General features: G+C 38.2%; 2 protein-coding genes, 1 non-coding gene and 2 pseudogenes across 4 annotated transcripts; all 5 read right to left on the reverse strand.

Annotated features, from left to right (window-relative positions):
* Positions 1-14,251: 14,251 nt before the first annotated feature.
* LOC136378326 (26S proteasome regulatory subunit 6A pseudogene) lies at positions 14,252-15,548 on the reverse strand (annotated as a pseudogene).
* Positions 15,549-23,371: 7,823 nt separating this feature from the next.
* Positions 23,372-85,769, reverse strand: SLC38A11 (solute carrier family 38 member 11). 2 transcript variants are annotated; one of them, XM_066345488.1, is made up of 12 exons: positions 85,456-85,769; positions 84,831-84,948; positions 81,816-81,890; positions 73,839-73,973; positions 72,491-72,556; positions 67,960-68,066; positions 63,773-63,852; positions 41,013-41,083; positions 40,173-40,334; positions 36,729-36,841; positions 33,791-33,922; positions 23,372-23,686 (listed from the first exon to the last, which is right to left on the reverse strand). In XM_066345488.1, exons 1-12 carry the CDS (start codon positions 85,492-85,494, stop codon positions 23,393-23,395), a joined length of 1,392 nt encoding a protein of 463 aa, XP_066201585.1. In that variant the 5' UTR covers positions 85,495-85,769; the 3' UTR covers positions 23,372-23,392. The 2 variants fall into 2 exon arrangements, with proteins under 2 accessions (XP_066201585.1, XP_066201586.1); XM_066345489.1 differs by lacking the exon at positions 84,831-84,948.
* LOC136378353 (ATP synthase subunit O, mitochondrial-like) lies at positions 66,041-66,756 on the reverse strand. Its single transcript, XM_066345186.1, is given in 1 exon segment — positions 66,041-66,756. A coding segment is annotated over 1 exon segment (642 nt). The 3' UTR covers positions 66,041-66,114.
* A 36,080-nt stretch (positions 85,770-121,849) lies between the features above and the next one.
* Positions 121,850-123,204, reverse strand: LOC136378591 (elongation factor 1-alpha 1 pseudogene; annotated as a pseudogene).
* A 4,658-nt stretch (positions 123,205-127,862) lies between these two features.
* LOC136379165 (small nucleolar RNA U3) lies at positions 127,863-128,078 on the reverse strand. The gene has a single exon (XR_010746678.1). It is a non-coding gene; the product is annotated as a small nucleolar RNA U3 (small nucleolar RNA).
* Positions 128,079-144,179: the final 16,101 nt, after the last annotated feature.

Raw genomic sequence — 144,179 nt, forward strand, 5'->3', positions numbered from 1 at the left:
GGCAGATAAAATATATTATGCTTACTTTGTTAAAGATGGCTCTGCCCACATGGAAGCCTGTCTCCCAGGTAATGATATTAGTTGCCCTTTCTGCTTGGGATGGGCGTGATTATGTTAATATGTGTTGGGGGAGGGCTTTCACGCCAAAAGGTTTTAAAAGGAAGAGAGATCACGTTGTTCCAGGAGAAGAGTGATTACGTTCTTGGAGGAGCCCAAGCTGTAGAAGAGCAGAGAAAGGCCATGTGGAGGAGGCCAGGAGAAGCAGCCAAGATGGTGGAGTGCTGAAGGAGAAGCCAGTTTGTGCAGAGTTTGTGTAGAGAGAAGGATATGGGGAACAGAGGTAAATAAGGCTAGTGAGCTAGAAACCTTTGATTCTAGGAAACAGGTAAGTCAGTAGCTTTGTGAGCACTGAATGAGTGGGTTTTGGAACCCAGTATGTGTTTTTACTTGCCTGCTGTGTGCAAGCTAGGATTAAAGGTAATGGCCCACCAGTTCCTGGCTCCATTGTTTCATACTGTCTGTCCGAATCTAATGCGAACCTACATGGGCCAGGCGGCTGTGATGGTGGCTGCGGCTACTGGCTTTACAGCAAACTTTTTAAAAATCACAGCATATAATGATAAGTCTTCAACGTGATTAGAGGATAACTTGCTTTGTCTATATTCTAGCAAACTACATTTTAATACTAAAAAAGAAATAATAGAAAGGTAAGAAAAGAGGATACTTGATGATAATATTTTCACTTCCATTTTATTTTGCACCCAAGGAAATAAATATCATTAGTATTATTTAGTTCCAAGAGCTCTCTCCATCAACTTATACTATTCTTTACGTTAGAGATGTTTGTTCAAGATAACATTTCCTTCACAATAACCATAAGATTATAAACTCACACATTTTTTTCCAAAGTTAGAAGCAAGGAGGCAGTCAGACTCCCGCATGTGCCTGACCAGGATCCACCCAGCATGCCCACAAAGGGGTGATGCTCTGCCCATCTGGGGTGTTGCTCCATTGTAACTAGAGCCATTCTAGTGCCTGAGGTGGAGGCCATGGAGCTGTCCTCAGTGCCTGGGCCAACTTTGCTCCAATAGAGCCTTGGCTGCGGGAAGGAAAGAGAGAGAGGAAGGAGAGGGAGAGGGTGCAGAAGCAGATGGGCTCTTTTTCTGTGCACCCTGACTGGGAATTGAACTTGGGCTTCCACACGCCAGGCCGATGCTCTACCGTTGAGCCAACCGGCTAGGGCCTAAGCTCACACACTTTTTTAATGCTTTAAAAAAAAGTTCCAAACAGTTCAGACTATTCAGTTTCTTCCCTGTAGGTCTGGAAGGGGGTGATTAGATTCATTTACTCTTCTCCTTTTACGGAAGATACTCCAAAAGTGCTGCTGTTCTTTCAAAAAATACTTTTATTGTAGAAAACTTTAAACACATATAAAAGGAAAGAATAGCCTGACCTGTGGTGGCACAGTGGATAAAGCGTTGACCTGGAAATGCTGAGGTTGCTGATTTGAAACCCTGGGCTTGCCTGGTCAGGGCACATATGGGAGTTGATGCTTCCAGCTCCTCCCGCCCTTCTCTCTCTCTGTCTCTCCTCTCTCTCTCTCTCTCTCTGTCTCTCCCTCTCCTCTCTAAAAAAATGAATAAATAAATAAAACTTTTAAAAAATCACCTGTTTCGAATTTAAAAAAAATAAAAATAAATAAAGGGAAAGAATAGTATAATAAGTGTTCATAACTTTGTCAGTCACAAATATAAAAATTATCACCATATGGACAACCTTGTCTCAGTTTTAATTTCATTCACTTCCATTTTTACCTGATGAGTCATTTTGAATGAAATCTTAGATATTATTTTACCTATAAATTGTTCAGTGTGTATCTATAAAAGGTGAGGTACATTGTGTTTCTTAATTTTTTTCAAATCAATAGGTTCCTTTTGTCTCTCTTCTTTTCTTTCTTCCTTGCCCTCCATTTTTCCCTCCCAACCTGCTTCTCCTTTCCTCCCTTCCTCTCCCTTCTTCTTCCCTCTTCTTCCTCTTTTTTTTAAAAAATTTATTTGTTGAAGCAATTGAGTCATTTGCTCTGCAGAATTTTCCATAGCCTGAATTTTGCCAATTGCATTCCAGCTGTGTCATTTAATAGGTTCCTCTGTCTTCTTTGTTTGTTTTTCCAAAAATTATAAGTTAGGTTTAGAATCTTAATAATTCAGGTTTGATTTTGGTCCTCCCCCATCCCCATCTAGACTACTTGATAGGTAGAGTTGCAGTTTTCCTTCGATGACAAACAATATCAGGTTATCTCTTTTTGTGGTGTTAACAGCTATTCATATCAATGCTTACATTCATTCATTTATTAGGGGTCACAAAATGGTGATATTTGAATTCCATCATTTATTATTTGGAATATTTAATAAAGAGAAATGTTCTATCTTTGGTAACCTAGTAGAACTGCTTGTAATGGAAAGTCTACAAAAATGCTTGATTCTTTCCTTATTTGTTTTCAAATAATGCATTGATTTCTTTGATATAGTCAAAACAGTGTTATAAAGTCATTTAGAATAGTCCCTCTCTAATGTGTAAAAAACGTGGACTTTCACACGCGTATACTTGTGTAATTTTAAATTAGTATAATTTACCTACATTTTAATTTTGTAGTAACAACAACAACAAAAAACAGGCACCTCAAATTTTTCTTTGGTCTTGGCCTGTGGCTCAGAGGATAGAGTGTTGACCTTGTATATGGACATTCTGGGTTCAATTCCTGGTCAGGGCACACAGGAGAAGAAACCATCTGCTTATCTCTCCCTCCCTCTTCCCCTTCTCTTCTTCTTTACCTCCCGTAGCCAGTGGCTCGATTGGTTCAAGCCTAGCCCAGGGTGTTGAGGATAGCTCAGTTGGTCCCAGTGTGTCAGCCTTAGGAGCTAAAAATAGCTCAGTACTGAAGTATTGGCCCCATATAGGGGTTGCTGGGTGGTTCGCAGCTGGAGCACATGCAGGAGTCTGTCTCACCATCTCCCCTCCTCTCACTTAAAATTATTATTATTATTATTTTTAATAATTTTATTTTTAATGGGGTGACATCAATAAATCAGGATACATATATTCAAAGATAACAAGTCCAGGTTATCTTGTCGTTCACTTATGTTGCATACCCATCACCCAAAGTCAGATTGTCCTCTGTCACCTTCTATCTAGTTTTCTTTGTGCACCTCCCACTCCCCACTTAAAATTATTTAAAAATATATATTTTTATTCAATAATTCTATTTCTAGGAATTTATTTTAAAGATATAATGAAGATTGGTACAAATTTTCACATTAAAGAATGTTCATTAATTGCTTGACCAGATGGTGGCGCAGTGGATAGAGTGTCGGACTGGGACGTGGAGGACCCAGGTTTAAAACCCCGAGGTCGCCAGCTTGAGTGCGGGCTCATCTGGTATGAGCAATGCTTACCAACTTGAGCCTAAGGTCACTGGCTTGAACAAGGGGTCACTTGGTCTGCTGTAGCCTCCCAGTCAGGGCACATGTGAGAAAGCAGTCAATGAATAACTAAGGTGCTGCAGCAAAGAATTAATGCTTCTCATCTCTCTCCCTTTTTGTCTGTCTGTCCTTATCTGTCCCTCGCTCTGTCTCTCTCTGTCTCTGTTACAAAAGGAAAAAGAAAAAAACCCAGAATGTTCATTAATGTTATTTATAACAAGAATGAGATATATTCTAAAAACTGAGCAACAGAATGATTACAAAATATATGAAAAGTATAGTATTATGCAGCTATTAAAAATTATATTACCATGAAGAGTTTTTTTATTGATTTTAGAGAGATAGGAAGAGGGAGAAAGAGAGAGAGAAACATTGACTTATTATTCCATTTATTTATGCATTTATTTTAAGTGACTTGACTGGAGATCGAACTGGCAACATTGGTGTATCAGGAAAACACTTTAACCAATTGAATTAACCAGCGAAAGCTTTACCATGAAGACTTTTAATAACAAGAGGAAATGCTTATAATATTGTATATTAAAAAAACTGATCCCCAAACTTTATACATAGCTAAAAAAAAACGTATTTCTCTAACATCACAACACTTCTTAATCTCCAAATATGTTGGATTCTTCCCATAATGATCAATTTCTAGTGTCCTAAAATTCAATTCTGATACTGTATATCTGGAGTTAACATCAGATCCCACAAATTAAGAGCTCAGAACCACAAGACTGTCTCTTCTTTTGATTCCAGTTGCAAATCCAAGCCTACCAGATTTCTGACCAGGGGTTTCTGATCAGCGGTTGTCACAGTTCCTCCTCGGATAATATGCTAGAACAGCTCACAGAACTCAGAAAAGGAGTTTACTCACTATTGCTGATTTCTTATGAAGGCTACCACTCAGAGTGAAATTGAAGAGATGCATGGAGCAAGGTATTGGGCATGGTGGGTGATACAGTACTTCAATGCCTTCTCTGTGCATGCTACCCTCCCAACACCTAATGCATTCACCAACAGGAAGGTTTCTAAATGCTGTGTTTCAAGTTTTTATGGTGGTTCCTTCACTTAGGAATAATTGATTAAATCACCAGCTGTTGTGAGTAACTCAATTTCTAGTTTCTCCCCTTCCCCAGAGGTTGAAGGTGAAGATAAAAGTTCAACCTTCCAGCCCTGGCCTGATAACTTGGTTGGATAGATCATCATCCTGAAGCACAGAGGTTTCTGATGTGATTCCTGGTTAGGGCACATACAGGAAGAGACCAATATTCCTGTCTCTTTCTTCCTCTTCCTCATTTTAAAGTCAATAAAATAAACATTAAAAAATACATAAAAAAAAGTTTAGCCTTCTAATTTTATGCCTTGGTCTTTCTAGTGACTAACTCCCAGTCGTCTGATTAGCACACAAAAAGGCATTCGTTTTTTTGTTTGTTTGTTTGTTTGTTTTTAAACGAGCAAGAATGAGAAAGAGGAACAGGGACAAACAGAAGAGAGAGAAAGGAGAAGCACCAATTCTTTGTTGTAGTACCTTAGTTGCTCATTGATTGCTTTCTCATATGTGCCTTGACCATGGGTCTCCAGCACAGCAAATGACCCTTTGCTCAAGCCAGCAACTTTGGGCTCAAGCCAGCAACCATAGTGTCATGTCTGTGATCCTATGCTCAAGCCAGCGATGCTGCTCTCAAGCTGGTGACCCTGCGCTCAAGCCAGAGACCTTGGAGTTTTGAACTTAAGTCCTCAGCATCCCAGACTGATGCTCTATCCATGGCGCCACTGCCTGATTAGGCAAAAAAAAAGGCACTCTTAATCATTCTAGAGAATCCAAAGGTCTTAGAAGCTCTTCTGTCAAAAATTTTAGTCACAGACTGAATACTAGAATAAGCAATGCTCCTGGCATCCCTATCACATAGAAAATTCCAAGGGTTTTAGGAGCTCTGTGTCAGAAACTACAGGCAGAAATCAAATATACATTTTTTTTATGACATACAATTGCATTATCCCAGAAGAAAAATGACTAAAAAGTAATAAAGCAAAATATTATTACTGTGGTGATTTTATTTTTCTCTTTATGCTGTCATTTAATTTTTAGTTATATGATAATATGCCCTTTATAATTTTATAATAAAAATATTTTAATGACATGAGTGAATTATAGTTCATTCAAAACAAGAAGATAATTTGGGTAAAGTATTACCTACCATTGAGTTGACAATTTTTATTAAACCTATTAAAAAATCTTAAAAACATACTTGGCTAGCCTAACCAGGAGGTAACACAGTGGATAGAGTGTGACACAGTGGATAGAGAGTCAGCATGGGACTCTAAGGACCTAGGTTCGAAGCCTCGAGGTTGCTGGCTTGAGCACAGTCTCAGACATGACCCCATGTCACTGGCTTGAGCCCAAAGGTTGCTGGCTTGAAGCCCACAGTTTCTGGCCTTAACTCAAGGTCTCTACCTTGAGTAAGGGGTTTGGCTGGAGCCACCTGGCCAGGGCACATATGAGAAAGCAATCGATGAACAACTAAAGTGCTGAAACTATGAGTTGATGCTTCTCATCTTTCTCCCTTCATGTCTATTTGTTCCTGTCTTTCCATCTCTATTACTAAAAAAACAAACAAACAAACACAAAAACACCAACAACCACATTTGGATACATAAAATAAAAAATTTTATTAGGTAAAATAATCATTAAGAGAATTAAAAGGTGGGCCCTGGCCGGTTGGCTCAGTGGTAGAGCGTCGGCCTGGCGTGTAGGAGTCCCAGGTTCAATTCCCGGCCAGGGCACACAGGAGAAGCGCCCATCTGCTTCTCCACCCTCCCCCCTCTCCTTTTTCTCTGTCTCTCTCTTCCCCTCCCACAGCCAAGGCCCCATTGGAGCAAAGATGGCCCGGGTGCTGAGGATGGCTCTGTAGCCTCTCTCTTAGGCGCTAGAATGGCTCTGGATGCAACAGAGCAACGCCCCAGAGGGGCAGAGCATTACCCCCTGGTGGGCATGCCAGGTGGATCCCGGTTGGGTGCATGCAGGAGTCTGTCTGACTGCTTCCCCGTTTCCAGCTCCAGAAAAATGCAAAATAAATAAATAAATAAAAATAAAAATAAATAAAAGGTAAGTAGCAAATTTATTTTTAAATTAGTTCATACATTATTCATAAAGGTATAATATTATTAATTCATTGAAAAAAAAGCAGTTTTCCAGTCTATTTGAAGAGCATGTCTATAATAGTGGATATTTTGTTTAATCAACCACTTAATCTAGAAGCAGCATGAATGTTTTTGATGACTTTCATACATTTATCTATTAAGTTGCCCTCTTGATGCATTCAAATATAAATACTATGTTCAGACTTTAAGCATCCCTTCCAATGATACTCTTCTTCACTCTCCACCCCCATCTGCTTGATCACAGAAATGATAAGAAATTCAACCACATACCCATGTTAAAAACTTTCTAACTTACTCATTAGAGTTTTTTTATGTACTGTAACGCAGAAGGTCAAAACCCAGAAAATCGATCTGTTGTTGTTGCAGGATCCTAAAGAAACTACAAGGAGGAGCAGAAGGAGCAGACATAGCCTTTATTACTTATATACAGGGGTGGCACTGATGGTGGCAGGTCGGTGAAAGCTCCGTACCCCATTGAGGGGGAACTGCAGTTTTTTTTTTTAAAGACTTTATTTATTCATTTTAGAGAGGAGAGAGAGAGAGAGAGAGAGAAGGGAGGAGCAGGAAGCTTCAACTCCCATATGTGCCTTGACCAGGCAAGCCCAGGGTTTCGAACTGGCGACCTCAGCATTCCAGGTTGATGCTTTATCCACTGTGCCACCACAGGTCAGGCGAACTGCAGTTTTTATAGCTAAGTTCTAAGCAATTACTCACTCAAGCAATACTCTTGTCTATGGACAAGCGAGCAAGCAAGCAGGCAAGTGGGGGGTTGAAGGGGAAGCGTATGAGCCATTCTGTGTGGTTTCTCCTTAATAATATCTGATGACTCAGTTTCTTTGTTCTTAGTAAAACCTCAGCTTCAGTTTTATCACCCTCTCTTCCATAGCTTGTAGCCAGGATTATTGACCATGGTGCCAGAGACTGGGGAGGGCTAAGAGCCATGTCCAGCATCAACCCTACACATACAAACAAGAAATCAACAAGATGCATTAAAACTTCTTTTTATTTGTAGTACTGTATTATTTCTATCATAGCTAAAAAAAAGTCACCATTATGATCTATAGAAAAGGTATGGCTAGTCTGTTTCAATTTCAGACAATGTTGGAAAATGATCATTTTTGAATGCATGATTATTCTGGAAAAAAAAAGACACAACAAACAGAAATGGTCTTGAGTGTTATAGCCATGAATCAATCATTTACAATAGTTTCAGCCTGACCTGTGGTGGCGGAGTGGATAAAGTGTTGACCTGGAATGCTGAGGTTACAGATTTGGAACCCTGGGCTTGCCTGATTAAGGAACATCAGAGAAGCAACTACTATGAGTTGATGCTTCGCACTCCTTCCCCCTTTCTCTCTCTCCTCTCTCTAAAGTCAATCAATTAAAAACAAACAAACAAACACCTTTAAAAAATGCCTTGGCCTACTAACTTGGTTGGTTAGAGCTGTGTCTGAATTACAGAGATTACTGGTTCAATACCCAGTCAGGGCACATACAGGAACAGACCTATGTTCCTACAGATATATGTTCCTCTCTCTCTCTATCCCACTTCTCTCTCTAAAATAAATAAATTAAAAAAAAATATATTTTAATTACAATAGTTTTCTCCCCCTTCCTCCAAGGTGTCCGGAAATGTGGTATCACACATTCTCGTTAGCAACAGAAGCCCTGATTCAGGCATAAAAGACATTCCAGGAGGTGGTTTCTTACTTAAATATTTCCCAACTAATTCTGATAAGCTTTCCTTCCAAAGGACAAAGGTCCCCTGTACATAAGTGCTTCTTCTTTATTATGATATTTTTATTAATTGAATATACAGGGATGACACATTTATAAAATCAGGCAGGTTTTAAGTGTACAACTCAAAAAACATCATCTGCACACTGCATCGGACACCTATCGCCCCAAAGTCTCTTTCCATCCCTATCGCCCCCCTTTGCCCACCTCCACCTATTCCCCTCTCTCCCCCTCCTTCTGGCTGTTGCCACATATTTTCTGTGTCTATGTGTTATGCATATATATCTTTTGACTAGCCCTTCCACCTTCTTTCATCCAGTCACCCTCCACCCCACACTGTTCTGACAGCTGTCAGTCTGTCTGTTCATGTCTCTGTTTCTATTTTGTTTGTCAGTTTATTTTGTTCATTAGATTTCCCATATAAGTGATGTGACGTGGAGTTGGGAAATCAGCTGTGTTAGGCTTACTCAGTTGTGCTTTGCCTGATTAGTGTGTGAGCACATGGCAGTGCACATGTGTATAGTCTATGTAAGGCTTGTCCTCAGTGCAAATGGAGGATTGCAGATTGCCTGCCCACCACACTGTGAAGGGTAGTTTTTTTGCTATTTTCTTTGCCTGCTGCCATGAGAAGTGGTTTCCCCCTGCCTGTTTGCTTGTCTGTCATTGCAAAAATCTATTAAATGGGAATGACCCAATACTTTCCTGCTCTGCAGTTTCTCTATCATCTTCCCGAATCCAGTGTGAATGTGCCTGGCCTTGGCCACTGGCATTACTAATGGTATTTGTCTTTCTCTGACAGATTTATTTCACTTAGCATAAAAATCTACAAATGCACCCACGCTGTCACAAAGGGTAAGGTTTTCTTTTTTTTTATGGCCATGTAGTATTCCATTGTGTAAATGTACTACAGCTTTATTTATTTATTATTATTATTTTTATTAAGTGAGAGGCAGGGAGGCAGACAGACAGACTCCTGCATGTGCCCCGACTGGGATCCACCTGGCAAGCCCCCTACTGAGCGATGCTCTGCCTATCTGGGGCCACTGCTCCGTTTCTCAGCAGCTGAGCTATTTGAGCACCTGAGATGGAGGCCATGGAGCCATCTTGCTTGAACCATTTGAGCCATGGCTGCAGGAGAGGAAGAGAGAGATATAGAAAGAGAAGGAGGAGGGGTCTAGAAGCAGATGGTCATTTCTCTTGTGTGCCCTGACCTGGAATTGAACCCAGGACTTCCACATACCGGTCCAATGCTCTACTACTGAGGCAACCGGCCAAGGCTCTATCACAGCTTTTTTATCCACTCATCTACTGATGGGCACTTGGGCTGTTTCCAGATCTTGGCTATTATAAATAATGCTGCAATAAACATAGGGGTGCAGATATACTTTCAAATTAGTGTTTCAGTATTCTTAGGATATATTCCCAGAAATGAGATAACTGGATCAAAAGGTACTTCCATTCTTAATTTTTTAAGAAAACTCCATACTGTTTTTTTTACAATGGCTGCATTCCCACTAACAGTGCATGAGGGTTCCCTTTTCTCCATATCCTCGCCAGCACTTTCTTGTTGATTTGGTGGTGATAACTGTTTTGGCAGGTGTGAGAGACATTAGTGATTCTCAAACTTGAACAGGAACAACCTGAAGCTGTTGTTATAATGCAGATTCTGATTCAGTAGGTTTGTGGTGGGGCCTGAGATTCTGCATTTCTAAAGAGCTGTCAATGGATGCCAGTGCTGATGACCCAAGCATTATTTTTGGGTCAAGGCAATATAAAGATCTCCAAGCTCCTAATCACCAATAGATGCTGCACATATGTGGACCCAAATACAAGTTTGATACATTTGTCTTCATATTGTCTATGATTCTGTTCTGGGTTTAGGAAATTTTCTTTAATCAAACGGGACAAAGAATTATGTATCTATTAACCACAATTATTAAACAGTTTGCCTGTGTTTCCTGCAAATCTATTTCCCTTAAGTAAAAAATCAGGACTGATGAGAAGGAAGAGAATGAGAACTAGTCTTGCATGCTGGTCAGCAGTGGAAGCAATATTCCTGTGCACACCCAGTGGTAATGCTAACCTAAAACTAGAAGACCAAAGTGAGAGGAGAGAAGCACTTATTTGAGATAACAAAAGAAAAGTTATTTGGGAAGCATTGATTCAGGCAGAAATGCAAGTGGTGTTCTGATTAGGAATATGAAGGCAAGAGGTTTTTATGAGGAAGGGAAGCGGGGAAAGTACATGAATAGAAGGAAGGAATTTCTGTTGGTGTTAAGTCAAGGAAGGACTTTCTATAGGTGCAGATAAGCTAATTTGCTAAAGAATGTCTTTTTTTTTTCTTTTTTCTGAAGAATGTCTTTTATTTTCAGCCTGGTAATTAAAATGTCTGCTTTCCTGTTAGCTTTGCAAATAGTTTGGAATAAAATGTTGACTCAGTCCAAAGGTTATTTTGTCCAGTTTAAACATTCCAAAGGTTTGAAGAGTAAGATGTGTCAGGCAGTTCCTCTGGGATGATTCAGTTTTGAAGTGGCCCTGTTTATATTATTTTTCACAATAAAATAGGAGCGGTCCTTAAAGGATCCCTCTAACTCCCCGTGAGATCCCATCCTTTTGTGTGGCCTAATTTCTAAAAAATCTGATGCTTTGTGGTGCTACTGCATCTCTGCTCTATTTCAGATTGTCCTTCGTCCTCTTTCTTTCTTTTTTTTTTATTTACTTTTTTTTTTTTTTGTATTTTTCTGAAGCTGGAAACGGGGAGAGACAGTCAGACAGATTCCCGCATGTGCCCTACTGGGATCCACCCAGCATGCCCACCAGGGGCGAAGCTCTGCCCACCAGGGGGCGATGCTCTGCCCCTCCGGGCCTCGCTCTGCCGCAACCAGAGCCACTCTAGCGCCTGGGGCAGAGGCCAAGGAGCCATCCCCAGCGCCCGGGCCATCTTTGCTCCAATGGAGCTTGGCTGCGGGAGGGGAAGAGAGAGACAGAGAGGAAGGAGGGGAGGGGGATGGAGAAGCAAATGGGCGCTTCTCCTATGTGCCCTGGCCGGGAATCGAACCCGGGTCCCCCGCACGCCAGGCCGACGCTCTACCGCTGAGCCAACCGGCCAGGGCCTTGTCCTCTTTCTTAACGTCCCTTCAAAACATGCTGTCATGGGTCAATTCACAAATTTTTGAACACTTATTTTGTGCAAGGTGGTCTAACTAGTGAAAAGAAATGAGCGATCATTGCTCTTTTCCTGTTCATTTATTTAGAAAAAAATTAAAAGACATGCAAAAATAAATACTGAAGGTATTCCATAACAGCTCTGTATTTCATTTCCTCAAAGCACCCGAGGCAGTACCTCGAAGCTCAGTACTAAGGGAGACCTTAGAGACTGCCAAGTGAAATTTTTATGCAGTATAAGAACCGCTTCCACATTGTGGGTATCCGTTTGCCCAATCTCTAAGTTGTTCCAGGCACAAGAGCTCACTGAGTCCCAGAGTAGTCTATGCCAACATTGTTCAGCTCTAATTGTTAGAAAGCTCTTATTTACTCTTGGCTTGTTCCTTCTATTGATTTTCAGAACCACAGTCTTGCAGAAGAAGAAAAGTTATGGTCTACTGAAGATGAATGGGGAAACTTTTCAGAGGAGGAGGCATTTGAGCAAAATCTTAAATGCTACTGGGATTTAGGCAAGTAGAGAGAAGTGGGGGGAGTTAGCATTCTCATCCTCTTAGATTTACACTTACTAATTGTTCTTCTAGATCCTCTAATTCATGCTCCAGTGTTAAGGTGCCTCTATTTTAAATACTGAAGAGCTATCAGCAATGTCAGATGCCATGATATCATTCCATGGAGCAGTGATTTTTAACCTTTCTTGAGCCGCGGCACATTTTTTACATGTACAAAATCCTGGGGCACACCATCTACCAAAATGACACAAAATGACACTCTAACACAGTACATATTATACATGTAGTTAATAATATAGTTTCTAAATGTATTTATACTCACACCTGACCATGTCTCATGGCACACTGGTTGAAAAACACTGCCATGGAGGACATCTGAAAAAATGAGTAGAGACTTTTCAGATTTCCTTCACTTACAAGGCAGATGATTATTCACTCACTACAGCTGAGCCTGATATAATCTAAATCTGAAAGGCTGGATTTATCCAGAGTGCAAAGGAAGTAGGCAGTTACACAGCTGTTGTTTGGAGATTAGGACAGGTGTTGAAGTGAAAATTACAATGGCTGACGATATGCAATAGGGACCCATGGGAGCACAGATCTCAGTAAGCCATGTTGGGTTCACTGTGTTGAGAAACCACAGTAGAAGCTGGTCAACCTTCTGTTACCCATTTGGGTAGAACAGCTCCTATTTAGAACCATGAATTTAATTTTAATTTTTAATTTTAATTTTAATTTTACACATGGCAGAAGTCTTCTGAGTTTCTCCTTTTTTGGAAAGCAAAGTCACCAGAGATTAAACTAAGAATATACATAAAAGGATACATATGTGTCAGGAAATGAAACTAAATGTGAATGTGTTGACAGCTTCCAACTGAATTCTTCTTAGGAAAAAAATGGTCTCTGTGTTGGAAAAATATAATAACAAGGTGTGGAGTAAAGTGGGAGTGGGGTCTTCTAAAACCTGGAGGTGCTAGGATGTCAGGAGGACGTCAGAGGGAAATTTGTGCTTGATAAGCTGGAGGAGATGGAGAATGAGAGAAATAAAAGAGAAGCTTAGATGGTGAATCCTGAAGATTTGTTGAAAGCTGTGTTCTAGGATGTGACTCTTCTTTGTAACTACTCTAAATTTTCAAAAGACACAACAAAAAACTTACAAAATGCATGATGTGAGTGGACTTTTATGGAAACTGATGAAGAGATTGTGTTTTGCATCAGGAGTATAATGAAGTTTTAAGATACAGAGCAATAAAACACGAGTTTATGGTGGCCTGAGAAGCATGAGAAAGTAAGCCAGAAGAATTTTCTGAAATGATGAGTAGGCTCCCGACTGGAATGGGGTTTATGATCAAGTTTAATCAGATCATGTGGGGGCAAGGAGTCTCAGTTGGCATTTAGGCTACACATATAGAATCACTTGTTCCAAGGAAATTTTCCACCTGAAGCTCATATATTTTTAAATTAAATTTATTGGGGTGATATTGTTTAATAGGATCATATAGGTTTAAGAGTACATTTTTATGATATGTGTTCTGTACATTGCATTGTGTGCCCACCACCCAAAGTCAAATTATCTTTCATCGCTATATGTTTGAACCCCTTTACGACCTCCACCCTTTCCTTCTGGAAACCACCACACTGTAATCTGCATCTATCAGTTTCAGTTATGAGTGAAATTATATGGTTTTTGGCTTTTTCTGACTGGCTTATTTTGCTTAGCATAATATTCTCAAGGTCCATCCATGTTGTCACAAATGGCACTATTTCATCTTTTCTTATGGCTGAGTAGTATTCCGTTGTATATATATGGCTGAGTGGCATTCCAATGGCTATCCTCTTTATCCAATCCTCTCGAAGGACACTTTGGTTGTCTCCATGTCTTGGCCATCATGAGCAGTGCCACAATGAACACCAGGATGCACAAAGATATGAAGCTCTTATTTTTAATTTCTACTTTTCTCGTTTAAAATGTCTACTTTGAAAGGTCAGATTGTCTTCGAGAATAGGGAGTACCTCTTAAATGCTTGTACAATAGAGTTGCCTCTTTACAAAATCTGTTTTCTAAGTCCTATTTTTATAAATGTTTAAGGTTAATTACCTGCCCTTGTCTATTCTTTTTTATTTTATTTTATTTTTTTGACAGGGAGCTGAAACCATCTTTTATTACGAATTTTAACTACAAAAGACCAGAGTGGTGTGGCAGCGACCCCTAGGCATAGTACTGCAAGTTGACTTTCTTCTTGGCCTGCACCTCCAGGATGCCCTCCATGTAGTCCTCATGGGTGAGCTCCATGGCACCCCTGCGTAGTGCGATCATGCCTGCCTCCACACACACGGCCTTGCACTGGGCCCCATTGAAGTCATCCGTACAGCGGGCCAGCTCCTCATAGTTCACATCAGGGCTAACGTTCATCTTTTGGGAATGGATCTGCATGATACTGGCCCTGGCCTTCTCGTTGGGCATCGGGAACTCAATCTTTCAGTCCAGGCGGCCTGAGCGGAGCAGGGCAGGGTCCAGGATGTCCACCCTGTTGGTGGCCGCGATTACCTTGACCTGGGTGTTGGGCTGGAACCCGTCCAGCTGGTTCAGAAGCTCCAGCATTGTCCTCTGCACCTCCCGGTCCCCGGCCTTCTCACTGTCAAAGCGCTTGGTGCCGATGGCATCCAGCTCATCAATGAAGATGATGGATGGAGCTTTCTCCTTGGCCAGGGCAAAGGCGTCCCGGACCAACTTGGCGCCATCCCCGATGAACATCTGCACCAGCTGGGGGCCAGCCAGCTTCAGGAAGGTGGACTTGGTCTGTGCAGCACAAGCTGGGGCCAGCAGGGTCTTCCCCATACCTGGGGGCCGTACATCAGCACTCCCTTTGGAGGCTGGATCCCCAAGTTCTCAAACTTTTCCTTGTGGTTCATTGGCAGGACAATGGCTTCCACCAGCTCCTGAATCTGCTTGTCCAAGCCCCCGATGTCACTGTATTGCTCTGTGGGCCTTTCATCCACTTTCATGGCCTTCACCTGTGAGTCGTACTCTGTGGGTAGAGTCTCCAGGATCAGATAGGAGTCTTGGTTCACACCCACCAAGTCTCCGGGCTTCAGTTTTTCAGCATCTACCAACACAATCCCAGGAAGGAAGTATGTCTGTCGTGTAGAAGTTTTGATCACTGCACACTTGCCCTTCCTCTGGGAGTCCAGGTCAATATTGGCACCATCCTCCTCTTGGTCATTGGGATCAACATCCAGAAGCTCGATGACGTTGGAGACAAGGTACGACAGCGTCTTGTTCACTTTCATTTTCTCACTGTTCTCTTTGATCTTGTCCTTCATGGCTTGAAGTTCGTGGGTAACTCGTAACACTTTGCTCTTCATAATCTTGATTTCACTGTCCAGCAGCCACGTGCGCTGGATAATCTCTTCTGTGGACATCTTGAGCACCTCCTCCCCGATTCCATCTTGCTCAGCCTCATCCCACACGGTCGCCATCTTCTCTTGCCGAGTCACTCCCCTTGTCTATTCTTAACAGCTTTTTAAACAAATTGAAATTCATTTTTAAATGCTTCGCGACATAGAACACATAAAATCCAGTCATATTACTCAACTTCTAGTTTGTTTACATCTTGTGATGGAAGAACAATAATCAAAAGGTATAATTTAGGGAAAAAATATTAGGACTTCACCAGAATGCAATATTGTTTAAGAAAAGTTAAAAGTCAGCCAAAGGCTGCTGTTTCAGGATAAAATAATTTGTCATTTTTTTTCTTGAGAGATGCTTTTCTATTAAGTTCTCTCAGAACCTAAAGAATTAAAGAACAATGTTGTTATGTAATGGGATATGACTATAAAAAGCCTAGACTGTATTCATTTTTCTAGGACTGGCCTATTGTCCCCCAGCAAGACAAAATTTAAAAATGATGACTACGGCCCTGGCCGGTTGGCTCAGCGGTAGAGCGTTGGCCTAGCGTGCGGAGGACCCGGGTTCGATTCCCAGCCAGGGCACACAGGAGAAGTGCCCATTTGCTTCTCCACCCCTCCCCCTCTCCTTCCTCTCTGTCTCTCTCTTCCCCTCCCGCAGCCAAGGCTCCATTGGAGCAAAGATGGCCTCTGCCTCAGGCGCTAGAGTGGCTCTGGTCGCAACATGGCGACGCCCAGGATGGGCAGAGCATCGCCCCCTGGTGGGCAGAGTGTCGCCCCTGGTGGGCATGCCGGGTGGATCCCGGTCGGGCGCATGCTGGAGTCTGTCTGACTGTCTCTCCCTGTTTCCAGCTTCAGAAAAATGCAAAAAAAAAAAAAAAAAAAAAAAAAAATGATGACTACAAAGCTGCCATTGTGCCTTGGACATAAACATTTCCAAAGTATTTCAAATTTTAAACTGCAAACTGCTGTGTTGCCTGAGGTGTGTTCTCATGATTTCCCCCTCCTGTTTCCAGTGCTCTGTCAGATTACTGCACTGTCTGCTGAGATTAAGCAAAGTGATAATTACACCCAACCCATAAACACTTTTCAGTTCAAGTATTGCCTCTTTTTTTCTTTACAAATAATGTTCAATGAAGGGTCTAATGTAAGTTTTCTTACTGAGTTATCAATTTAAGTCCAACACATCTAAATTAGAAATTCAAGTCATTTAATGTTTATCAATCATCTTGAATGAGTAAGATGGGCAAAAAGAAAAACTAAATATGAAATAGTATCAGATTTTAGGATCTTATAATTAAGAAAGGTAAAGTAAATGTTTGTTTAGCAGTCAAAACAAGTGAACAGCTGTGTCCTGATTGGTATGTACTTGACGCATCTTTTTAAGAATATTTGAAATATTTTTCTGAAGGTTCTATGCATAATAAAACAAAAAAAGACCTGTGGTGGTGCAGTGGATAAAGCATCAACCTGAAAACGCTGAGGTTGCCGGTTCAAAAAACCCTGGGCTTGCCTGGTCAAGGCACATATGGGAGTTGATGCTTTCTGCTCCTCCCCCCTTCTCTCTCTCTCTCTCTCTCTCTCCCCCTCCCCTCTCTATAATGAATAAATAAAATCTAAAAAACAAAAAACAAAAAAAGAAACTCTACTAATTATCTAAACCAGCTTGTTAGATGAATGCAGCACATTAATATGCTACTTTACTGAATGACAATCATTATAGCTGGAAAAATCTGATAAAATAATATGTATGGCTACTGATACAATTAACCGTTTTACCATTTTAAACCATCAATCTCATTTCAAATACTTAAGTGTTTACTACATTCAAGGCATCATGCCATGGACCATAAAGAATAAAAAGAGGCTTTAAACACATTGTCTGTTCTCAAGGGACATTTAATCTGATTGGAGAGGTTACTTCATATAGCATAATATGAGAATTACAGAATTCCAAAGGAAAAAGAACTAGCTTGCAACTAGAGTTGTCAGGAATGGCCCAGGGAGAAGATTAAAGGGTAATGGAATTTTGTTTGGGCTAAGGGGTTGGACATTTCAGATGAAAGAATGGCAAGAATTCAGGGGCAAAGGTCAAAGGGGCACAGAGCAATTTTAGGATAAAGTAATGCTTTAGGTATGTTAGAATAAGGAGCTCCTTCCAGTTGTAGGAAATAAGGCCAGAATGATATGTTGAGGTCATATTATGAAAGCTTTGCATATAGACTATGGAGTTTGTACTTTATCCTGTAAGCACAAAAATTTCATGAAAATCTTTTGAGCAAGCAAGTGGCGTTATTAAGGCATCAGTTTAATAAGATAATTTTTGGAGTGATGCACAACCGTCTTCGAGGAAGAAGAGCCTCAGAGCAGAATGCTCAGGTAAGGTACCATGGGTTAGTCTAGGTGTGAGTTGCTAAAGGCAAGAATCAGCTGGGTGTTAGGAATGCAGGACAGACTAAATCTGTATGTGCTTTTTTAAAATAGAGCATTAACATATTGCTATAAATAAATAATGTAATAAAAATTCCAAAGCTAGATTTACTGATAATCTTCATTGTTGATGAGCAAATGTTTGTGGAGTGACTAATAAAGTGTACTGTGAGGACTGCTACATGAATTCTTCATCGGCATGATGTTATTACAAGTATAATTCAGTTATACTTATGTTCCTTGACTAATTTTCCAGTTAAGACATTCTGTTGAGTTTAGTTCTAGGAAAACTTGGTGTACTTTTGAGGCACCAGTGTGTTTTCTTTCTTCTCATAACTAAGAGCTAAGAAGTGCAGGAAGTCTTCCTTCAATACATGTAGGTTCTCAACCAGGCTTTCAGTCTAACCACTGCAGCTGTGTTGACTTTAGACTACAATCTCTGTTTTCTCCTTTGTTAACTCTCTTCCCCTCTTTTTTTAAAAATTTTTATTCATTTTAGAAAGGAGAGAGAGAGAGAGAGAGAGAGAGAGAGAGAGAGAAGGGGGGAGAAGCAGGAAGCATCAACTCCCATACGTGCCTTGATCGGGCGGGCCCAGGGTTTTGAACCGGCAACCTCAGCATTCCAGGTCGACGCTTTATCCACTGTGCCACCACAGGTCAGGCCAACTCTCTTCCTCTCTTACTTTTCAATGATCTTACTGTCTTGGTTCCTCCTTTTCTTTTAGTAAGCAGCACCAAATGATTTTTCAAAAAGACAAAGGGTAAGTACATTAATATGTGCCAATAGCTCTCCCTCCTATCTCCTGCCTGTTTCTCTCCTGAGCTCCAGCATGGTGTTTCTACATCTTGCTTGTATTTTGTCTAGCCTCTAAACCAGTGGTAGTCAACCTGGTCCCTACCACCCACTAGTGGGTGTTCCAGCTTTCATGGTGGGTGGTAGCAGAGCAACCAAAGTATAAATAAAAAGATAGATTTAACTATAGTAAGTTGTTTTATAGAGATTTATTCTGTCAAACAGCAAAAATCCGACATAAAGTACTTGGTAAGTAATTATTATTATATGCTTTAACTTGCTGTAACTCTGCTTTATAAATTTTATAAAGTGAAGTTACTTCCCTACTTTATAAATCATCATTACTGTGGAACTGGTGGGCAGTTAGAAAATTTTACTAACAGAGATACAAAAGTGAGCGGTAGGTATAAAAAGGTTGATTAACCCTGCTAAATGAATGACCCAGCCAACATCTTTCTTGTATCCAACCTCCTACCTTATTCAAATGTGATCTTTGAACCAACAGCAGCACTGTCACCTGGGAAGTTTTCAGAAATGAGATTTCTCGAGCCTCACCCTAGCATACTGCACCAGAAGCTCTGGAGGTGGGGCCTGGCAATTTGTGCCTGAACAAACCCCCCAGGTGATTTAGACATGTGGAAATTTGAAAACTACTGCTTTAGAGAATGACTGGACTCTCTGTCTCTTCTAGTCAAGTACTCTCTAGCTCATGGTGTCTCTCATCCCTCTGATGTTTGTTTGTTTTCCGGACAAATATTTTATATACTTTTTAGAATAATTAGAATTTCTTTCTTTCTTTTCTTTTTTTTTTTTTTTGGTGAGAAGAAGGGAGATAGTGAAGCAGACTCCCACATGTGCCCCAACCAGGAGACACTCAGCAACTCTATCTGGGACCAATGCTCAAGTACTGAGCTATTTTTAGTGCCTGAGGCTGATGTGGCCCAATGGAGCTATCCTCAGTGCCTGGGGCCATGTTGGAACCAGTCAAGCCACTGGCTGTGGGAGGGAATGGAGGGAGGGGAGAAGAACATGGTCACTTTTTCTGTGTGCCCTAACCAGGAATTGAACCTGGGACATCCATACACCAGGTGGGTGCTCTATCCACTGACCCACCAGTCATGGTCAATTATAAATTTTTAAAGAAACTACCTGATTGGCGTGTTTAATTATTACCTTACCACAACTGGTAAAGTATTTATGAGAACCCTACGTCATGGTCTCTGGCTGGTCTATGCTCGAGCCACTCTTGGCATATCAGACAACTCCTACTCCTAACAGGGACTGTCTCTACTGAAAAACTGACTAGCACTACTTTCCTGAGAATAGTGCAACAGACAAACCAGAAGGCCTGCTCCTGTCCAATAAATTACTCTTTAATTGAATAGCTGTGTGCCACGACGACTCCAGCAGAGAAGTAATTAGGATATTCTTAGTTGGATAATGTGGAATTCAGAGCCTTTTAAGAAAGACAAAAGGCAACAGTTATTGCTTGACACCACTGGAAACAGGCAGAAGGCAAAGCAATCGACCTGTTCTGATATTTGAAGACGGTTGCAGTTAGGGTTGAGATTACAGATCCTATTAAATGACATGGACAGGGATCCAATCTATGTTATACAGATGCCATTCATTCACTCTATACCCTTAATGAAAATGTATTGTTAAATGTTTTCATTAGTCTGTAATGATACATTACCTCCCCCTTTTTGAAAATTAAAAATCACTTTATAAGTTCAAATGTAGAGATAACTTCAAAAATTGGTTTCAAAATTGCAAGGTGCTTTGTCAAAGTCAAGAATTAGAAGGGAGGAAATGAGTTTCAGTGGAAATCTTATTTAATTGAGGCAGAAAATTGGTTGGGGGAGGTTCTTGAAGTTCTGAATGGTGGCAAACTAAAGAAACAGACAAGTATTCCTGCAAAAGCAATGTGAGTTTCTAAGATTTATTCTATCATAATTTAAAAGATGTTGGTCAGCCATGCAGCTAATAACTGTGTCCAAGGCAGTCTTGTTCTACAGTTATTTTGGGGGTAAAAACCCTAAAACAAAAAACCCAAACAACAAGAAAACAGAACAAATATTTAGTAAGCCTCAATGTAGTACTCAGTTCCTACCAGGAGCTTTTGGCTTCCTTAACCAGTCCAGGCTGATGCATCAGGAGCAATACCGTAAGTACCAGATAATAGGCGGTCAAGTGCTAAATTACATATGTTATCCTTGAAGTGCTTCTCTCTGTACATTCTTAGAAATCTCATCTCTCATGATTTTATCTAATTACTATGTAGGCCAGTGTTTCTCAGTCTGGACTAATGTAGGGATAGGCTGCTGAAAAAAATTTCTTACATTTCCCTCACTATGAAGTGAAAGAATTTTTATTATTACCAAAACATGTATCAGTCTAAAACTAGGCCCAAACCACTTAACTATCTGATTCTTGAACAACTATAGAAACAAATATGCAAATTAAATACAGAAAATCTACATAGCCAATATAATTTAAATTAATTTAGTGTCATGGCTGATGTGTTATTGAAACACAGTCGCTGCTTGAAGCCTGAGCGTGGTTCTGCCTGCCACGGGCAGCTCCCTTTGCTCTCAGTAGGCCTTCCTTACTATGCAAGACACACAATGACTCTGCTCTCACCACTTCTTCAATTCAGTCTATTGTGAAACTACGCTTTATATACTTTCTGTGGGATTATTATTATTATTTTTTGCCTGTGATTTGTACAAACCCATTATGTGTATACTAACTGCTTGTGATAGTGTCTCAGGATTTGGCAAAAATTAATATAATACTATGGATTGTCAACTGGATTGAAACACAAATGAAAAGGTGAGAAATAAAATCTTGGGCAATACTTAAAAAAAAAACTGAGGTCAGCTGTGGTGGACCCAGCTGTGCCTCCCAGGTCCTGTACAGGGAAACCTGCACCCCCCACCCCCCGCCCCGCTTCCACCAGACAGCCTCCAGCTCTCACTTCCTTCCGGTTGCTCACCTGCAGAGAGCTGCCTGGCCCAAGGGTATGTCCTTCCACTGGAGCCCACCTTCAGGGGCTGATGCGGCAGTGGTGCTAAAGCCCAGCTAGTTCTCCTGTACAAGGACAACTCTGATGGCCGGTGCGCTCCAGACTCCCTGCAAACTTGCCTGAGGCTTCATTGGCCTACACTGCAGTGCCACTTTGTCCTCCCAACCTTGCTTTCCTCCTCTCTCCCACTGGCTATGACCCCTAAGAAAGAGCCTGCATGCCAAACCCCATCTTAGTATCAGCTTCTGGAGAATCCAGTCAACAAAAGCACCCAGGAGTTTCTCTGAGCATGACCCCAAACGAGGGAGAATGCCTCTTCTGAAACCCTGATTGTTCTTGGAAGCTTCTTGTCCGAAAGTTTGGCTTCCAGTTTTATATTCCAGCAACCACTTCGCATTCAACAGTTCAAAGCTGATGCAAAAGTTCTGTTGTGCTCATACATCAGAAAAATTTGTAGGTTTTTTCCCCTCCTGCTTTATAATTTGTTTAATGGCACTACTGTCATATTCTCACAAGATCAAAAGTTGAGAGGTAATTTTGATTCCTCACACATCATGCTTGGGACATCCAATCTATTATTCTTAATAACCTGGCAAGGACTTTCACTCATCTCTCCAGGGATTCACTGCCCCCCACACAAGGGAGGCTGCTGAAATTATAATGGAGAGCTTCACTTTGTTTTTGCAATATTTACTCTCTCAAACAGCTTTCCTTCCTTTCGATTCCATAGTCTTTAAAAGACACAGTGTTTTGTTTTTCTCATAAAAGACACATATACAAACTTCTAACCCACAATCATCCACTTCCATGAAAGCAAGATATACTGGCTCACATCAAATAAAAGAATAATGCTTTGAGAGGATGGCAAAGGCTTCACTTTCCTTCTGCAATTAAAATTAGGCTGTAGTCAGTAAAACAAAACATTTATTTTATCCCAGTTTAAAATACAATATATTCAATTTTCTTTTTATCTTTTATATTGAGCTAAATAATAAAGAAAGCCAAGTCTTAATAAATGCCAAAGTAATAATTTTATAATATAGACACTAAAAAAACATGTGTGAGTGCTATTATGTGGTTTAGCAGTCCATGAAAAAGTCTATATTTTGGAGGATAAATGGTGATGAATGGAGACTTGACTTCCGGGTTGTGAATACACAAAGAGTGTATAGATGATGTGCTGTAGAATTGTGCACCTGACACCTGTATGATTTTGTTAGCCAGTGTCATACAATAAATTCAATAAAAAAAATGTGCATAAATTTTTTTTTTTTTTTTTTTTTTTTCATTTTTTCTGAAGCTGGAAACAGGGAGAGACAGTCAGACAGACTCCCGCATGCGCCCGACCGGGAATCCACCCGGCACGCCCACCAGGGGGCGGACGCGCTGCCCACCAGGGGGGCGATGCTCTGCCCATCCTGGGCGTCGCCATGTTGCGACCAGAGCCACTCTAGCGCCTGAGGCAGAGGCCACAGAGCCATGCCCAGCGCCCGGGCCATCTTTGCTCCAATGGAGCCTTGGCCTGCGGGAGGGGAAGAGAGAGACAGAGAGGGAAAGCGCGGCGGAGGGGTGGAGAAGCAATGGGCGCTTCTCCTGTGTGCCCTGGCCGGGAATCGAACCCGGGTCCTCCGCACGCTAGGCCGACGCTCTAGTGCATAAATTTTTAAAAGCAGTCAACTCATTGAAAGGTACTGATGTTTAAAATTGAAAGTTGAGTTGTCAGTTGAAACTGAGAAACTGAGATGTTTGTGAGAGAGGAATTGTCAGCAAAGCAGTAGAACATTTCCTGCCCGTGTGTGCAGTCCTGAGGATTTGTCACAGCCATGATGAACCCAACGACCATCACCACAGCACCAATGGGAAGCATGACACAAGACATAATCTTATCAGAGTGTGTCCTTGGTTCTTCAGAAAGTTTCAGATAACATGCCGATGGAATGATAAAAATTAGGGGAGCTGCACAGAGCACACCCTGTGGATTGAAAATGAGAAACAAGATAATGTTATCAGATGGAACATTCCTCGGACAGTTTTTTTTTTTTTTCTGTTTTTGACTTTTAAGCAAGAGAGAGAGAGAGAGAGAGAGAAACAGGGATAGATAGACAGGAAGAGAGAGAGATGAGAAGCATCATTGCAGTACCTTAGTTGTTCATTGGTTTCTTTCTTATATGTGTCTTGACCAGGGGGCTCCAGCCCAGCCAGTGATCCCTTGCTCAAGCTAGCGACCATGGGGTCATGTCTATGATCCCACACTCAAGCTGGCTATCCTGCGCTCAAGCAGGTAACCCTGGGGTTTTGGATCTGGGTCCTACACATCCCAGGCTGATGCTCTAGTCACTGCACCACTGCCTGGTCAGGCTTCCTTTTTAAAAACATTTACAAAATATATTTCTCCTTGCATTTGTTAAATGCTGGATAGGTTTGGTTAACTCCAACAAAGGAAAGAAAATAAATCTAAGAAAAACTTAGAAATAGTTTTTTTCTTTTCTGATAGCATAATTACAAATGAGAAGAGTAAATACAAATAAAAAATATAAAATAAAATGAAATATTATTCAGTAAAATAAAATAACACCATAGAGTAGAAAAAAATCAGAAAATAATACTGAAAATAAAAAAGATGCTAAGACTGACTTCTAAAATACTCTTGAAATTCTCTATATTTTCAATTATTTCATAATACCTTATACTCTTCATTTCAAATTACTGTGTCTCTACTATGCAATTCACGTCTAAAAGGTCTATTTGTCATGGTGTGTGAGAGGGAGTATATGGGACATACTATCTTTTCTTTTTATTTGAGTTTGTATAAAAGTCGGTGCCTGTCTGTATGAGAAAGAAAAACTATAACCCTAAGGGCACTCAACATGAAATCACATTTCTATAGCATCTTTTAAGTAAAACTAAACATATTAATTACCTTAGAAAACTGACAGCAGAACTAAATGACTATGACTCATTCACCCTCCCCCATTCTAGCTTACTGATAAGTCCAACCTGAGGGGACATGTCAAATTGAAAATTATGAGCAGTAGTGTTGTCTATTATAAAAATACCAAGAGTTTTTGACTTAAAAGAAAACAAAACTTTCCCCTGGAGGAGGCAAAATTTGCATCAGAAATTTTGCAAAGTAATGTTAAATTTTAAGTAATAGATTTTTCTAATTTTATTAAATGTTAATTATATTATATATTAAACAAAATATAAGGTCTACTGGAAAGTTCTGTCCATTTTTGGAATAACACAAAATACAAATTTTTCTTACTGTCAATAAACTTTATTAAATAATATAATTGCCATTATTATTAATGATTTCTTGCCAGCGTGAGGGCAATTTGTATATCCTGTTTTTGAAAAATGTTTTATCTTTTGATGTGAAAAATTGAACCAGTGCTTGTTTGATATATTCTTCATTTTTGAATTTTTTGCCCTTCAAAAAATTTTGTAAGGACAAAAACAAGTGATAGTCGGTATTATTCCTTCACCAAACACTTTCAATAAATTTCTACATGCTTCTGTAGCATTTCTTTCTTGTTGAAATATGTATACAATACAGTGGTGTAAATGAACTTTATCAGTAGCCATGGTACACTATTGCTTCACACATAAGACTAACGTGAATCAACTTTGTTTTAGTTAATTTGCTACATCAGTATGTATACATTAAGTGATAGAAATAGAGAGGCACACATGCACCAAATAAACATGTGCTTACGCGTCGAAACTTGTTGTGATAGAAACGGACAGAACTTTCCGGTAGACCTTATATAATACATATTCATAAAATATAATTGCATGACTAACAATATTCTCTTAAGCTATAAAATACGTTTTTGTTTTTATAACATATACTCAATAGCAAATGTGATATTGGTTTAGAATTAAAAGCAAACTTTACATAAAATTCATGTTTTGCTATATTTTATTTTATTATTTTAGAGAAAGAGACAGACAAAAAGGAAGAAAGAGAGATGAGAAGTATCGATTCATAGTTGTGGTACTTTAGTTGTTCATTGATTGTTTCTCATACGTGCCTGGATGGGGGGGGGGGTGCTGATATATGTCCAGCTAAGCCAGTGAACCCTTGGTCAAGCCAGTGACCTTGGACTTCAAGCCAGTGACCATTGAGCCTCAAGTCAGTGACCTTTGGGCCTCAAGCCAGTGAACTTTGGGCTCAAGCCAGTGACCACGGGGACATGTCTATGATCCCACACTCAAGCCAGTGACCTCAAGGTTTCAAACCTGGGTCCTCAGTGTCCCACGTCAACACTCTGTCCACTGCGCTACCACCCGGTCAGGCCATGTTTTGCTATATTTTAAAAAAGTTTTATGAAATTTGTAAATATACAGAAAAATAGAAAAAAAAGTATAATGAAAACTTATACACCTATCATCTATGCTTTGAAAGCTTTTTGACAAATCATTTTGGTAAATTTAAAATTTTTCAAAAAGATCTGAAAGCCTTTGACCCAACATTGGTAATTTGGTAAAATCATAGAAAACTGATTTTGAAGTTGGATGATGTAAAACAACACACTGTGCCTTAAAAATAGTTTTAAAAGAAATATTTTCTCAAATCACCATTTACCAAAATTACTGTTTCATAATAAGTACTATCCTCATACCAGAAATATTACTACTATTATTCCAAAAATATATTAATTTTTTTAAAGATTTTATTTATTGATTTTACAGAATGGGGGAGCAACAAGTATCAACTCATAGCTGCTTTATTTTAGTTGTTCACTGGTTGCTTATCATATGTGCCTTGAACAGGTAAGTCCATCATTTCGAACCAGTGACCTTGGCATTCCAAGTCAGTGATCTATCCACTGTGCCACCACAGGCAAGGCTAAAAATATATTAATGTTCTTCTTTTTTACAAAAACAGCAAATGGACAAAGAAATGGCAATGAAGGGGAATGCGTTATAAAATCAGACTAGCCAGGCAGCATTTACAAATTTGGGGAAGAATAGGACTGACCACACTTCATGATGAATATTTCTACAGTCAGAGATATAAGAATGAGAACCTACTAAGAGGTACCAAATTTGTATTCTAATTTAAAGTATATGGACAATATAACTTTGCTACTCATAGCACCTAACACAAATAAATACCTACACAGGTACACAATGCATAGAGGATTAGTTTTCATATGACTAGAATTAAATGAACTGTGGATTCTTTGAGCTCTACCATGACACTTGAGACTGACATTGCTTTTCAAATTATGAGAAATCCTGGATGACTCAATCTGTTTATAATAATTATTACTCTTCAATGTCTTGGAAATACTTTTTCAAAACAAAAAGCTAATTAAAACATAAATCTATATATATATGTACAAAAGTGTATATGGAGAAAGTCTTTTACCTTTGTAGGAACAAACTGTTATTCATCTGGAATTGTGGAGTGTGAAAGTGCTATCAGAGTGAAAACTGTCACCAGCTGCTGCTAAGAAGCTGTCATCTGTTAGCATTTTGGTACTGCTCCAAACCTCACTTGCTGGGCAGTGCAAAGCAATGACTGTTCTGTTTATGCCACGATTCTTAAGAGTTGAGAAAGTAGCAATTAGCGGGAAAACTATACAGTTTATGTTTGTACTGGAAGAAATCCAGTTGGGTATCTTGTCCAGGTAGCAGTTACTTTCTTAATATTTGAAAGCTCAGTATAGCTAGAGGTTGTTGTGAGGATCCAAGAGCAAGTGTGAAATGATGGAGCAGTTTCATCTGCTGTAATTCTTATAAAGAAGTCCAGCTTATTTGATCTATTTCATACAGCTGTGCTTGAGGATACACCACTGGCTTTGGAAGAATTTCTGAAATTCCTTGACAGGACATAAATGCCATAACTGTTTATTAAAGAATAATAAAATATAGCCTTATTTATAAATCCAGGACAGCACTATCCTTTCGTAAGAACACTATTGATGCCAGGGCATTTTGCAAATAACAGAAGGTGTTAAACTTTTTCACTGGCAATACAGAATAGAAAAGTATCTGAATTCTTCTACCTGAATAGAAATCTCTCAGATGATTCAAGGATGCTGAAAACTACATAAAATAATGCTTATGTGTCTTTAAATTTTTTACTTTGCAATCATTCTGGACTCATTAAATTTTCCTGTACCTCAAAAAAAAAAAAATACCCTAGCTTGGGAGGGCTTTGGCAGCTTTGACCATGGCTTGCTCACCCTGATGATTGTATGTCTATATCTGGGCTCTCACTGGGTAACCAGCTGACTTTTTTCCTTCATTGTAAGCTGCACACATTATGTGTTGGGCTGGTTACTCTGGCCACAGGCACCAGCTGCTTCATGTTTTCTCTTTGTGTACTGCTGCAAGTAGAAACCCACAGGGCCCAATTAACACAGATGCCTCTTTTCTCAAACAGCAACATCAGCGTGAGATGCTACCAAGAATGGGACTTAGATTTATTTGCTTCTAAAATGAATCCTTTAAAGTTGAGAGTGTGTTTGCTTTGGAAAAACATGTCATTGTCTACTGCCATGAAAACAAAGAAATAAAAGGGAAGCTAAGTTCTAATAGAATTTCTTTTTTTTGCTTTTTATTATATAACTAATATAACCTTGAATAATTGATCTTATAGTTCAAGGATTGTTATACTAAGTAACAGTATTTTCCTAATTTTGCAAATTGAAAGTCTGATTCTATTATACATCTCACCTGTGAAGATCATTATTCTACTTAGGATTCAGAAGCTACAATAGAAAAGAATTCCTAAAGTACAATTATCAACCAAAATAAAATATATTAAGAATTATTATTTTAGATAAAAAAAACTTTTAGTTTCATTTTATATATTTCATCTCATGGTATATATTTTAACCCATTATTAATATCTATAAATATTATGGGTTACTCCTACAGGCAGAGGTAGATTAAGGTCCTTTGAGGCCCTGGGCACAGAAGAAAATATTGTGACCCTTATATTAGAAAAAAATGTAAAGTTGGGGTTTTGCGAGGCCCAGGGTGCCTGCCGTTAAGTCAGATTAATTCAATGCCTAGGTTTTAATTTAAAAAATGATAAATGAACATACTTAATTTAAATAATTTAAAGCCTATGCTTAGGAAACCTCAGACTAGCATAATTATTAAAAATGTAGGCTACAGGATGTGAAAGCTCGTGTTCAAATCTTGATTCCGCCTCTTAAAACTAGTGTGACCTATTTAATCCCTTTGTGCCTTGGTTCTTCATCTGTAAAACTAATGTAGATTAAAGAAGACAGTGCATGCAAAACCCTTGGCACATGTTAGCTCACACTGTCATTCTAAAGTGGAACACAGAAGGCTTTAGTGTTGCATGATCCAGCCTGCATTAGTTACTAACAGAAATGATGCTTGATGCGACTTTATTAACATGTTAAATGCCAACACAAAAGGGAGTTGAGTGAAGACCTGAATATGTTATTGTGCACAACAAAAGATTTTTGATTGGGAAGACATATGCTCAGGTCCTCCGAAAGAGAAAGAAGATCATAGATTTTATTAACCTACAAGCTGCTTTAAAACTAGTGTAATGGTCTTGGATTAGTAGATCATAACACATGATTAAAGACTCTTCTTTAATTGTATTTTATAAATGTCTATATAACCAAGTTTTTAAAACTCTAAGGATCTAGAATCCCATTTAAAAATTTTAAAAATAGTCCTCTACAGCTAGCTCAGATTTCTACTTCATGCCAAATATTCTCTGAACACAGTACCAGGTTTCTGTCTTAACTACAAAAATTCTTCAAAATAATTACAGTAGAGGAAATTTAATGGATTATATGCTTACAATTTAGTTTTGCAAGTGAAAAATAAGCTATAGATATATGGCTTGGTGAACTTAAAGGAATAAATAATTGTTAGGCTATCAAGATGCTGTGAGTGGTCAGACAGTTGATGAACATATTTTCTCTTATATCGAAATCTTACAATATCTCAAAAAAAAAAAAGCGAGACATTTCAAAAGTTAAGAAATAACAGAACTGACAATCATGTTGATCATCTCCCCGGTGTAGTTGAAAGATTACTGTTTCTTTTTTGTAACACTTAATTTCCTGGTGCTACACTAAAGAATGTCTTTTATGTCCTGGAGCATTTACAGAAATAGTTCCTGAACTGTGACCCCCAGGGGCAATCATCCATGCAGTAATTAGAGCACTGTGTTCCTAGCACTGTGTCAGATACTGTGGAGGCTAAAGGAGGTACTAACTTCATTCTTGTCTTCAAAGAGTTTATAACTTGGTAGGAAGGGAAAGCTGTGGGCAGTCTAAACAGTGCATGCTACAAAATAATACATAAACCAAGTTATTACCTTAATAGTTGTAGAAAAGAATAAACATAAGCCAAGGAGTAAAAGAATTAATATGACTTACTCATAGGCTAAAAATAAGATTGACTAGAAACGAGGATAGATTTGGAATAAACGGTAGGGTAAATAACTTCCCATGGAAGGTATAGGGTCAGATTGCAGAAGCAACAGATTTTACACTTGTTCTGGTGAGAAAATGGAGATTTTTAAGGAAGATTGTGATAAATTGGGAGAGAAACTTAAATAGTTCTTAGTTGAAGCAAAAAGCCAGTATTAAATCAGATGTGATATAATTAGGACCTAAATTTGGAAGGTGGTTGTAGAGATAGATAATAAGGGAAAGTAGTTCTAGAAAGAGAAAAAAATGTTTAAAAAAATGGTGATATCTCATTGTAGTTTTTTTCTCTTTTTTTGTGTGTGACAGAGACAGAAAGAGACAGAGAGAGAGAGGGACAGATAGGGACAGACAGGCAAGAAGGGAGAGAGATGAGAAGCATCAATTTCTTTGTTGTAGTTCCTTCGTTGTTCATTGACTGCTTTCTCATATATACTTTGACTGGGGGGGCTATAGCAGAGCAGAGTGACCCCTTGCTCAAGCCAGTGACCTGTGGGCTCAAGCCAATGACCATGAGGTCATGTCTATGATCCCACACTCAAGCCATCGACCCTGCACTAAAGCTGGTGAGCCTGAGCTCAAGCCAAATGAGCCTGCACTCAAACCAGGGACCTCAGAGTTTTGAACCTGAATCTTCTGTGTCCTAGTCCAACATGCCACCCCCTAGGCAGGCTCTTATTGTAGTTTTAATTGGTATTTCTCTGATGATTAGTGACACTGAGCATCTTTTCATATGTCTATTAGCCATCTGCATGTCTTCTTTAGAGAAGTGCCTATTCAGGTCCTTTGCCCATTTCTTAATTGAATTGTTTTTAGGTGTTAAGTTTTATAAATTCCTTTTAAGTTTTAGATATTAAGCCTTTATCAGATGTATTGGTGAATATATTCTCCCAATCAGTGGTTGTCTTTTCATTTTGTTCATTGTTTCCTTTGGTGTACAAAACTTTTTAGTTCAATGTTGTCCCACTTGTTTATTTATTTTTATTTCTCTTGCCTGAGGTAGTATGTCAGAAAAAATATTGCTACGAGACATGTTCAAGATTTTACTGCCTATGCTTCCTTCTAGAATTTTTTATGGTTTCAAGTCTAACATTTAATTCTTTAACTCAGCCTACCTGGTGGTTTCACCGTGGCTAGAGTGCTAACCTGGGACGATGAGATCCCAAATTCAAAACTCCAAGATCGCTGGCTTGAATGTGGGATCATTGATATGATCCCATGGCAATGATCCCATGGTCACTGGCTTGAACCCAAGGATACTGGCTTGAGCAAGGGGTCACTGGCTCAAATGCAACCCCCCTGTCAAGGCACATATGAGAAGCAATCAATGAACAACTAAGGTGCCACAGCTATGAGTTGATGCTTCTCATTTTCTCCCTTCCAATCTCTCTCTCGCTCTTCCTTTCTCTCTCACTAAAAATGAAAAAAAGTTGTAATTCATTTTGAGTTTATTTTTGTGTATTGTATAAGAAGGTGGTCTAGTTTCATTTTTTGTACATATCTGTCCAATATTCCTAATATTTTATTCCATTGTATTCCTATCTTTATCCCATTGTATTTTCTTACCTTCTTTGTCAAACATTAATTGACTATAAAAATGTAGGTTTATTTTTGGGCTCCCTATTTTGTTTTATTGATCTATATGTCTGTTACTATGCCAGTGACATGCTGTTTTGATTTCTGTGGCCTTATAGTATGGTTTGATATCATCTCCCACCTGTCAGAATAACTATCATCCATAAATCAGCAAACCACAAGTGTTGGTGAGGATGTGAGAAAAATGGAAGCCTTATGCACTGTTAGTAGGAATGCAGATTGGTACAGCCACTGTGGAAAGCAGTCTATAAAAAGAAGGAAATCTTGCCTTTTGCAACAGCATGGAGAATTGTGCTAAGTGAAATAAGCCAGGCAAAGAAAGGCATGTACCATATGATTTCACTTATATGTTAAATCCAATGAACAAATAAACTAACAAATAAAATAGAAACAGACTCACAGATACTGAGAACAGATTAATAGCTTTCAGAGGGGATGGGAGTTAGGAGGCTGGGTAAAAAAAGCAAAGACATTAAACAGGAAAGAAAACTTATAGACACAGACAATACAATGGGGATTGCAAGAGGGGAAGGGGGAGGAATGTGAATGAGGGTGGGGGGAGAGGTAGTGATAGGCAGACTTGAGATAAATACACAATACAATATACAGATGAGGCATTATAGAATTATAGATCGGAAACTTGTATAATTTTATTGAACAATAAATTTAATTCAAAAATTAAAAAAAAGAACATGGGCCATTGTTAGTGAATGTAGGGTGTGGATATCACTCTCTCCATTCACAATTTTTAACGAATCTCTCTAGGCTTATTTTTACTTTGCCAGAAAATTCCAGATGCATTAATTTATAGTTATTTTTTTAGTACCGTCTAAGTATTATAAAAACAAAATGTAAAATATTGCTGTAAAGCAGGGTGTCTCAAGCTCAGCACTTTTGACATTTTGGGTTGGATAATTCTTTGTCAAGGGGGCAGTCTTCAGCATTGTGGGATGTTTAGCAGCATCCCTGGTCACTACCCTCTAGATGCCAGTGGCACTTACCTACCTAGTTGTGACAACCGAAAATGTCTCTTAGACATCGCTAAATGTCCCATGGGGAAGGTGGGGAAAGATTTCCTCCATTGGAGAACCACTGCTTTAAAAATATATAGTACCATGATGTGCATAATATCCAACATCATAAATAGTTACTCTAAGAAACACATTTTTGGCCTGACCCGTGGTGGTACAGTGGATAGGGAACAGACGTGGAATCTGAGGTCGCCGGTTCAAAACTCTGAGCTTACCTGGTCAAGGCACATCTGGGAGTTGATGCTTCCTGCTCCTCCCCCCTTTCTCTGTCCCTTTCTCTCTCTCCCCTCTCTAAAATGAATAAATAAAATCTTTAAAAAAAGGAACACATTTTTAAAAATTTACTTATTGATTTTAGAGAGAAAGGAAGGGAGATAGAGACAGAGAAAAAGAGAAACACTGATCTGTGTTTGTATGTTCCCTGACCAGGGACTAAACCCGCAACCTTTGCCTATTGAGACCATGCTCTAACCATCCAAGCTACCAAGCTATCTGGCCAGGGCTATAACAAACACATTTTGCCCTGGCCAGTTGGCTCAGTGGTAGAGTGTCGGCCTGGCGTGCGGGAGTCCCGGGTTCGATTCCCGGCCAGGGCACACAAGAGAAGTGCCCATCTGCTTCTCCACCCCTCCCCCTCTCCTCCCTCTCTGTCTCTCTCTTCCCCTCCAGCAGCCAAGGCTCCATTGGAGCAAAGTTGGCCCAGGCGCTGAAGATGGCTCCATGACCTCTGCCTCAGGTGCTAGAATGGCCCTGGTTGCAATAGAGCAACGCCCCAGATGGGCAGAGCATCACCCCCCTGGTGGGCATGCCGGGTGGATCCCGGTCGGGCGCATGCGGGAGTCTGACTGCCTCCCCATTTCCAACTTCAGAAAAATATAAATAACAAACAAACAAAAAACCAAACACATTTTAAATCGACTTCAAAAAGTGACACCTTACATCTTATGTTAAATGTAAACATCATTTTTAAAGGAATGTTAAAATGGAAGGTGTACCTTTAAATGTACTTACATTGAGTTCTAAAACTATTCCAAGGCAATCAATCAGCAATGACACGAGCGTGACTGTGGTAATGATAACCACGGTTATGATTATGTGGAAAACTGATGAAAGATTTCCGCCAAAAAACACGTTGGCAATCACCTGCCAAATAAATAGATTATTTAGAAAGGGATTCTCAGACACGTGCAGGATGTACTAAGAGAGTATTTCATATTGTCGCCCTTAGGACTGCATAAAATGCTACCAATCTAACTTTAAGCCATATGAATGTTCCACTTTTTCCAAAGTGTTTATACAGAGACATACATCAATAACTAATATTCTTTGTTCAACTATTAGACAGACAGCACATAGCATATTAATGTGTGAATAAATGTATTTCTCAAGTGTACAAGAGACCTTTGGAAATTACCTATCCTTCTTCTTTGAGTCTATCAAGGTTACCACTAAGACAAACCACAGATGCTATTTAGATTATTTGAATGACCTCTAAGAAAATAGTAACCATAATTTGTTTTAATAATGGCTGTATGATATATTCTACTAACAGGAAATGTTTTATGTAATCTAAATCTTATTTGATAGAAGTTAAATCTATTTTATCTTGCCTTTACTTAACAAAAATGGAGAAAAGTTGATCATCATTTTCCACAGATACTCATATTAGAAATCAGTCAACAGCTTCCTAATATTTCCTACAATGTGATACAATTGGTAAAGAGAAAAATTCCTATTCTCAGAAATTAGCATTCTAATTGCAGAGATCTAACCAATCTAATGAAACAAATAGTAATCAATTTATGACAGGATAAAAAAATCAAATAGAATTTAGAACTAGAAGGAGCTTTATTTGTCTCTGTTAAAGTAATCAGCTTGACATCATTCCTGAAATGTGCCTGTCCTCCATTGGCTTGAAGTGAGGCTCAAAAAATGGATAGGATTTACAAACTGAGGCAAATGTGTAAAAAAGAGCAAAAAGATAAATATAAGAATAGTTTTTACCTATGAAGGATAAGGACGAGACAGTGTGAACAGAGTGGTGACTACAAAAAAAACATGAGGCAAGAGTTGGAAAGGACTGAGGGATCTTAGCAAAGCCAACTCTAAGCCATGATAAGGAACAATCCTAAATAAGTAACATTCCCCGTAGCCAGATACCAACGTAATTCTGCTAATAATTTAATGTGGATACTAATAAATTGTACTCATTTATGGTTTTACAATTAATAATGTCTTTCCAAATATTATCTTATTTAAAATTTATTCTTATAAAGGCCTCTAAGATAGAATTGTAATAGTGAAAAATTAGTAGTGAGATAGGCTTTTGGGCACCCTTGTATGTGGCTGGCTACTTTACTTATTAATAGAAATGGCTTTATGTTTATGACGTGTGTGTGTGGTGTGTGTGTGTGTGTGTGTGTGTGTGTGTGTGTGTGTGTAGAAGAAAAAGAGAAAGGAAGTGAATGGGTGAGGTATATATACAAGCTTCCTCTGCTTAGTAATTGCTATAATGGCGGAGATCTTGATTTAGTTCCATCTTCCTGTCATGGCAGCTAGAAAGTAAATATAAGCTCCTAGTAGTGGAGACACAGCTGTGCAGGTGAAGCGCCTCAGACTGTCCACAAACAGTTCACCAGAAACCATATGAGAATGTGCCATCTGGGAATGCTCATCTAGAGAGCAGATTTGAACCTAAAGTTCTGGGCAGAAGCTAAAATAAAACCATTTCCTGCATACAACATTAGTTAGCGAATCTTTAAAGGCTCTTAGATTTTAAAAAAAGTACATTAAATAAAGTTCAGTCTAGGTCTCTCATATATTCAAGGTGGAGAACTGATCAGTGAGTTACATATTTGTGAGGACAAGTGCTAATTGTAAAGGACATACATAGTGTTGAACATTTCCTTTCTATTTCCCTGTGCATTTCTTTATTCCTAGAATTGGCGAAAGGTAAGCACTGACTTGCCTCTAGAAGCTTGCCCATGGGTTAGTGTAGGCAGCTCACTTGACACGTTAGAGCCATTCACATGGTGCACTGTGTCAATAGTCTCTAGGAATAGATCCTAAGACTAATCCTTTTTCAGTGTGGTTCCTGAAAGAACCACTGTAAAGCAAGATCGTGGGTTTTTTTTGCTAATTGGTACAGTTAGTTAAATTGAGTCAAAGACTCCAGACAAGTCACATTATCTAATTTTACACAAAAAGATTAGTTCTCTCTCACCTAATTTTCCTCCACAAATTGAGTTGAACTATGTAACATAACTTGGAATTGACTTGAAAGTGAAATATATATATATATGTGTGTGTGATTGTGTATTATATATATGTAATATATATACATATATATGAAATACTATCTATTTATATTATTTTGCATGGTATTTGGTATAAAATACAAATAATAAATATACTTACATATAGAAATGAAATATATATATATATAAAACAAGTGGTTTAAATGGAATTTTGGTTTTCCATGGAAAATAAAACATTTTAGTTTTAACAGAACTGATTAGAATCTGTTGGTGACTTAGATACATGTTGACTTAAAAAATATCTTAGCAAAAAAAAAATCTTAGCAGAAAGACATTTTGTAAAATATGTGTTAAACCCTAATACTTAATTAATTTCTTTGTCAGAATTTTTTTAAATAAAAAAAAACCTTAGTTTGGCTCCTCTATTAAAGGCTGGCATTCATTTTGGAATGCAATGTATAAATATTTGTACTTATGTTTATATAAACTAAACCAAATGTAACTTTAGAAAAAAATCTTGTAAACACTGAATATAAATTTATCTTTAAACTTATTGAAAACAAAAAGTTTTAAAATTATATTACTTGTCATACACTTGGGAATTTGCAGATTTGAGTTATTTACAATTTTTGCTAAATTAAATGTAGTAGAGAGATCCCCTAGATAAAGCGTTGGAAAGGAATTGTGCTTACCTCTCTGGTCACAAAGCATTCGATTGGGTATGTCAAAATGACAGTGACTCCATAACAAAACCTTCCAAATGTTACTAGGTCATCATTTCTGCAGTAATTTTCAAATAAGTCTCCTAGAGAGTGACATAAAATAGATTTGTTTAACAGATACTATATATTGACATAAATATCTAATAAATGAGATAGTGGATATTTATTACCTGAATGAAGCTGCATAAACTTCATTTTAATAGACTAGATTGCTAAATCTAAATATGTTTTTGAATTTAATAACTATATAATCCTTGACTGATATTAAAACTAGGACATGCACCGCTTCAAGATGTATTCATTACTAACAGTTTTTCTCTTATACTCATTGTTAGCTTTGGTAGATTTGCTTAAATTTATATTGACTTCTGAAAAGTACTTTTACTTATTGTCTTCTTTCACCAGAACTAACTCCCTAAATTCTTGTGCATTGGTTTTATAAACTTGCTTCTGGTCTTTGTTTCTGGTAAGTAAATGACTTCATTATTTTTTTAAAAGGGATCTGTTAAAATAAACAAATTTTCTTTTGAAATGCTATTCATAGATTGAGGACAATCCTGAAAGGAAGAGTGGACCATTGCATCTGGGGAGCTGAATTTCCTGTGTATCACATGTATCACACTACAGGGTTTAGTCACAAACTCAGGGCCATAGCAGGAATTCCAAATGTACATTATCTTTCATGGTGTCTGATGAACCCAAGTGTAAATGCACTGATTCAAAACTATGAAAATATGGAAGAGCATTATATTTCATTAGTTCCAAACTAAATGATACCTTAAACCAGTTCTTATTTAGAGATTATTTTCCCAGACACCTATGAAGAAATATAAGATCTAATGAGGGCACAGAGGACATGTCAGCAAAATAATTTTTCCAATGCTGAAACAAAAAATATTTTGGTCTGTTTATTTCCTAAAGATAACAGGCTTATGTTCTAAATTTTGATCACAGTTTTCATTAGATTAAATAGAAAATTAGGTCAGAATCACACACTACTACACTGTTGAAAAAGAAAACAATACTTTTGTACTTTCATTAAAAATCTAAATGACCTGCCTCTTCCTAAGACTTATTTTAAGTGACTCATCTCTCCTTCCACCATCAAATAGAACAAATGTATATTGCTTTCTAGTGTCCCTTTGGGGCAGCAGGGGATTATACCACAAAGCAGTAGTGGCAGAGACTTGTTTCAAGGTTGATTGAAAAGGTTCCAGCACTCTAAGAAAAAAAGGACAGAAGCTCCCCTTTACTAACCTCCACTAAAAAATGAGCCTGACACCTATTCAAAAGTCACTGGAAATGTCAAGAACAATCTAGAGTTCTTACTGCCTCCTCACAAACTGGAATTAATCTACTGAAAAGGAGAAGAAAAGAAGAAAGCAGTGTGCACAAACAAGACCAGATTTGCCTACGGTGAAATGGCCTGAAGAAACAACGTCAGCTCATTCTAGTTTGAGCCTAAGTGTATTTCAGGGAATTAGAGTTAGGAAAAAAACAAAAACAAAGCTCAAACCAACCTGTCAGCTTTGTTATACAATGATTTAATTATATCTGAGCGATTACCACTGAAAAAAAAAAACACCAGGAAGGTGTGCCTGGAGAAAGGGTTTATGTTTTACAGACAAGGCATTTAAAAACCAAGGTTTTGTACAGACTGGAGCCTAAAGCAAAAAAAAGTGATACATGGCAATAGTTTGAAACACAATTCCTATCAAGATTTTCAAGGTACTTCATTACTGCACTGTAATGATGCACATGTGTAGTATATTTTTACTGCATTGGAATTATGTTAATCACTGTCTATTGAAGCCATCTTTATTTCTTGAGAAATATCTGCCTATAATCATAGGTATTTGTAACCTCTCTTTGAAACAATGCATCATCCACCCAGCTTATAGCATCATCAGAAAACTAAATTTAAGAGCAGTAGGAGACTAAGAGAGCTTTTAATGGGTAATACTTGACCAAATGGGATAAGCAGCAAGAAAGAATGAAATTAAAATTGGACTGGAAATCAGGAGACTTGTTTTCTACTCTGTCCCCAGCCAGCTTGTGCTAGTTACTTCTCTTTGTAAATTTTAAGGAGGGGCTAAAGCTAGTTATTCCACTTACCTTCACAGGGTTGTGTAAAGGTCAAGTGAGATAACAGGCCTGTAAAATCTGTGAGATGCATGAATCATAGCATTTAGTAGCCTCAGAATCCATTGAATATTATACTACATAGATGAGTGAATGTGAAGGTCAAAGCGAAAAGATGACCACTGAGTTGTTGGGGCGTGTGGGGCTGGGTGAATAGAAGGAAAGAGAAGAAAGTTTGGTGTGGGGCAGTGGGGTGAGGCCAGGGGGAGGGGAGGAGCTGGTTTTGTGGGAATAATGATGTTTTGTGTTTAAGGCAGGAATGGGACAACTAAGTGGATATATCCAGCAGATATGGGACTGGAGATGAAAAAAAAAAAAGGTCTGAACTAGTTAAAATAAGGAAAATCTACAGAGAATTTTTTAAGAGGAAAAGAAGGCAATTTGCTTGAGCCAGTTAATGGGGGGAGAGAGGAGGTAGGAGAAAGCAAAGATGAATTACTCAGAGAGGAAAAAATATATAACAGAGTAAAGGATGGCACGGTAGTGCTCTTTTCTCTATGGGAGGAAAGAAAGAATGTTCAGTATTTTTTTTTCTTAGTCTTTTTTTGTTTTGTTTTGTATTTTTCTGAAGTTGGAAACAGGGAGGCAGTCAGACAGACTCCCACATGCACCTGACCGGGATCCACCTGGCATATCCCAGGGGACGATGCTCTGCCCATCTGGGGTGTCGCTCTGTTGCAACCAGAGCCATTCTAGTGCCTGAGGCAGAGGCCACAGAGCCATCCTCAGTGCCCGGGCCAACTTTTTGCTCTAATGGAGCCTTGGCTGCAGGAGGGGAAGAGAGAGACAGAGAGGAAGGAGAAGGGGAGGGGTGGAGAAGCAGATGGGCGCCTCTCCTGTGTCCCCGGCCGGGAATCGAACCTGGGACTCCTGCACGCCAGGCTGATGCTCTACCACTGAGCCAACTGGCCAGGGCCTGTTCAGTATTATTAAGTAATCCGGAGAGGCCCATGAGAATCAGAAACAAGAAAACTATTAGCTTTGAAGAGTGGGAGGGTATTGCTGTTTTGGGAAATAAAGTTGCAGTGGAGTAGAGGAGAAAGAAGCCAGAATCCATGTGTTCTGTAGGGAAAGCATGGAAGTAGAGTGTATGAGCTACAGAGGCTTAGCCATTTTAGAAGAAGAAGATTAAGAAACAGAAACAGTAGGGAGGTAGAGGAGAAAATGCATTGAAAAGGTAGTGTGCTTTGAAGTAGAACACTGGGTATTGTGATAGCACTGTTCCATGCATGTGAGTACCAAATCACAGGAAGACCACTCCTCTCATTTCACCTTGGGTGAAGCCAGTAAATGTCAAGTATCCACACGTAGCAAAGAGAATGCTGATAAATACAGAGACCGACGTGGACACGTGAATGATGCGGGACCACTTAGCTACTGTGGGTTCTTCCAAAGAACCATAAACTAAGAAGCAGTTATGGTGGCAAATAAACGCTGAAAAAAAGAAAGAAAAAGGCATTATTGAAACAAACATCAATGTTCTCCTTTTACTTCTGAAAATTCACAGATGTATGCTACTTTGGAAGGCTAAGGAACTGAAGTTCAAATATACTAATTTATGAGATATGTCAAAATATAATCTTTCTAAAAGCTTGGGGAATGAGAAATTTCATTCACATTAGGCTGTGTAGTCTCTTCATGTCACTGGTGATATAAACCAGGCCTATTCAATTTTCGTTCCCATTTTCCACTTCCTAGTGGCCTTTCCAATCTTAAGGGGAATATAAACAACACTATGTTTTTAGTCCATGGCTTCTTCTCCAATCTGGGAAGTAACGAAGTAGATTTAAACATCTGGTCAATTCCTAATACTTTGTGTGCAAGATTTTGAGGAAGTCCATAACATTTGCTAGATTTTTAAGTTAAGAAATAAGGTGACTTTAATGAGTGTTCTGCATGAGAAAGAGACTTGTCCAAATGGAAGCAAATTTTAGTGATGAGTGAGAAAAGTTTGAGCCTAATTTTATATTGGCATAAACTAGATCATATGCTGCTAATAGGATGTCCAAAACTTAGATCATCTGTTTTCCAGACACAAATATAAAACCTAGCACTTTTTCACCGTATAGAAGACTCCACATTGAGAAAGTGCCTTTGGAACCAAATACTCACCAAATGACATGACACCAATGGCTTGAATGGCATTGGGTTTTGCAAATACCCAGGCATCTTCTGTTTTTGGTCTAAAAGAGAGTTAAATGAACTAGTAAACAAATACAGCATAAGCATATCTGAGAACAAGGAATATTGTCACAATATAAATTTATTCATTTTTTTTTTTTTTTAGAGAGGAGAGAGAGAGGGAGAGAGAGAGACAGAGAGGGAGAGAGAGGAGAGAGAGAAGGGGGGAGGAGCTGGAACTCCCATATGTGCCTTGACCAGGCAAGCCCAGGGTTTCGAACCGGCAACCTCAGCGTTTCCAGGTCGACGCTTTATCCACTGCACCACCACAGGTCAGGCCACAATATAAATTGAATATAAGTCAGAAATAATAAGGGGCTTTCATTAATCTCATTTAATTGTAAATAAATTTCCCAGGAATATCCATGTTATCTGTTAATCACAGTCCTCTAAAAATACATGACAAATACTTGGAAAGACTCTATTTTCACATAAGTAAAATATCCACTGACTACTTCATTTTGTAACTTTATTTTACTCATCAATTTGACAACAGACATTTGTTATGCACTCATCATTTGAGATACTTATTGAGGAAGACAAAAAATTAATAATGCTGTGTTCTTTCTGAATTAATTAACACTGCCCTTTATTTTCCTCCAACTAAGACTTGCAGACTCATCTTACCCAAAGGAAATTCATACTTGGCACTAATTTATTGAGCTAGGTGGACATGAACTAAAATTAATCAATGATGTACTTAGTAATGTTCTGGAAACTATCTTATGTTATCTCAGTCTTCATAATAACTTAAGTATTATTATCACAATTTTAATACATTAAGAAAGGTAAGCTCTGAGTAGTCACATCACTTGTTAAGTTTCCACAAATAGTAAGTGAAAAGGTTGAGGTTTTTCTTTGGTCTTTCCATTAACAGATTATTACTGGTATTATTATTACTATCCACTGTCATTTAATAAATGGTATCAAAAGTCTAAAAGTATGGCCATCTTCCCTGAAAGAGAAGGCTTTAGTAAGACTTAGAGAATGCATTAAATTAGAAGAGATGTGAAGGGAAGAAAAGTCCTAGAAAGCATACACCTGTCTATTTTATGTTTGTTATTAATTCTAGAAGTAAAGTAGACATAAAAAAATCGTATTTGTTTTATCAGCGTTTGTGGGTTTTATTCATTATATCATTTTTTCCCACTTTTAAAATGAACAGACACAGACACAAAGGACCTAGTTAGCTTCTAAGGGAGGCCTCCAGCTGTTACAGGCTTGCTCCACTTCCCTTAGTTTTTGGAGTGGAAGCTGCTGCCACCTGCTGCCTCCACTAGGATTGCAGTGAGCATTAACTGCTAGCAGTGTACCTGCAAATTCAAAGGCTCATGGGAAAAATATGTATTTTGTTCATGGTCTTTAAAAAAAATCTTTTTTAAAAAAGGTAGTAGTAACTGTTGTAGTAACCTGAACATTTTCAACTTTCTAGTATATTTTAAATGATCTACTTTCCCAGTTAAAGTATTTGCACAAAAGTAAAACTCATTTTTCTTTTCAGTAAAGATTGTAATGGTGTCTTACATTTTAACTCTTATATTAGTAATGAAATGATAGGAATTTGATTTTCATATTTTTACTTCATTAAGTTAAAAAACATTTTTTTTGGTCCATATGGTTCTTTCAGTATATTTCTAGCAATGGAGTATAAAAAAGTACCTAGAGATAATTTTGGATTTTCTGTCTTCAGCTTAATGATGCTGATTTTATAAGATATAAAGTATCAAAAAATGTTCTAGATCAGAACAAAAAGTGTGTTCAAATCTAGGTAAAGAGAAGATATTAAATAAAGAATTTGTAATCTTTTATGAAATAATCTGTGATTGAGTTTCAGAAGCAACCATTTCAAGAAGAAAAAAAAATTTTCTTGGTATATTTCACGAAGTTGCTGAAACCTTGGTACTCAATGTGGATGAGAAAATGAACATATAGATTGTTCTGACTTTAGGCACAAATGCTGAAATAAAAAATGAAATATCAGATGCAATCAAGAAAATGTATAAGAAAATAAAATCATTATTAAAAAGCATTTTTCCAAAAAATGCAAGGGTACTTCAATAACACAAGAACCTATTAATGTGATTGATCACATTATCTGATTAATAGAGAAAAAGCTAACAATCATTGCAAAATATGTTGAATAGCATACAATTCATATTTATTTTGATAAGCAAAATACTGTATTAATAAAATAGACTCTCCTATATCTGATAAGAATATGATATATTTAGGGGTGAAAAGTTAGAAATATTACAATTAAAGATAGAAACCAGATAACAATGTTCACCATTACTACTTCCATACTACATGAATGGAATTAATAGAATTCCATTTAAAAATTTTTTTATTAATTTTAATTTATTGTGTTAACATGAATTCAAGTGTCCCACTCAATATAATTCCCTCACCCGCATTTCCTTGTCCCTCATGTCCTGCCCCTCCCCCCTTCCCTTTGGGATTTGCTGTCCTATTATCTGTATCTGTGTGTTATGTATATATAATTTCACTAATCCCTTCACCTTCTCTGATCCTGTCCCCTCATCCCCCTTCCCTCTGACAGCTATCTCTCTGCTCCCTGTGACCCCGCCTCTGCCTCTATTCTGTTCCTCAGTTCACTGTGTTCATTAGATTCCACATAAAAGTGAGATCATATGATATTTGTCTTTCTCTGCCTGGCTTATTTTACTTAGCATAATAATCTCCAACTCCATCCATGCCATCGCAAAAGGTAAGATTTCCTTCTTTTTCATGGCTGTGTAGTATTTCATTGTGTATATGTACCACAGCATTTTAATCCACTCATCCACCGATGGACACTTGGGCTGTTTCCAGATCTTGGCTATTGTAAATAATGCTTCAATAAACATGGGGGTGCATATCTTCTTTTGAATCAGTGATTTGATATTCTTAGGATATATTCCTAAAAGTGGGATAGCTGGGTCAAAAGGCAGTTCCAGGCCAGACCTGTGGTGGCGCAGTGGATAAAGCGTCGACCTGGAAATGCTGAGGTCACCGGTTTGAAACCCTGGGCTTGCCTGGTCAAGGCACATATGGGAGTTGATGCTTCCAGCTCCTCCCCCCTTCTTTCTCTCTGTCTCTCTCTCTCCTCTCTCTCCCTTTCTGTCTCTCTCCTCTCTAAAAATGAATAAAAAAAAAAAAAGGCATTTCCATTTTTAATTTTTTGAGAGAATTCCACATTGTTTTCCACAGTGGCTGCACAAGTCTGCATTTCTTTTTTTTTTTTTTTGTATTTTTCTGAAGCTGGAAACGGGGAGAGACAGTCAGACAGACTCCCGCATGCGCCCGACCGGGATCCACCCAGCACGCCCACCAGGGGCGACGCTCTGCCCACCAGGGGGCGATGCTCTGCCCCTCCGGGGCGTCACTCTTCCGCGACCAGAGCCACTCTAGCGCCTGGGGCAGAGGCCAAGGAGCCATCCCCAGCGCCCGGGCCATCTTTGCTCCAATGGAGCCTTGGCTGCGGGAGGGGAAGAGAGAGACAGAGAAGGAGAAAGGGGGGGGTGGAGAAGCAAATGGGCGCTTCTCCTATGTGCCCTGGCCGGGAATCGAACCCGGGTCCCCCGCACGCCAGGCTGACGCTCTACCGCTGAGCCAACCGGCCAGGGCCAAGTCTGCATTTCTACCAGCAGTGCAGGAGGGTTCCCTGTTCTCTACACCCTCACCAGCACTTATTGTGTGTTGATTTGTTAATGAGTGCCATTCTGATATGTGTGAAGTGGTATCTCATTATAGTTTTAATTTGCATTTCTCTGATGATTAGTGACATTGAACATATTTTCATATGCCTACTGGCTATCTGTATGTCCTCTTTGGAGAAGTGTCTATTCAGTTCCTTTGCTCATTTTTTAATTGGATTGTTTACTTTCCTGGTAAAGTTCTTTATAAATTTTGATTATTAACACCTTGTCAGATTTATTGGTGAATGTGTTTTCCCCTTGTGTGGGTTGTCTTTTAATTTTGTTCATGGTGTCTTTTGCTCTGCAAAAGCCTTTTAGTTTCATATAGTCCCAGTTGTTTATTTTGTCCTTTATTTCACTTGCCCATGGAGATAAATCTACAAAAATATTGCTACAAGAGATATTGGAGAATTTACTGCCCATGTTTACTTCCAAGATGTTTATGGTTTCACAACTTACTTTTAAGACTTTTTTCCATTTTGAGTTTATTTTTGTGAATGGTATAAGTTGATGGTCTAGTTTCATTTTTTTTGCATGTACCTGTTCAATTTTCCCAACACCATTTATTAAAGAGAATGTCTTTACTTCACTGTATGCTCTTACCTCCTTTGTCAAATATCAATTGACCATAAGGGTGTGGGTTTATTTATGGGTTCTCTGCTCTGTTCCATTGATCTGTATGCCTGTTCTTATGCCAGTACCAAGCTGTTTTGATCATTATGGCCTTGTAGTATAACTTGATATCAGGGAGTGTGATATCTACCACTTTATTCTTCATTTTCAAGATTGCTGAGGCTATTTGTGTCTTTTTTTTTGGTTCCATATAAATTTTTGGTATATTTGTTCTATATACTTGAAGTATGTCATTGGTATTTTAATAGGAATAGCATTGAATCTATAGATTGCTTGGGTAATATAGAGACTTAAATGATGTTTATTCTCCCTGTCCATGAACACGGTATATGCTTTCACTTGTTTGTATCTTCCTTGGTTTCTTTTATCAATGTTTTATAATTTTCCAAGTACAAGTCTTTTTCCTCCTTGGTTAAATTTACTTTTAGATACTTTATTTTTTTGTTTTTGTTGCAATAGTGAAGGGGACTGTTTCCTTAATTTCTCTTTCTGACAGTTTATTGTTGGTGTATAAAAATGCCATGATTTCTGAATATTGATTTTATATCCTGCCACCTTGCCAAATTCATTTATCAGGTCTAGTAGTTTTTTGACTGAGACTTTAGAGTTTTCTATGTACAGTATCATGTTATCAACAAATATTGATAGTTTTACTTCTTCTTTTCCAATTTGGATGCCTTTTATTTCTTCTTGTCTGATTGCTGCGGCTAGTCCTTCCAGAACTATGTTGAATAGGAGTGGTGAAAGGGGGCACCCCTGTCTTGTTCCTAATCTTAAGGAGATTGCTTTTAATTTTTGTCTATTAACTATGATGTTGGCTGTTGGTATGTCATAGATGGCCTTTATTATGTTGAGGTATGTTCCCTGTACCCACTTTGCTGAAAGTTTTGATCATAAATGGGTGCTGGATTTTATCATATCATTTTCTGCATCTATTGATATAATCATGTGATTTTTATCCTTCCTTTTGTTTATGTGATGAATCACATTGATTGATTTGTGACTATTGTACCAGCCTTGCCTCCTCAGAATAAATCCTACTTGATCATGATGTATGACTTTTTTAATGTATTGCTGGATCTGGTTTGTTAATATTTTGTTGAAAATTTTAGCATCTATGTTTATCAGGAATATTGGTCTATAGTTCTCTTTTTTTGTAGTGTCTTTACCTGGTTTTGGAATGAGGATAATGCTTGTCTCATAAAAGGAGCTTGAAAATCTTCTCTCCTCTTGAACTTTTTGAAATAGCTTGAGAAGGATAGGTGTTAGTTCTTCTTCTAATGTTTGGTAAAATTCACCTGTGAAGTCATCTGGTCCAGAATTTTTGTTTGTTGGGAGTTTTTTGATGAGTGTTTCAATTTCATTTGTTGTAATCGGTCTGTTTAGGTTTTCTGATTCTTCCAGATTGAGTCTTGGAAGATTATATGTTTCTAGGAATTTGTCCATTTCACCTAGGTTGTCCAATTTTTTGGCATATAGATCTTAATAGTATTTTCTTACAATCCTTTGTATTTCTGTGGTGTCAGCAGTTACTTCTTTTTTATTACTAATTTTATTTATTTGAGACCTCTCTCTCTCTTTTTTTTTTGATGAATCTGGTTAAAGGTTTGTCAATCTTGTTTACCTTTTCAAAGAACCAGCTGTTGGTTTTATGGACCTTTTGTATTTTTGAGGCAAGGAGGCTTTTTATTATTTCCTTCCTTCTACTTCCTCTGGGCTTTATTTGTTATTCCTTTTCTAGTTCTTTTAGATGCAGGGTTAAGTTGTTTATTTGAGCTTTTTCTTGTTTCTTAAGATATGCCTGTAATGCTATGAACTTCCCACTCAGGACCCCATAAATTTTGAGTTGTTATATGTTCATTTTCATTTGTTTCAAGGAAATTTTGATTTCTTCCTTGATTTTATTGTTAACCCATTTGTTATTTAATAACATGCTATTTAGCCTCCAAGTGTTTGAATGTCTTTTAGTTTTTCTATTGTAGTTAGTTACTAGTTTCATGCCATTGTGATCAGAGAAGATGCTGGATATGATTTCAATCTTCTTAAATTTATTGAGACTTGTTTTGTGTCCTAACATGTGGTCTATCCTAGTGAATGTACCATGAACACTTGAAAAGAATATATATTCTGCTGCTTTGGGCTGAAAGGTTCTGAAGATATCTATTAAATCTAGTTGATCTAGTGTGTCATTTAATGCGGCTGTTTCTTAATTTTCTGTCTGGAGGATCTGTCTATTGATGTTAATGGGGTATTAAAATCCCCTGCTTTTATAGTATTGCTGTTGATATTGCCCTTTATGCCCATCAAAATTTGATTTATATATTTAGGTGCTCCTATATTAGGCACATAAATATTTACAATGGTTATATCCTCCTGTTGAATTGCTACTTCTATCATTATGTAGTGACCTTCTTTATCCCTTACTAGAGCCTTTGTTTTAAAGTTTATTTTGTCAGATATAAGTATTGCTATCCCAGCTTTATTTTCATTTCCATTTGCATGAAATATTTTTTTCCATCCCTTCACTTTCAGTCTATGTATATCTTTTGTTCTGAGGTGGGTTTCTTGTAGACAACATATGTACGGGCCCTGTTTTCTTATCCATGAAGCTACCTTATGTCTTTTGATTGAAGCATTTACTCCATTTATATTTAAGGTTATTATTGACATGTACTTATTTATTGCCATTTTATTCTTTAAATCTACAATTCTCTTTTTCTAGACTTTTTATTCTTTGCTTTTTTTTACAGCAGTCCCCTTAACATTTCTTACAGTATTAAATTGGCTATAATGAATTCTCAGGTTGTTTTTTCTTTGTTTGTTTTGTTTTGTCTGGAAAGTTTTTTATTTATCCTTCAATTTTAAACTATGGCCTTGCTGGATAAAGAAGTCTTGGTTGTAGATTCTTGTTTTGCATCATTTTGAATATTTCCTGCCAATCTCTTCTGGCCTCAAGTGTTTCTGTTGAGAAGTCAAATGTCACCCTTATGGGGGCTCCTCTGTACATAATTAATTGCTTTTCTCTTGCAACTTTTAGTATTCTTTCTTTGTCTCTTAACTTTGGAACTTTAATTATGATGTGTCTTGGTGTAAGCCTCCTTGGGTTCCTCTTTAACGGGACTCTTTGTGCTTCTTGAACTTGTGTGACTATTTCCTTCATCAATTTGGGGAAGTTTTCAGCTAGGATTTCTTCAAACAGGTTCTCTATCCCTTGTTTGTTCTCTTCTTTTTCAGGAACCCCTATGATATGGATGTTGTTTCTCTTCATGTTGTCACAGAGCTTTCTTAGAGTTTCCTTAATCTTTTTGAGTCTCTTTTCTTTTTGCTCCTCTGCTCTGTGCTTTCATTTATCTTGTCTTCTAAATCACTAATTAGATCCTCTGCTTCATCCAGCCTGCTATTGATTCCTTCTATTGCAGTCTTTATTTCTGATATTGTATTTGTCATTTCTGACTGGTTCTTTTTTATAATTTCAATGTCTTTTTTGATGCTTCCTATCTCATTATTTAGGTGCTCATTATGTCCATTCATTGTTGCTCTAAGATCCTTGAGCATCCGAAAAATCATTATTTTAATCTCTGCATCTGGTAGTTTGGTTATTTTCATCTAATTCAGTTCTTTTTCTGGGGATTTCTCTTATTGATTCATTTGAGTTACATTTCTCTGTCTTCTCATTCTGTCTGTGCATTAGATAGCACTGTCTGACTTTGAAATTTTTGTGGTGTCATTATGAAGAAGACGGGCTGAGTGGTATTGACTTCCAGGCCACCTCTTTTCCTTGTTCTAGGAATGCTTCTTGGGGGTACTATTTTCCCTCTTATTGTGAGTATTAAATTCAGTTGGTCCTTTCATGGGTACAGTTATCCGTTCAGGCTGGCTGTCTCTAAGGGTCAATCTTGATCATGTGTATTACACACTGTGCAATGTCTGTCTTGGTGGGCATATTTATTCTCTACAGTGTCCGGTGCCTGCTTGACTCTACCTTTGGGTGTGCTAGTTGTGTAAGTAGCTGAGTCTAGGGTTTGTGCTATCTGCCATCCCCTACCAGTTTTGTTGGCTCTAGATCTTCTTGGGTTGGTGTCAGCTATTGTTTGTAACTTGCTGTGGGCTACCTGTCTTCAGCGACTGCACTTTTCATTGTTTGTGTCTGCATTTTCTGTGCCTGGGTAGTGTGGGAGGGGCCACCCTTTGTATAAGGATCAGCTTCCTCCTGTGTAGAGATGATAGCAGCTCCATAAAAGTCCCAAGCTCTGTAAGATTTGTCCACACATTTCAGCTATTCTTCCTCTTCTTGTAGCTGCCTGGTCTTCCCATAGAGTTCTGTAGTAAGACTGTACTATCACCTCAGACTGGCCTCAACCAACCAACCCCTCTACAGGTTGCACACTTGGTGGGTTAGGGCAGGTCTGGTTGTGAATACAACTTTAGTTCCCACTAACCCCTATGTCAGGTGTCTTTTGGTCAGTAGCTTAGTATGGAATGTGGCCCCAACTCCAGAACTTAATCCCTCAGACACTGCTGGATACTCAAATTTTATTTCTCCCCAACAAAGTGAGCAGCAGGTTCAGACCAAGTATGGCTGACAGTCCCCTCTGTAGAAGTTTTTTCAGCTGTTGAGACCCTGGTCTCAGGAAGGAAGACAGAGAGTCCTCATCTGAGGCTGACTGTGCCCCTCCCAAAGGTGACTAAGCCCCTCGACCACATCCAACAATAGACTCACAGAGAACCACATGTTAAATGTCTATGCTCCAAGCCTCTCTCCCTTCCCCCTGTGGAATCTAGCCCTGCAGGGCGGGGTATCCAGTGCCCAGGCCGGCTGACTGTGAAGCTCCACCATATCCAATGCTCATGAGCTGCTGTGCTGGTGCTGATCATAGAGAGTGGAATTCACCTCAGCTGGGCCAAGTGTGAGGAGCTTTTTCTTAGGATACCACTCTAGCAAGGGTTGTTAAGTCCTGAACCGATGCTTTCTGCAGCTGGTCCCTGGATGTGCCAGCCCTGGGCCTCCCTGGGAGGAACCCAGAGCAGACCAGTGGGAGACACTGCCTGTAACTGGCCCTCAGCAAAATTCTTGGAGCTACAAGCAATCCAGAGTTTGTGGCTGCCTTTGCTGGGCTCAGGTATACATGGAAATACCAAGCTGTTATCCTAGGCTGGCTTTTACCCACACTGGGTCTGAGACAAGGTCCACTTAAAAGGCCAAGTTTCCGAGTCCTGTCTCCTGCAGCCTCTGTCTGCTGCCTGCTTGTTGGGCTCAGCGGCTGAAAAAACCTCTGCTAGAATTTAGTGCCTGCAGCAATTCCGGGATTATGAAGGGTGGTGGGTGTGGCTCTGCCCCTGGTCCCAGGTGTCAGACTGTCCAGACATTTTTCATAGACCTCAGTGGGTGTGGCCTCTGAGAATCAGAGGTGTGGTCTGCCCACCCTCCAGACAATTTCAGTTTCTATTGAGTCTCCTCCTGAAATGGAAGCGCCAGTCCTAGAGTCGGGAGTGTGTGGGGGAAACACCGGAAAACTGAGCCACTGATGCACTGCTTGCTTCCTGGTCTCTCAGAAACACCAGTCGCCATGACGGGGGTAGGACAGACTCTGGAGGGAAGAGCAGTTGCTTGTCCCCAGGCTGATACTACACAGAGGGGACGCTCAGCCTAAGAAAAATGGCACCTGCAGTACAGTAATGGAGAATGACTCAGCATAGGGGTTCCAGTGGCCATCCCCCACAGTGTCTCACTCTGGGCCTCCAACTTTACACTCTTCTCAGGCAACTCCAGTCTTCCTAGTTCTCCCTCCACTGGAGCTCCGGGTAAGTGGCTGTGAATGAGGTTTTTTGCGTGGGCCCTTTAAGACGAAGTCTGCATCTCAGAAAGCTCAGTCTCTTTCTCACAGACAGAAACCTGGCTCTTTTCACTTCCAAATGCTGTCTGGATGCCTCTTCTAGGCTGTGAGGCTCTAGGCTGGGGTGCCAGGCCTGGAGCTGAGGACCTTTCAGGGTGACCCTCCCCACAGTGAGAGTCCCTCTGGATCCTCAGCTGCCACTGGCTCCTGGGAGTGGGGCAGCCCTTGTTGTATCTCTGCCCTTTCTATCAATCTCAGTGAAGCTTCTTCTGTGATCCTTGGTTATAGATCTTCCTTTAGTCCAAAGTTGATTTTTCAAGATGATTGCTCTTAAATTAAGTAATAATTCAATCTGGTCCTGGGAAGTGGCAGTTGGAACGTCCATCTACTTCATGACCATCTTGGACCATCCACCTTTTTTTTTTCCATAAATGGAACTCTTAGTTAATGCAATAAAATAAGTAATAAAATATTTAATTGGCCCTGGCAGTGGTAGAGCATTGGCCCAGTATGTGGAAGTTCCGAGTTTGATTACCCACAAGGACACACAGGAGAAGTGTCCATCTGCTTCTCCACCCTTCCCCCTCTCCTTCCCCTTTAACTCTCTCTTCCCCTCCTGCAGCCAAGGCTCCATTGGAGCAAAGTTGGCCCCAGGGGCTGAGGATGGCTTCATGGCCCTTGCTTCAGGCTCTAGAATGGCTCCAGTTACAATAGAGCAATGCCCCAAATAGGCAGATCATTGCCCCTTGGTGGGCTTGTTGGGTGGATCCAGGTCAGGCGGATGTGGTAGTCTCTCTTTGCCTCCCCGCTTCTCACTTCAGCAAAATACAATTAAGAAAAAAATTATAATAATTGGAAAGGAATAAATTAACTCTATACTAAATATGCCTGCAAATCAATATGGCAAAGATATTTCAGTGATCAATGGACAGCAGTTGACAGAAAAGGAAGTGAAAATGGCCAATAAATATGCTATAAGTTCCTCACCCTCCTTAATAATTAGACAAATTAAAATGAACTGCATAAAAATATATTTATAGCATTTTGCATCTCATTCAACAATAACAATGTTGATAAATTGCAGGGAAAGAAAAACTTACAATTATTATGTAGGAAACTCTAAACTATAAAACACTTTGGAGAAGAATTTGGCAATGTCTGGTAAAGTGGAAGTTAATCAAAACTTACTATAAGAAAACAACTACATTTTTGGGTATATAGCCTAAGCCAAGGAAGTGCACACATGTGCATGAAGATGTGGGTAAGGATATTCACTACTGTATTGTTTCTATAAAGTCAAACTTTGGAAACAACCTCAATGTCCAGCAAAAGAATTGATAAATAAGTCCATAAGAAAATGTGACTAATCATAAGTTTTTGTGCTATAGAGGAATTAAAAAGAGTCACCCAGTGCTATCTATATCAAAATAGAAATATATAAAATATAATATTGAATGAAAAATAGTAACTGTATATTTTTACTACAGTGATTATGTTTATGTATATTTACAAACATACTAATCAATACTATAAATATATATTGTTTCAATACATAAAGGCATAGTATAAGTATAAAAGTATGAATAAGAAGGAATGAGTCAAACCCACTTAAACATAATAGTTACCTCTGGGTAAAAGGAAATGAACTCAATTTAATAATAATAGTTACCTCTAGAGAAAGATAAATGAATTACATAGTTTTAAAATATGATACTCTATTGCTGATAAAGACTGGAAGCAAGTACAGAAAATTATTTCAAAAAAAGAAATCTAGGCCAATTTCCTGTTTCCTGAACTTTATATATTTATACAATATTTTCTACATAAAACCTCTCTGGATCTGAAACTATGTTCTTCCTGCTTTCCAATCGTTATTCAATTTTCTACAAATATTTGTTGAGCACCACCTTTGCGGCAATCGCTATTAGAATTACTGGGGATACAGCTGAAAAAAAGACAAAAGAAAGAGGTCAGTTATCTTGGTGCCCAGTCTAGTCTATGTCATAGTCTGGAACACCGTTCTGTGTGTATGGAAAAAATACAATTTCATCTGTGATGATGAAAATGGCCTTTATGTGCACTGTCCAATATGGTTACCACTTACCAAATGTTGCTTTCAGCATTTGAAATTATGGCTACTGTGCCTGAGGAATTAATTTTAAATTTTATTAAATTTTTATCTAATTTCAATTTAGGTAAACATATGTGGTTAGTTGTTACTGTGTTGGACAACACAGATCTAGAAGACTCATGTAGGTAATTTTTGTTTCAGAAAATCTAATGATCTTCTAATTGTCTAAATGAGTTAAAGAAATTACCTAAAGAGGTTTAGTTTTTCCTATAGTGTAACTTAGGCTGTAAATTTCAGCTACTATTTACCACTTGGACTTTCTGACAGGCATGTAGAAGAATGGAGTTGAGTATGATAATAAACAAAATACTTTGTTTACTTATAAAGAACCAGGGATATTAAAGAATTTTCAAAACAAACAAGAAAGCAAAAAATATAAACTGGGAGAAATAATTGAAATTGTCTATGAATAGAAACCAAGGGAAAAGGCACTGTATGCATAGTCATATTGAAATGAATTAACTAAATAAAACTTAATTTTGTATTCCCTTACCCTTCAAAATCCAATCATATGCTTATTTACACTTTTTTAGAAACCTTTTTGTATGGAGTGGGGATGGGAGTGGAGAGTTTTGGGGGAATTATTCATTTTGCAGAATTATCTCAGCTTGGATTCTTGGATTCAGGTATTTTGTCTTATTTTAAGAGAAATTTCACTTATCTTTACAACAGCTGAGTAATAGTAATAAGGCGAAGCAGTAGAAAGCCAGTCTTAGCAAATATATTTCCAGTCTTCACAGACTTACGAAAACAAGCTTCAGGGGGAGTGCTCTGATCCCCAGAACATAAGGCCTGGATCCTGAAGATCAAACATCACACTGCTCTGTGGGACCTGCCCAAATTCTTTTCTGCTAAACACAGGCATCTTCCAAATCAGACGATCTCAGTTTTTGTTAAGAGAATCTTACATTCACCTCTTTAAGCAGACACTTCTGAGAGTGAAGTGCTCCGGCTGGCAAGCGAACAAAGGCTCCACATTTCCTGTCACACCACAAGCTATTAGTGACAGACAGATCTGCCCACTTCCCAGGCTGGGTGTGGGCCCACAGCTCTGCCACTTCCTGGCTCTCAGCTCACGTTTCGTTTCTTCTGATTATTCTGTTCTCTAGACAATTGTGATTTACATATAGAGCTGTTCAGGAAAATTCTTGCTGGAAATCACTCCAAACATCAAAACTTATCCCCTTTTTCCTAAGCACAACTTTTACATAAAGCTAATCTTGAGTTAAAATTTACATATGACATTATGCTGAGTTTTTTTTTCTTCCTGCCAACATATTTTTTTTATATGAATTATATAAAAAGCTTGCACACCTTGGCACCACAAACATCACAAATACTTCCTTTAACTTATCTGGGACACCAACAGCTTTTGATTTTTATTCTGTCACTTATGTTTTTCTCCCCCCCACCCCCACTATTGACTCTTAATTCCTCTGTCAACACTTTAAAAATTGGAGGAACTACATTATTCCATACATAGGCGGGACATAAAAGTGAGACTAAGAGACATTGATAAGAGTGTGGTGGTTACGGGGGGAGGGGGAAGAGGGGAAGAGAAAGGGGGAGGGGGAGGGGCACAAAGAAAACTAGATAGAAGGTGACAGAGGACAATCTGACTTTGGGTGATGGGTATGCAACATAATTGAACGACAAGATAACCTGGACATGTTATCTTTGAATATATGTATCCTGATTTATTGATGTCGCCCCATTAAAAAAATAAAATTATTAAAAAAAAAATTGGTGTTCTCTGTTTTCATCAGGATTGAAAGAGCAGAGGTTGAGTCGATATTGGCAGGATTTCACCTTTTAATATAGTAAAAATTGATTTGAACTATGAGTGTTGTTTTGGTTCTCTACTGAGTTTTTCACAAAACAGAATTACATTAAATATGTGAATTTACATGAAAAAAAATTTAACTTCAGATGTGAGCTCCAGATAATTATTTTACACTGGGCTTCTAGCTGGGTTTGTCCTCTCTTCTCTTTGTACGCTGACCCTGTACAGCCTTGTCCACAGCAGACACTCCCTGAACTCCAGACCCGCATTTCCAAAGCACTGGGAGACTTCTTCTTCCTCTCTCTCCACCACAGGTGTTACTCACGACCAACATATTAAAATATTAAAAACATTTTTTCCCCAGACCTGCTTCCTCTCTTATCTTGGTTAGTAAATTAAAAGAAGTTGAGGCCCTTCCTCTACGTTTCCATGGCACCTGCTCATAATTCTATTAAATAGTCCGTTGAGGTTATTATGTATGTATTTGTCCACCCTGCTTCACTCCCAATAAGTTTTAAGAGCCCTGCAGAAAAGGATTGTGTTTTATTGATCTTCCCGCCCCAGTACCTAGAAAAGTGACTAAAACAGTGAGCACTTACTAAATACTAATTGAACAGCATTTTTGATTTTCTTATTTTGGTGGTGAGTTCTGGACTGTCTACCAGTCTGGTTATCCAAACTGGAAACCTTGGCATCATCCCTTCTTTATGCTCCTCTTCACTGTGGTAGAGTTAAATTAGCCCCTGTAAAACTTATATTCCCCCACCCAAATATTTTGTAAAGAGAGTTAATTTGCTTGCTATTCTTTCTCCTAACAAAGTGAAGGTCTGGCCTTCACTCTGAAATGTAGCAAAAGCTTACCTTCACAAAAATGTCTAAAATTGTTTGCACTGGGGAGGAACCTGTGCATTAGGGCTCATTAGGGGATCTTTAAATCACAATAGCTGTTTGTGAAAGCAGGCTCACAGACTCAAGTCCCCAACTGCTTCTGGGAGACTGACCTCTTGGCTGTCTTCAGAATTTACCAAGGACACCAAGTCTGTGCTACATCAAAGAATATGGGTCTCTGCAGCAGAATTCCTCTAGTTAAGGCCACAAGAACCCCAACATGCTAATCTACACTTGTCCAAACCCCAAGCCAGCTAATCCCCTATATCTAGTGGCCCCTCCCTCAGCTCGAGACCGACACCCTTTGGTCTCAGTCTGCTTACCCCCAAGCAATTTTGAAAATAAAACTTTTTTTGGAACACACCAGCCTTGTGTTTTCAGTTCGTCCTGTGCTTTCTGCCTTTCAACTTGTTCCAGCCTTGCCCTTCTACGCTCTGGGTTTCCTGTTTGCCATAGATAACCTTCTTCCAGGTCTTTCCACCCCCAATCTGTGCTCACCTATGAAGCAAGAGAAGTCCAGTTGAAATGGAGACTGGCCCTGGTCACTTTCTTGCTTAAGAACTTTCGGTGATCCATCAAGTAAAGGAAAAACCCAAGTTTGTAAGCACTGCACATAAAGCTTTCCTTTCACACTGGTCTTTTCAACCTCCCAATGATCATTTCTTTACACACTCTAGCCAAACTTTCAGCTCAGAATCACCAAAATTCTAGTTACTTCCAAACACAGAAGCTTTATAATCAGTAGACCAGGAAAGAAAGCACCATCTTTAGCAGTTTTTCAAGAGATGATATGAAGATATAACTCTTGTTGAAGCTATGATAAGAAATATATTTAAGGAACATAAAATTCAGATAATTTCTAAGAACATTCTTTTTTTTTTTTTTAAAAAAAAAGATTTTATTTTTTCATTTTAGAAAGGAGAGAGAGAGAGAGAGAGAAGGTGGGGAGGAACAGAAAGGATCAACTCCCATATGTGCCTTGACCAGGAAAGCCGGGTTTTGAACTGCCAACCTCTATGCTTTACCCACTGCACCACCACAGGTCAGGCCAAGAACATTCTTAAAGGAGACACCTTTATTTTTATTTGATAGTTACCCTAATCAATAGCAAAATATAGTTACTCCTAATGTTAGAACCTTGAACTGATTCTGCTCTTATATACATCTCACCTCCAGACCTTTTAAACTTCTGCCAACGATAGCTACCAACCTCTCCCAACTAATGCCACTACATTTCTTTCAAGCAGCAGCTCACATATTGTCTTACCATGAAATATCACCTGCCTGTCCAGGTTATGCTAAGAGTCTTTCCTGTTTCCATGGTGCTTTCCCATAATTTTATTGATATATATTACATTGAGATGATCTCTCCAGTGTCTACTCTCCCTACCCACATGCTATAGGTATGTGAGGTCATGTATTCTTCCTTATCTTCACAGCCCCAATACCTAGAAGAGTGACTGTTGTCAGCTGGATATTTAATAAACAGTTGTTTTCTGAAATAACAGGCTACTAAATTTTTGCTCTTTTATTATGAGTCTGTATCAGAGACCAGTCTGTCTTCTAACTACATATAGCAAACAGGTGACGAACCTCACTAAGGCAGCCATTAATACAAATACTGATGAGGGTGAGAATGAGTTCTTCACACTGAGCAGCCTCAGCAGTTCTCCAGCTTCACTAGCACTACAGAGACTGGAAAAATTGGTCCTGCAGCAGTTTCTCCTATTATCATGTAGACTCAAGTACAACAATAGTTCTATTTGTTGCTTCAGGTAGGCACTCTGTCTGGTAAAACTTACCAGTAGCCCTTGATAGTGTTGTAGAACTGGGAGTCAAATGGTACTTTAGCAATGAGCTAGCAAGTTTTTGTAGCATGGATGTTGCCTTAGGAAAATTTTCTTTGACAAGAAATGTTTCTGTGTAAAATTTTTATTATCCCAAGATTATTTTTATTGTCTCCTTACTTTAAAATTTTGGTCAGTTAATCCTCAAGTGGAATCAACTTAAATCAGAAAACACAGGGATTCATTCATTTATTTAATCATCCAAAAGTTCTTTGCTGAATTCTAATTCTGTTTTAGGCACTGTGCTGAGTGAATGGGATTCACTGTGGGGGAAAAATGTGATCTCTGTTCTCATGGAGTTCACAATATGGTGAGAAAGACATAAAATACATGGTAAAACAGATAAGGTAATTTAACAAATAGCATGATTATTTTATTCCTATGTGTAAGTCCCTTTTTACTTCCTACAGTGAAAGTTCCAAATTTAACTAACCACAGTATTCAAGTTTTGAACCTATCTACTTCTGTCTACTACACTCTCAGATGATAATCTCATCTCTGAAAAAATAGAGGACACTAGGTATGAACACTCAAATTTCCTTCATTGGTCTTCAGAATAAATTTAGATTTACTCTCCATACTCTTATTGTTTTAAGAGGAAGAAGAATCCCAACTCCTCTCCAGGGATTACTCTGTATTATAAATTCCAACTTTTCAAGATTTTCTGGGGGACATTTGGCTCCATCTTTTGGCTTGGTTCTTAACATGTTCAATATCTTCTATGATAAAAAAAAAGGTATTCTGTAGAGTTCTTACTTCCTCAAGCCACTGTTTTGTCATGACAATTCCATTCATTAATGCTCTTCACACATAAATAAGAAGAGGGAGAAGATATGCAAAATTCACTTTCCTATCATTTGCTTTCATCTTAATTCTCTCTAATTTGGCTTTTACCCATATTATTTGATTGAATCTCTAGAAGGTTATCAGTAACTTTCTATCACTGAAAGCAGAAATCTGTAATTTGCACCAGTCAGTGTCTGCTCCTGGCATCACTGTATTGATTTTCTTTGGGATCAACCTTTCCCACACTCTCAGTCCATGTGATTTAGTTTGGCTGACCTCTGGTTTAACATTAAGTGTAGGCATGTAATCTGAAAACAAGCAACTCAACACAGGCCATGATGATAGGGTTTGAGATTGTCATGGGTCCTCATTAGAGCCAGTCAGAACTAATATTGAAAGTAAAGTTGGAGATAATTTATAAGACAAAGCTCTTTTTTTATACATGAACTTGGACTGAAATGGGTGTAAGCTGACTGCTGCTACCATCTTGTCACAATAAAGGGAAAACGTTTCTGAAACTGGAAACGTAACAGGAAGAGAAGCCAAGAGATAGAAAAAGATAAATCACGACTAATTTCATTGACTGAACTCCTAAAGTCAACCAACTCTAATAACAGAACTACCTTTGACTGTTACAATAATGTAAGTCAATATATTCTCTTTGCTTCATTCAGTTAGGGTCCTATGGTTATAGTCATTGGCAACAAAAAAGAGCAATAATTTATACATTATCAAAAACTTCAGTGACTAGTATTTGACAAAACTAATTATCCCTTTTTTTCCAAATATGCACTATTCCTCTGTCTTTATCCATTTTTTTTCTGATCCTTTCCTTAATCCCCTCTAGTTCTTCTTTATGTATAACATTATATTGTAGAATTTCATGATTAGAATGAATAAGGGGAAAACAAATTAATACGTATTAAGGTCCTTGGAAAAGGCATATTTTATATGCATAAATACCTGTGGAAAGTGGAGCTGCACTTTTGGAATTATTTTTGGAACAGCAATCCCACACATTATTGTCTAAAATGCTATGAAAGATGTCATATGAAAAGGAAATAGTTGTAAATTTGAACTGCATGTTGTCATTTCTATTCTAATGTAAAAATTTGAATATTAATGAGGCACAAGATGAAGTTTTTCATAGCAATAATGCCTCTGATTCTAGGTCTGAAAAAGAATGAGAGAAACTGTGTTATTGCATTTTGATACCAATCCACTTTCTAGAAAGCAATTAAATTGCCTTGTCACCTCAGTTTTTAGAAAGCAAAAGGTTAGAAAATACAATAAAACTGACCATTATTTCCAAAAAGAACTGAAAGTCATTCGACTGTGAGATATTTGAAATCATATCAAAAAGCAGAATTTATGGCCCTATGAGTTATGAAAAAGGAAATTGCATTGTGTGTTTTATTTTTAAAACACAACCACTAAAAAGGTGTTTCCATAGTAACAAGGTCAATACCAGTAGCCATTATATATACCTTCTTCCTTTCTGATAGTGGGTTTAAAAATCTTTTTCAAGTATCACTTTAAAAACCCAAAGAAAAAGTATAGCTTTTCTGATCATTCATCTGAACAAAGAATGAGAAAAAACACACACGGAGCATTGAATTTCTCATGTTTTATGGATTATGAGCATTTGTGGCTGTCATATTTTCAGAAGGAAGCCTGCCTGACTGGCTACTCTGCCAACCCCTGAACATGGGATTTGATTAGCTTGATGGTAAATCTGGACAAACAGAAGTTGTTTGCTGTAGTATTCAAACAGACATAAAAGGCTGCACAGTATTAAAAAACATACACACTCTTTAACATCTAAATATTGAAAGAGTTAAGTAAACAATCTCTGTCATTAGAAAAATTTCAAAGGCTCAGATAAAATAAGATATGACCCCTAGAGGACGGTTAGAAAGACACAGGCCTCATTTTGTTTACAACAGAAATAAATAGCTCTTTGGCCATAAAATCAATTCATAGCACCACCAGGAAGGGGCCTCTCCTTTCTCTTTCCTTTGTATTGAGATGTACTACCTATATGATAATCATCTGTGAGATATTTTTTTTCTCTTTGTATTCACAATAGTATCTCACATAACAATTTTGTAGATAAAAGTAAATATAAAGTGAATAATAAAAAATAATGACGAAAGAGTAACAAAAATGACATAAAATCTCTGGTCTATTTTTAAACATGATGCATCAGTTAAAAGTGTACTCATATAATTTCTTTAAACCAAGGGGCTCCCAATCCTGTTCACAGGCTCACAACTGTCACATAATGAATCCAAGAGCCTGATTCCTAGATTCCCGCAGAGTCTCTGCATGTGGGGACCTAACATCAATATTTTTAAAAGCTACTCAGATAATTCTAATGTGAAGCCAGAGTTGAAAAATCATTGCTTTAAACTATTTTCCTGGAGTTCAATTAATGAATAATTTATTTATCTCCAACTTTGAAGTACTTGTATTTTTCTCAATATTGCCTCACAGTGCTATATCAAATCTATAAGACCTTTTATTGTAACCTAGTGATTTATTCTTTAGAACCACTTCTCATAATAAAAGCTTCAATTGAAATAGCTATCTTATATAATTAAAATTTTTAGCCAAAATATTCTTTATTGAATCCTGTTCAGTATACTTATTAGCTTTTTGTTGCTATGAATTTAACTTTTGAAAATTAGAACTTAGTATAGTACCAAGATAATAGTAAGTAAATATTAGTAGAATTTAATATACTGTACACTTTTGGATTTTTATGCTACCTTTCCTGGGCCTATATTCCCTTTTACACACTTATCTATCTGGAAAAGTTCAGATTCATCCTTCAAAACACACAGATCATGGTTCTCTTTCTCCAGGAAGTCCTCTGTGATTTTCTTTGCAATAGGCACTCTGCTTTGGAACTGCCACTGTCCCTTGTTTCTGCTTCAATTTTGCACTCCTCATACTGTACTGTCATTTCTTTTTCTTCTTTTTGTTTTTAAAGTAAGTCTCTTTGGGCCTGACCAAATAATGGTGCAGTAGATAGAGCACTGGACTGGGACGCAGAGGACTCAGGTTTGAAAAGTCCAGGTTGCTGGCTTGAGAGCGGGCTCTTCAGCTTGAGCACGGAGTTGCTGGCTTGAGCATGGGATCACAGACATGACCCCTTAATCACTGGCTTGAGCCCAAAGGTCGCTGGCTTGAAGCCCAAGGTCACTGGTTCTACTTTAGCCACCTCCTCCCCATTAAGGCACATATGACATATGAGAAAGAAGTCAATGAACAACTAAGGTGTCGCAACAAATAATTGATGCTTCTCATCTCTCTCTGTTCCTATCTGTTCCTCCCTCTGTCTCTGTCATAAAAACAAACAAACAAATAAAGTAAGTCCCTTTGCCATGCCTGGTTGTGAACAACTTGCAGCAGGTGCTACTTCTGCCTCTCTGCACTTTTTCTCTCAGGGAACACCAAAATAGCTAGACATAATAGGCATTCTGAGTTTACTAACTGAAAGAATACGTAGTCACATTGAAGTGAACCAAGTGCGTTTAAAAAATGCTATTGTAATGGATTGAAAGTGACCGTCAACATTTATATGTTGAAGAGCTAACCCCCAATGAGATAATATCTGGAGATGGGGTTTTGGGAGATAATTAGGTTTAGATAAGGTCACAGGGTTGGGCACTCTTGATGGGATTAGTACCCTTATAAGAGGAGACATCAGGGAGCTTGCTGTCTCTCTCATGTGAAGACTCAGCAGGAAGACCAGGAAGAGATTTCTCACCAGAACCCAATCATTCTGGCCTCCAGAACTGTGAGAAAATAAATGTCTGCTGTTTTAGCCACCCTCCCTGTAGTATTTTGTTCCAGCAACCCAAGCTGTCTAATACAACTATAAACTGGGGGTAAGTTGTTTGTAGAGAACATTAATATAAACATTATAGATAATATAGTTTTCCCTTTAATTAAAATCTTTTAAAAAATTAGGTGTTTGTTTTTACAAAGAGAAGGCCATATCAAATGCAGTTAAACTAGATATTTCATATTTTCTTCCAAATAATTTGAGGCATAAATTTTAAATTTTATCTGGTAAACTAAGAATTTGGAGATAGCATATAGTAAAAAAAAAAAGAAGGGATTTTGCAGGACAACAGTGAATCAATAGGAAAATGGAAGTACCCTGGGGACCAAATTATTAATTATACTATTCACCAGGTTTCCTTTCTTTTTTCTCTCACCGATAACATTCACTGAAGACCCAGCCTGTCCCTTGCACTGTCCTAGACATTATGTCTTAAATTAATTTTATTTTGTCTTATTTGGAAAAGAGAAAATATTTAAGGTTTCATGGAAACTTCATAATGTATAATCTGTTTATTCAACAACTATCTATTGTGCATTACGGAAATCTAATTTTGCATTTAAAGGCAATTTAGTTAGTTTCATTCCAGCATTCTCTTGAGATTATGGATATAAACTACCTAGTCCTTATTTGGTAAACCTATTCTGTAACCAAATAATAAAAACTGTAGTTTAGATCAGCAGTACTCACACTTTGAATTTCATGGATGAGTGAATAAAATTTGGGAAACCAATAGCAAGTTGCCAATATTTTATTTCGCCAATTAATAACATTAAAAACAAATAAATACCACTATTATTTATACTATCAGTTCACAAACCACAAAGCATTTTAACACAAAATAATTAAAGAACATACTTAATAGAGAATCAAAGGTAGTTTTCAATGTGACTACATTATTAATGGAAAAAAGCACCCAAAATATTTTTTATTCATCTAATTTCAACCTAGATTGATGAAACGTTGTTAAGAGCAAATCTATCTCTGAGATAGATATAGAAATTTCTGCATTCTACCACTTCTGAGCGCTCTACCAGATCTTATGTCTCATCAGCCATGTAGAGTCCAAGATGAACATGCGTGTCTACTTAAGTGTAATTATTTTCTCTCATTTTGTCAAATACTAATGAAAAATGCTGTTTCTGGTACCACAATTACTTTACATTTCAGAATTTATGTCAAATAATTACCTGTGTGAAAGTTATAAATCAAAGACCAGCCAATAGAACAAAACTTACATGTGTGGCCCCAATGAAATTACCCGTGCCATTATAATTCCAAGAATCAGAGTTGTTAAAACTGTCGAAATAAGAGAAATCTGCAAAAGAAAATGTAAAGATATTGTCAGTTCAGTATAGAGATTATTTTATTGAAAATATTAGGTTTTTCTCTTTTTACTTGTGTAAACCTATGTACAGTTTCAAACACAATTATTTAGTAGCTTGTTCTTATACGTTGGGTCGATAATCTCAAATGCATAACTTTTTATCAGATCACCGTCATATTTTTTCCCCTTAAATAAGAGAGCAAATACCTTATATTATTATATCAACATGACTTTATCTTTTTTTTTTTTTTGTATTTTTTCTGAAGCTAGAAACGGGAGAGACAGTCAGACAGACTCACGCATGCGCCGACCGGGATCCACCCGGCACGCCCACCAGGGGGCGACGCTCTGCCCACCAGGGGGCGATGCTCTGCCCCTCCTGGGTGTCGCTCTGCCACGACCAGAGCCACTCTAGCGCCTGGGGCAGAGGCCAAGGAGCCATCCCCAGCTCCCGGGCCATCTTTGCTCCAATGGAGCCTCTGCTGCGGGAGGGGAAGAGAGAGACAGAGAGGAAGGAGAGGGGGAGGGGTGGAGAAGCAGATGGGCGCTTCTCCTATGTGCCCTGGCCCGGAATCGAACCGGGGACCTCTGCACACCAGGCCGACGCTCTACCATTGAGCCAACCGGCCAGGGCCTATCAACATGACTTTATATGTTTTTAGTGACTTCCTGTGTAGGACACAAAACTCGTGATTTTCTTTTATGAAAGTAAAAGTAAAATGTTTATTTTTCTTCAGGCCCTATTCTAATATTGACTTGTGTTTTTTCTTATTTCTTATTGTTTCTTCTGCTTCTGTCTTTAACTTAGCCTCACTCTTCCAACACAGCAACATTTGGGGGGTGGTTTTGCTGTTTTCTTTTTGTTCTGTAGCTTCGCAAGTTACTTTTTCCTTGTGATCTTGCCATTTGGCCTGTGTCTAAGTCTTCTTTGCTTCTTCTTCTCTCTCCTGGAACTAATTCAACTGGTTAACATATAAACCAGTCTGTGTGTATATGTGTTCTATGCACTCATATTAGATCTCTGTATTGTCTCTTAATTTTAATGGATAAACACATTTCAGACTTTTTTCTCTGATAAGAAAATAAAATGCAAAATTTATTTTATTTTATTAATGGTTAGTTAACTTTCTTTTCTGTGTTGTTAGTTTTTAACTATATAGGTAGTTCTATTACAAGTCTTTCGATCTACTATGGAATGAAAATGCTGAGAAACAGAAACATTAAGTAATATTCCCAAGGTCACACAGCATGAAAGTGGCAATGGAGGAACTCAAATGCAAGTATCCTGACTCCAGATCAGGCCTCTTAACTCCCCTGCTTTGCTCACTAGGAAATGTATTTAGATATTTCAATATGATACTTTAAAGAATCATTGAGGAGAGAAAATGTTCAGGTAATAATATGACTGAATATTAGCAGCTTTCTTTTCATGAATTCCTCACTTTCTGCTCTGTAAAGGTAACATTTATGTCTACATTGAACATGTTAATGGGAAACAGTCTTGCCATTTCAGATATTTCACCATAAAAAGGCCCTTTTGATGTACTCTTATTTTGAGATCAGTGTTAGAGAAGGAAGGTAGATTAGTCAGAATACTCTGGAATATTATCTCTATTCTCAACTCTACCTGAAAAGAGGCACTTCTTAACTGTGGACACACATCAAACATCACAGAAAAAAGTAAAATTCAGTCAACTGTTGGATTTTTCAAAACAGAATATAAAAATATCCCATGTGTGTGTGTGTGTGTGTGTGTGTGTGTGTATATATTTTTTTTTTTTTTCTGAAGCTGGAAACTGGGAGAGACAGTCAGACAGACTCCCGCCTGCCCGACCGGGATCCACCCGGCACGCCCACCAGGGGCGACGCTCTGCCCACCAGGGGGCGATGCTCCGCCCCGCCGGGGGCGTCGCTCTGCCGCGACCAGAGCCACTCCAGCGCCTCGGGCAGAGGCCAAGGAGCCATCCCCAGCGCCCGGCCATCCCCACTCCAATGGAGCCTTGGCTGCGGGAGGGGAAGAGAGAGACAGAGAGGAAGGAGAGGGGGTGGGGGTGGAGAAGCAAATGGACGCTTCTCCTATGTGCCCTGGCCGGGAATCAAACCCGGGTCCCCCGCACGCCAGGCCGACGCTCCACCGCTGAGCCAACCGGCCAGGGCCCCATGTATGTATTTATTTATTTATTTTTTTCTCTTCAGGAAGCATTTTATTGTTGCTACAAGTTTAGGAATTCTCACTGACAAAAACATTAACTCTCAGAAAGCCTCCCGCATGAGCACACTCAGCTTCTGAATCTTGGTCTTTGCAGACATATCAACATACTTCTCTCCAATGTGGACAATCATCCCACCCATGATCAATGGGTCAGTCTTAACTTCCAATTTCAGTATTTGGTTTTTACTTAGGAAGCTGTTCAGGACTGTTTTTAATTCAGAAAGAGTGGCATCATCTAAAGGAGATGCTGTGGTCACTGTGCAGGGCACTTCTCCACGGTGGACACTCATTATCGTAGAAAAGGCAGAAATGACGGCAGGGCTGTTGGTCAAGCGACCATTTTCAGCAAGCAAATTGATCAGGTTGGACGTGAGGGGAGAAAACTTCTCCTTTGCAGTCATATCATTCAGGCTTTTCACTTTAATGGAGCGCTTCACATAGGGATTCATAATGGAAGAGGCCAACTTGGGTTCCTTCAGGAGTTGTGCTACTCGCAACAGTTCCTTTTCTACCTGCTCCAGTTTATTCTGTTTGGAGGCAGCAGAATACAGGGCAGTGGCATAGCGACCTTCGATACCATATATCTGAACAGGTGGCCGCACAAGCTTGGCAAACGGCCTGACCACCGATGTGCTGAAGCATCACACCTGCCAGGAGAGGCCGGACATTGCTGGGGTGGCCATCTTAGCCTGGGAGCCTGTAGGTCCCCCATGTATATTTTTTTAAACAATTTTTCATCAGAATGCTTGGCATCATGTAGATATAGAACCAAAAATATTTTGGGTAAAATGCAAACATTCCTTGATATTAAGGAAATAAAATACAACCAGATGGTATATCAACCTATGTTGATGGGTAGAGATAGTGAGTCAAATAACTGTTTGGTTGGTTTCATTAGAAAGAAATCAACATTTGTCTTTAGCATTAAAAATCGCAAATATTGGCCAAGTCCTCAACAATGAATCAATCAATACATTTACATTTGAATGCAATGGATGAAAAATAGGCACAACAGACATTGTAACTTTTGAAGAAAATTTTAAGCCAATAAAGCGATTCATCCTTATTTCTAAAGTTAGTGTACTTTTAAATTATTTAACCTACTTTCTGTAAAAATGATAGAACATTTTTTAGTAAATTTAACTTGGTTTAAGTGTAGTTCTTTATACTTTCTAAATATAAAGTGGCTGTATAATGTCAGTTAGAATATCTACCTTAAAAAAGACAAAGAAGGGACATATTTAGTTCACACTAATCAACTATTTAACCATCCATTCCCTAAAATAAGCTCAAGATTCAACCATAGTTTACTCTAGGATAATTATAATCAAACTAAAAATAAAAATAAATACTGTCATTAAGAACTTGGTGGTACAGGCCCTGGCCAGTTGGCTCAGCGGTAGAGCGTCGGCCTGGCGTGCAGGGGACCGGGTTCGATTCCCGGCCAGGGCACATAGGAGAAGCGCCCATTTGCTTCTCCACCACTCCCCCCCCCCCTCCTTCCTCTCTGTCTCTCTCTTCCCCTCCCGCAGCCAAGGCTCCATTGGAGCAAAGATGGCCTGGGCGCTGGGGATGGCTCCTTGGCCTCTGCCCCAGGCGCTAGAGTGGCTCTGGTTGCGGGAGCGATGCCCCGGCGGGGCAGAGCATCGCTCCCTGGTGGGCAGAGCGTTGCCCCTGGTGGGCGTGCCAGGTGGATCCCCGTCGAGCGCATGCGGGAGTCTGTCTGACTGTCTCTCCCCGTTTCCAGCTTCAGAAAAATACAAAAAAAAAAAAAAAGAAAAGAAAAGAAAAGAAAAGAACTTGGTGGTACAGACAATAAAATAGTTGGAAAAAATTAACGTGGGTAAGAGAGTACATTTTGGTACCTACTAAAATGTAAAAATTACCTTTCCGAGCTTTGCTATATCTCGGTACAAGGACAAAGGCAGAGTAAAGACGACCGTGGAAAGCACAATAATGAAGTGGCGGCCAATAAGGAAGTTTTCAGGATCAACTAAAACACAATAAATATTAGAAAGTGTTTATAGGTATGAGTAACACATCAGCAACACAGTAAATATTGAACAATCAAAATGACAAATAATACTCAAAATTTCTAAAGGACAAAGTTTTAAGAGTAAATATGCTCCATTAAACCATGTAAAATGATAAATAATATACGCAAATACAAATATAAAATAACTTAAGGATAAATCTATAATTCAAATGATGTTAAAATATTTTACATTTAAATTATTTTAATTGCCTCCTAATCAGTTTCCTTTTTTCTGCCTTCTTTTGCCCCCCTTAGGGTACAGGATACTCTTAACCTAGACTCTACAGAGATCCTTTCCAAAGGTAAAAAACTTGTCACTTTTTGTCCAAAACTCTAGCCCTCTAATAGCAAAACTCTTCATTCAGAAAGTGAGCTACATGGAGACAGGGCATTTCCTGAGACTTTTAAAAACATTTTGTATTTCAAAGATACTTGATCAGTAAAACTTTAAGAAAATTTCAAAAGTAAAGTTTTAGATAAAAATAGTCACTATATTTCTATCCTTTTGTTGAAAAAGAAGTATTTTTCCTGAACGAAAGTAGAGAGAAGCAATTTGTTAGAGAAAAAGTCACAAGGAAGCTAGCTGCTGTGGCCTGGTATACAATATCTTAGACTCTTGGCTACCATAACCAGTAAATAAAAGAGAGAGAGAGAGGGGGGGGGGAGGGAGAGAGAGAGAGTCTAGCATCAAATGAAAAAATTATAGACATAAATTAAAACATCCAAGTGTATATATATATTTTAAAGCTGCGATAATCACAATATTTGCTTCAAGAGCTTTGTACATGTTCTATTGAAGACATCATTTGAATTTTTTATCCCATATTTAATTCCTTCAGAGATCATGCAGTTATACTGTTGAAATATCTTCAGTGGTACCAAGTCTATGTGCATTTAATTCTGCAAAGTTTAAAGTCTGTAGAAACCAAGTCTGTCAAATAAGTAAGTGTGATTTTTTAAAAAAGAAGCTATTTCTCTGAAGCATGAGAATAATTTTCTTCTATGGCTAATAAAGTAACTAAAAAGAAAGTTCCAAGATGGGAAAATGGTATAAATTTTACACATACACACCTATACACAAGGATAGAATAATCATGAGTGTTTAATTTGGCCATTACTAAAGAACCATCATAAAGTTGTGAATTTAAACAATAAGACAGAAAGTTTAGGTTCCCAAAATGCAACTATTTACATATTCCGGGTGATCATAACTTGAATTAATTATCTGTATATTTGTTTTTATTCCCTTCAAACCCTTCCCTTTATAATATATATATTTGGTAGAAAATATATTGTCTTCACAGGGAAAAATCTAAGCCTTGAAAAACACTAAAACAGACTGCTATGAATAGCATTTAGGAGCCTAATAACTGAGAATCTCCATTTGTGTAAAGGACATTTTTCACTAATGATTCAAATGATGTGATCCATTATTCATACTGATATTCTAACAAAAAATGCACCCAAATAAACATTTTAAATGTTTAAAAAAATAGTAGGAAAAATCAAACATTGCAATTTTTCAAAAAATTCAAAATCATATAAACATACTACTTTTTATACCAATGTTTCTCATTATTTTGACTTTTATCGTGAAGCAAGGCTTTAGTTATCTGGGAAGAGTATAAGCAATTGCCCATTCCTCAGTATAAGACATTGGTCATATTATTTCAGGAGAAAAAAAATGCATGCTTACTAAGGATTTTATCTGCTTCTAAAAATACTTTGGCATATTAATCTTTACATGACATACAATCATGCATTACAAAATATCACATTCAACAATGTAAAGAAATTGTGATAAGAATAAAACTGTGTGTCTTTTGCTCTGTGACCTATATTTTAAAAGTAATTTTTTATGATTATAAAATTAATAACCAGGAAGGTCGTTACAAAGGAAACTGTAAACTTATCTATATATACTCTTTGTAAAAGTAAAGCACTATAGAGAAGTCTAGTCTAAAGGAAAACACATCAATATAAATTGTGGTTGTCTTCTAATTGTGAAACACATGGGATTTTTTTTTGTTTCCTTTGTTATTTTCCAGTTTTTCAATGGAACATGAATTAATTTTAAAGAATTGTTACTTTATTTTATTATTTAAGAAGTAATACATATTTATTAGGAAAATATTAGGAAACACAGATATGCAAAATGGAGAATGTAGAACATACTCATAACTTCTTCTTCTTGGGAAAACCAAGTTGGGACAATTCTTCCAACATTTGCTTTCTTTTTTTTTTTCTTTTCTTCCTCCCTCCCTCCCTCCCTCCCTCCCTCCCTCCCTCCCTCCCTTCCTTCCTTCCTTCCTTCCTTTCTTCCTTCTCCCTTTGTTTTTTTTTTATATTCTTTTTTAAAATTAATTATAATGGAGTGACATTGATAAATCAGGGTACATAGGTTCAGAGAAAACATCTCCAGGCTCCCTTTGTTTTTAATGTATAAGTTCAGAGTTTTAAGGGTGCATGTAACTTCAGATAGTCATATAAGATAACACTATACATACTGTTCTGTAACGTACTTCTTGCACTTAGCAGTATATTAGGGACACATACCCATATCAAAACATAAAGATCTATTCTATTTGCTTAATTGGCAGTTTAAGTATTATATTTTCCTGTACAGTACCTACTGCACAGATGGATAGAACATAATTTCTTTAAAATTTCCTGATAGAAACATTTTGATTATTAATTTTTATTGATTTTTAATTTTACAAATATACAATTACAAGATAACCACAATTTATATTGAATGTATTTTCCTTATTTATTTATGAAAATAGAGATTTTATATAATTTAAATTATATTGTATACACAGTTTCATATTCTTTCCATTTTTACTTAGCATGCTATCCACTCACATGATCTAAGTTTATGATATCATGATTTAGAGTTTGAGGACTAGGAGAGAAGCTGCAAATAGTTCAGGGTAACAATAATAATAGCTAACAATGTTGGGTTAACCTACTATATGCTACGCATTGTCTATATTATCTTTTTTGTTTTACATAGAAAATTTTATAAAGTAGTTAATATTCTAATTCATCATTTAGAGATGAAGAGACTAGAACTCAGAGGACATTAACCTTTTCAAGGTCACATAGCATTGGTTTTGTGATTTGACATTCAGGCAGCCCTGATTTCCACTAAACTTTGTAAGAGAGATGAGTGCAATTTCTAACTCTAGGTTTTGTTTTACTTTGTTTTGTATCTCTTTTAGAATGAGTGATTCAAGCACTAAGAGGAAAGGCATTTTTGCATCAATCTCAACTATGATAACAACTATAGAGTTAGGTCACAATAAAATGGGAATTATATGGCTTGTATAAGAAGCTCTTCAAAACAGGAAGACAGAATTATTCAAATAGCCATAATATGATGAAATGTTAAACAGGGATGGGGGCTGTGGCATGTGTTTAAAAGGTCTGCTTGAGAATGTTCATAGCTGCATTTTCATAATTTTCCCAAATTGGAAACAACCTAAATATTTCTCAATTGTGTGACAGATAAACTGTCCAGTCATAAAATTAAATACTCCCCAGATATTGTTTTTCTTTCCTTTTCTTTTCTTTTTTTTAAAGGCCAAACTACTATATACCCAAAGTCATGGCTGAAGTTCAAATGCACTATGCTAAGTGAAATAAACAGGACTTGAAAGGCCCTTGATTTGGCATTTCTGGGTAAAGGAAAACTAGGCAGAGACATCAGATCAGTGGTTACCAGGGGCCGGAGCTGCGGGGGTATTTGACTACTAAAGGAAATAGGGAAAATTTGGATGTTGTGGAATTGTTCTTTGTTTTTATTGTGGTTGTAGTTAATATGACTATATGCATTTATCAAAACTCACAAGACTACTTAATAAAAAGGGTTAATTTTAGTATATTAAGTTATATATTAATAGAAATAGTGGGGGGAAAGACCAGCTTAATTATTTAAGGAATGGTATAGTAAAACTAGTACATGAGAAAATTTTACCAAAAAATTGGTGATACGTAGCATATTTTAAATATAAAGTATTCTAAGTACATTAATAATATTTATCATATTTACTATTAATAGTAATATATATTACTATCTATATTTACTATTATACAAAGTATAATATAGCAGTAATAATATGACTAAGTATAGTGATAATAGTAGTAATATTTTTATTTTTATTTTTATTTTTTTTAGTAGTAATATTTTTAAACAGCTAAATAAGAATTGAGCTATATATAAAGGTAGATTAATACTTTAGGATCAGAACAAATCATGGATTTTTTCCAGATACTTGAAGTCATTCAACTCTTACACCTGCAAATAAATATTTTACTTATAAATTATTATGAACCATACCAACTATGAAAAACTATATAAAATAAATATATTTACTTACCTCCTGGAATTCTTTGAAAAACTTTGCTCAAAGTGTCTCCAGTTATTATGTTGTAACTTATCATAGCTAAATATATAATTAAAATAATATAGTCACCAACAGTTTTCATCTTGAATATTTTGAAAATAATCTGTTACTTCCCAAACATTTGCATAACCTTACTACTTTTAAATATATTTTTGATTACCAATATGTACAACTTTAAAAATAACTAGACAACAGATTTATCGGAGAATATTGATTCACATTGAAATAAAAGATTTTTACTTTACAAATTGATTCTTTCCAAGTATCTTTAAATAATAGTGAGATTTGGTAGTCATTTGTAATGTGATTTACTTGTCATTAAGGTTCAATTTCCAAATACTTTGCCAGGAAAACACATATGGCTCAAAGTGATGAATAATAATAGAAAAATGTGAAGGCTCTAAAATATCTCTTCATTTACAAAGTAATATTTTTTGGAAAATATATTTTTTTTTTTTTGGGTGACAGAGACAGAGATAGAGAAAAAGGGACAGATAGGGACAAGATAAGAGCATCAACTCTTCATTGTGGCACCTTAGTTGTTCAGTGAGTGGCTTCTTACTCAAGACAGTGACCTTGGGCTTCAAGCCAGCGACCTTTGGGCTCAAACCAGTGACCATGGGGTCATGTCTATAATCCCATGCTCAAGCTGGTAAGCCTGAACTCAAAGCAGATGAGCACGCCCTCAAGCCGGCAACCTCAGGGTTTCGAACCTGGGTCACCGCGTCCCAGTCCGATTGTTCTACCTACTGCACCCCCACCTCGGTCAGGTGGAAAATATATTCTTAGTCTTTGGTGTAGATATAAGAAATTAGTGGTTTGATCAATTGTTTCTGTTTTACTCATTTAAACCCTGAAGTCAACTTGGTCATTGTTGAATGTTAATATTTTATTTATTTAAGAAGTGCTAGGTGATATTTTTATCATTATGGTACAGCTTTAAATAGCATGTTGGCCTGTACATGGCTTTCACACATTCTTGGGTTTTCAAAAATGTATTTCAGCTTTAGAAGAAATCTATTGTTTCTCTCACTTACATTTAATCTCAGATCAATCTATTTTTCACCAAACTAGAGAAGCACAAACATTATCTTAATACAAATCACTCTCAGTTTATTTCAATGAAATACTTAGAAAACCAACCAAAAGGACGAGCAGATAGGAAAAATGACTAAAGAAGTCAACACTTAATTTGGAATATATATATTTCAACTACTAGTACTCTTTCATGACTGTGCAATGACTATTAAAGCTATGTTATTCAGAAATGGCAGGAAGTTTATGCAAATAAGTATAAAATGCATCTTTACAGTCATCTTACCTATAAAAGGATACAAAAACTGTAGAAGAGAGAGAAGGAGATACCCTGGTAAGCCAAAGGTTTTATTGACTAAAGACTGGTAAGTGTCTGTTCCAGAGAGAGCACCTCCTTTTATCAATAAAATAAGGGAAAAGTCTGTGGTAAAAATAACAATGAAACAAATGTTAGTTAACATTTAATAAAAAGATTTTATATGTTTGACTTTAATTAAAAAAAAACAAAAAAATTTTAATGCTATAGTAAATTAGCATGGCAAGGCTTATTTCCTTTCCATAAAACATTACTCATCATGAAATGGTACTGTTTCTAGTTATGTATTTTTCAATTGAGATGCAAGTATACTTAACATATCCATGCAATGAACTGTACAGAAGAAGATACACAAACTAGAGTCAAGCATCAGTTTTCCATTTTACTTCCTAACCTAACGAATGCCATGACTATTGTGGCTCAACTGGCCAAGCAACAGAATGTAGGTAATGAAATATTTCATAGGCATTTAATGTATGAGGATTGAGAGTAAAAAATGCTGTATGCTAGCATAAAAAATAGATTTAGGAGACTCAGATTACTTGTTTTTTATCAAAGTACAACCAGTAACTGTTCTATAGTTATGGTGAATAGAACATTCTAAGAATTTTTTGTAACTTATATTTTAGAGATTTAAATATCAATTTTAGAGTTGAAATGGAAGATATTAATATATAGATACCATACAATTAAACGTTATGATTTCTTTTTTTCATTTAACACAATGAACCTAGTGAGTGACATTTAACCTAGCGAACGGTAATAATGCAGCTGTACTGAGAACACAGATATGCACAGGATGTTTTTGGCTCTCTTTTCTCTTGCTGATGTTTCCACCACAGGTGATTTCTTTTTATCCTTTAAGTAACTTGGAAATGCATTAAAGTACAAAGATGAAAATACAAATAATTAGTGCATAGTTTTCACCCTGATTCCCTCCCACATCATTAAAATAACTTTCAAGTTTTTTAATAAGCTCCAAATTGATAAATCTGGTTGACGTATCCTAAATCTTAATCTTAATTGCTCTTTCAGTAACATTTTTTTTTCCTGTTACGTTCCCTTCCTTTTCAACCATCTTTCTTGGCTTTTGTGACATCACTTTCTCTTGGATTTTCTCCTACCTTTGGCCACTTATACTCAGTTTTTCACCAGTTTTCTTTTATTCTGGATTCTTGGACTTTTTTTCTCACTCTTCAAAATGTCCTACTGTGACCTTACTCATGCCCATGGTTTCAATTTTCCTATAGATGTTAGTAACCCCCCAAATTTGTACCTCTACTCCAAGCTCTGAAACTAAATTTCTACATCTAGCTGCCTAATAAACATTTTACATTGGAGATATCATAGACATCTCAGTTTTTAACTATCCAAATTCTAATTTATATATTTGTTCTGGAACCTGCTTCTTTATCCATATTTCTACAATCTGTGAATAGTATCAACAGAAATTTGTGGATTACCTGGACTTTTCATTATCCATCATCTATATTCCTTTGGTCACCAAATCCAATACTATATCATAAATTATTCAACTGTATTCTCTCATTTCTAATCGCTAACTTGTTTTATTTTAGGGCTTAGGCCTTTACTATATATGATCTGGATTACTGCAATAACCTTCAAATAGTTTTCTCATCCACCAATCTCTCTTATACCAAAATATTTTTAACATCTGTTAAGATTTTCTCAGCATTCCCCCTCAGGTGGGTCTGACCATATCATAAATCTGATCATATCTTCTGCTTAAAATACTCCAAGGGTCTTCTAAGGCCTTTGGGCAAATATCAAGTCCTTTTAATGAAGCAGAAAAAATTATTTTTTGCAGTGCAATGTTGGATGAAGGACTTGTCTTTTCTGAATTGTAATTATGTTACAGCCATAAAAACACTAGCAAATACTTTCTCAACATGTCTAGTGTGCCAGGCCTTTTTCTAAATGCTTTACATATATTAACTTGTTTAACATTTACAGCAATCCTTGGTAGGTGCCATTATTATGTCCCATCTAATAAATGAGAAGAGCAAGGTACAGAAGGTTAAATCAATTGCCAAACTTCACAGAACTAGCAATGGAGGAGTCAGAATTCAGACCCTGGTAGTCTGGCTCCAGAATCCACACATATAATAAAAATCTCAACTCTATTGCAAGTAACTGTAGACCTAGGGCAAATAATTTTAATCCACTGAAGTTTCAATTTCCTTCTCCATAAAAGTAGATCATGAATACCTATTTCATGGAGTCAGAAGGATTAAGTGTAGTGGCAGCATCATACTCAGCATTTAGCCAGTCTTCAGGAAATGGTAATGATGGGACCATTCCTAAGAGCCTTCATAAATGTCTTTGCAAACCTCCTTAACCAGCATCTGCCCTGCTTATAATTACACAGTTCTGTTTTGTATTTTCATATTTCCATCTGCTTAACTTTCTTTGCTCTCTCACATATTTTTATAAACACTTAGTAGAGGTAAGTCTCTGCTCCTTTGAGATTATGTTAAATGCTAATGTCCCTATAATCATGCACATATTTTTTTATGAGGTTTTTAATGAAGTATTGTAACTCTGTATTTTTGCTTAACACATTATACAGCGAGCTTCATTCAGAAAGGTATAATGCTCTTCATTGCTACAGTGGCAGCAATGGCAGTAAATATTGTTGAAATTGATCAGTGATCAATGTATAACAGGATTCAAATTTAATTGGATAAATGACCTAACAAATATATTTAAAAATATTCTGTAAACATAAAGACTATAGCAATTAATTATAATTCCTTTGTTTAAAATTAGGAAACTCTCCACAGAAGAGTTGAGTAGGGCCTTGAAGGATGAAACAGATTTCACCAGAAAGAGTTAAAAGAAAATGTCAAGCAGGGGGAATATCACAGGAAGGCAGTGTGAAAGCATATTCTATGTGTGAAGAATAAAGTAGCCCAGAATAGCCAAAACATAAGGTCTATACATGGCAGTGTTGGTGACAGGATGAAAGAGGAGTTAGAGTAGTTGGGAGTGAGGCTGAAACTTCAGACTGTGACTACACTATGAAAGATTTGAATGTAATAATTTTTTGTTGTCATTATAGAGTCTTGGAATGCTTTGATTGGGGAAGTAACAGTGATCAGGTCGAGGCTTCATGAAGGTCACTCTTGCAGTAATATGGAGGACTGCTCAGAAAGTGAAACAGCAACTTACTGGCCAAAGAGAATCAATGAAAACCTGAATAACAGAGAGAAGGTAGCCAATTTCACAAATGTTGTAAATTTGTGATGAAGAACTGTATTTTTAGAATGAGAATGCTAAGTTTCATAAAAAGTTCAAAATGTATTACTTGAAGTTAACAGTTTGCTAAGAATTTAGTCAATAATAAATATAAATGACTTCATCTGCTTGTAAAACACAGGCTATAAATATATTAAAATTTTTCAGAATCTTAAATATCAACCACTATATAATATTTTGATTTCCCTTTAAATGTATTATATACAAAGTTTAAGTAATCCATGAATGATTCTATATTATTCAACATGAAAGTTTTCTTTTAAATAATCTTTTTTTTTTTTTTAAAGGGAGAGAAAGAGACAGAGAGGGGGAGAGAGAGGAGAGAGAGAGAGAGAGAAGGTGGGGAGGAGCTGGAAGCATCAACTCCCATTTGTGCCTTGACCAGGCAAGCCTAGGGTTTCGAGCCGGCAACCTCAGCATTTCCAGGTCAACGCTTTATCCACTGCACCACCACAGGTCTGCCCCATTTTTATTTATTTATTTATTTATTTATTTATTTATTTATTTACTTACTTATTTATTTATTTATTTATTACAGAGACAGAGAGTGAGTCAGAGAGAGGGATAGACAGAGACAGACAGACAGGAATGGAGAGAGATGAGAAGCATCAATCATTAGTTTTTCATTGTGTGTTGCAACACCTTAGTTGTTCATTGATTGCTTTCTCATATGTGCCTTGACTGCGGGCCTTCAGCAGACTGAACAACCCCTTGCTGGAGCCAGCGACCTTGGGTTCAAGCTGTTGGGCTTTTGCTCAAACCAGATGAGCTCGTGCTCAAGCTGGCGACCTCGGGGTCTCGAATCTGGGTCCTCTGCATCCCAGTCCGATGCTCTATCCACTGCGCCACCGCCTGGTCAGGCTTAAATAATCTTTTATGCTTACAATAAAAATTATTTTGCTCTATTCAACAAATAAAAACAATTTAAAATTATTTTTATTGAATTTATTGGGCTGACTTTGATTAATAAAATTATATAGGTTTCAGGTATACAATTCTATAACACATTATCTGTATATCTTATTGTGCATTCACCATCTAAATAAAAAATCTTATAGCAATTTAAAATGAAATTATTTGTTATAAATATTTATAATTCTCTTTTTGTTTCTCAACATTTTACAAGCATGAAAACAAACTTGGAAAAACTACTGTTTAACTGGCCAAATCTCATTAGAGGCCTTAAAAAGACAAAAGAATAATACTAGAGACAAATCATTCTGTTACTACAGCATCAATTTAAAGAAAAATTTAATGTTATACCCTACTTGTAAATTTTGCTTTTAAAAGCCTAATTAAGAATCAAATTGAATCATAGTCTATACAATATTTTTTGCTTTTGTGTGGTTGTCCTTTATTTATCAAAATTATTTAAGGATTTTGATCATATAACTAAAGAGTAATTTCCACTGATTAATGGCTTTGTAATACATGCCTTTGCAAAAAACTGTTCATAATGATTGCTATTTATATATAGTATTAGTTGAGAAAGTTATTCACAGCATGATTTATTTGTGTATAATATATAAATAATATGGCTTTAGTAAACTGTTCATTCTCCAAGTATTGAATTCTTAGGTAATATATATTTTTAAAATTTTTATTGCCTGACCAGGCGGGGGCGCAGTGGATAGAGCGTTGGACTGGGATGCCAAGGACCCAGGTTCGAGACCCCGAGGTCGCCAGCTTGAGCATGGGCTCATCTGGTTTGAGCAAAAGCTCACCAGCTTGGACCTAAGGTCGCTGGCTCGAGAAAGGGGTTACTCGGTCTGCTGAAGGCCCGCGGTCAAGGCACATATGAGAAAGCAATCAATGAACAACTAAGGTGTTGCAATGCACAACAAGAAACTAATGATTGATGCTTCTCATCTCTCCGTTCCTCTCTGTCTGTCCCTGTCTATCCCTCTCTCTGACTCTCTCTGTCTCTGTAAAATAAATAAATAAATATTAGTAAATATTTACAATGCACTTAAGCCATGGTTGTTAGGCCTGGATGGAAATCAATTATTTGTCAGAGCTGATTGACTGTGAAGCAGAAAATTAGAAACAACAGGCTAAATCTTTAAGTGGAAATTTTTAGTGTGATAAGTGCTCTGATGAACAGAATACAATTCCTAAACACCAGCAACTCTTAATTAGCACAAAGTTATAAACCCTACATTACTAAGTTACTAATTAAACTACAAATTAAGAGCTGTAGAAGCTAAAAGCAGCTTAGGTTTGGGAGGTGAGAAGAAAGCAGGTGGAGGGAGCCCAGTGCATTTGAACCTCTGACTTTGGTAACTCTTGCATTCTTTTTTTTTTTTTTTTGTATTTTTCTGAAGCTAGAAATGGGGAGAGACAGTCAGACAGACTCCCGCATGCGCCCGACCGGGATCCACCCGGCCCGCCCTCCAGGGCGTCGCTCTGCCGCGACCAGAGCCACTCTAGCGCCTGGGGCAGAGGCCAAGGAGCCATCCCCAGCGCCCGGGCCATCTTTGCTCCAATGGAGCCTTGGCTGTGGGAAGGGAAGAGAGAGACAGAGAGTAAGGAGGGGGGTGGGGGTGGAGAAGCAAATGGGCGCTTCTCCTATGTGCCCTGGCCGGGAATCGAACCCAGGTCCCCCGCACACCAGGCCGACGCTCTACCGCTGAGCCAACTGGCCAGGGCCGGTAACTCTTGCATTCTTTACTTTTCCTCAGCCTGAGAAAAACAGCAGTTACAGACTGAGCTTGGGAGCCTGAGAGTTTACGAGAGACAGCATCTTCATAGAGGCTCCAGAAGCAGAGCTGAGATAAAGATTCTTCGGTAAGGGATTTGAGGGGGTGCTCCCAGGAGAAGGGGAGTGAGGGGACAAGGCACAGGAAACAGCTCAACAAGGATGAGGTCTCAGGTGGAGACTAGCAGAAGCATAGCTGTGCAGTGAAGCACTCTGGAGCTTCAACTGCACCACTCACTGGTCCCTCTCCTGCAGGCAGGGTTTCTATATTGGTCAATCATTGACTGAAGGCTGAGGAATGGCAGCTGAGGGTCATAACTACACTGGAAGGTGATGCCATTGAGGCCCAGATCAACACTCTGGAGAAGGGAACAATGGGGGCATGATGCATTGCCAGGTAAAAAGGCATCTAGATCAGAGGTCCTCAGCCTTTTTTGGGCCACGGACCGGTTTAATGTCAGAAAATATTTTCATGGACCGGCCTTTGGGGTGGGACGGATAAATGTATCACGTGACCAAGACAAGTGTCAAGAGTGAGTCTTAGATGGATGTAACAGAGGGAATCTGGTCATTTAAAAAAAATAAAACATCGTTCAGACTTAAATATAAATAAAATGGAAATAATGTAAGTTATTTATTCTTTCTCTGCAGACCAGTACCAAATGGCCCACGGACTGGTACCGGTCCGTGGCCTGGGTGTTGGGGACCACTGATCTAGATGATTACAGATAGTAGCCATCATAGCAGCAACAGCAGCTGGTATCTATTTGTAATTGCTGCTTCTTTTTCAGTGATTCAAAGGTAGAGGAAAGACCAGTGGTGGAATTCAGCTGGTTCGCGCTGGTTCAGCAGAATTGATACCTAATTTTTTGTTGAGTTCAGTGAACTGGTTGTTAAAATGACACTTGTAATCAGGGTTCCCTCTAAGGCGGGCACCTGGGCAGCCACCCAATGTGGAAATCACACATTTACATTTATCTGCACAACAGCGTATTCTAAATGCCTGTAGTAATATTAATTCTGTCCATAGGTGAAAAAAAAAATTGCAAGTGAGGATGCCAATCAAGAAGCAAAATGGAAATATCTTAAATAACAATTTTATTGTTTTTTGTCAGGTATTATTTAATATTTTTTCATTAATATTTTAAAATGCTTTCTTATAACATAATCTAGTTTTGTGTACCTCTTCACTGTTCTTATTTAAGTATTAAATGCATGAAATAATAAACTACCTTTTGGTATATATGTATATATTTTATTATACTTAAAACGGTCACTAGGGCAGAGAACCAGTTGTTAAATGATCTGATTGCCACCACTGGGAAAGACCCTGTGTTTGTCATGGGGTTAGTTGGTGGGATGACAAGGGAGAGATGAGGATAACAGGAAGAGGAGCTGATTATGAGTTTGTATAGTCTGCACTTAGATAGGAGCAGCAAAACGTGGGTGCGAACAAATGTGTCACACAAGTGGGAAGCAGAAGAGAAGTAGTAGAAAAGCACCGTATTGTTGCACTTAAAGACAGTGGCAGGTGTGGAGCCTGAGCATGGATGAGGTGGGAATATCAGGGCTTTCAGTTTCACCTGCACAAACATAGCTGGAAAGGTTGCTTTTTCAAGTGCACCTGCCCATGGCCACTGTGGGAAAGGAAGTCCTGATGACTACATTTTCAGAGCATAGCTGTCTTAGCTTTAATCAGCCTTTGAAATGACTCCCCCTCCTACCACTTTCTCCATGAAATGAAAAGGCACATGAAAAGGATTTAGGCTTGGTAATGTATAATGCTTTTCTAATTTGTTCAGAGGATTAGCAAGGAAAGTAAATCTCCTCAGACATAAATGTCTAAATTCTTTAGGATTCTTTGATCCAGTAAAATTAGTAAATTCAATTACAGAGTGTGTGTATGAGTATATGTGTATAAAATAGTCCTTGTGCAATTTAAGTTGAGGGATTAGAAAATATAATTTTACCTGTAACATATGAAACCCAGAATAAAAGCAATATTCCCAGAGGAAAGCCAGCTTGCTTCATTGAATATGGCAATCCTGGAAAAACATAAAATGCCCCATCCATCATGTTAATAAAACATAGAAATATAGAAAATTTTCCCAATTCCTGTATATAAGCTAAGTAAATTGATATATTATATTTATATGACATAAGTATAAACAGTGCATATGACTACTAAAATTAAATGTCAGCATACTGATACTTATTTTAAAATAAAATATATATTACAAGTGAAGGACATGTCAAGAGAGCAGGTTTATGAGATGATGGAATAAGAGTAAGAAAACAACAAATGAAAAAGATAGACGCTAGTTCACACAGATAATGTTCACGTCAGGGTGAGGGGATTGAATGACCTAGAAAGTAGAGAGTAATGACCCGAAGCTTTCTGCATGTGAGGATTAGACAGCACGGAGGGTAATGGGATTGGAGATGTCAAAATGGGCAACCACATAAGAGAAGGGGAGAAATATGAGAAGGAAAATCATTTTTATAAAGCTGAAGGGGGGTACTATTAAATATTTTCTTTAAATTTTGAGGGGAAATTAACAATTTTAGATTATGAACAATAAAAAGTTTAAAATAAAATATATTTAAAATATTTCCACCCAGAACTTTTACTCTATGAAAAATTTTTCCTTAAAAAAAAAATCTGGGCCCTGACCAGTTGGCTCAGTGGTAGAGCGTCGGCCTGGCGTGCGGAAGTCCTGGATTCGATTCCCGGCCAGGGCACACAGGAGAAGTGCCCATCTGCTTCTCCGCCCCTCCCCCTCTCCTTCCTCTCTGTCTCTCTCTTCCCCTCCCGCAGCCAAGGCTCCATTAGAGCAAAGATGGCCCGGGCACTGGGGATGGCTCCATGGCCTCTGCCTTAGGCACTAGAGTGGCTCTGGTCGCAACAGAGCGACGCCCCAGATGGGCAGAGCATCGCCCCCTGGTGGGCGTGCCAGGTGGATCCCGGTAGGACTCATGTGGGAGTCTGTCTGACTGCCTCCCCATTTCCAGCTTCAGAAAAAAAATAAAAGTAAAAAAAAAAAATCTGCTACTTTAAATGTTGCTGACATGGGTCAGCTTTAAGGGTTCACATCCGGAATGAAGTTTGGAATTCTGCCAAGGAGAGCTGCCCACCCCTCTGTGGTACAGAGAACCAACATTTCAAACAAGTCATTGACCTTGTTTGTTACTGCTGTGCTTCAGGTAACTACCTGATGTGCCATTTGAAAAGAAAATTATCTATGGAAACAAGCAAAATAAAAAAACACATCAACTTCAGAAAGGTAAGAAAAGTAACTCAATCCAGATAAATATTCAATGATGACTTACTAAAATGTCAAAACTTTACAGGAATAAAAGTAATATTCTCAATGAGTAGTGCAAAATTCTGTTTTGTTCCTACTTTTTCTTAAATTGAGTGGGTTTTTTTTTGTTTTTTTTTTTGTATTCTTCTGAAGCTGGAAACGGGGAGGCAGTCAGACAGACTCCCACATGCGCCTGACCGGGATCCACCTGGTACGCCCACCAGGGGCGACGCTCTGCCCACCAGGGGGCGATGCTCTGCCCCTCCGGGGCGTCGCTCTGTTGCGACCAGAGCCACTCCAGCGCCTGAGGCAGAGGCCACAGAGACATCCCCAGCGCCCGGGCCAACCTTGCTCCAATGGAGCCTCGGCTGCGGGAGGGGAAGAGAGAGACAGAGAGGAAGGAGAGGGGGAGCGGTGGAGAAGCAGATGGGTGCCTCTCCTGTGTGCCCTGGCCGGGAATCGAACCCGGGACTTCCTCACGCCAGGCGGACACTCTACCACTGAGCCAACTGGCCAGGGCAAATTGAGTGTTTTTAACTAGCAGAAAGAATAGTAAGTATGGGCCCTGGCCAGATGGCTCCATGGTAAAGCATCGGTAGAGTGTTGGCCTGGCATGTGGATGTCCCAGTTCAATTCTGGTCAAGGCACACAAAAAACAACCATCTGCTTCTCCACCCCTCCCCATTTCTCTTCCCTCTCACTATCTCTTCTTTTCCTGCAGCCATGGCTCAGTTGGAGCAAGTTGGCCCCAGGCACTGAGTATGGCTCTGTGGCTTCACCTCAGGTGCTAAAATAGCTCAGTTGCTGAGCTATAGAGCAATGGCCCCAGATAGGCAGAACATCCCTCCAGAGGGGATTTGCCGAGTAGATCACAGTTGGGGCTCATGTAGGAGTCTGTCTCTCTGCCTCCCTGCTTCTCACTTAAGAAAAAAAAAAAAAAAGAATAGTAAGTATGGAAAAAATAACTACTTTCATTACTATAAAGTAATACAATTAATTTCACCATAATTTCCCCCTTGCTTCAAATTGGGAAAATATGAAGTGTTCATTTCTTTCAATTATGATTTGGCTCCTTTGTTAAAAAAAATCACATGCACTTTTACTTAACCAATTTTTATTTATTGATTAAGTAATATTTAAAATTAATATAAATGAATAAAGCTGTACTTTAAATTATACACTATATAGATGAGTAAGGAAATACTGTTTGGATTTAAGTTTTCACAATATTTTTATGTTTTCATATTAAACTTTTATACCTTCAGTATTTCCAAATATCTGGAGATTTTACACCTCTAAACGGTTATAGAAACATGATTCAGTAATGATGGACACTTTAGAAGGAGGGATAAAGTAAATTAGGTAACATTATCATTTGACCATGCTGCCTATAAAAAAATTTTCCGCATCTCTCATATGCTGATCCACTTATCCTAACACATGTGTAAGATGCTCTCAAATGTGGAAAGAGTGTGTATCACAACCCCATCTTCATGAAAAAAGGGATTGATGTGATGCCTATTCTTACACTGGAAAAATATGGAAGGCTTTTATAGAAGACAATTACCAATTTATCATTTACGATCTTTACTTAAAATAAATCAATAAACATTAACAGCATAATAAAAGTCTTTCATTTGGTATTTTAAATTAAAATTAAAAAACAACAAAGCAACTAACCTATTGTACCAGATCCTATAATAGAGTTGACAACATTAAAAACAGCAGCGGACTGACGACAAGTTTTCCCTTTGTGCTTATGTTCAGAAACGAGGGTTTCTTTGTCATCTTGATCGCTCTATTTAAATACATAAAGTGGACAATTATATATAAAATTAAGCAAATATTTACAGTTCAAAAAAAACCAGAAAAGCGTCAAACATGCAGTATAGTGAACTAACACGACAGCAGTATAATAATGTTACATCAAACACAAGAAAATAAGGATGAAGATAATAATAAGGAGTAACAACAATAGCTAGTAGTTTATCAGAGGTTTTTAAACAAATTCCACCTCAAAAAGTCCTGGTTATAGCTGCACCAAGTTCATGGGCTGCTACATGGGACCCCAGAGTACAGGATCTGTTAGGGAGCCAGTGATAACGATTTTGTGAAATTAAACAGATTACATAGAAAAATGCCTACCAAGAGGGGAAAAGTCAGATCAAGGCAAAACTTTTCCTCCCCGAGAACTTTCAGTACTGCTAAACCAGGACCCCAGGTAAGATAAGCCGACCTCTGTTGCAGGGTGAATGAAACTTGAGGGGGACTTGGCTTCGGATTCAGCGCCAGCCTCTGGTTTTACCTGTGGTGGGACGACGGGCTGCTGCCCCTGGTAGCCCATGGCTGCACCTGCTCGCAGCAGGTGAAAGGTTCACGGTCGTGGGTACGGCACTCGAGCCCGGACCTTCCTCTTCGGCGACCTCGCACACCCAGGTTCTGCGCGCTGCAGGACACCTGGACCGAGCGGTGCCTCCCGGGGCGCTGGCCCCGCCCCCACTCCTCAGCCGCAGTTCCCTTGGTTGCCTCAGCCCTGGGCGGTTTCCCCTCAAGGGACTTGCCCAGCCGAAAGGTGCTGCTTCCTCACGCGAGGTGCTACAAGATGTTTCTGATCTGGGCAGCGCCCCCACCCAGCTCCAGCTGCAGAGTATAGTCTGTTCTGCCCACGGTGCCTAACCAGATTGTCCAGAGAGAGCTACGATGGCCACATTTTAGTCCATCCCCAATTAGCTGCTCCTTGGCTGGAGACTGATGCCCAGGTAAGAACTCAATAGCCTCCCTGCCCCACTCCCCACCCCCTTGGAGTAGCTTTTCTATTACCTCCTCCTCCTCACACCTCTTTTATAGCAAAGATGACAAATGAAAATGCAGGCTCTTTACTTTAAATGGAAAACAAGTAAGTTTTCTAGAGTTCTAGCAAACTCAATTACTGAGCATGCTTTGGTCAAATATTTCCTGTGACTTTTCAAAGAAGGAGACTTAGAGGGGAAAGGAAGATGCATTGATAACAGACTCAATGAGCAAACCTTAAGGGGGTGTTGTCAGGCATAAGGTGATGGGGAAGGGAAGGCTCCTAGAGTGAGTTAGAAAGAATCTTAAATGATAATCTTATTACAGATGAGGATAGAGGCCCAGAGAATATTCAATCACACAGAGATGGATACATAGAGAACAGTGCCAGGGACAGGAAGGGTGGTAATGTGACATTAGTACTTATCAAATAATTAAAGAGGATCTTTTTAATAGACATTTATTTAAAATTATGAAGCATTTTAAAAACATGGAAAAACTAAAGAGTTGTAAAACACCAGATTAACAAATGTAAATGTTTTATCATGTTTTTTTCAAATTTCAAAATAAACTTGATGTGACAATCGACACCCCTCAGCGCATCTCCATTCCTTCCCCTTTGCCCCCAGAGTCATCCAGTTCATAAATTGGAGTCTATCTTTTCTATCCATGCTTTATATTTTAATTCATTCACTTGTACCCATACATGTTATATAACATTGAGTTTGTTCAGCTTTTTTCCTTGTTTTTAGGTTGGAGTGGAGTATTCGAGCTTCTAGTCTTAGCTTCTTGTATGCTATACCAGAAACTGGAAGTTCTTTAAACATATTTTAATGCTCTTTCTAAAAGACTTTTATAATTCCAAAAGTATTATTTGTTTAATGCAATTTCAAAAGTGGTATAAGTCTCAAAGAGAAGACATGAAGAAGAAAGGACACATAAAATCATGGAATCCCTGGCAATTCACCCATGCCGAAGTAAACACAGTTAACATTGTAGAACCTTATGGTTTACACAGATTATAAAGAGTTTGAGGTAAAGGATAAATGTATATTACTATGTACATAAGCAGTTCTACTGATTTTGTCTTAGCCCCAAACATAAGCCACAGGAGCCAGACTTTCAGGAATGTAGAGAGCTTTAACTTGAACTTTTTATCAAATTATGTAGGTAGTATATTATATTCATGTAGGATTATTATTTTTCTTCTTTATCTGTTTACAGTCCAAACTACATGACCTCTAAGAGCATCTAGTTCTCTTAAAAATAATCAGAGGAGGCTCTCTTTTGGCAGAAGTCTGAATTCATGAAGCTCTTCTTGATGGTTAACCTGACTTCTGACATTGTGAAGGTTCAAGTTTGGATGAGAATAGAGATAAAAATCTTTCAATTCACATCCCTGAGGAAGTTTCTTTTTCCTCAGCCTTGGAAAGGAATCTGAAGAGGGGTATAATTTGTTTTTTGTAAAAATGGATGCTTGATATTCTCTACAGTATTAGATTACTGGTTTAGCTGCTGTAATAAGTAGAGCTTTAGTGTATAATGTTCAAATAAGGTAGACCTTTCTCTCTCTCTCTCTTTTAACTTTCCAAAGGTAGGGATCCTCAGTGTATAGAGGTCTGGAAGAACTGTTCAGGTAATGTCGGCTAAATAATTAAAATATGTTCTTTTCTTTTTGCATTAATCATCTTACAAAATCATTCTTGTAACTATCTTTTATGATCTATATGTTACTCATCAAGGAATATCTTATTCTTGTGGTACCATGTTATTATTACTTCATAGTTTAAGTATTTTTTTATTTTTAACTATAATTACTAGAATTATGTAAAGCAGGGGTCGGGAACCTAGGCTTGTGAGCCAGAAGTGGCTTTTTTGATGGCTGCATCTAGTTTGCAGACAAATCTTTAATAATAAAAAAAATAACGTTAAAAATATAAAACATTCTCATGTATTACAATCCATTCATTTCCTACTGCTCATGTTCATGGTTGCAGGTGGCTGGAGCCAATCACAGCTGTCCTCCGGGACAATACCAAATTTTTATTGGATAATGCATAACGTACACGGGTCGTTGTATGGCTCTCACGGAATTACATTTTAAAATATGTGGCGTTCATGGCTCTCTCAGCCAAAAAGTTTCCTGACCCCTGATGTAAAGCCACTAAAATGCCATTTTTGGTTAAAATTCAGGGTGAATGGGGCACTGAAGAATGAGTTTAATTAGTGTGACTGTAAGCCTTGGTTTACCCAAGGTAGTCATGGTTTAGCACTTCTTATCCCAGTATAATTATGAATAACGTACTTTTCATTCTCAAAAGTGTCCCAGTTTGAATGGTAGGTTACAATATTATGCAATAAAGGCACATGGGGGATGGTAGTCCACCTAATAGCTGCATAGCACTTCAGTTTTCTCTAGTGGTGTCCAAGCTGAGAAGAGAAAGAAGATCTAAGAACATGGATTTTTGGTTAATTTTTGAGTTAATATAGTTGGTTTGAAGTTCAGGCTCTGGAATTAAAAACAAACAAACAAACACAAACCCTTAGGTTCGATTCAAAACTTAAGAGATCTTGGCAAATTACTTAACTTTCTGAGCCTTTCTTTATTTGTAGAAAGGAAAGAATACCTACCTCTTTTGTGCAGTAGTTGAGGGAATTAAATGAAATAATCTATTTCTATTATTATAGTTTCCTGTAGCTTCTGTAACAAACTACCATAGTTGGGTGACTTAAAACAACAGAAACTTATTCTCAGTTCTGTAGACTAGAAGTCTGAAATCAAGATATAATCAGGGCTATGGTTTTGCAAAATCTACAGAGCAGAATATTTTCTTGCCTCTTTCTAACTTCTGGTGGTTTGCCAACAACCTTTGATGTTTCTTGGTCTGTAGATACATCACTCTAATGTTCCATCTTCATAGGCCATTTTGACAGTGTCTTTTCAGATACCCTTCTTATGCATGTCTGTGTCTATATCCAACTCCCCCTTTTTATTTATTTTTTTAAAGGCTTTTAAAAATATTTTTTATTTATTCATTTTAGAGGGGGGGGGGAGCAGAAACCATCAACTCTCATATGTTCCTTGACCAGGCAAGCCCAGGGTTTCATACTGGTGACCTCAGCAATTCCAGGTTGACACTTTATTCACTGCACCACCACACATCAGGCCAACTTCCCCTTTTTATAAGGACACTAATCATTTTGGAGTTGGGTCCACTTTAATGACCTCATCTTAATTCCTCATCTTAATTTTACTATACCTGTAAAAAAATCTGATTTCTAAATGAAGTCATGTTCTGAGGTACTGAGGTTAGAATTTTAACAGCATATCTTATTTGAGGCACACAATTCAATCCATAACACTTTTTTTCTTTTTTTAAAGAATTCAGTTAATTGCTTGGGATGTAGGAAGATCTCAATAAATGTTTGCTGCTGCTATATCTAAACAAAAAAATACTTTGTTGGGTCAATGTTGTATAATATAGAAGGAGTTTGGCTACTGTACTACTATTTGGCACTAAATGTCTCCTTTCTTTCTGTCCTTCACTATGATAGAGGCTCTGACTTTTGTCTGGACCATAATCACCTAAAAGGAAGAATAAAATTCTCATCTTCACTTGCTGCTGGTTGTGGTTAAGTGCTGACCAAGAGAATATAGGTAGAATATATATCCTTAAAGAGAAGGTAATATCTTTACCTCTCTTTTGTTCCTTCTTACTAGCTGGAGTCAGAGACATGGTGGCTGAAGATGGAGTTTTATCTTGGACCAACTGTCTGTTGGAAACTTCACATTTAAGAAGGTGCCTGTACCTAGGTAGATCTGCTAGATCTGCATTGTTCAGGTAATGTAGAAGTAAATAAACATTCATATTATTTAATCTACTCTTATTTGGGGTTTTCTGTCATTTACAGACAAATCTAACCCTTATTAAACTCGTATGAGTACCAAAACTGTGATTCTAATAATCAAAAGGATTCATCCAATTTACGTATTTTTAAATAACAGCACTCAAAGAGGTTCTTTAACTAAGCTCCTTGTGGAAATAATAATAAGCTTCATTGTACTTAATTAAACTGGATTAATAAATATACACAGTTTATTATTAAATACACATATAATAAACTATAAGTCATTAGATTCTGATATTTTTAGTTTTTCCTCATTAAAGATCTGGTAAAAAACCGTGGCTAATATGGCTCAGGGAATACTCTCTGTTGATATGACAATGGTCCCCTTCTATGTGTCTCTCCCATGTTGGTCTTATTCTTAGATCCATAGGGGTCTGGTCAGCACTGGTTATTCATGTCTTGCTTCAGGGTCTGCATCACTTATCACAGAGAATTATTGTTAGTCTTTGGTCATTAACCTGCGGACTGACCCAGAAAAACTGTAGCTCTGACTGTGCCTGAGTGCTCTCTCAGCATCTTCTGCTCCACTGCCTGCGTTTTCTGTGTATGTGAGAGAGAATGCAGTTTTCCGTCTCTATGCAGAGGAGGGTTTCTTCTCAGAATCAAAATCCAATTTGATCTACATGTTTGCAGCTCTCAATATTTACTTTATCAGATCACAACCATTTTTTAAGCTCCAAGAGCTGGAGGTGAGTGGTTATTATACATTAGGTACTTTAGGCCCAGTACGATATGAAGAACATAAAGCAAGACAATAGATAAGCAAGCTGACATTTGTTTGTAAATAATACCAGTTTTTATCACTAAATAAATATGCCCAAGCACATGAAAAGTGACAATGTTGAAGAAATGAGTTTGGGTGCTAAATACCCTTTGATACCTTTTAGTCAAGAGAATCTATGAAGGCTACACTAGAATAAATATGGGCATATTTACCTATTTTTATCTTTTTTCCCCTTTTATTTTAATTAAGTTCCATTTGCAATATTTTAACCCCCTATCAGTTGAACTAAATTAGGCAACAGGAAATTGTGCACCCCTCAGCTGGTCTGGCTAGGAAGATCAGAGGTTCGACCAGATAGTACTCTAGATATATCAGCTCAAGAGCTTGCAGAACTGGAGCAGAGAGGAAGGTGGAACTTTGGCAGCAGAAATGTGAGTGACAACTGAGAGTGTGTGTCCTTGCCTAGCTGGGACATTTGCCTTCTCATGAATGATGTGCAACAGAAATACTCTTTGTCACAGAGAGTGGCCAGTGGGGTTAAAGTCAAGAAGTGGAAGTAAAGTAACCATATAAGAACTTTGTGACCAGAGCTTGGCTTGCCAATAGTGTAGAAATATGGGCCTGGAAAACTTCTAAATCTCTTACTCTGTTACAGGGTAGTTTTATTATTCCTAAAAATATAATACCCAGTTCTTTATTGTGTGCTATATATAATTGTGCACTATCTGTGGGAATGGAAAGGATCATATTTATATTGTTCTTGTTGGTGATGACGATTTTATTTCTTCACTGAACCTTGCGTGGTGACTCATATAATTACTGCTGCTCATTAAAAATATACTAAATAGAAGAAACAATCTCAAAAGAACTCAGTTAGTAAAAATCTTGTTGTTAAGAGATAGTGAGTTTAATGTGTCTAGAAATAAGGTCCATCAAGAGAACATTTCAGTAATGAAATCATGATGCTCATTTGTCTCTAAGGCATCAGAAACTGACAAAGGCCTGACTTATCTCCATTTTTTTTTTTTTTTTTTTGTATTTTTCCAAAGTTAGAAGTGGGGAGGCAGGCAGACAGACTCCCACATGCACTTGATTGGGATCCACCCAGAATGCCCACCAAGGGGTGATGCTCTGCCCATCTGGGGCATTGTTCCATTGCAACCAGAGCCAGTCTAGCACCTGAGGTGGAGGCCATGGAGCCATCCTCAGTGTCCAGGCCAACTTTGCTCCAATGGAGCCTTGGCTGTGGGAGGGGAAGAGAGAGACAGAGAGGAAGGAGAGGGGGAGGGGTGGAGAAGCAGATGGGCGCTTCTTGTGTGTGCCCTGATTTGGAATCAAACCTGGAACTTCCACATGCCAGGCCGATGCTCTGCTGCTGAGCCAACCGGCCAGGACCTATCTCCATTTATTAATGCAACCACAATATTTTAAAAAAATAAGGAAATTATAGAAAAGGATGTCACACAGTTGTGACAGAGTTTCAAATGTTTTTAACAAATTAATGCTCTGCTTTTAATTCCAAAATAAAGTGAGATATCATTTTGTTATTCATATAATTATAGGATATATTAAAATATATGTATTCATAATGCATAACAGGAGATGCTGTTTTAATATTTAAAATTGATTTACAAAATTTAATCTCTTTATTGTATCTCTGTAGCTGTAAGTATAACTTTATTTGCAATTAAGGTCTAAATCTGACTCACCAAGCATTAAAGACTCAAGCCAAATGATCCTTTCAACTACTTGTGACAGGCGCTGTCTGTCTTACAAATGTCTAGTAGACTTTTTTTTTTTTTTTTTTTTACAGAGACAGAGAGAGAGTCAGAGAGAGGGATAGACAGGGACAGACAGACAGGAACAGAGAGATGAGAAGCATCAATCATTAGTTTTTCATTGCACATTGTGACACCTTAGTTGTTGATTGATTGCTTTCTCATATGTGCCTTGACCACAGGCCTTCAGCAGACCGAGTAACCCCTTGCTCAAGCCAGTGACCTTAGGCTCAAGATGGCGACCTCGGGGTCTCGAACCTGGGTCCTCGGCATCCAAGTCCGATGCTCTATCCACTGCGCCGTCTGGTCAGGCAGTAGACATATTTTTTTAAAAGATGCCCAAAATATTTATACTATCAGTTGAAGGTAAACATTATCCACTCATGTTTCAAAAGGATTATCCACTCATCCTCTACAAGAAAAGGAAAAATATATAGGCTCCATTGCACTGCCCCCGCCAGTCACATATCTGGAAAGTCATAGATACTTTCTAGAAAAAGAGTCATTGGGTTTGCTCACATTACATTCTTTTTAATTTTTTACACACTACCAGTTACAAGTAAAGTTTTTTGTATAACACTTTGTAGTTTCTGAAAACAAGATATGTTAGCTCTGTACTTGGGACCCAGCCTTCATTAAAAGATGAATAACTTGATTAGGTAGTATAAATGATGTACCAATGAGTGAAATAGATATATTTGGTAGACCAGTCAGAGGATCAAGCTATAATAAATAGCTGGGGCAAGGGCTTGGGGACATTTGATGGAGGACTGGAAACTGATAAAATTTAACTTAGCAAAGATGAAATTTAATTTGTAAATTTCACATCCTAATCTTGGATCTAAAAACAAACCATATAGTTATAAGATGTAAACATGTGGGTTATCTAAAACTCATTTCAAAATGAATTAATACTTTTAATTAACAATAAGTTTAAAATGATTCAGCAGTGCCATTAAGAAATGTCTACTGCAGTCTCAGGCAACAGTACTTGAAACACATTACACGGAACAGGGAAAATGGTAGTCCAGGCTCTCTGTGTTGGTTATATCGCACATACATAGACAATCTTCAGCCATGAAAGTCACATTCTGATAAATTTACAAGTAAACTGGGACATGTTCAGAATCAGAATGATGAAAGGTCTCATGAATCTTTAAGTAGCTGAAGAATATAAGATTCAGGGGATTAGGGGTTTACTCAATATAAGAAATGGCTTTACAATCTAATTACTTAGAGATATACTGGGATAACTTGAGTGGTAAATTCCTACTGGAGATATTTAAACATAGGCCTGACCACTGGGGCAAGGACATTATATTATAGAGTGTTATTGGGGATGATGAAGGATAGGAAAGGCGCTGGTGTTTTTGCTTACAAGTAAGAGAAACTTTCTTGAGCTCCTTAGAAATAAGAAGAGGTATTATTATAAGTATTTATATACTGGATCTAGGGCTAGAAAACTTGGCAGGGTTCCAGATGGTGCTGACTGTTTGTGCTCTCTCTATAAGGACCAGCTTATTTTTATCCCCTAGAATTTTGACTTATCTCTATAGATCAATCTGTTCTTTCAACTGACTGGCTAGTCACTCATTTCTCCTAGGCAAATTCTGGAGAAAGTCAGTTTGATATTCTCAGCTAAATACTGTCACATCTGTTGAGCACAACCTTTTGAACCCCATCTCCTCTTGGTTGGCTGCTAGCCTAGGAATGAGCTCTCCTTGGTTAAATTCCAATCCCTCATCCAGTCAAGGGCCAGACCATTGGACCAGTTACTATGGTTTACCTGCCAAGTACTGGGGAATAGGATTGAGGAAAACAATTTGAAGCAAAGGCAGGCTTGGGCAGTGATCTGAACCAGGACCAATATAAATGGAAACATTAAATAGTTTTAAATTTCTTCTGGAATTTGAAATTCCCCAATTCTATGATGTTAGGTAGGCTCTGAGTTGGACCTTGATCATTGAAAGTAAGATAAGGAAAGGTTATGGCAGTTTCTAAGATGTGGAATAAGGCAGATACATGTATTACAGGGGTAAATAAAGTAAGAAAGAGAGAGGGTTTTTGGAAATTGATCAAGGTATATTCTAGTTAATTTTATTCTCATTTTTTCCAGTTTGTAATATTGCCTTTTACTGCATACCTTTCTCCTGTTAACTGGAGAAGTATCATGGATATATTAGACAAAATATAGAAAACGGTGCTTGATTTGCAAAGATGTAAATGTTTTTTGATAGTATGAAGCATTATTAGTATTTCATGAAGTTAAAAATAATATGTTGTAATAAATGGTTTTATTCTTATTAGTGGCTTATTTTTCCGTATAAAAAACCATCTGGGAAAATAAAATAAAAGCAAGAATGAAGCAAGACACTTTTTTACTTGATCTTTTTTTTGTTTTTAAAAGGCATTTGTTTTCAGTTCTGTCTCATTTTTGCTTTAATTTTCCCATTCTCAGCTGTGCTCCTTTCTTACAACTCTTCCTATTTATTTGCTCAACATGAGACTCTGTATCTAAGATGTTTTCTAGAAAAATGTCAGTGTAAACAAAGTGACCTCTAAGCCCTGGCCAGTAGGCTCAGTGGTTATGTGCTGGCGTGTGGGGGACCCGGGTTCGATTTCCGGCCAGGGCACATAAGAGAAGCGCCCATTTGCTTCTCCCTCCCCCCTCCTTCCTCTCTGTCTCTCTCTTCCCCTCCCGCAGCCAAGGCTCCAATGGAGCAAAGATGGCCCCGGGCGCTGGGGATGGCTCCTTGGCCTCTGCCCCAGGCGCTAGAGTGGCTCTGGTCATGGCAGAGCGACGCCCTGGAGGGGCAGAGCATCACCCCCTGGTGGGCAGAGCGTCGCCCCTCGTGGGCGTGCCAGGTGAACCCCGGTCGGGCGCATGCGGGAGTCTGTCTGACTGTCTCTCCCCGTTTCCGGCTTCAGAAAAATACAAAAAAAAAAAAAAAAAAAAAAAGGAAAAAGAAAAAAGTGACCTCTTGCCACATAGGCAGTCAAGAACTCAGCCTGATTATAAAAAGTTTTTAAAAATAGTATGGACAAGAATAACAACAGCTCATGTATATATGTTCTAAATACTACATAGTCTCCGAAAGGACCTCCCCAAGGGCTAGAGAAGCAGCAGTGCAGGCCAGCAGCTGCGTTCTCATGACCTTGCTTCACAGGGACCTGACCCGATGTGGTGGGAAGCCAGGACAGCACAGCCCTTATACTGGCCAGGCCTTAAATGTCCCCACTACAAAGGCAGAAAAAATGATAACTAAATAATATTAGACATACTGTGAGTAAAATGTAAATTATCTTAGGAGGAAGTATGGACTTAGAGAATGGAAATGCAGAATAGTAACAACAAACAAGAGTAACTAAACCATAAGAAGATTGTGTGTGTGAGTATGTGTGTGCTTTAAAATTTAACTGTAAAAATCAGAGAACTAAAAAGCCTGTAAAATTTTCCCTTTGGGAAAAAATAAGAGTAATCTAATAAGTTTAATGTGTTTCTTAGTCCAAACACACAGCAAACTAAAGGGAGGGAAAGAACAGAAAAAAATAAAGCATGTACACAGTTTTCCCTTTTAACTTAAAGAGCCAGTTGCTATCAAAGCACTATAATCAACCCTCCACTGATTCAGCTAGATGGAAAAAAAACCCCACATTTAAAAATACATTTTTATTTACCCTAGTTAGAAGAAATATTTCCCTTTTAGAATTTTTTTGAGATAATTTTCTAAGGATCATATAGCTAAATGCATTTGTATTATATGTCTTTTTTGTTACTTATTCTCCAAATATTTATGGAGAAAGGCAGGTTAAAATTATTAAAAAATGAGTTATGGGAGTATATTCCCAGTAGAGGGATTGCTGGGTCATATGGTAGTTCTATTTTTAATTTTTTGAGGAACCACCATACTTCCTTCCATAATGGTTGTACTATTGTACTTTACATTCCCACCAGCAGTGAATGAGGGCTCCTTTTTCTCCACAGCCTCTCCAACACTCATTACCTGTCTTGTTGATAATAGCTAGTCTAACAGGTGTGAGGTGCTATCTCATTGTAGTTTTTTTTTTTTTTTTTTTGTATTTTTCTGAAGCTAGAAACGGGGAGAGACAGTCAAACAGACTCCCGCATGCGCCCGACCGGGATCCACCCGGCACGCCCACCAGGGGGCGATGCTCTGCCCCTCCAGGGCGTTGCTCTGCCGTGACCAGAGCCACTCTAGTGCCTGGGGCAGAGGCCAAGGAGCCATCCCCAGCGCCCGGGCCATCTTTGCTCCAATGGAGCCTCGGCTGCGGGAGGGGAAGAGAGAGACAGAGAGGAAGGAGAGGGGGAGGGGTGGAGAAGCAGATGGGCGCTTCTCCTGTGTGCCCTGGCCGGGAATCGAACCCGGGACTTCTGCACGCCAGGCCGATGCTCTACCACTGAGCCAACCGGCCAGGGCTCATTGTAGTTTTGATTTGCATTTCTCTAATAGCTAATGAAGATGAGCATCTTTTCATATATCTGTTGGCCATTTGTATTTCAGCCCCATGTTCATTGCAGCATTGCTCACAGTGACCAAGACATGGAAACAACCAAAAAGCCATTCAATAGATGACTGGATAAAGAAGATGTGGTACAAATATACTATGGAATACTACTCAGCCATAAGAAATGATGCCATTGGATCATTTACAACAACATGGATGGACCTTGATAATATTATCCTGAGGGAAATAAGTAAATCAGAAAAAACTAAGAACTATATGATTCCATACATAGGTGCGACGTAAAAATGAGACTCAGGGACATGGACAAGAGTGTGGTGGTTACTGGGGGTGGGGAGGGGAAGGGAGAGGGTGGGGGGAGAGGACAGGCACAAAGAAAACCAGATAGAAGGTGACGGAAGACTATATGACTTTGGGTGATGGGTTTGCAACATAATCAAATGTCAAAATAACCTGTAGATGTTTTCTCTGAACCTATGTACCCTGATTGATTAATGTTACCCCATTAAAATTAATAAAAAAAGAAAAAATATTTGTTAAAAAATGAAATGGAAAACACACAAAATCTGAAATTATTATTATCTCCAAATCCATTTGTATTGGTTTCTGTGTTGGTTTAAATGATCTTCAGTCACTTTTCTGGTAAGCCACTGACTGACATCTTTTTTGTGTGTGATGTGTCCATTGATAAGATTCAAGGGAGGTGCCTGACCAGGTGGTGGCGTAGTAGATAGAGCGTTGGACTGGGATGTGGAGGACTCAGGTTCGAGACCCTGAGGTCACCAGCTTGAGCACGGGCTCATCTGGTTAGAGCAAAGCTCACCAGCTTGGTCCCAAGGTCACTGGCTTGAGCAAGGGGTTACTCAGTCTGCTGTATCCCCACGGTCAAGGCACATATGAGAAAGCAATCAATGAACAACTAAGGTGTCATGATGAAAAACTAATGATTGATGCTTCTCATTGCTCTCTGTTCCTGTCTGTCTGTTCCTATCTATCCCTCTCTTTGACTCTCTCTCTGTCTCTGTAAAAAAAAAAAAAAAAAGATTCAAGGGAGGCAGTTTAACTCCTTCAGTGATTTCATTGATGATAAACATATTCACAGTCAGAAAAACATGGTCTTTAGTAGTAAAATGATTCATAATTTATACTGCAAGATCTAGTGATATAGTTCTTAAAGAAGTGGAAAGCCCAGGGTCTGGGATCAGCGTTGTGGAGAGCTCAGATCTAGACTTTGTGTAGCCAAGTTTGCTACATGGTTATTTCTGGAAAGTTACATTTGGGGCCCAGAAAATGGTGGGACATTTCAAAACTTTTCTCATTCTGTCACCAGCCAGTCTAAATAGAGTCTACTTCAGATTTGGTAATCCCTTTTCTTTTCTTTCCTCTTTTTTTTGTTTTTTCTTTTTCTCTCCAGCAGTTTCCTCAATCTATTCTTCCTTTCTCGCTCTGCCCAGAGACTAGATTCCATTATGGATATAGTGACATCAAGTCTTCACTATTCCTGAGCAGGGTTTAGACTCTTCTCATTGTGCACAGTGGAACAAGAAAAGGCTAACTTTTCACACAATGAATTAACTGCTACCTACAGCCTAACTCGCGCACAGTTTCTATTTGCCCTTTTTAAGACTCTTCTCTGTTCTAACATTTAGTATCTACCCCTATCCCTACACATACTTCAAATAAAGGAGCGCCAGCATCTGTGTTTTAACAAAATGTCCCTAAGCCAAAATTGATTGACATTGTGGAAACGTCAGGATTTTCTAGGCAATCTGACTGGAACCAGCGATGAGGAGGTTTGGGGTGGGGGGTAGGGGTGGTTAGGGGTGGTGAGTGGTGTTACCTTGTTTTTCTCAAAGTTGCATTGGCATAGCAAACACGCTGTAATTAACTTTATTTTTGTTTCTCACTTCTCTTCTTAAAACTTATGAATTTGGAAAACATCCTCTGGCATTTCCAACAGCTCCCATAACAAGTGAGAGACTCTGAGGGTCTCAATTTACTAAATAGAGTTTTCCAGGGAAACAGGTGCGCACCTGTGGTCTGGGAGGCAGTGGAAGGACTGGTTGGCTTCTTCTCTCTTCTTTGACCCCTTTTCCCTCTTCATTTTGCCAAATTCAGAATTTGTAGCTCTGGCATTTGATATTCTGGGAAAGGCTTCACTGAAGGCTTATTTTTCATCACACATGACTGGTGTCATGGTAAACAGGCTTCTGCTCCTTAGTCTTAAAACATGAAGCTTTGTCCTTCTCTTGTGAGTTGATTTTATGGGTTCTGAAAACTCTAACATCACTAGTGGTCTATCAGTTAAGTTGCTGTCATTTTAGCATAAAAGTTGTATACTCCCTCCAAGGAATCTGGTAGTCCATATTTTAAGTGTAAGCTTTATAAACTTGGAAAAAGATATTTAGCCTTGTAATCATCTTGCCAAGTAGGCTATAGAATATTTCCATCACCCCAACAAGTTCTCTTCTCAGTCAATCCTCCTCTACCCCTAAAGCTAGGCAACCACCAGTCTGTTCTGTCATTATAGATTCAACTTTCTTGCTATAAAATGTCGTGCAAATGAAATCAATGGGATGTTTTCATTTGTGTCTGGCTTCATTAACTTAGGGTAGTGATTTTGATATTTATCCATGTTATTTCATTCAGCTTTGCTGTTGAATAGTATTCCATTAAAATTGATACAGCAGAATTTGTTTATCAAACTTATATTTTTAAGTTGTTTCCAGTTTTCTGCTATTATGAACAAAGCTACTGTGAGTATCATTGTACAAGCCTTTGTGTGGAGAACTGTTTCTCTTAGTGAACACTCAGTGGTATTCTGAGGTAATATGGTCAATGTATGTTTAGTTTCATAAAGTGCTGCACCATATTACCTTCCACCAGCAATGCTTGTGTGTCCCAGCTGCTCCACATTCTTCATACTATGTGACGTTGACAACTTTAAAATATTGGACAATCTAGTGGACACATAGTGATATCTCATTTTGATTTTAATTTATATTTTACTGACAACTTATGGTTTGAGCTTCTCTATCTTCTTTCATAAAATATCTTTGTCTGAACATAGTACCCAGAATACAAAACACCCTCAATAAATGTTTGTTGAACTTATACAAATTGGATATAAAAAATGCAGCTTACCAAAGGATTTTAGTTAAGTTTAAATCATTCTTTGGTGTTTATGACTTACTGAGCAAGTTACCAAAAGAAAGAGGTAAAGCTATTTCTCAAGAATTTAAAAGAAATTGTACATTCTCTTCTATAGTCCAAATATGGTCTTTAGGTAATTTACACAAGGTCACGTAGGTAGGTGGTGGCAGAGCAAAGACTAGAAACCACATTTAAAAATTTTATTATTCAGTTACAGTTGAAATTTCATATTATTTTACATTAGTTTCAGGTATACAGCATAGTGGTAAGATAATCATATACTTGATAAAATAACCCCCACCAATATTTTCAATACCCACCTGGAACCATACACAGTTATTACAATAATATTGATTATATTCCTTATGCTGTACTTTACATCCCTGTGACTGTTCTGTAACTACCAACCTGTACTTCTTAATCTTTTCACCTTTTTCACCCAACCCCCCCCAACCCTCCTTCCCTATAGCAACCATCAGTTTTTTCTCTGTATCCATGAGTCTGTTTTGCTTGTTTATTTACTTTAAGAAACCATATTTTCTTATTCTTAACTTAATTCTCTTTATATTTAAATCAGAACAGACTTAAAATATTGATTTTTCTATATCATATTATTGAATTTGTTTTTATTCAATACTGTTTTGCCAGTTATTTCTTCCTGTTCATCACTACTAACTTTAGCTCTATGATAAAAACCTAATTGTCACTCAAAATTTATTACCCTTCATGAAAATGTATTCCAAATTTCATATAACTTAATTAAAAAGTAAGCCTTTAAACCAGTGTTTATTTTGGGAATGTTACTTGTTAGGTATTGTTTTCTACCTTATTATTTTTAAGTAACTATTTTATAAGCAATTCAGAGGTGAATTGACTGACAAAGAAGTGCTCTGTGTACTAGCGAGCTAAGACTTGTAATTGCATTTAGCCCTGACTCAGATGTGCAGTCCACTGATTGGCTGGGACTCTCCATTGCACAACCCAGGCCAGGCATGGTACTATTTCAATGTTTTGTTAAGGTCAAGCAGCCAGTGAGAAACAGCTCAACAAGTCCCTGGTTTTTACATGCAGAAGCTCAGATAAAAAGTTGCCTGAAGCAAGATTTTATTTAGGCAAGGAAATAAAACATTATAATAAAGCTCAGATATCAAGAACAGAAACCTCCTGTAAACATCATTGATATGGCCATTTTGATTGAATTGTTTACCCAAAAGCCCCTCCTGCTTTGTAATAGTCTTTAACAGAAAAAAGAGGGGGAAGAACCTTATTTAGCCACTAAGGCACATTTTAATTACTATTCATCTCTAACATGGCATATTACATTAACAATTCTTTTACCAAATTTTTCTAATTTTTAAGTAGTTGTTTTGTGTATGCTATTTTTTAAATTGAATTATAGTGTACAATGGACGTCGTCTCTCAAAACACCAGATAGAATATGTGGTAATCAGTTTAATTCGTAGTTAGTGCTTATACCTCATCTAAGGTTCTTCAGTAGTTTAATCACAGCTCTTAACAACTGACTTGAAATTTAGAGATAAAAATAATGTCTAATTTTGGTATTCTTTGTCACAAAAATAGTTGTGGAACAAATTGTAGGCTAGGATAGACTGGTTAGTCTTCAACTATCCCATTTTATTTTAGTTAAAGATAGTTTCTTGGAAAACTCCTGTTTCTCCTTGCATTTATTAGGGTTGCGGAAAAGGAAAAGTATGAATTAATGAATGAATACTTGATTTCTGGTAGGCACTTTACTTCTGTAACTTTACTGTTTTATTATGGATACTTTTCACAGTGTAGATTGTTAACTTATTGAATATAGTTGCATATCTTGTTTTTTGTTTTTTGGGGGTTTTTTTTGTATTTTTCCGAAGCTGGAAACGGGGAGGCAGTCAGACAGACTCCCGCATGCACCCGACCGGGATCCACCCGGCATGCCCACCAGGGGGCGATGCTCTGCCCATCCTGGGGCGTCACTCTGCTGCAATCAGAGCCATTCTAGCGCCTGAGGCAGGGGCCACAGAGCCATCCTCAGCGCCTGGGCAAACCTTGCTCCAGTGGAGCCTTGGCTGCGGGAGAGGAAGAGAGAGACAGAGAGGAAGGAGAGGGGGAGGGGTGGAGTAGCAGATGGGCGCTTCTCCTGTGTGCCCTGACCGGGAATCGAACCCGGGACTCCTGCACGCCAGGCCGATGCTCTACCACTGAGCCAACCGGCCAGGGCCTATAGTTGCATATCTTATTGTTTACAATATTTCCAAAAGGTAGTTAATAATATTCCTAACATAGAAATGTTGGTGATGAAGCACTTCAGTTTAAGTATAATTACTATCCAAGGTTGTGCAATATGTGCTTAAAGTGATTTAGGAGAAAAGAAACTTATTCTCAGTAATCTCACAGTTTTTGGTTTGGTCTGAAAATGATTAACAGGAGAAACGCATATAGATTTTATAGAATCTTTGCATGTATACAGGAGTCTTCACAAGTGAATGAAGACCTGAAGAAGTGACAATAGCAAGACTATTCCTTTTAGACAAAAGAAAAAAAAAGTAAAGAATTGACAAGACACAGTGGCTTGAGTTAAGTGCAGTAAATGGTGAAGAAGTAACTATGAAGATAAGAACAAGGTTTGTTTGTACAGATGTTTCTTCCCTGCAGACATCTGAAAATCTATATAGTGTAGGTGATTTTTAGTTAGTAATACCCTATAAAATTGTGTTTTATAAAAGGAATGATTTTCAAATATTTACCTAGTTTTTGAATAGTTAAAATTAATTTGTTAAAATTTATTTGGCTTTAGTTAATAACTATTTTATACTTAATTATACTGTAAGGTCAGTGATATTTTCATATTTTAGATTATATACATATACATTGGAAGACTAAAACAACAACATTGTATTGAATGTTTTCTACTAGTTGGTGAAAAGTATTTATACATACTTTATACCTTATTTCCCCTTGTATAAGATGCTCTGATGTATAAGACACATCTTAATTTTGGGGCCCCAAATTTGAAAAAAAATGTACTATATAAAGTTATTGAACTCAGATTTTATTCATCATAAAATTCATACAACTCCTCAAGTGGGAAGTGCAAGTAAAAAAATCTACAACCACTGTGTAAGATGCACCCAGTGTTTAGACCCCAAACTTTTCAAGAACATGCTCATCTTATACATGGGGAAATGCGTTAAATCTACAATTTGTATAATCAAATCATCATCCTTAATTTAAAGAGATGGAGTATTTTATATTTGAGTAAATGAAATAATTGTGTCTCTGGAGCAGGGTGTCAGGGCATTGTATAGGAAGCCAAACACACACTTTCTCTAAGTCGGATCTAACCCTCCCCCTCCCCCTCCCCCTCCCCCAACCCTACCCTCATGGGTTGGTAGGAGACCTCTGCTCCTGGTGGTTATTACAAACTCATTTCTAGAGTGCAGCCACTCTAGAAAACTGCTGTTCCATTGTGCTGGAGACAAAAGAGAACTGTGGTGAATTTCTCAATCACTTCTAATCATCACTTACTGGCTAGGGCTTGTCACCCAACCCCATCCATCACACCAGGGCCAGAAAGTGCAGTTCTTACATTTAGATGCAACAGTTCCTCTGCCTTTTTAACTTAATATGTTTTATGTTTTTATATTAATCAAGAGTCCAAGTTATTTTTTTTATGAATGGTCTTAATTTGTTTATTTTCTGATAATTTCTTCATGTTATATTTAGGCAAAATATTTTTAGCAAGAATTTTACATAGGTGATATGTCTTTCTAATACAGATTTTAAATTTTTTAAAGTTTGTTATTGCCTTTCTTTTAAGATATGGGATTACCTTTTATCCAGCACTGAAATGAAATATGAAATTCCTTTTAAAATTCAATTTATCTTATTTTATATAAATTTTGAATTTCCTCTCCTGATTTTTTTCTAGTTTATTTACATGTTTTCAGGGTAATACATTTAACTCCTCATAAAAAAAGAAAAGGGGCCCTGGCCGGTTGGCTCAGCGGTAGAGCGTCGGCCTGGCGTGCGGGGGACCTGGGTTCGATTCCCGGCCAGGGCACACAGGAGAAGCGCCCATTTGCTTCTCCACCCCCCCCTCCTTCCTCTCTGTCTCTCTCTTCCCCTCCCGCAGCCAAGGCTCCATTGGAGCAAAGATGGCCCGGGCGCTGGGGATGGCTCCTTGGCCTCTGCCCCAGGCGCTAGAGTGGCTCTGGTCGCGGCAGAGCGATGCCCCGGAGGGGCAGAGCATCGCCCCCTGGTGGGCAGAGCGTGGCCCCTGGTGGGCGTGCCGGGTGGATCCTGGTCGGGCGCATGCGGGAGTCTGTCTGACTGTCTCTCCCCATTTCCAGCTTCAGAAAAATACAAAAAAAAAAAAAAAAAAAAAGAAAAAAAAAAGAAAAAAAGAAAAGGGAAGCCCTTATGCAGTTGAAATTGCCTAAGTCACTCACTTAGAGATATAGTATATATTTTTTTGCCTAATCCCATTATATATAGTCTCCTGACATAAATTCACTAACACAACTTACTGAAAACAAACTTATTTAACATATAAACTACTTAAAATTTTATTTCAGCCACCTAGAAAAATAATTCTAAATTTTGAAAAGATTTAGTAGCTCAAACCTATCATCCCACCTCACATCTGTTCTCAATGTGACTTCTCTTAGAAAGTTCTAATAGAGCCTAACCAGGCAGTGGTGCAGTGGATAGAGCATCAGACTGGAATGCAGAAAACCCAGGTTCGAAACCCTGAGGTTGCCAGCTTGAGCTTGGCTTGAACGTGGGGTCACTGGCTTGAGTCCAGGGTCATAGACATGACCCCATGGTCACTGGCTCACTGGCTTGAGTCCAGGGTCATAGACATGACCCCATGGTCACTGGCTTGAAGCTCAGGGTCACTGGCTTGAGTGAGGGGTCACTTGCTCTGCTGTAGTCCCCTGGTCAAGGCACATATGAGAAAGCAATCAATGAACAACTAAGGAGCTGCAGTGAAGAATTGATGCTTCTCATCTTTCTCCCTTCCTGTCTGTCTGTTCCTATCTGTCCCTCTCTCTGTCTTTATGTCTTTATCACAAAAAAGAAAAAAAAGAAAGTTCTAATAAATTTTACCTTGCATATTTTAAAAAATTTATTTTAGAGAAAGAAGAAAGGAAAGAGAGAGAGAGAGAGAGAGGAACATTGATTTTGTTGTTCCACTTATATATGCATTCTTTGGTAGATACTTGAATGTGCTCTAAACAGGGATTGGACCAGAAAACTTGGCATATTCATAGATACTCTAACCCACTGAGCTACTTGGCCAGGTTACCTTGCATAACTTTGTTGAAACAGAATAGTTTCTGCCTCTCCCATTCCTTATCCTCATCATTCTCTCTCTTTCTCCTTTTTCTCTCTTATTCATTTGATCTCTTTTTCATTCACCCTTAAATTAGTAGTAGCAGCCAGTGGTTCAGTGACTAATGACTGATCTGAAGGTCAAAGCTCTCCTGATCTCTAGGAAGCTTCCTAAAAAAATATCTCCCAATAATTGTAGTTTCAAAGGAAACCCTCTCTATTTATTTTGCCATTTTCTCTTTCACTTTCTCTTCACTTCAATTTAAACAATATTTTCTTTCCCTCTAAATTTTGAACTACGCTTTTTAAGTTCTATCAGGTGTTATTATATTAATTCAATGCATGCTAAGTTTTTATGGATAAAGGAAGTGAACTAATGTTTAAATGTTAAGTGATATAGGAGTATCATTATTTTCACATAAGTTGCGTTGCCAACAAAGGAGTTTCTAAACATGTATATTATAGTTTGGTCAGAGGCAGGAAATGTGTTTTCATCTTGCACTCTCTAATGTCTACCCCTCCTTGGCTCCCTCTCTCCCTCCCTCCCTTCCTTCTTTCCTCCCTCCCTTCCCTCCCTCCCTCCCTCCCTCCCTCCCTCCCTTCCTTTCTTCCTTCGTTCCATCCTTCCCTCTTGCTTTCCAGCATTCCCATTAAAAAGGAATGGTAGCAGAAGAAAGCAAGGTCTCTAGCAGATCTTTTTTATTTCTAAACCACTACCAGCAGCAGTATTAGTCATAACTCCCCCAGCTGCCCACCATGCTATTTAAATATCCTTCTTTGGATTTATTTTTTCCTAAGTTTCCTTTTCTGCTCCATAGTCATGACTGTGGAGAAAACACTCTAGGTAACGCCTCCCACACATGACTACATAAATATTTATTAGTTTTTATTTGAGTATCTCTGTTTTATACAACCCATACAGTTTTTTTCTTGTTGACATCCTTGTTTATCTATTATTTCAAATGACCAATAAGTATAATAGTTAAAAGAAGATTGTTTCTTTGCCCGTGTTTTGAGTGGTAGAGATCTGAAACCATTACAGGCTAAGGAAAATTTGTGCTTCCTTTTAAAACATTTAAGAGACTTAGTTGCAGCAGTCTTCTTTGTTTAACTTGCTCAGTAACTCATATTTGACTGGAAATTATTTAACACTACCTTAAATCAGTTGAAGGGCTATGTTTTCTCTTTCAATTAGTTCAATAAATATATATATATATATTCTTGAGTGTTTTCTAGGCACCAGGTGCTGAATCAGATCCTGGAGATGAATAGGAGATGGGGCCAGCCACCTAGCACTGCAGCATGTGGATTAAATTAAAGAGAAAACAGTTTCACAATAAAGAGATCTTAATAAAAGCACGCTGTGTACTGGAGCTTAAAAGCTTGCTGGGTGTGTGCATTTAGTAAGTAGTTTTAATCTCTCTGGACTTCATTTTCTCTCTCTAAAGTGGAAGGGTTGAATTAAATAATATGTTCTATTATCTAACACTATAAAACCGTTTCACCAGAGAGTGTGCTAGTCCTGGACCTGATCGCCCTCAGCCTCGGTCTCCTGTTTCCTGCCCTACTCTGCACGGTGAAGGTGCAGATGATCCCCTGCAGGCGACTTGCTTGCCTCCAGTGTTAGTTGATGCCTGGTATGGTTAAGCCAAGGGGAGGCAGGGTTACATCAATGGTGGGAGATTGAAAGGCAGGGTGAGGAGGGGATTTCAAAGAGGGTCAAGTCAAGACACCCCCTAGGTGGCTTCTCTAGTTTTTCTCCCCTCTGGGACTCTGGCTACCATCCAGACCCACCGGTTTCCAGTTTCCATAGGGCCATCCTGGCCTTTTGATTCTAATCATTGCATGCTTTCCATTGTCCCTCCACTTTAAGGATGATCAAGATTTCTTGTTATTGCCAATGTCCATGGTTATTTACAACCCTCTAACTCTCAGTTTTTACATTCTCCATAGACCCACCAGGGCTTTCCGTTCCTCCTACTGTGAACACTGGTGAAGGATTCTGTTTGCCTGGGTAGATAGGACTAATCCACAGTGTTCACTTTCTCTTTACTTTGGAGCCATAAAAGTGCTTTGAACAATTGAGGAAGAAAAACACAAAAATGGACACATTCATTGATCCCATCCAAGCAGTTCTTACAGTGGGCATTGGCAACAAAAGAAATGCTTGTGTTATGTTCTTTTCAACTGTTGAAGGAAGTATAGACCCACTTTTTTATTGAAGGTGCCAACTTCAATCTCTTAAAAGTTAAGGCCCATGTAAATCAAGGTGGGAGAAATTGTCAGTGAAGAATTGCATTAATCTGTGTGCTTGGCTCTCAGAATAGATGGCTTTATTATATCCTCTATCTGTGAGTTGTTTTGCTTTCCACTAACAGTATTCACTAAAAATAAAATTATAGTGATAAATTAATTAGATACCTAAAGTTTTGGTATAAGAAAGACATGTGAGAAACTCTTATTTAAAGGCTTGGTTTACAGGGTGTTTTTCTTACATTTCTTTTATCTCCATTGCCTTTAGGTTGCTAAGATACTTAATTAATTTCTAGCAGTTTCACCAGGAAAGGACAAGAATACAAACTGAGGTGATTTTACTTTAAAATAGTATGTGGTGTACTTCCCTTATGGATATATTCTTTTATTTAATTTGCTCATTAAGGCGCTGGCTGGTGGTACAGTGGATAGATCACTGGCCTGGTATATGGACACCCTGTGTTCTATTCCCGGTCAGGGCACAAAGAAGCAGCAGCCATCTGCTTCTCCCCCTTCCTCTCTCCCTTCTCTCCCTCTTCCCCTCTTGTAGCCAGTGGCTTGATTGGTTCAAGCATGATCCCAGGTGCTGACAATAGCTCTGTCAGAGAGCAATGATCTCAGGTGCTAAAAATAGCTTTATACTGGAGCATCGGTCCTAGATGGGGTTGCCAGGTGGATCCAAGTCAGGGTGCATGTATGAGTCTGTCTCACTATTTCCCCTCCTCTCACCTAAAAAAAATAAAGAAAGAAAAAAAAAAAAGAAAAAGAAAAAAATATGCTCACTAAGAAAGGAGATGGGATGGAAAATGCAATCTATTTCCTTTATCTTCCCCACTTTGGTATATATGTAAGAAGGACAGAAATTCATGGTGATTGTTGACAAAGACAATAATGGTACCATTGCTGATGCACTGAGATTTCCTGAGAGGAACAGGTAGATATCTGCTGAGAATGTAAGTGTATTTGTCTCCTGTGGCAAGTGGCTTAAAACAACACAAATTTATTCTCTCACTATTCTGGAGGACAGAAGTCTGAAATCAATATCACTGAGCTGAAATCAAGCTGTCCACAGTGTGACATGCCCTCTGGAGGCTCTAGGGGAGAATCTGTTCTTTGCTCTTCTTGATTCTGGTGGCTGTTTGCTTTCTTTGGCTGTGGCCACACCACTTTAATCTCTTTCTTTCTGGTCACAGTGTCTTCTCTTCTGTTAAAAAATTTCTTTCTGCCTCCCTGGTAAGAATACTTGTGATGGCATTGAAGGCCCACCTAGATAACCCAGGACAATCTTCTCATCTCAGAATACCTATCACATCTGCATAGTCCCATTTGCTGTATAAAGTAACATCCACCACTTCCAGGAATTAGAATGGGGACATATTTGGAGGCACTTATTCATCCTGGGACAGTCAGGTAAAGTGTGTAGAGAGGCTGGTGTGGGTTTTAGATGCATGTGCTCTCTCTTTTTTTTTTTTTAATTTTTTTTTTCCTTTTTGTATTTTTCTGAAGCTGGAAACGGGCAGGCAGTCAGACAGACTCCTGCATGCACTTGACCAAGATCCACCGGCATGCCCACCAGGGGGTGATGCTCCGCCCATCCGGGGGGTCGCTCTGCTGCAACCAGAGCCATTCTAGCACCTGAGGCAGAGGCCACAGAGCCATCCTCAGTGCCCGGGCCAACCTTGCTCCAATGGAGCCTTGGCTGCGGGAGGGGAAGAGAGAGACAGAGAGGAAGGTTAGGGGGAGGGGTGGAGAAGCTGATGGGCGCTTCTCCTGTGTGCCCTGGCCGGGAATCGAACCCAGGACTCCCGCACGCCAGGCTGACACTCTACCACTGAGCCAACCAGCCAGAGCCGATGCATGTGCTCTCTTAAGAGTCTTATTAGACAGTGCCTAAATCAGGGCTAACTATTGTGTTCAGAGCTAAGAATTTTTAAGGGTAGGAGAATATTGATTACTTCTTACCATTAGGGGTCTCACAATGGATATGGAAAAATATACCCGTGGGGTAGATAAATAAAAATACTACTTTATTTAAGCTGATAGAGTTGGCCTTGGCTGGTTGACTCAGTGGTAGAGCATCAGCCTGTCGTTTGGAAGTCCCGGGCTTGATTCCCAGTCAGAGCACTCAGGAAAAGTGACTGTCTACTTATCCAGCCCTCTCCCTCCTCCTCCCCCTCTTCCTTTTCCTTCTATCTCTTTCTTCCCCTCCTGCAGACATAGCTCAAATGGTTTGAGCAATTTGTCCCTGGGAGCTGAGGATGGCTTCATGGTTTCACCTCAGGCACTGAAATGGCTTGGTTGCCAAGCAACCAAATGAGCAGCTCCAAATGGGCAGAGCATCACCCTGTAGGGGGCTTGCAGGGTAGATCCTGGTCAGAGCACATGCTGGAGTCTGTCTCTGCCTCCCCACCTCTCACTTAATAGGAAAAAACACAAAGAAAAACTAATAAAGTCAATTTTAATATTTGTTCTGTGGATGTTGTAGAAAAGTGTGTTTTCTCTTTATAATATTAAGTTTAATCATGCCTATTAAAATTGTATAATTCTTATAATTCTTCTTGAAATGCTGTTTCATCTCTTATCTATTTGTTAAAGAACTATGTTAAATTTTATGTAAATTTTTTTTCTTTTCCCAAAGTTTATATTTTATGCTATATGAATTGTCCACAATTGTTAAACTTTTATTGTGCATTACAAAGTTACATGAACATTGTAACTTTATAAAGTTATTATAAAGTCATTGTAGATATATAATATTTTACATCATTTTATTTTTATGCCATAATCATGATATTTTGATTTTAATATTTCTACCTCTCTCCTCTTTTTAAAATTTCTTTTGACTGGAGAAACTTTCTGAGCCTTTTTATTTTCAATATTTATTTATGAATTTGTTTATATGTTTGCTACTTGTAATTAGCAATGACTTTAATTTTACCTGTTGAGCCAGTCTGATGGTACATTTAAGTAATGTATGGCCTTATTTTGCCATTTTATTTATAGTTTATGGTTTATATTTATTGTTTTTTTCTACCTTGTGCATTATATGTCATTGAATATTATTAATTATTTTTTCACATAAGTATTTGTAGCATGCATATTTCTTATTTTTGTTCTACAGTGTTTAATATATGCATAGTTATATATGTATATATATTATACAAATAATTTATGCATATTATATAGATGTATTATTTGTATGCCTATACACAGATTAATATGTAATTTTAAACCAATAACAAGATATAATATTACTTTATTTATACATTGTATGTTTTACATGAGACTTAAAACACTTCTACTCTCCTTCTTTCTCCTCCTCCCCAACATGTATTAATTTATTTGGATAAAATTCTTTATTAATAATTTTTATATTGTTTATTTTCTTTTTCAAGAAATATTTTGATAGATTAATTATGTAACAGCTGTATTAAAAACTACTGATTAAATATTAATGCTAATTTTAATGGTAATATTACATGTTACTAATTTTTAAATATCATATCACCCTTGCGATTTTATAATTTTTATTTATTCTTTTAGTCAGCTATAGTATTTTATTTGAGAATCAAGTACATTTTTTTCCAAGGAGAATTAATGGATTCTTGCACTTTCTGAATTCTTCTTACGTAAATAAAGGTTTGATTAGCTTTAGATTTTATTTACTATAAATCGTTTTTTCTGCAAAATCCAACAGGACAGTCTTACTCAAAGAATGATTCTTAGGCCACCTTCTTAAGAATTTATGGAGATAAAGCCCAGGAATATTCATTTTAAACAAGACTTCGAAATAATTTCAAAATTTAAAGGTTATTTGCATAAAAAATGCTCTAGTCACTACTAAAATTTAGTATTATAAGAAGAAAATGTGGTCTGACCTGTGGTGGCACAGTGGATAAAGTGACTACCTGGAATGCTGAGGTGTCCGGTTCGAAACCCTGGGCTTGCCTGGTTAAGGCATGTATGGGAGTTGATGCTTCCTGCTCCTCCCCTTCTCTCTCTCCTTACTAAAATAAATAAATAAAAATTAAAAATAATAGTAAAATGTAATACCAACTTGAACTTTTTCGTATATTATTTATAGTTTCTGCCTGTAAAACTTTTACTTATACTTGCAAATCATGAATTTCAAAAATATTTCTATGGGTTATATTACATTGAGTTTGCCTAATTGACCCTTTAAAAATAGAAACAAAGTATTTTTTTTAGCTGAGCATTGTTTCCTTCTATTTCTTCTTGATTATTACTTTCTTCAACTTCTTTCTTTTTTGTATATGTATTAAATTTCTTTGATTTAAAGAGCACATCTTTTTTTAACTTTTTACTTTGAAATAATATTGATTCATATTATATTGCAAAAATAATGCAGAGAAGTCTTCTGTATGGTCATTCATATTCTCCCAGTTATACTTTACATAATTGTGTTCTAATATTAAACCAGAAATTTGACAATGTGTATGTGGGTATGTGTGTGCACTTCTATGCAATTTTATCACATGAATAGATTTCTGTAATTACCACCACTATCAGGATCTAAAACCATTTTATCTATATACAAGGATCTTTCTCCCTTATTATTTATTTATTTTGTGACAGAGACAGAGAGAGAGCGTGACAGAAAGAGGGACAGATAGGGACAGACAGATAGGAAAGGAGAGATGAGAAGCATTAATTGTTCGTTGCAGCACCTTAGTTGTTCATTGATTGCTTTCTCATGTGTGCTTTGACTAGAAACTGGGGGTTGGGGGCAGCTACAGCAGAACTAGAGACCTCTTACTCAAGCCAGCGACCCAGAACTCAAGCTGGATGAGCTCACGCTCAAGCTGTGACTTTGGGGTTTCAAACCTGGGTCCTCTGCATCCCAGTCTGATGCTCTATCCACTGCACCACCACCTGGTCAGGCTTCCTCCCTTATTTTTATAACCTTATCCCTTACCATCCCTAACCCCTGGCAACCCTAAAGCTGCTCTCAACTGCTATAGTGTTGTCATTTGAGACTGTTATGTAAGTAGGCTCAAATAACGTGATTCTTTGAGATTGGCTTATTTCACTCATCATAATGCCCTTGAGATCCATGAAAGTTGTTGCAGGTATCAAGGTTTATTCCTTTTTATTGCTGAGTAGTATTCCAAAATTTGGTTGTACCACAGTTTGTTTAGCAAGTTTCTTAACTTCATTATCTTCAACTATAGCTTCTTTTCCTTTTAGTTCTGTAAGAATTTCTCAAGTTTATTTTACAAGTTACTCTACCTCGCCCATTTAAAAAAAAATTCAATTTAGTGTTCATTGTTCCTGTTGACATTTTAAATTTGATGCACACATTTTCACCCGTATGAAGCTAATCTTAATAACTTTAGAATTTTCCCCTTATGTAAATTTAGTGACTTTGAAATCTTTGTAATGCAGTAATAGTAATTAATATTAATATATTGCTGATAACGGAAACTATATTTTAAAAGGTGTTTTTATGTTTCATCAAATCAATATAGTGCAGTGGTGTAAAAAGCACAGCCCTGGGCTCATCGTTCCACGCAATTATAAAATGCCTTGTTAAAGTTGGAACAGCTTTCGATCGAAGCTGGCTGTGATCATCTTAGCTGCTAGGTGCATTAGTGAGACTGAGAGTCGCTAGACAAAAGACAGATGGCTAGTCAGTGAGCTGAGTAAATATAAACGCCAGGTGGGCAAGTGCTCACCAGCCAGGTTATTTAGTACTCTATTGTTTGTCTTTTTTTATCTGAAGGTTTGGTAAACCAGGTCAATCTGTCCCACTTGGAATTAACTTAAGTAAGTAAAATCTGCCACTGGGATGATTGTATTTAAAATAAGAACCGTGATGTATGCAGTGCAGGTAGGGGTGCTTGAGAGGATGAGTATTTTGTATTATCACAAGAAAACATTATATTAGAAAGGAAAGATACACACTTGTCTTAGGATGAGTGATATGGTACCAGAATAATTTTTCCCATTTTTATTGTGGTAAAATAAACATAACATATATTTTACCATCTTAATCATATTTAATTCTTTGAGTAGTGAGATTTTCGTGCCCCTAGGAGTGAGGTATTTTTTTTTTTCCAAAAAAATGAAATTAGTTCCAGTTACAGTTTTATTAACTTAAGATCATGTTTTTTTGATAACCAACTTATGAAAACAACATACATTTTCCTTTTTTTAATGTTGCCTTACACATTTTTAAAATAAATTGATCATACTCAGGATGGTCAGAGGCATGAGGATGTACATGAATGTTTGTACAACTGCAAGGGCTAAGAAGAATATAGTGAAGTGTTATTAAGTACAGTTGTATTGTTCTGCAAACATCAGTATCATCTACCTCCGGAACTGTTTTCATCTTGCAAAACTGAATCTCTACACCCTTTAAAACTTAAATCCTAGTCATTCTATCCTCCATCCCCTACCAACTACAATGCTGTTTCCTGTCTCTATAAGGACTACTCTAGATAATTCATAAAGATGGGATAAAAAATTTTGTATTTTTATGACTATATATTTGTCCTCAAGCATAATGTCCTCAAGGTTCATCCATATTATATATAGCATGTGTCAAAATTTTATTTTTAAGGCTGAATAATATTCTATTATATGTATATACAACATTCTATTTATCCATTCATACATTGTTGTACCTCATAGCTTGTGAATAATGCTAATATGACAGAGTCATTTTAAAATACAGGTTTAGAGCATTTTTTTTTTCTGACTGAGATATGATAAAGATAAATTAATCATCACAAGAAAGCATACACCAGGCCCTGGCCGGTTAGCTCAGTGGTAGAACCCAGCCTGGCGTGCAGAAGTCCCGGGTTCGATTCCCGGCCAGGGCACACAGGAGAAGCGCCCATCTGCTTCTGCTTCTCCACCCCTCCCCCTCTCTTTCCTCTCTGTCTCTCTCTTCCCCTCCCGCAGCCGAGGCTCCATTGGAGCAAAGATGGCCCGGGCGCTGGGGATGGCTCCTTGGCCTCTGCCTCAGGCGCTAGAGTGGCTCTGGTGGCAACAGAGCAGAGCATCGCCCCCTGGTGGGCAGAGCATCGCCCCTGGTGGGCGTGCCGGGTGGATCCCGGTTGGGCGCATGCGGGAGTCTGTCTGTCTCTCCCCGTTTCCAGCTTCAGAAAAATACAAAAAAAAAGAAAAAAAAAAAAGAAAAGAAAGCATACACCATGAATGTCTATGCGTGAGCCAGAACCTAAGGGTCTCATCTGAAATTATGAGATGTACGTGGAATTAAATAAAAAAAATTAGTGTGTTACCACCTACCAAGAAGATGAAGTTATGGTGTAAGAAAACCAATTTTTAGGAGCCTGGCGCCGCCATTTTCCTGCAGCTGCCCGCCCCTCTTGCCCTGCCCGGCTCCAGCTGACCAGGGAAGGGGTGGGCTGAGCTGAGGCGGGGGCAGAGGAGCGCCCGACGCCGTGCCTGACCCGCGGGTGACACGAGCCGGTTCTTTCCGGGCTGGGTGGCAGCGCGCGGCCTTGAGCCCCGCCCCAGGCCGGCGGGCGGAGAAGGAGCCGGTGGGGGTCGGGGGTGCGGTGTGTGGGGGGGTCCTCCGGCGCTTGGGGGTCCCAGTCCCCGCCGGCCGCGGAACGGGAGAGGTGGCGGAGGAGCGCAGAGATGTCCGGCCAGAGCTTGACGGACCGAATCACCGCCGCCCAGCATAGTGTCACCGGCTCCGCCGTATCCAAGACAGTATGCAAGGCCACGACCCACGAGATCATGGGGCCCAAGAAAAAGCACCTGGACTACTTAATTCAGTGCACAAATGAGATGAAAATAAAAATTAAAAAAAAAAAATAATAAAACCAATTTTTTAGCTATAAAATATATGGTCATCAAGCCTTATGAGACGACTTTAATAAGATCTTCTACAGACTTTCAGGATTTCTGAAACCAGGTTTTTGTCCAGAGTTACCTTTAACTATATATATCCTGAACATGAAGTTCCTCAGGTTTCAAGTGCACAGTTGTAAGTCTGAGGAAAAAGAAAAACAACTGCTAGGAGTGAGAAAAGAGAGTTAGGAATTAAGCAAGGACTTCTGAAATAGGGCACGCAATGAAAGAATGCAGAGACTTAAAGGAAAATGACAATGACATATACATATACGGTAGATTTTATGTAGGGGACAATTGCTGCCAATCCTGGGTGTGTTTGAGGTTATATCAAGACTGAGCTATTCTGCAGCAGGTAGGGTCAATTACTCAACCTTTGCTTTTAAATTTCAGGACTGTTGGTGACACAGGACTGAAACAAGAATAGATCCACGATTGACTTTATTTGATCTCCCCCACCCTCTTTAATCTTGTTTAATGACTAGGTTTCCTTTCAATTACACCACTGAGATTAAGCAGAGACCTTACTTGTTAGATGTACATTCTCATGTATTTCTTCTTAAACATAGCATTAGTTCAGTGCTATGTGAAGGAATTTGGGGAATAAGTGAACAGAGTCTACATCTGCTCAAGACAATGAAAGAATAATCTTGTTATGATGTTTTAGGCATCTGCTCTGATCCCAAATGAAAGTTGCCATTGATATACTAAAGGAGCAAATAGATACATAGAAACTTGTGCTATTAAACACAATAAGATCTTTTAGCTCTTATGGAACTACCTAGGCTTATTTTCTATAGCAATTCTGTTTCATTGTAGGGAATTACAAAGGGTTTTCTCTTATCTCCTACAAAACACAACATCATGTTATACTCATATGTTTCATGCACTGCTTCTACTTTGTGTGAAGATCGAAGCCATCAATTATCTGAATAGTCTGGATTCTTAGAATCAGATAAGATTGGTTCTCTACAGATAGCTATCTATGGAACCCTTAGCTTCTGCTGAAATTAGTTTGGAAACAGGAGAAATAGGAAAGCTAGTTTGCCATTCAGAGGAAGGATGATGCATTCAGTTTGCAGATACAAAGATTTAGATGTCTTATAGGCACCTAGAGGTGTTGGAATCCAGTCTTGAGTTAGTAAAATGATAGTTGGCATTAGAAGGCAGGATTGGTATGCCAAGAGAAAGTAAGCAGAGAGATATTGGGCCTGAAGACTGGGTCTTGCAGCAAGAGGAAGAGGAGTTGATGAAGGTAATGTAGAGACCAGGTAGAGAGGCGGGAGAAGACTTACTGTCCTACCACGGGGGCCTTTCACAGGCACACATTGCTTCAAGTCTGGATTTTTGACACAATCTCCCAATGACATCATGCCACTATATTTTGTGAGCATGTATAGTAAACTTGTAATAATACTACACATTTAACGTTTAACAAAATGTTTGGATTTTTTTTTTAAATGGCTTGCATTTCTACTAACTAATAATATCTTGGGAGGAAAATCAGAAAGAGACTGTTTTAGTAATGGGTAATCAAGAATATCAGAAATGTCAGATGTTGAAAGGAAGCGAAAGAGATCAAGAACAGAAATAATTATGGTGTTCAGCAAAGAGACCACTGGAGTTCCTTGAGAGAGAGGTCTGAGCATTATAGCAAAGGGAGGTAAAGAAAATGGTAAGAAAATGGCACTTAAAAAATGGTGATTTTTTTAAACCACTTATCCATCTGTCCATTCATCATTCAATTCCCATTCACTTATTATTCATTCAGACACTCATTAGGAATACCCCATAAGTCAGGGGTCCCCAAACTTTTTACACACGGGGCCAGTTCACTGTCCCTCAGACCATTAGAGGGCCAGACTGTAAAAAAAAAGCTATGAATAAATCCCTATGCACACTGCACATATCTTATTTTAAAGTAAAAAAACAAAACAGGAACAAATACAATATTTAAAGTAAAGAACAAGTAAATTTAAATCAATAAACTGACCAGTATTTCAATGGGAACTATGGGCCTGCTTTTGGCTAATGAGATGGTCAATGTCCGGTTCCATATTTGTCACTGCTAGATGTAACAAGTGATGTGACGTGCTTCCGGAGCCGTGAGGCGTGCATCCCACGTCACTGGAAGTAGTACTGTATGTGAGCGATGCCATGCTTTGCGTCTCTCACTGACCACCAATGAAAGGGGTACCCCTTCCGGAAGTGTGGTGGGGGCCGGATAAATGGCCTCAGGGGGCTGTATGTGGCCCGCGGGCCGTAGTTTGGGGACCCCTGCTATAAGTCATGTCCATTTTAGGAGCCACAAACAGACTAAATATATTCCTTCCCAATAGGAAACAAGACCCAAACAAATGTAGAATCAAGTGTTATTGGAATTCAGAGCAAGGAAAGAATATCTCTGGCTAGCAGCAATTTTCAATCAGTGTGCTACAAGAATTTTTAAAACATGCAATACCTGACTAGTTAGGAGCACTGACATCTTTTTTCTTTTGATTGTCCAGTAAAAAAATGACAATAACCAATACAATATCCATCTGGTGTGAACAAATCAAAATTACACTTTTTTTCAGATTAGCAAAAAATATATATTTTTTGGTGTATTGCAGAATTTTAATAATTAGTTTATGTGTTATGAGATGAAAAAGGTTGAAAAATCGCTGAACTAGGAGAAAGAAGAGCTAGGATCTGATAAATTTTTTATTGAAAAGCTATTCTAAATAATTTTGATTTCTATATATGGTAAGGTTTGACTAGGAATCGAGATTACTGGATTTAAATCAAATTTTGACCTTCTTGGGGGGAAAATCTGTAATTATGTAGTCATAGTGGTAATTAGAGCACTAGGTCCCATTTTGATACACTTTAATCTGGCTGATTCAGAATTTTATTTCTTGAAGGATTAACTTAAATTACATTAAAGTGCTTTTGTCTTTTAAATTGAAAACCCATTTACTGGTAAATAAAATAGAATACTGCTTTTTGTTGAGGTCTTGACCGCTGTTGACTCAAGTGAAGAAACAATGCTGGATTTTCATCAATTTTGTCGATTGGCCACTAGAGAGCAGCATTTCACTTCTTTTAAGATTAAATATCGGACTCCCACTGAATGCTGAGTTGTACCTGCAGGGCTTTGTGGTGTGGAAATCTTCAGTTATTTTCACTGAAACCCGCCATTTTCTTGATCTTCCAAAAGAAGAAATGAGTCTGTGTGAGCCTTACTAGTAATTTTTAGGCAGAGAACCAAATAATTTAGCCACGCTGTTAGACTTCATGGTTGAGAAGTTACCAGGACGTTTAAAATTTAAATTCATAATTACACAGTCCCTTGTGAACATTTGCTTCTTGATTACGTTTTGGATGCACTTTTCTTTGGGTCTACATTTTCACTCACCTTTAAACATGCTGCACACAGAAATGTGTACACATCGCGAACTCTCTCGACAGTGACACTGCAGCGGGTTTCACTTCCCTTTCACCGTGACTTGCCTGTGGACCCACCTATTCCACCTTCTTCTTCTGGCATTCTTACTACATTTGTCTACTTTTGGTTACCATTTATTTTTATAGCTCCTCATTTGTTATGTTTTCACGTGCGTTCTCCTTGAATGTGTTATCTCCTCCATCAATTGTAAGCTCCTTGAAGACACTGACTGCATTTTACGTTTCTCTTTCTTCCCATCGTGTTTGAGATGGGGCACAGAAGGGGTGCTCAACAGAAACTTCCCAAATCAAGTGACGTGGGAGGGGAAACCAGCCAGATACCTGCAGAGTTGATAGCAGATTACCTGAAGGGCACCCCTGGCACCTCTAATTGTGTACATACATGCCCGAATAAAAAAATTGGAATATCAGTATTCTAATTTTTGTGTTTTGTACCTCATTTCATCAGGACCCAAAGCAGAGCACAAATGCAAAGACTAGTTCCTGAAACACCTGCCTGATTTCCTGTAAGTTATAGAGACACTATCCTCTCCTCTGCTTCCTTTGCCCGTACAAATAGCCTATCCTGTGATGGGAATTTCTTGGTCAAAATTCTTGTAGAGTTCACAAGAGATATTTTGGGTGACATTATTTCTTAATGGGGTGACCCCATTATACATGGAGTGACGTATTTCCTATGTATAAGACCCTTCCATGTATAAGATGCACCTTAATTTTGGGGCCTGAAATTTAAAAAGAAGTATTACATAAAGTTTTATTTATCATAAAACTCATACAACTCCTCATCACTGTCAAAACTCTCTTCCATTCGCTTGTTCTCATCTGTGTCTGATGACGAATCATGCCTTCAACAATGAATGCAAAAACAAGTGCAAAAAAGCAGGAAATGCAAGTAGAAAAATCTACAACCACTATATAAGACATATTGTTTTTAGACTCCAAATTTTTCGAAAAAAGGTATGCTTGTACATGGCGATACACGGCAATCCTTTCTGTAGAAATCCATGTTGAAAAAAATGGACATAATTTTCTTTTTTTCTGAGTTTTTAAACCTCTTAATATTAATATTAATTACTACATTTAATTTGATATTATATTTTGATATTCTAAGAAAATCCCTTTGGTGGAATTATGGAAGATATTTATGGCTAGAGTAAAAAAAAAAAGGCAAAGACTAGTTAAAAAATTGCTATAAAATTTTTCCATGCAAAACTTAAGAGCCTAACCAAGGAGAGGAAGAGAAGCATGGAGGAATATTAAGAAAGCAAAACTGTCAGGATGTAGTGATCAATTGGATATGGAAGAAGAGAAGGAGGGAAGAGACTTGAATCACTCCCAGCTTCCTGGATTGTTTGAGGAGCCATTTTGACTATAGGGAATAGAGGAGGAAGAACAGATCCAGGACAACATGAACACATCTGTGTTTATCATGAGCTATCTGTGAGACATTCAAATGAAGTGTCAGGAGGGAGTAGAAGGTCAAAATGCGGAGTGTGGGGAGACACCTGGGCCAGAAAGACAGAGTTGGGGCTCCTCTGTGCTTGGTGGTAGGAGCTCCAAGTGGGTAGGAGCGCCCACCTGAAGTGACCAATTACAAAACTTCAAAGAAAACCAATTATGGGGCCAGGAAAAGATGATGAGTCAGGGAAGCAGATTGTTCTGGACTGTTGCCATGATGCTAAGGGAGAAGATGGATTTAAGGAGAGGGCATGGTCAGAAGATCTCCATTATTAGTCGGTCTGAGAAGATAGGTAAGACTTCAATTATGCAACTAGAAGGCCAGGTTTAAAAGAGTCATAGGGGAAGAATGTGGCTTGTTGTGAGCTGAGAATGAATATGCTTCCAGATTCCCCACAGGGCCAAGCACAGTGCTAGTCATGTATTAGGTACACAGTATATTTTCCATTTGTTGATCTGAGTTGATCATAAAACACCACAGTTATTCTTAAGTGGGTAGGGGAAGAAGGATATTCCCCCTAGAGGAGAGCATAACAGAGTATTTGGAAAGTTCTTTTCAAACAGAACAGGATCCTCATTCATTCTGACTCAGACCTCTGTGACACTCACCGCTCCTTCCAGAGGAGGGTCATTCTGTGTAATTAGGGATGATACTGCAGAAGAGTTTCTAAACTGTGAATATTATGACTGAGGGGAGAAGATATGAGAAGCACAAAGACACAACTATGTAAAGGTTTAATTGTATATAGGTTTCACTATGTTAAGTTTGCATATATGTTTTAAGTCTTTGATAATTAGTGCATTAATGGCAAATAAATATGTGGAACTTACTTTCAAAATACCTTGTTTCTTAAAGTGCTTCATTGTACCATAATTCAACACACAGCCCTTTGCTAAGACAGATGGAATAGCTTGCAGGATCCATGGGTTACAGACAATAAATAAATACTATTGAGCACTAATGAAGTACCATTTAGGTAATGCAATTTTTCTTTCTCATTAAACTTTGTTTTAATGGGTCTCAAAATTCTGTGACAGATTTTTGGTCAAGTTGTTTTCATTAAAAAGTACTGATATTAAAAGCTAATAACTTAAAAACTGACACACACACACACACACACACACACACACACACACACACACAAATAAACAACCCCAAACATTCTGCTTTCCTTCTGAAGGTATTACAGTACATTGTAAACATTAACCAGTCTTTTATTAATAAACTTAAATGGCCAATTTAAACAGAGTCCTGGAGACTATTCCTCCACCACTGCAGGGGGTTGGGTGAAGGAGGTAGAGGAATACAGTGTAAAAGGACAAAAAAAAATCTCATGGACACGGACAACAATGAGGAAATTGATGGGTTGGGCTTGACTTGGGAGGTGAATACACAATACCGTGTACAGAGATATGTGGAAGAATTGGGCACCTGAAACCTATATAGTTATGTTAACTAGTGTCACCTAAAAAAATCAATTAAAAAAGACTGGGATGGCAGGTATTGAGGATAATATTCATTTAACCATCTGAGCTTTCTGGACAGACTTGGTGACTTTGCCAGCTCCAGCTGTCTTCTTGTCCACTGCTTTGATGACACCCACAGCAACTGCCTGTCTCATGTTATGAACAGCAAAACAGCCCCAGAGTAGAATAGTCAGAAAAGTGCTCAACACACATGGCCTTATCAATGACAGCAGCATCACTAGATTTTAAAAACTTTGGGCTGTCTTCCAGTTTTTTTCCCAGAACAATGATTAATTTTCTCCTTCAGCTCAACAAATTGCAAGCACTGCGAGCTGTGTGATAATCCAGCACAGGTGCACAGCCAGCCAGCACTGATTTTTGTCCTGGATGTTTCACGATAGTCATCTGCTTCCATGAAGTCAGCTGCTTCCATTGGTGGGTTACTTTTGCTGTCACCAGCCACATTACCATTAGGAACATCTTTGATGGACATGTTCTGGACATTGAAGCCCACATTGTCCCCAGGAAGAGCTTCACTCAGAGCTTCATGGTGCATCTCAACAGACTTTACTTCAGTTGTAATGTTGACTGAAGCAAAGGCAACCACCATGCTGGGTCTAAGAACACCAGTCTCCAATTGGTTCACCGGGCCAAAACCAATACCACCAATTTTGTAGACATCCTGGAGGGGCAGATGCAGAGGCTTGTCAGTTGGACAAGTTGGTGGCAGTATGCAATCCAGATCTTCAAGCACCATGGTTGAACTGGCCTTGCCATCTTTATGGGTAACTTTCCATCCCTTGAACCAAAAAATGTGAGCATGTGGCTCCAGAGCGTTGTTGCCATTTGATCAGAAGTTGACATTGACGCCACAGTTTTAGGGTAGTAGCCAATTTCTTAATGTAGGTGCTGACTTCTTTAACAATTTATTCATCTCTCTTCTGGCTGTAGGATGGCTCTGTGGAAGCCATTTTGTTAACACCAACAGTCAGTTGTTTCACACCCAGTGTGTAAACCAGAAGGGCGTGCTTGCCCATTCTCAGAGGTGCCTGCTTCAAATTCACCAACACCTGCAGCAGCAATAAGGACAGCACAGTCAGCCTGAGATGTGCCTGTTATCCTGTTTTTGGTAAAGTCTCTGTGTCCTGGGGCATCACTGATGATCACATAGTGCTTACAGGTCTAGAATTTTCACAGGGAGACATCAATGGTGATACCACACACACATTACACTTTCAGCTTATCCAAGACCCAGGCATCCCTAAAGGAGCCTTTCCCCATTTCAGAAGCCTCCTTCTTGACATTTTCAATGGCTCTTTTGTCAGTTCCACCACATTTGTAGGTCAGATGGGCAGAATCTGTGTCCAATGATGACAATGTTGGTATGAGTCTTTTCCTTTCCCATTTGGCTTTGATTTAGTTTACAATGCACCTGTGTTCTGGTGGCAAACTCACTGTAAACACACACACAGACACACACAAAAAATGTATTTTAAAAAATAGAAGACTGGATAAAGAAGATGTGGCACATATACACTATGGTATACTACTCAGCCATAAGAAATGATGACATCGGATCATTTACAACAAAATGGTGAGATCTTGATAACATTATACGGAGTGAAATAAGTAAATCAGAAAAAATCAAGAACTGCATGATTCCATACATTGGTGGGACATAAAAACGAGACTAAGAGACATGGTCAAGAGTGTGGTGGTTATGGGGAGGGGGGGGAGAGGGGAAGGAGGGGAGGGGCACAAAGAAAACTAGATAGAAGGTGACGGAGTACAATCTGACTTTAGGTGATGGGTATGCTACATAATTGAATGACAAGATAGCCTGGACATGTTTTCTTTGAATATATGTACCCTGATTTATTGATGTCACCCCATTAAAATTAATAAAAATTAAAAAAAAAATGATCCAGTGTCATAAATAAACAACAGACTACATGCCTTGGCTAGAGAACCTATTCCCTACTTTTACAATCCTAATAAATAAAATGTCAGTTTCCAGGAAACACCATTCCTGACCTCTTAATCTACAGAATAAAACCCCTCCCCCATTATTCTGTTTCATAGCACCCTGTTCACAATGTGTAACTGTGTACTTACTTACCTGTTTGTTTACTTGATTGATGTCTGCCTTGCTCATAGACCATAAACTTCATGAAAGCAAGAAAGAAATCTGTTTTGTAACGTGTTCAGCAACTAGGTGAATTCCTGGGAAGTAGGAGCATTTGGTAAATATTTGTGGTGTAAATGTACATGTTTTTGTTCTGTATGTGAAAACAGCTAATTATGCAAATTGGTTAAACTCTATTGTTACTGCTTGTGTCAAATAAATATTATAAGGTAATTTTCACTAGTAGCTAGGTTCTTAGTGACAACCAAAGGTATTTGCCCAAAATATGCATTAGTAGAAAATTGGATTTATTTAGTTTGGTATAAGATTTTCATGTAAAATATTCAGACCCTTTTAAAGATTGTAATGTGTTATCATATTTAAGCTTTTGAAAGGGCTGATATTTCTGAGTTTCCAATGGTGTTTACAACTGGATGGCTGGTATCTGGTTCGACTGGTGTGTGAAGGCTGATTATTTAAGGACTTCATTATATTCATTATCAAATATTTTGAATAACATTTTGTCTTTTATCTTTTGACAACAGAAATAACTTAAGTCATCTAAAGGGGTACTGATTTTAAAATTAACTTACTAGAATTTATATTCTAGCCAAAACTTCTAAGGAGAAGGTGTGTGTTAGTGTAAATCACAAAAGATCAAAAGATAAGCAATAATAAGTATCAATTAATGCAGTCATAAAAGAGTTTACTTTAAAATTAGCTGCAACATATTTTTAGAATTAGTTTTTATATTTTGAATTGGAAGAGTGCTGATGGAAGACACAAAAATTCTAAGAAGGCTACATCACCTTGGGCTAAGTATTTTGCTGAAGAGCAGGTATTCAGGGAAACAGACAATGAGGGCCCTGCCCGGTCCCGTCAAACAGTAGGGGCAATGTCGATGTTTCCTCAGCAGATTCTAATTCCAGCAGGCCCAATTATTCTGAGCAACAGCATGGCGGCTGCTCCTAGTTCTCTCTGGCTGTTTAGATTGCTGCTCAGCTGGAATTGGGGTGGAGGACAGGTCTCAGCATAGTTGTTGGGCAGATAAAATATATTATGCTTACTTTGTTAAAGATGGCACGGCCCACGTGGAAGCCGTCGCACAGGTGATATTAATGTGTGTTGGGGGTGGGCTGTGGGCAGGCAGGATCCTTGTAGCCTGGGGCTTGGTTTTAGGACTAAGCCTTTCCCACCCTTTTTGATGTGGGGTGGTACAATCCTATCATGCCCCAGATAAGTGACTTTGTATTAGAGACTTCACTATTTTGTATATTGAATAAAAGGTTTTGATTTCTGCACTATAAAGTGGGGCAGACTGGGAGCTTGCTCTCTCTCTCAGTTCCTGAGATTAGCATTAGAGGAGAGAGCAGAGAGCAGAGAAAGGCCACGTGGAGGAAGCCAGGAGAGGCAGCCAAGATAGAGGAGTGCTGAGTGAGAAACCAGTTTGTGAAGAGTTTGTGTAGAGAGAAGGAGATGGGGAACAAAGGAGAATGAGGTTAGTGAGCTAGAAACCTTTGATTCTAGAAAACTCGGATAAGTCAGTAGCACTGAATGAGTGGGTTTTGGAGCCCAGTATGTGTTTTTACTTGCCCACCAGGTGCAAGCTAGGATTCAAGATAATGGCCCACCAGTTTTTGGCTCCGTTGTTTCATTACCATCTGTCCGAATCCAATGCGAACCTGCATTGGCCAGGCAGCTGTGATGGTGACCGCGGCAACTGGCTTTACAATAGTTAACCTGAGTTGCTGGTTACAGCAGATATAGAATTTGAGAATGGAGAGGAGATTCAGGTATTAGGAAAGTTACAGCTTTTCCTGTTATTGTCTGATTTTCTTCAATGTTTTAACTATAATCCTCTGAACTAGCATTTTGATTTTTTCCTATTCTTTGCCTGGAATTTAGATGGGGGACTCCTGATGGATCCAATTACAAAATCTCTCAGCAGCTGCTGAATTTTCTTTTTTTCTCAGGGAAATTTTGCTTAGTCCCATCCATCGTCAGTCTCTCTGTCAGAAAATGCCCTGAATGAGATCAGGCAGGCATCTTTCTGGTCTGATTGTGCTCTGAAATTCCAGGTTTCTCTCTGGTTTGTCTGATTCTTGTTTCTGTTTAGTCTTTGTTTGATGTTGTCTAAAATATAATTTTAAGGCCTGAATTAAGTTCTTGCATGCAAAAATTGGAAATGCCGGCTCTAATATTAAAAAAATAAAATAAAAATAAAATGGTTTTATTTCTACATTTTTTGGTTTAAAATTGGGACTTGTAAGGAGCGCTCATTTAAATTTAAATAGAATGGAATGTGGATCCTAAAGACTTGCTAATTTGATTGAGCTTATGCATCTGTTATTGCTAAGCAACATTATTATTATTATTATTTTTTCTTGACTCATTCATGAAGCAGTCACCAGCTGTGAGGCTTAGGACAAAGTAAATTTCGCTAACAAAGCTGTAAGGTTTTTTTTTTTTACAATGGGACGATAAAGAAGGTGATATGGGACTTTTTCAACCTTATGTGCTCCCTGAATTGCCTGTTAATTTGTGGAGTAGAGATGTTTTGAAAGATATGGAATTTTACTTGTCAGTCCTAATAATTTAGTCAGTGCTCAAATGCTTAATCAAGGATTTTTCCCACTAAGGGATTAGGGAAAAAATAGCGAGGGATTCTTACCCACATAGAAATGACATCCTATACAAGGAGGAACAGATTAAGGCAGGGGTCTCAAACTCGGGCCCACGGGCTGCATGCGGCCCGCCCACCAATTTTGTGTGGCCCACAGACTGGCCTGCAGACTAATCCACGAAGTTTGATTAGTCTGCGAGCCGCACAAAATTGATGGGCGGGTCGCATGCGGCCCGTGGGCCGTGAGTTTGAGACCCCTGGATTAAGGTATCAAAATTTAACATAGGGGCCTTGGTAGCTCCTGCTACCTCAAAATGCATTGTGCAGACCCCATTACTTAGAAATCAAATGATCCTGTTTAGGTAGACCAATGGCCTCTCTCTCAGGAGAAGCTTGGGGCAGCTGCTCAATAGCTACAAGAGCAGTTACAGCTTGGGCACATGGAACCTTCTAGTAGCCCGTGGAATATGCCTATATTTGTAATTAAAAAGAAATCAGGAAACTGGAGGCTATTACAGGATTTGAGAGCAATAAATAAGATTATGGAAATTATGGGTCCTCTCCAGCCAGGACTCCCTTCTCCTACTGCCATTCCATGGGATTTTTACTTTGCTATTATTGATCTGAACAATTGCTTTTTTACTATTCTTTTAAGCTCTCATGATTGCAAGCATTTTACATTCAGTGTTTCTTTACATAATTTTCAGGCTCCCATGGAGCGATACCAGTGGAGACTTTTGCCTCAAGGTATGGCTAACAGTCCTACCTTGTGCCAGAAATATGTTGCTCAAGCCATCTTTCCTGTACAAAGGCAGCACCCTAAGGCATACCTAATTTATTATGTGGATGATATTCTTATTGCTCATCCAGATAAAGACACTGTGCTGACCATTTTGCAACAATTAGAATATTCTTTGAAAGAATAATCAGATGGATCATTTGCAAACTTTAAATCATTTCTAGAAATTGATAGGAGACATTAATTGGCTTAGACCTTCCTTAAAATTAACTACAGGGGAACTAAAACCACTTTTTGACATTCTTAGAGAGTTCGGCTGAATCAACTTCCCCTCATTTGGAGTTAACCCTCAAGGACTTTTACCAGGACAACTTTGGCAAATGAATGTAGCTCATATACCTTCATTTGGCAATAGTCCTTTGTCCATGTTATGATGGACACTTATTCTGGATTTATGATAGCCTCTGTCAGAACAGGTGAAGCTGCTGAGCATGTTACAGCTTATTGTTTGTATGAAATTTCTTTTATTTATTTATTTATTTTTATTTTATTTATTTATTAATTAATTTATTTTTTACCACTCAGACTGCATCCTCTCCCTCTTACTCTCCCAAAAGAAGAGAAGAACGATCATTAATGGCAAAAGGCAGTTGCACAAGCAACACCAAGAGCCAGCTTCACACTCAGGAGAGAACACTGCAACTCCTCCTCGTGGTTTCGAGTACTCTACACATGATCAGAAAAACTTCTCTAGTAACGAACTATAGAAATGATCCCTGAAAGTATAGTCTTTGTATGCATTTTCTATTTTAGGACTTCCTAAGACAATTAAAACTGATAATACTCCTACTTATGTAGGAAAAGCATTTAATACATTTTGTCAGTGTTTTGGAATTGACCTGAGGACAAGTATTTCTTACAATCCTCAGTGTCAAGGCATTGTAGAGCATGCCCATCAAACACTTAAAGGTCAATTAGAAAAAATAAAAAAGGGGGAGTCATACTCTGAAGCTCCTGCAAATCTTCTTTATTATGCTTTTTACCTTAAAAAATTTTTTTGAATGCTGATGTACAGGACCATTCAGCAGTGCAGAGACTCTGCACTCCAGCAAGGAAAGCCTTCTTGTGTGATGGAAGGACCCACTCACAGGGATCTGGCAAGGGCCAGACCCTGTTCTCCCGTGGGGCCGAGGATATGTGTGTGTTTTTCCTAGGTCTGCTGAGGCTCCTTGGTGGGTTCCTGAACATTTGGTGAGACACCATGAGCCAGCATGAGAGACTTCACAAGAGCAACTGTATAAGGCTTATTTTACTATGCTCTAGTCCAGTGGTTCCCAACCTTTTTGGGCCACGGACTGGTTTAATGTCAGAATATATTTTCATGGACCGGCCTTTAGGGTGGGGTGGAGAAATGCACAAAATAAAATTATGTGACTGGCGTAGAAACTGTGATATTTTAAATATAATTGTCAAACTTATGAGACAAGCATCAAGAGTGAGTCTTAGATGTAACAGAGGGAATCTGGTCATTTAAAAAAAAATAAAACATCTTTCAGACTTAAATATAAATAAAATGGAAATAATATAAGTTATTTATTTTTTCTCTGCAGACCAGTACCAAATGGCCCACAGACCGGTACCAGTCCGCAGCCCAGGGGTTGGGGACCACTGCTCTAGTCCTTCTCTTTGTCAAACCTGTTCCATCTTCTTAGCACATTCCAAACCTCTTCCTCCTGCAAATTCCTACCTTCCTTCATTTGATCACACTGTCCTTCTGTCCTTTTCCAATCTGCTCCAGATATATGGAAAAACTTTATATAGGTGGAAGAGGATCCTCAAGCCCCTCAACAAGATCTTCTAAACATGGCTTTTAAGATCTATAATGACCAAGAGGAACAGGAAAAGACAGACAGAGCCCAAACAGATCAGGCAAAATACCAGCTGTTGGCATATGCCCTTAAAGGCTTCCACACCCCTAAGGGGCCTCATAAGACTCTGTCAGTGCCCTAATTTAAGAGTGGAAAGGAAGGTCATTGGGCTAAAGCTTGCCTGGCTTCTTGGCCCCCACTAGGGCCATGCCCTCGCTGTGGGAAAAAAGGACACTGGAAGGTAGACTGTCCCTTCGCTCCTGCAAAGGAGTGTTCAGTCTTGTCCAGCTCTACCCCAGCCACCTCTGATCTAACCTTGCCCAGCCTGCTGGGACTTACCACTGAAGACTGAAGGTGCCCAGGGATGTTCGCCCCATCTCATGTCACTGTGGACAAACCTAGGTCAGTGGTTGGCAAACTCATTAGTCCACAGAGCCAAATATCAACAGTACAACAATTGAAATTTCTTTAGAGAGCCAAAATTTTTAAACTTAAACTATAAGGTAGGTACATTGTTATTAACTTAATTAGGGTGCTCCTAAGCTGGCTTTGCTAAAAATGTCCTCAATCTGATTGAGGTATGTTCGCTGAAGTCGACCCCTTCCAATTCTCCCATCCACACTAATCTTGTATACTTGTTTTATCTATTTCCTTTCGTCATCCTTTATATATGTCCAAACCATCTCAACATACCTTTCTCAATCCTCAACACTACATCTTCTTTCACTCCACAACACCCCCTAAAATTAACTTAATAAACTTTACTTAAAGTTTTTGGTTTTTTTTTTTTTTTTACAGAGACAGAGAGAGAGAGAGAGAGAGGGATAGACAGGCAGGAACTGAGAGAGATGAGAAGCATCAATCATTAGTTTTTCATTGCACGTTGCAACACCTTAGTTGTTCATTGATTGCTTTCTCATATGTGCCTTGACCACGGGCCTTCAGCAGACCGAGTAACCCTTTGCTGGAGCCAGCGACCTTGGGTTCAAGCTGGTGGGCTTTTTGCTCAAACCAGATGAGCCGGCACTCAAGCTAGTGACCTCGGGGTCTCGAACCTGAGTCCTCTGCATCCCAGTCCGACGCTCTATCCACTGCGCCACCGCCTGGTCAGGCTAGTTTGTTTTTTTTTGGTATTTTTATGAAGTTGGAAATGGGGAGGCAGTCAGACAGACTCCTGTATGAGCCCGACCAGGATCCATCCGGCGTGCCCACCAGGGGGCGATGCTCTGCCCATCTGGGGCATCACTCTGCTGCAACCAGAGCCATTCTAGTGCCTGAGGCAGAGGCCACAGAGCCATCCTCAGCACCAGGGCCAACTTTGCTCTAATGGAGCCTTGGCTGCGGGAGGGGAAGAGAGAGACAGAGAGGAAGGAGAGGGGGAAGGGTGGAGAAGCAGATGGGCACTTCTCCTGTGTGCCCTGGCTGTGAATCAAACCCAGGACTCCTGCACGCTAGGCTGACGCTCTACCACTGAGCCAACCAGCCAGGGCCTACTTAAAGTTTTTTAATTTTAGGCATGATTTCAGGTTCTTATCAATAAGATGACTTCTCAATTTACTCTTGATAAGGTTCATGCTTTAAAATAATTGTTCACATAAATATGTAGACCTTAATAAGAAAAGAACAGCAAACACTAGTTTTTTTTAGCTGGTTATATGAGTCAGGAATACTATTCCGGGTGTTAAAAATCAACATATCTTCCTTCTTTAAGTCTTTCAAAGCAGACCACTTGTGCTGTGAACTAAGTTCACATTTGTTTTTCTCCAATATTCCTATATCAGCACAAAGATGTTCAAATTTCGAGCTCCACAGTTCTCTGTTTTTTAAATCCAGCAATTAATTGCATTTCAAAGTTGCAAATGTCAATATTAAAGGGAGAAAAATTTAATTGTTACAGTAGCATTAAGAGGTTTTTTAACAAAGGCTAATGTCATTTTTCTGTTTCTGAATTCCTGAAACCTGTTGAGAAAAGCTTCCCTCATATTTAAAAGTGTTGTTTTGAAATAGCAAATGTCAATATCAGAAGTATTTTCTTGGCGATGTTTCAACAGGCTTGGAAAGTGAATCAAAGTTTCTTTTTCAAAATCTTGAGCAAAAAGAGATAATTTTTTTTCTAATGAAATAACTTCTTCTAACATTGAAAAAATTGTGTTTCTTTTCCCCTGTAGTTTACGATTAAGCTGATTTAGATGAGATGTAACATCTACCATGAAATAAAATTTTTGGATCCACTGATCATTCATTAATTTTGGATAGTGAACACCCTCTCCAGGAGAAATACTTTAATTTTTGTTAATAAGGAAGTGAAACGTTTCAAAACATTTCTTCTTGATAACCAACATACCTTGTATGCTGCAGAAAATCCACGTACTCACTCTCCATTTCAACTAAAAATTCTTTAAATTGGTGATGATTAAGAACTTTAGCTGTAATGGAGTTGATAATCTTAATCACCAATTCCATAACTTTGCAAATTTCTTCTGGAAATGTCTGCGCACAAAGCACTTCTTGATGAATGATGCAGTGGTAAGTAAGTATCTCATGATTAACTTTCAGAATAGCAACAAACCCGTTTCTTATTCTAGTCATACTTTTTGCTCAGTCTGTTGAAATTGAGACAATTTTATCAAGTGGAATATGATGTTTTTCCATGTACTCAATTACAGCATTTGCTATATCTTCTCCATGTGTTTGACCTTTGAGTGGCAATAATCCTAAAAGTTCTTCTTTAGAACCTGTAGATGAAATAAATCATACAAAGAGTGAAACTTGCACTGTATCATTTATGTCACAAGACTCATCAACTACTATTGATAAAGCTGAAACCAACTTAAGATCTTTGATTTGCTGATTGGTTATATTCAAAGACTGTTCTATCTTTCACTATTTTAGCAGACAATGGTAACTCTTTAATTTATTTTTAGAATATCTGCTTTGTTCTTAAAATGCCAAAATAGCTCTTTGGATGCATTTATAAACCAACATTTTATGTATTCGCCATCTGTATTTGGTTTTCCTCTCTTAGCAATCTATTGATTAACCACAAAACCTACAATATTAACATTGTTGGAAGATTGCATTCAGTTATTAAATACAGAACTTAATTTTTCTTGACCTCTGAAGTGCCTCAACTGCTTTCTTCCTTGCATCACTGACAGAATATTTAGTACTAAATGACACGTGGTTAGTTGTAAAGTATCTCTCCAAATTTGATTTCTTGTTATGCGCCAGTTTTTTCTGACAAATAAGACAGGTTAGAAGGCCATTTAAGTTTTGAATAAATGCGAAAGTCTCGGTCCATTCAACTTTAAATTCACGGTTTTCATCTTCCATTTTTCTTTGCTGCTTCTTTGTAGCCATGTCAGACAGGGCACCTAAAATTTTTTTTTATTTTATAATAATAAAGCCACCAACACAAAATTATTACAATTCATAAACTGATGACAAAAATACTTGTAGGATTTGCAGCTGGTTGGAAAAATACAGGTAACTTTATGCTACGAGTAGGTACTTTTGTCACCCGTGTGCGATTTGTGGATGTGACTAGCACCAACCACTGCACATGAAACAGCTGACTGACTGGCTCACTCAACTCTTGCCTAAATCGTGCGCATGCCTCCCCCGTGCTGTGTATTCCACTGCCCACCTGCACCGTGTTTCCTGTCATCCAACTGACCAACACCCCCACGCATACCTGTGTGCCCACACGTGGTATTTTGTGAAAGAGCCACACTCAAGGGACCAAAGAGCCACATGTGGCTTGCAAGCTGTGGTTTGCTGACCACTGCATGGATCCACTGCCTTGTTTAAGACATAGTGTCTCCTTTACACACTCTTTTCTCTTCCTGCCTTGATGCCTCATGTCTATTTTAGGCCGGGATCTACTCTCCAAATTCAGAGCCTCTTTCTCTCCTTTCACCTCCCTCCTTGGAATTGGCCTTGTTGCTACTCTCGGCCAGCCAGATTTGCCCACTTCTGTTACAAATTTACCTCTACCACCCAGCATAGTGAATCCTAAGGTTCTCACCACCCCACAGCTGCAAAACTCCAGGAAAAGGCCCCCTGGTTTTATCTCTCCAGGTTAAAGAAAAGGAAAGCTCCATCTCCACACATGCTTACAGATGGCCCTTCCAGTTAACCTGAATCATTGCCAGAAACTCAGAATTGACATTAGACTTAAGACAAAGGCTTGGTGTGCTAGAAGCAGTGGTCATGGGACTTGGAGGCTAGCTGTAGAGTGTGGAAACATGACAACAGTTCCAGTGCCATGCAGACTTTTTCTGGATGTATGTGACACCTGCTCCTTGTGACAGTTCTCAGACTGAAATGGGGTTGGTTGCATATGCAGGGAATGTGGACCGGTGATGTGTCAGCATGGACTTGGTGAACATATTAAGGACACTTAAAACAGCAAGGATCCTGTTATATTGGCTAAGAATTTACTTAAAGGCTTTAATCCCTATAATGTATTAAGACACTTGTTTTGGTATCTGTTAACATTGGCTATATTAATTTTCTGTTTATTCTGTATTTTTTCAATCTGCCTCTGAATTGGAATCTGGGAAATCAGATGAGTGCAAATCTCAGCACATGAGCTAAATTTAAAAAAAAAATTAAAAAGGGGCATTTGTGGGAGACAGGCTGTAAGCTGACAAGGTTCTTATAGCCTAGGGCTTAGTTTAAGACTAGCTCTTTCCAACCCTTTTTAAGACTAAGCTTTTCCCAACACCCTTGACCAGGGGTCCCCAAACTATGGCCTGTGGGCCACATACGACCCCCAGAGGCCATTTATTCGCCCCCGCCGCACTTCCGGAAGGGGCATCTCTTTCATTGGTGGTCAGTGAGCATCTGCATCCTGCACTCCTGGAGTACTGTATGTGGCAGCGCCACAAAGCGTGGCATCGCTCACATACAGTACTACTTCTGGTGATGTGGGATACATGCATCATGGCTCGGGAAGCAAGTAATATCACTTGTAACGGCTAGCAGTGACAAATATGGAACCAGACATTGACCATCTCATTAGCTAAAAGCAGGCCCATAGTTCCCATTGAAATACTGGTCAGTTTGTTGATTTAAATTTACTTGTTCTTTATTTTAAATATTGTATTTGTTCCCGTTTTGTTTTTGTTTTTTGTTTTTTTCTGAAGTTGGAAACGGGGAGGCAGTCAGACAGACTCCTGCATGCGCCCGACCGGGATCCACCCGGCATACCCACCAGGGGGCGATGCTCTGCCCATCTGGGGTGTCACTCTGCCGCAACCAGAGCCACTGTAGCGCCTGAGGCAGAGGCCACAGAGCCATCCTCAGCGTCCGGGCAAACCTTGCTCCAATGGAGCCTTGGCTGTGGGAGGGGAAGCGAGAGACAGAGAGGAAGGAGAGGGGGAGGGGTGGAGAAGCAGATGGGCGCTTCTCCTGTGTGCCCTGGCCGGGAATCGAACCTGGGACTCCTGCACGCCAGGCTGACGCTCTACCACTGAGCCAACCGGCCAGGGCACCTGTTTTTTTTTTTGTTGTTTTTTTTTACTTTAAAACTAAGATAGTGCAGTGTGCATAGGGATTTGTTCATAGTTTTTTTTTATAGTCCGGCCCTCCAGTGGTCTGAGGGACAGTGAACTGGCCCCCTGTGTAAAAAGTTTGGGGACCCCTGCCCTTGACTGTTGCATGGTGGGGGGTGGTGCACTCTTATGAGAATTCCCCTATATGCCTCAGATGAGTGACTTTGTATCAGAGACTTCCTTTTTGTAAATGTCTTAAAGGTTTTAATCTTCTACACTATATAATAAAACAGACCTTGGGCTCTCTCTCTCTGTTTTGCCATCAGCTTGCAGAGGCCTCCTGATCCCATTCTTTTTCTCTTTGAGTCTATTTCTTAATTCCATATCGTTCTCTCTCAGACCTGGAATCACTAGCTGTACTGGTTCGCAGCACCTAAGGAAGCTCTAAGCACCAGATAATTTCACAAAGCAATTTTGTAGGAAAAATGAATAAGAACAACCCAAATAAGGACAATTCATACCACCATAATTTTCTTTACTGAAATAAAAAATTTTAAAATGGAGAACCAAGGAAATTAAACCTACAAGGAAAGTTGTAGGTTATTTAAACATGGAGAGAAATCCATGTATCTATTATTATATATATGCACAGAGTTGTAGAGACTCATACTTCATTTGCTATTACAACAGAGAATAAAAATAAATTTCATCCAGATCCATTCTACTGAGACATTAGATGTTATTTATTAAAAATCTACATCATTGACCATATGAAATGACCCTCTCATAATTGGCCCATTTTCCAAGACCATACTGAATATGCTTTAAATTTTATATGACCATAGTATATGTTAGCATAAATGTGTACTTTGGATCTATATTTCCCTATTCACCCAGTTTTATTTCAAGAGTTTTGTTTAATTGAAAATTAATTATCCTACAGGAAGGTCCCAAGACTCCTATATAGAAAATACTGCCTCATTTATTTTATTCTTTGTTTTGACCAATTAAAACTTCTGGAATCCATGAAAAATTTTCTACATTGAACTTAATTACTTGCATACTCTAGAAGCAAAGGCTATTTTGTTAACAATTGTTTAACTGTGATTTCACAACTATTTCTTAGTCACTGTCATTCTGTAACACTAATGCAGTTTTAATAACAAATGGTTGAACTGACATTGTTATCCCCTAATATCATAAAGCAAATAATTTTTTGAAGTAAAAACATTAACATAGTCCAGAAAGCAATTTGTAGTCTGAACAATTAAAGGGAAAGTGAGATTATAGACACTTCATACTTCTCCAAAGCAATATATCCCAAAACAATGTGCTCTTACACAGTTATGAGAATAATTTATGAGCAAAGGATGGACTATTTGTGCATGTCATCTCCTCAGGAGAAAAAGATTGTGTATCTTATTGTATATTGTTTAAGTATAAAACAAAATTAGTTATGTAGAAGAATTACAGAAATTAGCAGAGTCCCTAATGCTGAGATACTTCTAAAAAACATTTTTTTCTATTATCATGAATTTTTTTTTTGAATTTTTTTTTTTTTTTTTTGTATTTTTCCTGAAGCTGGAAACGGGGAGAGACAGTCAGACTCCCGCATGCGCCCGACCGGGATCCACCCAGCACGCCCACCAGGGGGCGACGCTCTGCCCACCAGGGGGCGATGCTCTGCCCCTCCAGGGCGTCGCTCTGCCGCGACCAGAGCCACTCTAGTGCCTGGGGCAGAGGCCAAGGAGCCATCCCCAGCGCCCGGGCCATCTTTGTTCCAATGGAGCCTCGCTGCGGGAGGGGAAGAGAAAGACAGAGAGGAAGGAGAGGGGGAGGGGTGGAGAGGCAGATGGGCGCCTCTCCTGTGTGCCCTGGCCGGGAATCGAACCCAGGACCTCTGCACGCCAGGCCGACGCTCTACCACTGAGCCAACCGGCCAGGGCTACCATGAAGTTTGTAATCATATATTTAATTGTTCAACATGTCTGCAGATAAGATTTTTGTTGTTGATACTGAACCAGGAGATCAACTAATTTTTCTGAATTTTAACTTTAGCATCAAGGTAGAACCTGAGAATTGTGTTGGTACATTTATGGTATACAGAGAGAGTCACCTTTCATTATGATTATACTTTCTGTTTCTATATTATTATTTATACTTTATTTGTATCATATTAACCAAATTTACAATATTTTATATTAATAATCAGCTTTTGCAGCACCTGACTTTTTTTTTAAATTTTTTTATTTATTTATTCATTTTTTTTTAGAGAGGAGAGAGAGAGACAGAGAGGGAGAGAGAGGAGAGAGAGACAGAGAGAGAGAAGGGGTGAGGAGCTGGAAGCATCAACTCCCATATGTGCCTTGACCAGGCAAGCCCAGGGTTTTGAACCGGCGACCTCAGCATTTCCAGGTCGACGCTTTATCCACTGTGCCACCACAGGTCAGGCAGCACCTGACTGTTTAAGATGCTTTCACATTTCTATAATTCTATCATAATATTTATAAAATTTAAAGCATATTCGGTAAGAAATTACATAAACTATATAAACCAAGACCTTTAATTATACACTAATGAGTTTAGCTTCTTTGAAGTCTTTCTGTTTTAACCAGGACCAAGGCTGTACTTGTATTGAAAATAAAACCTCTACCAATAAGGAAAGATCGAGGTTTGCTAATATGGAACACAGATCTAGTTGCTTAAAAAGGAAAGTATGTAGGAAGAGACTATAATTTTCACTACTATCTTTGGGCTTGGAGAAATGCCCAGGTTAGTGGAAACAGGAACTTTGGAGAAAGACTAAATTTATCACATTGTAAGAAAGAAAATGGAAACTCTGATGGATAGCTTCATTAAAAACATAAGCCATGTAAATCTTCGAGAGTTAAAATAATAATGGCAGGATTTCTATTGATTTTTTTCCAAATTGAAATATTACTATGATTTCACCATCTAAGCTACTTTGAAAATAAGCAGCAATACAGCTGTAATTACTGTCAAATTCATTATGAATTTGCTTCTGGGGCTAGTTTTTACGGACTCCCAAGAACCCAGTCTTGAAACCTTATTGTCTCCGCTGACCTTTACCTTTTCTTTCAAGTACAGCTTCTCTTGCATCCATCCTTTTTCTGTGTGCTATTTTATGATGTCTTTGGAATTGCTTCTCATACTTTCCTGTATAATAAATCCCCTGAAGGTTTCATTAACATGCTGATTCTGACTCCACAGGTCTGGGGTGGGGCCTGAGAGTTTGCATTTGAATGTGTTCCCTGGTGAGGTTGCCCAGTGGCCCATATAAATAGAGTAGTTCCTAGGATACTGCAATAACCCTCTAAATCAGGGGTCCCCAAACTACGGCCTGCGGGCCACATGCGGCCCCCTTAGGCCATTTATCCGGCCCCCGCGGCACTTCTGGAAGGTGGTCAGTGAGACCACCTTTCATTGGTGGTCAGTGAGAGGAGCATAGTTCCCATTGAAATATTGGTCAGTTTGTTGATTTAAATTTACTTGTTCTTTATTTTAAATATTGTATTTGTTCCCGTTTTTTTTTTTTTTTATAATTTTATTTTTTTAATGGGGTGACATCAATAAATCAGGATACATATATTCAAAGATAACAAGTCCAGGTTATCTTGTCGTTCAATTATGTTGCATACCCACCACCCAAAGTCAGATTGTCCTCTGTCACCTTCTATCTTGTTTTCTTTGTGCCCCTCCCCACCCCCTATCCCTCTCCCATTCCCCCCTCCCCCCCGTAACCACCACACTCTTATAAATGTCTCTTAGTTTCACTATTATGTCCCACCTACGTATGGAATAATACAGTTCCTGGTTTTTTCTGATTTACTTATTTCGCTTCGTATCATGTTATCAAGATCCCACCATTTTGCTGTAAATGTTCCGATGTCATCATTTCTTATGGCTGAGTAGTATTCCATAGTGTATATGTGCCACATCTTCTTTATCCAGTCATCTATTGATGGGCTTTTTGGTTGTTTCCATGTCCTGGCCACTGTGAACAATGCTGCAATAAACATGGGGCTGCATGTGTCTTTACGTATCAATGTTTCTGAGTTTTTGGGATATATACCCAGTAGAGGGATTGCTGGGTCATAAGGTAGTTCTATTTTCAGTTTTTTGAGGAACCACCATACTTTCTTCCATAATGGTTGTACTACTTTACATTCCCACCAACAGTGTATGAGGGTTCCTTTTTCTCCACAGCCTCTCCAACATTTGCTGTTACCTGACTTGCTAATAACAGCTAATCGAACAGGTGTGAGGTGGTATCTCATTGCCGTTTTGATTTGCATTTCTCTAATAGCTAAAGAAGATGAGCATCTTCTCATATATCTGTTGGCCATTTGTATTTCTTCCTGGGAGAAGTGTCTATTCATATCCTCTTCCCATTTTTTTATTGGATTGTTTGTTTGTTTGTTGTTGAGTTTTATGAGTTCTTTGTATATTTTGGATATTAGGCCCTTATCTGAGCTGTCGTTTGAAAAAATCATTTCCCATTTAGTTGGCTTTCTGTTTATTTTGTTATCAGTTTCTCTTGCTGAGCAAAAACTTCTTAGTCTGATGTAGTCCCATTCATTAATTTTTGCCTTCACTTCTCTTGCCATTGGAGTCAAATTCATAAAATGCTCTTTAAAACCCAGGTCCCTGAGTTGAGTACCTATGTCTTCTTCTATGTACTTAATTGTTTCAGGTCTTATGTTTAGATCTTTGATCCATTTTGAGTTAATTTTTGTACAGGGGGAGAGACTGCAGTCCAGTTTCATTCTTTTGCATGTGGCTTTCCAGTTTTCCCAGCACCATTTATTGAAGAGGCTTTCTTTTCTCCATTGTGTGTTGTTGGCCCCTTTATCAAAAATTATTTGACTATATATATGTGGTTTTATTTCTGGACTTTCTATTCTGTTCCATTGGTCTGAGTGTCTATTTTTCTGCCAATACCATGCTGTTTTGATTGTCGTGGCCCTATAATAGAGTTTGAAGTCAGGTATTGAAATGCCCCCAGCTTCATTCTTTTTCTTTAGGATTGCTTTGGCTATTCGGGGTTTTTTATAGTTCCATATAAATCTGATGATTTTTTGCTCTATTTCTTTAAAAAATGTCATTGGAAGTTTGATGGGAATTGCATTAAATTTGTATATTGCTTTGGGTAATATAGCCATCTTGATTATATTTATTCTTCCTAGCCAAGAACAAGGTATATTCTTCCATCTCATTATATCTTTTTCGATTTCCCTTAACAATGGTTTATAGTTTTCATTATATAAGTCCTTTACATTCTTTGTTATGTTTATTCCTAAGTATTTTATTTTTTTTGTTGCAACCGTGAAGGGGATTATTCTTTTGAGTTCCTTCTCAGTTGTTTCATTGTTGGCATATAGAAAGGCTATTGACTTCTGTATGTTAATTTTGTATCCTGCGACCTTACTGTATTGGCTTATTGTTTCTAGTAGTCTTTTTGTGGATTCTTTGGGGTTTTCGATGTATAGGATCATATCATCTGCAAAAAGTGATACCTTTACTTCTTCTTTTCCGATATGGATGCCTTTTATTTCTTTGTCTTGTCTGATTGCTCTGGCTAGAACCTCTAGTACCACATTAAATAAGAGTGGAGAGAGTGGACAACCCTGTCTTGTTCCTGATTTAAGGGGGAAAGCCTTCAGTTTAGTGCCATTTAATATGATGTTAGCTGATGGTTTATCATATATGGCCTTTATCATGTTGAGATATTTTCCTTCTATACCCATTTTGTTGAGAGTCTTAAACATAAAATTGTGTTGTATTTTATCGAAAGCCTTTTCTGCGTCTATTGATAAGATCATGTGGTTTTTGTTCTTTGTTTTGTTGATATGGTGTATTACATTAACCGTTTTACGTATGTTGAACCATCCTTGAGATTCTGGGATGAATCCCACTTGATCATGATGTATTATTTTTTTAATATGTTGTTGTATTCGATTTGCTAGTATTTTGTTTAGTATTTTAGCATCTGTATTCATTAGAGATATTGGTCTGTAGTTTTCTTTTTTTGTGCCATCCTTGCCTGGTTTTGGTATGAGGGTTATGTTGGCTTCGTAAAATGTGTTTGGAAGTATTGCTTCTTCTTCAATTTTTTGGAAGACTTTGAGTAGAATAGGAACCAAGTCTTCTTTGAATGTTTGATAAAATTCGCTGGTATAGCCGTCAGGGCCTGGACTTTTATTTTTGGGGAGGTTTTTAATGGTTTTTTCTATTTCTTCTCTACTGATAGGTCTGTTTAGGCTTTCTGCTTCTTCTTGACTCAGTCTAGGAAGGTTGTATTTTTCTAGGAATTTATCCATTTCTTCTAGGTTGTTGAATTTAGTAGCATAAAGTTTTTCATAGTATTCTACAATAATTCTTTGTATATCTACGGTGTCCGTGGTGATTTCTCCTCTTTCATTTTGGATTTTGTTTATATGAGTTCTTTCTCTTTTTTCCTTGGTAAGTCTTGCCAAGGGTTTGTCAATTTTGTTGATCTTTTCAAAGAACCAGCTCCTTGTTCTATTAATTTTTTCTATAGTTTTTCTGTTCTCTAATTCATTTATTTCTGCTCTGATTTTTATTATCTCCTTTCTTCGGCTGGTTTTGGGTTGTCTTTGTTCTTCTTTTTCTAGTTCCTTAAGGTGGGAAGTTAAGTGGTTCACTTGGGCTCTCTCTTGTTTGTTCATATATGCCTGAAGTGATATGAACTTCCCTCTTATCACTGCTTTTGCTGCATCCCATAGATTCTGATATGTCGTATTGTCATTTTCATTAGTCTGTATATATCTTTTGATCTCTGCACTTATTTCTTCTTTGACCCATTCATTTTTTAAAAGTATGTTGTTTAGTTTCCACATTTTTGTGGGATTTTTTTCCTCTTTTTTTGCAGTTGAATTCTAGTTTCAAGGCTTTATGATCAGAAAATATGCTTGGTACAACTTCAATTTTTCTGAATTTGCTGATGTTGTTTTTGTGGCCCAACATATGGTCAATTCTTGAGAATGATCCATGTACACTGGAGAAAAATGTATACTCAGTCACTTTGGGATGAAATGTCCTGTAGATGTCTATCATATCCAGGTGCTCTAGTGTTTTGTTTAAGGCCACTATGTCTTTGTTGATTCTCTGTTTGGATGACCGATCTAGAGCAGTCAGCGGTGTATTGAGGTCTCCAAGTATGATTGTATTTTTGTCAGTTTTTGTTTTAAGATCAATAAGTAGCTGTCTTATATATTTTGGTGCTCCTTGGTTTGGTGCATATATATTAAGAATTGTTATGTCTTCTTGATTCAGTGTCCCCTTAGCCATTATGAAATGTCCATTTTTGTCTCTGAGTACTTTTCCTGTCTTGTAGTCAGCATTATCCGATATGAGTATTGCTACACCTGCTTTTTTTTGGATGTTATTTGCTTGGAGTATTGTTTTCCAGCCTTTCACTTTGAATTTGTTTTTATCCTTGTTACTTAGATGAGTTTCCTGTAGGCAGCATACAGTTGGATTTTCTTTTTTAATCCATTCTGCTACTCTGTGCCTTTTTATTGGTGAGTTTAATCCGTTTACATTTAGTGTAATTATTGATACTTGTGAGTTCCCTATTGCCATTTTATAGATTGCTTTCTGTTAGTTTTGTGTCTTGTTTGATCCTTCTCTTTTGTTTTTCTATCTTTTGTTTTTATTTGGTTGTATTCCATACATCTTTCCACTGTTGCTATCTTTTTTATCTCATGTGCTTCTGTGGTGGTTTTTTCAATGGTGGTTACCTTTGAATAATGAAAAGGGTCCCTACCCTGTTCATTGTAGCGAACTATTTTGTGAGTACTTTTGCACTCCATCGTCCTTTGCTACTGTTAATCTCCATCTTCTCCCCCTCTTTCTTTTTGTTGTTGTCACAGTTTAAATTTGGTTTTATTGTGTTCTTCTTGGAGCTTTTACTTGTGGCTCTGTTTTTTTTTGTTCTTTGTATCTGATTGGAGAACCCCCTTTAGTAATTCCTGGAGTGGGGGTTTTCTGATGATAAATTCCCTCATCTTTTCTGTATCTGTGAATGTTTTTATTTCTCCTTCATATTTGAAGGATAGCTTTGATGGGTATAGTATTCGTGGCTGAAAGTTCCTCTCTTTCAGGACTTTAAATATTGGGGTCCACTCTCTTCTAGCTTGTAGAGTTTCTGCTGAGAAATCTGATGATAATCTAATGGGCCTTCCTTTATATGTTGTATTCTTCTTTTCCCTGGCTGCCTTGAGAATTTTTTCTTTGCTGTTGGTTTGTGTCAATTTCATTATGATATGCCTTGGAGTAGGTTTGTTGGGGTTAAGAAAACTTGGAGTTCTGTTTGCTTCTTGAACTTGAGGCTTTAATTCTTTCCACAGGCTTGGGAAGTTCTCATCTATTATTTGTTTGAGTATGTTCTCCATTCCATTTTCTCTCTCTTCTCCCTCTGATATACCTATTATTCTTATGTTATTCTTTTTGATGGAGTCAGATAATTCTTGTAGGGCTATCTCATTTTTTTTAATTTTTGAGTCTCTTTCTTCTTCTCTCTGTTGTGCCTCAAGTTGCTTGTCTTCTATTTCACTAATCCTCTCTTCTATCTGACCTGTTCTATTAGCTAAGCTTGTTACTTCGTTTTTCAGCTCGTGAATTGAGTTTTTCATCTCTGTTTGATTCGTTTTTATAGTTTCAATTTCCTTGGACATATATTCTTTGTGTTCATTGAGTTGTTTTCTGAGCTCCCTAAATTGCCTTTCTGTGTTTTCTTGTATATCTCGGAGGATTTTTAGGATTTCTATCTTGAATTCTCTGTCATTTAGCTCCAAGGTTTCCAATATATTAAATTTTTTCTCCATAGATTTTTCCTCATCTAGCTGTGTTACCTCTCTTTCTTTTGTATCCATGATATTCGATTTTCTCTTCCTTAATGGCATCTGAGGGTGGTTTTGTTGATAGTATTAATGAGATTTAATAAAGAATAAAAAGTTTAAAAAAAAATAAAAAAAAAAATCAAAGAGTTGTTTTTTAAAAAAAAATTAATAATGAAATAAAGAAAAATAAAATAAAATAAAAATTAAAAAAAAAAAAAAAAAAAAAAAAAGGAAATTATTCCCCCCCTCCTTTTTTCCTCTCCTCTCCTCTCTCCTCTTTCTTGAGAAAATCTTGTGGTGGACTGTGAATTATAACAAACAATGCCTGTGATGGAGGGCCTGAATTGGGGAAAAGTAATAAAGGGGCAAAAAAAAAAAAAAAAAAAAGAAAGAAAGAAAAAAGAAAAAAAAGAGCGTATGGACCCACAAAAAGCAAATAAGGAAAAAATTTGGGTCAAGAATAAAATGATTTGCTTTTAGGTGTTGGTTGTCTAAGAGTTATGATGAGAGGATTAAGAGGAAAACGGAAAAATGGGGGGACAAATTAAAAAATTACTATTGTATTTAGTGGAACAAGAACTAGATAATATGGAGAGCCAGGTATGGGAGCACTGCTAGTGAGTTAAAAAGGTGAAGTAAAAA

The sequence above is a fragment of the Saccopteryx leptura genome, chromosome 7, assembly GCF_036850995.1.
Source record: "Saccopteryx leptura isolate mSacLep1 chromosome 7, mSacLep1_pri_phased_curated, whole genome shotgun sequence".
NCBI lineage: Eukaryota > Metazoa > Chordata > Mammalia > Chiroptera > Emballonuridae > Saccopteryx > Saccopteryx leptura.

Excerpts from the sequence above, each read along its gene's own strand:
- SLC38A11 (XM_066345488.1), bottom strand. The coding sequence starts at position 85,494 with ATGGGCTACCAGGGGCAGCAGCCCGTCGTCCCACCACAG. Across the intron at positions 68,067-72,490 it reads TTTTCAAAGAATTCCAGGAG|TTGATCCTGAAAACTTCCTT; the intron begins GTAAGTAAATAT and ends ATTGTGTTTTAG. Across the intron at positions 41,084-63,772 it reads ATTTCATTGGGGCCACACAT|ACCAAAAACAGAAGATGCCT; the intron begins GTAAGTTTTGTT and ends ACTCTCTTTTAG.